At 39.9% G+C, this 119,100-nt stretch overlaps 3 protein-coding genes across 7 annotated transcripts; 1 reads left to right on the top strand and 2 right to left on the bottom strand.

The window, feature by feature from the left end:
• Nucleotides 1-7,739: 7,739 nt before the first annotated feature.
• LOC117324994 (5'-AMP-activated protein kinase catalytic subunit alpha-2-like) lies at nt 7,740-48,090 on the bottom strand. Of its 4 annotated transcripts, XM_033880860.1 has the most exons (19): nt 47,770-48,090; nt 44,453-44,594; nt 43,720-43,813; nt 42,964-43,108; nt 41,910-41,997; nt 40,363-40,432; nt 39,660-39,708; nt 39,375-39,480; nt 37,060-37,165; nt 33,960-34,074; nt 31,767-31,831; nt 29,544-29,591; nt 24,814-24,853; nt 24,349-24,438; nt 22,707-22,777; nt 21,767-21,832; nt 19,785-19,950; nt 14,431-14,463; nt 7,740-11,294 (listed from the first exon to the last, which is right to left on the bottom strand). In XM_033880860.1, exons 1-19 carry the CDS (start codon nt 47,855-47,857, stop codon nt 11,197-11,199), a joined length of 1,680 nt encoding a protein of 559 aa, XP_033736751.1. In that variant the 5' UTR covers nt 47,858-48,090; the 3' UTR covers nt 7,740-11,196. The 4 variants fall into 4 exon arrangements, with proteins under 4 accessions (XP_033736751.1, XP_033736752.1, XP_033736753.1 ...); XM_033880861.1 differs by lacking the exon at nt 14,431-14,463; XM_033880862.1 differs by lacking the exon at nt 29,544-29,591.
• A 64-nt stretch (nt 48,091-48,154) lies between these two features.
• LOC117324992 (armadillo repeat-containing protein 7-like) lies at nt 48,155-56,210 on the top strand. Of its 2 annotated transcripts, XR_004532111.1 has the most exons (8): nt 48,155-48,309; nt 49,019-49,117; nt 50,117-50,185; nt 50,669-50,735; nt 52,023-52,093; nt 52,556-52,647; nt 52,900-54,377; nt 54,658-56,210. XR_004532111.1 is itself a non-coding variant. In XM_033880857.1 (7 exons), the coding sequence occupies exons 1-7, from the start codon at nt 48,201-48,203 to the stop codon at nt 52,984-52,986; spliced, it is 594 nt and encodes a 197-aa protein (XP_033736748.1). In that variant the 5' UTR covers nt 48,155-48,200; the 3' UTR covers nt 52,987-56,210. The 2 variants fall into 2 exon arrangements, 1 of the variants encoding a protein (XP_033736748.1); XM_033880857.1 differs by having other exon boundaries at nt 52,900-56,210.
• Nucleotides 56,210-116,412, bottom strand: LOC117324993 (sushi, von Willebrand factor type A, EGF and pentraxin domain-containing protein 1-like). Its single transcript, XM_033880858.1, has 35 exons — nt 115,851-116,412; nt 101,008-101,263; nt 100,552-100,728; nt 99,217-99,378; nt 97,986-98,165; nt 97,390-97,569; nt 96,822-97,022; nt 96,349-96,597; nt 95,655-95,891; nt 94,339-94,530; nt 93,876-94,000; nt 93,557-93,629; nt 91,996-92,148; nt 91,567-91,791; nt 90,741-90,902; nt 88,598-88,759; nt 88,230-88,391; nt 87,965-88,123; nt 87,286-87,399; nt 86,808-86,921; nt 86,055-86,256; nt 85,542-85,699; nt 85,058-85,256; nt 84,295-84,467; nt 82,676-82,909; nt 70,928-71,098; nt 69,507-69,677; nt 64,580-69,334; nt 64,200-64,388; nt 62,453-62,632; nt 62,090-62,272; nt 61,708-61,803; nt 60,010-60,105; nt 59,470-59,570; nt 56,210-56,829 (listed from the first exon to the last, which is right to left on the bottom strand). The coding sequence occupies exons 1-35, from the start codon at nt 116,337-116,339 to the stop codon at nt 56,791-56,793; spliced, it is 10,719 nt and encodes a 3,572-aa protein (XP_033736749.1). The 5' UTR covers nt 116,340-116,412; the 3' UTR covers nt 56,210-56,790.
• Nucleotides 116,413-119,100: the final 2,688 nt, after the last annotated feature.

Here is a 119,100-nt window from a genome sequence, read left to right as displayed (position 1 = left end):
CCGATCTCTTGTCTGGTGATCATATACTGTTAGTCCACACTAGTACTCCCTGTAGACTGATCAGATGGCCCATACCTCTTGTATACTAATCAGATGGCCCATACCTCTTGTATACTGATCAGATGGCCCACACTCAGTGTATACTGATCAGATGGCCCATACCGCTTGTATACTGATCAGATGGCCCACACCCCTTGTATACTGATCAGATGGCCCATACCGCTTGTATACTGATCAGATGGCCCATACCTCTTGTATACTGATCAGATGGACCATACCTCTTGTATACTGATCAGATGGCCGTACCTCTTGTATACTGATCAGATGGCCCATACCTCTTGTATACTGATCAGATGGCCCATACCTCTTGTATACTGATCAGATGGCCCATACCTCTTGTATACTGATCAGATGGCCCATACCTCTTGTATACTGATCAGATGGCCCATACCTCTTGTATACTGATCAGATGGCCCATACCTCTTGTATACTGATCAGATGGCCCATACCACTTGTATACTGATCAGATGGCCCATACCCCTTGTATACTGATCAGATGGTACATACCACTTGTATACTGATCAGATGGCCCATACCTCTTGTATACTGATCAGATGGCCCATACCTCTTGTATACTGATCAGATGGCCCATACCTCTTGTATACTGATCAGATGGCCCATACTCCTTGTATACTGATCAGATGGCCCATACCTCTTGTATACTGATCAGATGGCCCATACCTCTTGTATACTGATCAGATGGCCCATACCTCTTGTATACTGATCAGATGGCCCATACCTCTTGTATACTGATCAGATGGCCCATACCTCTTGTATACTGATCAGATGGCCCATACCTCCTTGTATACTGATCAGATGGCCCATACCTCTTGTATACTGATCAGATGGCCCATACCTCTTGTATACTGATCAGATGACCCATACCTCTTGTATACTGATCAGATGGCCCATACCTCTTGTATACTGATCAGATGGCCATACCACTTGTATACTGATCAGATGGCCCATACCTCTTGTATACTGATCAGATGGCCCATACCTCTTGTATACTGATCAGATGGCCCATACCTCTTGTATACTGATCAGATGGCCCATACCTCTTGTATACTGATCAGATGGCCCATACCTCTTGTATACTGATCAGATGGCCCATACCTCTTGTATACTGATCAGATGGCCCATACCTCTTGTATACTGATCAGATGGCCCAATACCTCTTGTATACTGATCAGATGACCCCTGTATGCTGAACTGATGATCAACCAATTGTAACTGATGACAAATGTCATGTATGTTGAACAGATGACCAATCCCCATGATGCTGAAATGATGACCAAAACCCTGTATGACAGATGGCATATCACTGGAATACTGAACTGATGACTAATCCCCTGTATGTTTAATTGACAACCAATCTGTCGAGTAATGAACTACAGCTCCCACCACTAGTAATGAACTACAGCACCCACCATTAGAGTGATGAACTACAGCCCCCACCATTAGAGTGATGAACTACAGCCCCCACCATTAGAGTGATGAACTACAGCCCCCACCATTAGTAATGAACTACAGCACCCACCATTAGTGATGAACTACAGCCCCCACCATTAGTGATGAACTACAACCCCCACCACTAGTGATGAACTACAGCCCCACGACTAGTGATGAACTACAGCCCCCACCATTAATGATGAACTACAGCCCCCTCCATTAGTGATGAACTACAGCCCCCACCATTAGTGATGAACTACAGCCCCCACCACTAGTAATGAACTACAGCCCCCACCATTAGTGATGAACTACAGCCCCCACCACTAGTAATGAACTACAGCCCCCACCACTAGTGATGAACTACAGCCCCCACCACTAGTAATGAACTACAGCCCCCACCACTAGTGATGAACTACAGCCCCCACCATTAGTAATGAACTACAGCCCCCACCATTAGTGATGAACTACAGCCCCCACCACTAGTGATGAACTACAGCCCCACCACTAGTGATGAACTACAGCCCCCACCACTAGTAATGAACTACAGCCCCCACCATTAGTGATGAACTACAGCCCCCACCATTAGTGATGAACTACAGCCCCCACCATTAGTGATGAACTACAGCCCCCACCATTAGTAATGAACTACAGCCCCCATCACTAGTGATGAACTACAGCCCCCACCATTAGTGATGAACTACAGCCCCCACCATTAGTGATGAACTACAGCCCCCACCATAAGTGATGAACTACAGCCCCCACCATTAGAGTGATGAACTACAGCCCCCACTATTAGTGATGAACTACAGCCCCCACCACTAGTGATGAACTACAGCCCCCACCATTAGTGATGAACTACAGCCCCCACCACTAGTAATAAACTACAGCCCCCACCATTAGTGATAAACTAAAGCCCCACCATTAGTGATGAACTACAGCCCCCACCATTAGTAATGAACTACAGCCCCCATCACTAGTGATGAACTACAGCCCCCACCATTAGTGATGAACTACAGCCCCCACCATTAGTAAAGAACTACAGCCCCCGCCACTAGTGAACTATAGCCCCCACTATTAGAGTGATGAACTACAGCCCCCACCACTAGCGATGAACTACAGCCCCCACCACTAGAGTGATGAACTACAGCCCCCACCATTAGAGTGATGAACTACAGCTCCCACCATTAGTGTTGAACTACAGCCCCCACCACTAGTGTTGAACTACAGCCCCCACCACTAGTGATGAACTACAGCCCCCACCATTAGAGTGATGAACTACAGCCCCCACCATTAGAGTGATGAACTACAGCCCCACCATTAGAGTGATGAACTACAGCCCCCACCATTAGTGATGAACTACAGCCCCCACCATTAGTGATGAACTACAGCCCCCACCATTAGTGATGAACTACAGCCCCACCATTAGTGATGAACTACAGCTCCCACCACTAGTAATGAACTACAGCTCCCACCACTAGTAATGAACTACAGCTCCCACCATTAGTGATGAACTACAGCCCCCACCATTAGTGATGAACTACAGCCCCCACCACTAGTGATGAACTACAGCCCTCACCATTAGAGTGATGAACTACAGCCCCCACCATTAGTGATGAACTACAGCCCCCACCACTAGTGATGAACTACAGCCCCCACCATTAGTGATGAACTACAGCCCCCATCACTAGTGATGAACTACAGCCCCCACCATTAGTGACGAACTACAGCCCCCACCATTAGTAAAGAACTACAGCCCCCGCCACTAGTGAACTATAGCCCCCACTATTAGAGTGATGAACTACAGCCCCCACCATTAGAGTGATGAACTACAGCCCCCACCACTAGAGTGATGAACTACAGCCCCCACCATTAGTAATGAACTACAGCTCCCACCACTAGTAATGAACTACAGCTCCCACCATTAGTGATGAACTACAGCCCCCACCATTAGTGATGAACTACAGCCCCCACCACTAGTGATGAACTACAGCCCTCACCATTAGAGTGATGAACTACAGCCCCCACCATTAGTGATGAACTACAGCCCCCACCACTAGTGATGAACTACAGCCCCCACCATTAGTGATGAACTACAGCCCCACCATTAGTGATGAACTACAGCTCCCACCACTAGTAATGAACTACAGCTCCCACCACTAGTAATGAACTACAGCTCCCACCATTAGTGATGAACTACAGCCCCCACCATTAGTGATGAACTACAGCCCCCACCATTAGTGATGAACTACAGCCCCCACCACTAGTGATGAACTACAGCCCTCACCATTAGAGTGATGAACTACAGCCCCCACCATTAGTGATGAACTACAGCCCCCACCACTAGTGATGAACTACAGCCCCCACCATTAGTGATGAACTACAGCCCCCATCACTAGTGATGAACTACAGCCCCCACCATTAGTGACGAACTACAGCCCCCACCATTAGTGATGAACTACAGCCCCCACCATTAGAGTAATGAACTACATCCCCCACCATTAGTAATGAACTACAGCCCCCACCACTAGTAATGAACTACAGCCCCCACCATTAGTGATGAACTACAGCCCCCACCATTAGTGACGAACTACAGCCCCCACCATTAGTGATGAACTACAGCCCCCACCATTAGAGTGATGAACTACAGCCCCCACCATTAGAGTGATGAACTACAGCCCCCACCACTAGTGATGAACTACAGCCCCCACCATTAGAGTGATGAACTACAGCCCCCACCATTAGAGTGATGAACTACAGCCCCCACCATTAGAGTGATGAACTACAGCCCCCACCATTAGTGATGAACTACAGCCCCCACCATTAGTGATGAACTACAGCCCCCACTACTAGTGATGAACTACAGCCCCCACCATTAGTGATGAACTACAGCCCCCACCACTAGTGATGAACTACAGCCCCCACCATTAGTGATGAACTACAGCCCCCACCATTAGAGTGATGAACTACAGCCCCCACCATTAGTGATGAACTACAGCCCCCACCATTAGTGATGAACTACAGCCCCCACTACTAGTGATGAACTACAGCCCCCACCATTAGTGATGAACTACAGCCCCCACCACTAGTGATGAACTACAGCCCCCACCATTAGTGATGAACTACAGCCCCCACCACTAGTGATGAACTACAGCCCCCACTACTAGTAATGAACTACAGCACCCACCATTAGTGATGAACTACAGCCCCCACCACTAGTGATGAACTACAGCCCCCACTACTAGTGATGAACTACAGCCCCCACCATTAGTGATGAACTACAGCCCCCACCACTAGTGATGAACTACAGCCCCCACCATTAGTGATGAACTACAGCTCCCACCATTAGAGTGATGAACTACAGCCCCCACCATTAGTGATGAACTACAGCCCCCACTACTAGTAATGAACTACAGCCCCCACCATTAGTGATGAACTACAGCCCCCACCACTAGTGATGAACTACAGCCCCCACCATTAGTGATGAACTACAGCCCCCACCATTAGAGTGATGAACTATAGCCCCCACCATTAGTAATGAACTACAGCCCCCACCATTAGAGTGATGAACTACAGCCCCCACCATTAGTGATGAACTACAGCCCCCACCATTAGTGATGAACTTCAGCCCCCACCACTAGTGATGAACTACAGCCCCCACCATTAGTGATGAACTACAGCCCCCACCACTAGTGATGAACTACAGCCCCCACCATTAGTGATGAACTACAGCCCCCACCACTAGTGATGAACTACAGCCCCCACCACTAGTGATGAACTACAGCCCCCACCATTAGTGATGAACTACAGCACCCACTACTAGTGATGAACTACAGCCCCCACCATTAGTGATGAACTACAGCACCCACCACTAGTGATGAACTACAGCCCCCACCATTAGTGATGAACTACAGCCCCCAGCACTAGTGATGAACTACAGCCCCCACCACTAGTGATGAACTACAGCCCCCACCATTAGTGATGAACTACAGCACCCACTACTAGTGATGAACTACAGTCCCCACCATTAGTGATGAACTACAGCCCCCACCATTAGTGATGAACTACAGCCCCCACCATTAGAGTGATGAACTACAGCCCCCACCATTAGAGTGATGAACTACAGCCCCCACCATTAGAGTGATGAACTACAGCCCCCACCACTAGTGATGAACTACAGCCCCCACCATTAGTGATGAACTACAGCCCCCACCATTAGAGTGATGAACTACAGCCCCCACCATTAGAGTGATGAACTACAGCCCCCACCATTAGTGATGAACTACAGCCCCCACCATTAGTGATGAACTACAGCCCCCACTACTAGTGATGAACTACAGCCCCCACCATTAGTGATGAACTACAGCCCCCACCACTAGTGATGAACTACAGCCCCCACCATTAGTGATGAACTACAGCCCCCACCACTAGTGATGAACTACAGCCCCCACTACTAGTGATGAACTACAGCCCCCACCATTAGTGATGAACTACAGCCCCCACCACTAGTGATGAACTACAGCCCCCACCATTAGTGATGAACTACAGCCCCCACCATTAGAGTGATGAACTACAGCCCCCACCATTAGTGATGAACTACAGCCCCCACCATTAGTGATGAACTACAGCCCCCACTACTAGTAATGAACTACAGCCCCCACCATTAGTGATGAACTACAGCCCCCACCACTAGTGATGAACTACAGCCCCCACCATTAGTGATGAACTACAGCCCCCACCATTAGAGTGATGAACTATAGCCCCCACCATTAGTAATGAACTACAGCCCCCACCATTAGAGTGATGAACTACAGCCCCCACCACTAGTGATGAACTACAGCCCCCACCATTAGTGATGAACTTCAGCCCCCACCACTAGTGATGAACTACAGCCCCCACCATTAGTGATGAACTACAGCCCCCACCACTAGTGATGAACTACAGCCCCCACCATTAGTGATGAACTACAGCCCCCACCACTAGTGATGAACTACAGCCCCCACCACTAGTGATGAACTACAGCCCCCACCATTAGTGATGAACTACAGCACCCACTACTAGTGATGAACTACAGCCCCCACCATTAGTGATGAACTACAGCACCCACCACTAGTGATGAACTACAGCCCCCACCATTAGTGATGAACTACAGCCCCCAGCACTAGTGATGAACTACAGCCCCCACCACTAGTGATGAACTACAGCCCCCACCATTAGTGATGAACTACAGCACCCACTACTAGTGATGAACTACAGTCCCCACCATTAGTGATGAACTACAGCCCCCACCATTAGTGATGAACTACAGCCCCCACCACTAATGATGAACTACAGCCCCCACCATTAGTAATGAACTACAGCACCCACCATTAGTGATGAACTACAGCCCCCACCATAGTGATGAACTACAGCCCCCACCATTAGTGATGAACTACAGCCCCACCACTAGTAATAAACTACAGCCCCCACCATTAGTAACAAGAGGCCCATGGGGCATGTATCACTCACCTGGTTTGATTTGACCAAATGTCAAAATAATGTTCATGTTCAATTCCTTTTTTTTGTCTACCTCAAACAATGCTATATATGGTTATAGTGTGGGGATCCCAACTGCTTGAAAGAAATTATGAAGTCCAGACTCTCTAAGTTTACAACATGCATTAATAACTTTATGACTAGTAGCGATTTAAAGGAAATACCATTATTTCCCCTATGGGGACCCACTCCTTTGGTCCCTTGGGGGTCATAGTCATCATTAATGCATAATCTGTTTTGCTTTCTCCAAGGACATTTCTGATCAAATTGAGGTCAAATCCATTCATAACTTAATGAATAGTAGCGATTTAAAGGAATTATCTCTATTTCCCCTATTGGGCCCCGCCCCTTTGGCCCCTTGGGGATCAGAGTCATCATTAATGCAAAATCTGTTTCATTTCCCGAGGGATGTTTCTGACCAAATTGGGTTCAATTCCATTCATAACTTTATGAATAGTAGCGATTTAAAGGCATTACCTCTATTTCCCCTATTGGGCCTTGCCCATTTGGCCCCTCAGGGGTCAGAGTCACCATTTATGCAAAATCTGTTCCCCTTCCCCCAAAGATGTTTCAGCCCCAACCATTAGTGATGAACTACAGCCCCCACCATTACAGTGATTAACTACAGGCCTATTAATCAATTTCACCAATAAAATATGAGATTTTGGCAACTTGAATATTGACAAGAACAATAATTGCCATATAATAATTGTTTTATTATCTCTGTACACATTACTTATCATTACACTGTACATACGTTTGTCAGTTATGACTATAAATGCTTTATATTGACATGTTAAGCAGACCTGGCATAACTACCAATACAAACTAAACCAAAAGTACAACACCAAACAGGTTGGAGAGTACATGCTGTCCCTGTTTTTGACTAGTGTGAAGAGCATCCAATTTGTAATTCATATCTCTATGAACTTCAAATAATAAGGATTCATACCCATCACTACACTTTCAGATCATAGCTCAATAAATCCATTTGATCAGCCAAGAAAACGTTTTTGATTTAACTGTAGGTACAAACTTGGTGAATTTTAGAACCGATTACAGCATTGGTGAATACATGTGTGAACATCAGCGCTGATAAACCACAGTCTTTAAACACTCAGTATATACAATCTAGCTGCCAGAGGGCAGATCATTCACAAGAGCGTCCAACTCCGTATGAATTTGTAAATTCAGTAGTGTCTGCAACATCCAACCTAGACATTATAAACTACACATGTTTTGGGACATAAACTGTTATGTAAACGAACATTTATATTTAGGGTTTCTCATTTTCAATCATAATACATTATACACTTCATAATGTAGTGTACAATAGTGATCTGTATTTTAATTAGATTGTGCGAAACAAATACCTAAATTATCCTTAAAAATTCAAACAGTAGAATTCATTACTAAGAGTGTCCTTATAAATTCAAACATGTGAATTAATTACTAAGGGGAGTTAACTCTACATGATACACGTGTTTGATGAGTTTTCCCCAAGTTGTCCGTTATAACTAGTATTATTCATAACATGTACTTCATCTCATTGTAAAGTGTTTTCACATCAGAACAAGTAACTCATCAAGTTTTGAAAGAAGTTACTAAACAAACATGATTTTAACCAAAGAAAAATCCTCTTGAAGAGTAAATGTGGAGAAAACCTCTAGGTTGGATTGCGGACACAAGCTGCCATCATACAAGTCTTAAAACAATGGTCATGCTTCATCCTTTATTCTACCATATCTCACGATTAACACTTAAAATCATATCACTTATATCATTTTCCTCACTATTCACAGTACTTTCACAGCTCAAATTCAAGACTCAAAAATAATTTTCAGAATACCTGTAGGATCATAAGACTGCAAGACAGTATATTTAAGTGTGGAACTCAAATTGTTTCCATTCTAAGTACTAAATTAGTAGTGAAACAATGATATATACATGACATATATGGTATATATTTATTAACGCATGCTGTTCCTGTATCTCATAATGTCAAAATTAAATTCATCTTCAAACAAAAAATGGTTCCATCTAACTAAAATTTAACCAAGTCCAAAAGGGTAACTTAAAAATATACTGTGTGTAAATAAATAGGGATTTAGTTAATTCTATAATGGGGTTATGTGCCTGGTTTAGTTAATTATAAGCTAGCACACACCAGAGAGGTCCAGGTATGTGTCTACCTGTTAAAGATCTAAAATGACAACAGCATCAAGGCCCATGTCATTAATTCATAAAGCACTAGAGTAAGAAGTAAAATACTTCGTATATAGATTTAATTTCAGACCAACATGTTACATGTAGATATATATTACAAAACTAATCAACAGACACTTAATATATACAACCTTAATATCCACAAGGACTGTCAAATTACTCAGGTGTTGAAATCTCCAAACATATACCAATAATGTATTTATTATTAGATAAATAGTGCATCAGTCAGCCATTTCACAACAATCATTCCCTTCACACTATAACAGGATAACAATATATCTAACCCCTCTCCCCAGCTAACTCTCCCTCACCAAGTATAATCACAAAGTGGAATTTAGTTGTGAACATCTTACTGTGCATGACTATTTACCGGTACATTCTCACATTTTGTACTTAAAATTGCATTTAACAAATAATTAGCAAATCAACAAATCATGTGATAATTATTCATATACAACAAAAGACATACACTTAGAATGTGAATCAATAGGTACACAAAGGTCAGTTGTGTAGGGTGCACAAAATTCACAAATCTACAGTATCCATAGTATACTTTTTACAGTCTTCTAAAACGGTCAACACTAGCATGCCTCTTGATTAACGGTCAACACTAGCATGCCTCTTGATTAAATAAGTACAATGATCTGTAAGCCTTGGTATAGCTTGACTTTCAGTGACTTCAGCCTACCGTGTCAAAAACATCACAATACTTGTATCACAGACACAGTCTTTAGCAAAACACTCCATGATGTCGTCCTAGATTAACAGTAACAACAGCTCAAAACAATAAAATATTGCTCGCCCTAAACAGTCTAAAACAAAATATAATGTACTACAGACATAGGCACTAGAATTTTGTACACTACTATTTTATGAAAATGCAAGTAATTTGTTTTTATCTCAGGTACAACTACCCCCTCCCCAGACAATTTGCAAGTTTACCCCCACCCCAGACATTACAATTTTGTCTTTGGCCTTTATCTACTACCGGTATACATGTATATGTCCATATACTCATAACAGACACTGAATAACCAATACTTTTTTTCAAAACGTTCCCCATTTTATTTTATTACAAATATTAATTCAATATGATATACCAATTTTACAATAAAACCAGTATGTCATCTGTAACATGATGAGTAAAACGTTTGTAAACGTTACCTTTTATTGATTATAGACTTTTTACTGTGCATGTGTCGAGAAGGTTTCCCGATATCCTAAATTATACTGCCAGATGCGCTCACCATCACATCAGTATTGGTTTGGTTTATTTTGTTTAACGTCCTTTTAACAGCCAGGGTCATCACATCAGTATATAATTGACTAGGTTATATGATTAGAACTTACAATAAATTCTTAGTCACTGAGAATTATCTTTCAAAATTTCAATTGTTTAATTGCTTAAGAAATTTCTTTAACTTGGTGTGTGATCACACTTGATTTCTGGCAGCAGGCAGAAATAAAACAAAATCTGTCTGTTGGAATCTCTATAGGTACAGATTTACACATACGTCTGTTGCTATGTCCTATTTCTGATCCTTTCCATCAACTACTAATTCAGTTTGCATCAAAAATTCCAACAAAGACAGTCCATGTTTAAAAGTTATTTCGATGAATACATCCTAGTATGAACTTATACAGTTGTTAACTCTAGTTTTTCTAGGTCATCGGCTTCATGCTCAGTTTTTACAATCATTTATTTCTATACCTAGAGACTAGATAAAACCTATAAAAACAGTTCTATAGAGCAATTCAGTTCCCCTTTGTTAACCACTTCAGACCATCAAGGTCAAAATGTCATAGCTATGTCCAGATGTGTTGGGTTGATGATGAGACTAGTTCCTAAAGTTCCAGTCGTTGTTCTGGAACCTCTCCCAAATGGTAACCATGGTATCCAGTCTGGTAGCTTGATCGGTATGATAGTTACCGTGCCAATGTCGTAATCAGATTTGCACACATCTCAAAGAATTCAAGAGTTACATGACATTTAGGCATCTCATCATCTGTCTCCATCTTCTCATCTGTAGAAAACAAAAATAATTTCATATAAACTCCTACTAGATACAACCTATGTCAGCATTTTATAGAAATGAAGTACATGTAGACTAGTATGATAAAATAACTAAACAATGTTGTGATAAAGGGTGAAGTCTCAATATTCAATCAATAATTAGCAGGTGACATTCAATAGTATTTCACCTGCTGTAAAATGAATACCTATTTTGTAAATATTAGTTAGCATATATGTCAAGTTCTAGTATCTTACTGACCAATACCTTTAAACATATACATAAGTTAAAAGTGATATTTGATCTGGAACCGTGTATACTACTACTAAACACAATTGAAAATGTCTCCAGATATCCCTATGTCTTATATATATATATATGTATATATTTTTAATCTATTTGCACATATCAATCTTAAATTAATCAGTATCTTACTATGGTACATGTAATTGTTCATCAACTGAGCATGATGTTAACTGCTGAAAAAGCAAATATTTCTTCATACAATTGAAAATTCCAGTACAAAATATTCTGGTAAACTAGTAGCAAGCATAAATAAAAGCATGCAAAGGATGAAGCAAAGAACTGTCTATAAGAGGTGAATAAGCCAGCAGCTTGTACCAAGGTATGTTGACTTTTTATACAAGTCAAAGGATGGTATAGAAATTAAAGGAAAATGCTAGGACAGGATCCAAGACCACCATATAATGAAACCTGTTGATAAAGACCACCATATAATGAAAACCTGTTGATAAAGACCATAATATAATAAAACCTGTTGATAAAGACCATAATATAATAAAAACCTGTTGATAAAGACCATTTGTTTTCGTTACCAATATATTAGGATTCATAGTAATTGAACCTCTATAAAGTCCATATTTCTCTGCTCATTTGAGTGGACTTTATATACAGGTTCAACTGAATATGAACCTCTATAATGACTATGTGCCTGTTAAGTCCACATTTCTCTTGAGAGGACTTTATAGACAGGTTTGACGTTATGTCGTCTTCTAGTAATTACTCCATCAGCCCAGCCTACTTTTTGTAGATAATGGTTTAAGTAAACTTGAATGAAACCCACAAAAATCACATTGTGTATAGAACTTGATGACATTATGAATTGAATATGAATGGAAATTTGCTAAGGGGTTAATCAGACACTTGTACACATGTTTTATTTTAAACCTTAACCATTAACCAACAAAACATGGTGTTAAACTGAAGTGAAACTAAGTGTAAAGTCTAACCAATACCAGCAAATCCTGTCACAACATTGACATTCTCATGTATACCCTATCCTACAGTATGATGGAATTCAAAAAGCCTTTCAGGTGTTTTACTGATCAAGAGAGTCCCACATATAGGACATCTTGGTTTATACGGGAGAGAAGGGGAAGGGGAGAGGGTAGAGGGGAAGAGGGTGGAAGGGGAGATGGTGGAAGGGAGAGGGTGGAGGGAGAGGGTGGAGGGGGAGAGGAGGGTGGAGGGGAGAGGGTGGAAGGGAATTCGAAGAGGGTGGAAGAGGAGAGGGTGGAGGGAGAGGGGTGGATGGGAGAGGGTAAAGGGGGAGAGGGTAGAGGGGGAGAGGATGGGGGGGAGGGGGGGGGGGGAGAGGGTGGAGGGGAGAGGGGGGGGGGGAGGGGTGGAGGGGGAGAGGAGGGTGGAGGGGGAAGGTGGAAAGGGAATGAGAGAGGGTGGAAGGGAGAGGGGAGAGGAGAGGGATGAGGGGGAGAGGGTGGATGGGAGAGGGTAAAGGGGGAGAGGGTGGAAGGGGAGAGGGTGGAGGGGAGGGGTGGAGGGGGAGAGGGGGAGGGGAGAGGAGGGTGGAGGGGGAGAGGGTGGAGGGGGGAGGGAGAGGGTCGAGGGAGGAGGGTGGAAAGGGAGAGGGTAAAGGGGGGATTGAGGGAGGCGTGGAGGGAGAGGGTGGAGGGGGAGAGGGTGGAGGGGGAGAGGAAAGAGGGTGGAAGAGGAGGGGTGGAGGGGGAAGGGAGGGTGGAATGGCGAGGGTGGAAAGGAGAGGTGGAAGGAATCGATAGGTGGAAGAGGAGAGGTGGGGGAGAGAGGGGAGGGAGAGGGTGGAAGGGAGAGAGAGGGGGGAAGGGAAGAGGGTGGAAGGGAGAGGGTGGAGGGGAGAGGGTGGAAGGGAAGAGGGTGGAAGAGGAGAGGGTGGGAGGGGGGAGGGGGGGGGGGGGAGGGGGGAGGGGAGGGGGGGGGGGGGGGGGGGGGAGGGGGGGGGGAGGGGAGGGGGGGGGGGGGGGAGGGGGGGGGGGGGGGGGGGGGGGGGGGAGGGAGGGGGGGGGGGGGGGGAGGGGGGGGGGGGGGGGGGGAGGGGGGGGGGGGGGGGGGGGGAGGGGGGGGGGGGAGGGGGGGGGGAGGGGGGGAGGGGGGGGGGAGGGAGGGGGGGGGGGGGGGGGGGGGGGGGGGGGAGGGAGGGGGGGGGGGGGGGGGGGAGGGGGGGGGGGGGGGAGGGGGGGGGGGAAGGGGGGGGGGGGGGGGGGGGGGGGAGGGGGGGGGGAGGGGGGGAGGGGGGGGGGGAGGGGGGGGGGGGGAGGGGGGGGGGGGGGGGGGGGGGGGGGGAGGAGGGGGGGGGGGGGGGGGGGGGGGGGGGGGGGGGGGGAGGGGGGGGGGGGGGGGGGAAGGGGAGAGGGTGGAGGGGAGAGAGGGTGGATGGGAGAGGTAAGGGGGAGAGGGTGGAGGGTGAGAGGAGGGGGAAGGGGAGAGGGTGGAAGGGAGAGGGTGGAGGGGAGATGGTGGAGTGGGAGAGGAGGGTGGAAGGGGAGAGGGTGGAGGGGGAGAGGGTGGATGGGAGAGGGTAAAGGGGGAGAGGGTGGAGGGTGAGAGAGGGTGGAAGGGGAGAGGGTGGAGGGGGTGATCCCAGTAGTTCAACAGCAGCTGAATAAGTATTCATGAGATATATGTAATTACATTCCTTTAAGTTAATGATTTTCACTGTAAATGAAGATATGTTTTAGCTTACAGCACTGTAAACATATGGTCTGCTGTATTTATTTGTGATTACATGTACCAGGACATTTTGTGCTGTGTAGTTAAGGTGATATGATTCCGCTCTACTGGTGGATAATGTTAGCGACAAGCTATAGATGTGATGACCAATCTCTAAATTGTTAGTGTAATGGAAACTTACCAGGCATGAACAAGACATTGTCTGATGAGTAATCTGAAATAGTCACACACATTACCGTGACAACCAGGATGATGTTTAATATCAACCTTCACCAATACACTAGTCTACTGTGTTGAAAGCATGAAAAAAAAGATGATCTGTTAATTTAACAAGTGCAATCAATGATTGCGAAGCTCACCAGCAGCAGCAATCACACTATGCAAACACTATGAATTCATTTTTTATGTAGGTATAAGTATGTCATTTTGAAATTTTACGTCACATAATATCACTCGTAGACCTCTAATGGATGTATAAACCAAATAATAAGGGTGTGGACTAACAAGCTTTCCAAAAACTTACCCAAAAATCTTTACAGTGGGTTTTGGTGCCAAAAAAGTTTAGTCCACAAAATAGTAAAATTCGAAAAAAATCGATTTTTTTTTTCTGCAAGATTTTGCCATAGCATCACTCCTAGACCTCTAATAAATGTTTTAACCAAAATTTGAAGGTTGTGGACGTGGACGCTGGGAGTACAGCATTAGGTCACGGTTACTTGTAACCGGTGAAAGTAAACATAAATAGGTCCTACATCTGTGGGAACAACACTGACTTTACACTACGGCCATTTCTAATCTCAGCTGGAGACACGAGCACACTGTGCTGGTCGACCTGTTTATAATCAGAGGGGACACAGAAAGTCAAGAATATATCAATGGCTCTGTTATGTGTCCTAATAGTGAATCTGAATACAGGAGGCAAAGACCGTCTTGTCATTTAATTTCCTTCATTGCTGTAACAAAGCATTTAACAGTAGGATAAACAAAACTAGACCTGGCTCTTTGATTTGATGACCTTGACCTTTCTTCAGCCAACTTTTTTGTTTGATTTTAACCTATTTTCATTCTGGTGGAGACACAAGCTTTGACCTTGACCTCTGATCTGGTGATCTGTTGTGATTTGACTTGTTCCTGACATCAACAGTCAGTTGACTTATTGTTTGATTCTGACTAACTTTCTTCATATATACCACTTCAGAGATACAGATACATGTTGGCAATGACCTTATTTGACCTTGAACTTTACAATTGTTAAGTTGACTTCCTGTCTGTCAAGTAACTTTTCTTCATAAATACTAACATAACAGAATGTTCCCACAAAGTGTTATCATAATAAAATACAAGACACAAATTTTGACCAAGACTTCAGAACTGATGTAAGTATTTTAAAATATCAGCTATCTTCAGAAAGTTCAACTGACACAGAAAGACCCCAATGCACTATATCAATTTTGCTGGCCCAGATGGAAGTGTGCCAAATGTCTTATACTGTAAGAGGAAAGGCAGTATCCTAAACCATGTGGTCAGACAATAACTCGACTTTTCTCATCCGATCAAGAATTCTGTATTCTGAGAAATTCTCCGGAAAAAAGCTGACAGATGATTACTAAAGGACATCGATATCCACATCTTTGATGCAGATGGAAGATGAAAGTCGCACCATTGTAAAAGCTCATATGAACTAAGTTCAAAATGAAATAAATTTTCAATCTTGAAAAAAATCATGCTGCATATCATAAGTAACAGGTAGTAAGTATATGATAATAAATGATAAATGAAGATCAGATCTTGACGAAATTTTCAATAGTAACTTGTAAATTTGTAAATGATAAAGAAAAGGTGAGACCGAGAAGTTGCTGTTAGTAGGCTGTCTATGATAACCTAGCCTTACCAGCGTAAAAGCATCTCTCTCAGACTTATTTTCTGTTAGTCTCTGATCTCCTAACATATCACTAACAAATCTCTTCTGTTAGTCTCTGATCTCCTAACATATCACTAACAAATCTCTTCTGTTAGTCTCTGATCTCCTAACATATCACTAACAAATCTCTTCTGTTAGTCTCTGATCTCCTAACATATCACTAACAAATCTCTTCTGTTAGTCTCTGATCTCCTAACATATCACTAACAAATCTCTTCTGTTAGTCTCTGATCTCCTAACATATCACTAACAAATCTCTTCTGTTAGTCTCTGATCTCCTAACATATCACTAACAAATCTCTTCTGTTAGTCTCTGATCTCCTAACATATCACTAACAAATCTCTTCTGTTAGTCTCTGATCTCCTAACATATCACTAACAAATCTCTTCTGTTAGTCTCTGATCTCCTAACATATCACTAACAAATCTCTTCTGTTAGTCTCTGATCTCCTAACATATCACTAACAAATCTCTTCTGTTAGTCTTCTGATCTCCTAACATATCACTAACAAATCTCTTCTGTTAGTCTCTGATCTCCTAACATATCACTAACAAATCTCTTCTGTTAGTCTCTGATCTCCTAACATATCACTAACAAATCTCTTCTGTTAGTCTCTGATCTCCTAACATATCACTAACAAATCTCTTGTTAGTCTCTGATCTCCTAACATATCACTAACAAATCTCTTCTGTTAGTCTCTGATCTCCTAACATATCACTAACAAATCTCTTCTGTTAGTCTCTGATCTCCTAACATATCACTAACAAATCTCTTCTGTTAGTCTCTGATCTCCTAACATATCACTAACAAATCTCTTCTGTTAGTCTCTGATCTCCTAACATATCACTAACAAATCTCTTCTGTTAGTCTCTGATCTCCTAACATATCACTAACAAATCTCTTGTGTTAGTCTCTGATCTCCTAACATATCACTAACAAATCTCTTCTGTTAGTCTCTGATCTCCTAACATATCACTAACAAATCTCTTCTGTTAGTCTCTGATCTCCTAACATATCACTAACAAATCTCTTGTGTTAGTCTCTGATCTCCTAACATATCACTAACAAATCTCTTGTGTTAGTCTCTGATCTCCTAACATATCACTAACAAATCTCTTGTGTTAGTCTCTGATCTCCTAACATATCACTAACAAATCTCTTCTGTTAGTCTCTGATCTCCTAACATATCACTAACAAATCTCTTGTGTTAGTCTCTGATCTCCTAACATATCACTAACAAATCTCTTGTGTTAGTCTCTGATCTCCTAACATATCACTAACAAATCTCTTCTGTTAGTCTCTGATCTCCTAACATATCACTAACAAATCTCTTCTGTTAGTCTCTGATCTCCTAACATATCACTAACAAATCTCTTCTGTTAGTCTCTGATCTAACATATCACTAACAAATCTCTTCTGTTAGTCTCTGATCTCCTAACATATCACTAACAAATCTCTTTTGTTAGTCTCTGATCTCCTAACATATCACTAACAAATCTCTTCAGTTAGTCTCTGATCTCCTAACATATCACTAACAAATCTCTTCTGTTAGTCTCTGATCTCCTAACATATCACTAACAAATCTCTTCTGTTAGTCTCTGATCTCCTAACATATCACTAACAAATCTCTTCTGTTAGTCTCTGATCTCCTAACATATCACTAACAAATCTCTTCTGTTAGTCTTTGATCTCCTAACATATCACTAACAAATCTCTTCTGTTAGTCTCTGATCTCCTAACATATCACTAACAAATCTCTTCTGTTAGTCTCTGATCTCCTAACATATCACTAACAAATCTCTTCTGTTAGTCTCTGATCTCCTAACATATCACTAACAAATCTCTTGTTAGTCTCTGATCTCCTAACATATCACTAACAAATCTCTTCTGTTAGTCTCTGATCTCCTAACATATCACTAACAAATCTCTTCTGTTAGTCTCTGATCTCCTAACATATCACTAACAAATCTCTTCTGTTAGTCTCTGATCTCCTAACATATCACTAACAAATCTCTTCTGTTAGTCTCTGATCTCCTAACATATCACTAACAAATCTCTTCTGTTAGTCTCTGATCTCCTAACATATCACTAACAAATCTCTTCTGTTAGTCTCTGATCTCCTAACATATCACTAACAAATCTCTTCTGTTAGTCTCTGATCTAACATATCACTAACAAATCTCTTGTTAGTCTGTGATCTCCTAACATATCACTAACAAATCTCTTCTGTTAGTCTCTGATCTCCTAACATATCACTAACAAATCTCTTCTGTTAGTCTCTGATCTCCTAACATATCACTAACAAATCTCTTCTGTTAGTCTCTGATCTCCTAACATATCACTAACAAATCTCTTCTGTTAGTCTCTGATCTCCTAACATATCACTAACAAATCTCTTCTGTTAGTCTTTGATCTCCTAACATATCACTAACAAATCTCTTCTGTTAGTCTCTGATCTCCTAACATATCACTAACAAATCTCTTCTGTTAGTCTCTGATCTCCTAACATATCACTAACAAATCTCTTCTGTTAGTCTCTGATCTCCTAACATATCACTAACAAATCTCTTCTGTTAGTCTCTGATCTCCTAACATATCACTAACAAATCTCTTCTGTTAGTCTCTGATCTCCTAACATATCACTAACAATCTCTACCATCATCCTCTTACCCAGTCACACTCAATTTTCACCACATCATTAGATTTCAACAAAGAAGATGTATGCAATAGTGTATTAAACATTAATGTAATAGAAAACTATCTATGTGATTCTATGTACAATATATAAAATTTGAATGAGTGCAATTTTAACATAATTCAGAGCCTTAAGAGTCAAAACTGTAATAAACAAAATAATTGCTATTAAATATATTTACAGTTAGTACAACATTTCATATCATGAAGAGATATTTCAAACTTCTAATTAAAGAATAACACAACATCACATTGAAATGCATTAGAACACTATATGAGTACAAAATAGCTTTCACAGCAATGAAATCAGGCATAAATGAGATCACTAAACACAGTTTACATTGATGGTACTATATAACAATATCATTACACACAATAGAAATCATACAGCAGGCTAATAGGAGTCACAACAACAAACTAAAGTTGTGTAGAGTAAGATTGTAGCACTGAGCACTGCACTGTCATTGTTCGGTACACTGGATTTACTGAGGTAAATGACCAATAGATATACTAATGTTGCCATGGATACCTACCATGAAATGACCGAGCTTTACTATTTTGTTTTAACTATGAAATTTATGCAAGTTAATTAAAAGCAGTGCATCTATGCTGGGTGTAGAATACACTGAAGTTTCTAGGAGAGCCCTGCTAGTTCTATCCAAGTTAGCAGTGATATCAATATGTGCCATAGAACAGTACCACAGTCAGTTTAACAGTTAGACAACTAGATCTGGCCAGGTCTGGCTTGGTCAGCATAAAACTCTCCATGTCAAAACTACATTTCCATTACAGAGTACTTACTGCAGAACACTTTGATTCAATATTATAATACTTTAAATTTGCACATGTCACAAGCTTTAAGCTGACAATGCCTTCATTCTGACCCAGATCTCCTGTTAGAATTATCAGTGTCACTCACCCAGGTCGGACAGGGAAGACGGCGGTGAGCCGGACATACTACGACCCATGGAGTCGGACAGGGAGTTGGCAGGGGACGGCTCTGATATATCTACCAAACTCAGGCTCTTGAAGTCGAGTAGAAAGCTCTTCTGGTCTACTTGGTACAGCTGTAGGTTCATCTTACTCTGTCAACACCAGGCAAAGTAACATATATACACGACCCATTGTAACATATATACACGACCCAATGTAACATATATACACGACCCATTGTAACATATATACACGACCCATTGTAACATATATACACGACCCAATGTAACATATATACACGACCCAATGTAACATATATACACGACCCATTGTAACATATATACACGACCCATTGTAACATATATACACGGCCCAATGTAACATATATACACGACTCATTGTAACATATATACACTACCCAATGTAACATATATACACGACCCAATGTAACATATATACACGACCCAATGTAACATATATACATGGCCCAATGTAACATATATACAGACTACATGGATTTATATATGTCATCTTATATTTCATTAATTCATCTGTCGACAATCTGGGACTGACATGTACATCAAGATTTACAGAAGTGTTGATGTTATAATCTCAATATGCTTTTCTGGATGTATATTATACACTATTGGTATCAGCGTTAAAAACATATACAGTGGAACTTCGTTAACTCGAAGTCGACGGGACCACGAAAAAACTTCGAGTTATCAGAGTGTTCGAATTAAGCGAGTTATCGTTTTTGGTGAAAAGTTTGGTCAATATTTGTCAACATTATATAATCATTATAACTTCGCTCGGTCGCTCATCAGTTTAGTGTGAAGACTGGTCAATACATGTAAATATATATGTAATGTTTCGTTATGTCACTTGTAATTTGGTGTAGTTTTGCCGATATACAGTCACGATAAAGTTTCTTTCACTTAGTCACTTCAATAACGATCTGATGTGCAAGTCATGTTTGCAAAAGGTAAACGATAAAACGGAATTCGACAAAATAACAAGTTATTAATGTCAAAACAAATAACCGTTTAAGTTTAACACAGATTGCATACAAAACGTAACAGAACCATTATCTTTTATTGGACATATATAAAATACTGTTTGATCGGCCTACTTACTTTTTATTGATAACCACGCCATTTCCATGTGTATTAGCACCGGAAGTTGGGCTGCACATGTGCGTATAAAATGTTACTGTAACTGAGTTGGCGTTTTATCCGATTTAATAGACAGCACTGACCGTTACTGTTGTACTCTGAACACCTCGGCAGTAATTACGCTATTGTTTCAGCAGTTTAAAGATTTAATAGGCGCCGGTGACTGTGTCATTTCTACACCTGTAAAAACATCAGCCGGGTAGATCTACCGGTGTGTCAGAGATTAGTTCCGCTTGAGCGAACGGGTAGATGAGTTGTTGACTATCGTATGTACTGATATCGGCGACCGCCTTGGGAAATTACCTGATGTAAGTAAAGCAGTACTTTTTATCACCAAGACTTGTTGTTATAAGATTCAACCGACAATTTCTTTTATGAATTTATGAAACACTTATAATAGCATGTAGGTTAGTAGTGCCAATATGTTCAGTATTACAAACGGAATTTAGCTCTTAAAAAATGTCGGCGTTTGCCACCGATCGACGAAAATTATACTTTGAGTTATTCGAACATTTCAAGTAGGATTTTTATTGTTGGGACCAAATTTTTACTTCGTATTATCCGAGTTTTTCGAGTTATTCGAATTCGAATTTTCCGAGTTTTTTTTACTAAGATAAAGAGAGAATTCGGCCGGGACCGACGATGTACTTCGAGTTAAGCGGGGTATTCGAGTTATCCGAGTTCGAGTTAACGAAGTTCCACTGTATACTATTGGTATCAGCGTTAAAAACAATGTACAATGTATCCACACTTATAATAAATAATATAGAATATTTTAGATGTCTACACATACATATCTGCCTGAGCCGGGATTCTTCCTCCTAACTTTGACATGGTATGGGTTTACAGTCTTCCATTCCTGAGTAAAGAAATATGAATAAAGAAAGACAAATTGTTAACAATATTCAAGATGATAAGCATACAAGATCTACATGACTGTTCCTGGAGAACGTGTATAGGGTAGGGGATAAGGCACTTGAAGAAATTACATGTGGTGGGGTGGATTCAAATCAAAATAAAATCTATGGGTTGGTGGGGTTTGAAATAGATTGATTCTGTTGTTGGGTGTATGTGATGTGTTTGTACCATTTTTTATATTAAATTTGCATCTAGGGTACCCTTCACAAAAAAGTGGATATGTTGGAGGGTCATCAACATTTTAATAGGTGGCCGAGTGGTTCAGGTGTACCGACACTTGTACACTAGCCTTCCACCACTGGGTTGCGAGTTCGAAACCTACGTGGGGCAGTTGCCAGGTACTGACCATGTAGGCCGGTGGTTTTTCTCCAGGTACTCCGGCTTTCCTCCACCTCCAAAACCTGGCACGTCCTTAAATGACCCTGGCTGTTAATAGGATGTTAAACAAAAACAAACCAAAACAAACCAAGGGTCCCTTAATTTCAAAGTGCCTTCCCCTTTTCTCATATATGTTTTCCTGGAACAGCCAACACCAAGTATGAAACAGAGTTACACAAAATATACCTGTTACGGATACAAAAATACACAGTTTTTAGTTCGATATAAGGACAACATGAGGATGGCCACATAGACATAATCCCCACCCCTTTTAGTGGTCAAATGTGGCACTGTCCCTTTATCCTTGACCAATGACCAGAATGTTGCCATACAACAGTACAAATTAAATAAGCCGTAGGTTTCACAAAATATCTTAGATTAAAGTAAATACATTATACAGACACAATAAAATTAACACTAATGAAATCCTGACTTACATAGTCCAATGTCTTCATGGCCCGGAATACCTCATGCATGATGTCCTGAGGTTTACTCTGAGATCTAATACCTGGATGGAGAAACAGTAAACATAAGGCATCAATACATGGCAGCCATACAGGATTAACGTTTTGTGTCTATACACACAGGATATTTAAGAGTATGACAGCCAACACTTATTGCTTATGAGACTTGATTCCATTTCCATCAATATTCCTTAATTTATAGGAAATTGTTACATAATTTAAGGAATCTTCCATAAAGAGTTCTTCCTTAAATCCAGCATTACTAAAATCTTATAAACGTTGATGAAACAAGGCCTAGAATGTTAAAAACTCCTACATCTCCGATAAAAAGTTATTATGATTGATTGAAAAAAAAAAACATACTTTACTACTATCCTCCAAAAGTTTGAGTTTCTCATGATATCTTTTGAATTTAAAGTGGATATTAAATAATTAATTTCATTTAACCCCGAAGAAATCCTGATGTGATCTCCCTCTATATTGTTTAGTTTTACTTTAAGAGAGTACCAAGAGGGGAGATAACTTACCTCTATATTGTGTAGTTTTACTTTAAGAGGGTACCAAGAGGGGAGATAACTTACCTCTATATTGTGTAGTTTTACTTTAAGAGCGTACCAAGAGGGGAGATAACTTACCTCTATATTGTGTAGTTTTACCTTAAGAGAGTACAAAGAGGGGAGATAACTTACCTCTATATTGTGTAGTTTTACTTTCAGAGGGTACCAAGAGGGGAGATAACTTACCTCTATATTGTGTAGTTTTACTTTAAGAGAGTACCAAGAGGGGGGATAACTTACCTCTATATTGTGTAGTTTTACTTTAAGAGAGTACCAAGAGGGGGGATAACTTACCTCTATATTGTTAGTTTACTTAAGAGAGTACCAAGAGGGGGGATAACTTACCTATATATTGTTGTAGGTTTTACTTAAGAGGAGTACCAAGAGGGGAGATTAACATTACCTCTATATTGTGTAGTTTACTTAAAGAGAGTACCAAGAGGGAGATAACTTACCTCTATATTGTGTAGTTTTTACTTAAGAGAGTACCAAGAGGGGGGATAACTTACCTCTATATTATGTCGTTTTACTTAAAGAGAGTACCAAGAGGGGAGAGATAACTACCTCTATATTGTGTAGTTTTACTTAAGAGCGTTACCAAGAGGGGGATGATTAACTTACCTCTATATTGTTGTTAGTTTTACTTAAAGAGAGTACCAGAGGGGAGGCTAACTTACCTCTATATTGTTGTAGTTTTACTTTAATAGAGAGTACCAAGCGGGGAGATAACTTACCTCTATATTGTGTAGTTTTACTTTAAGAGAGTACCAAGAGGGGAGATAACTTACCTCTATATTGTGTAGTTTTACTTTAAGAGAGTACCAAGAGGGGAGATAACTTACCTCTATATTGTGTAGTTTTACTTAAAGAGAGTACCAAGAGGGGAGATAACTTACCTCTATATTGTGTAGTTTTACTTTAAGAGAGTACCAAGAGGGGAGATAACTTACCTCTATATTGTGTAGTTTTACTTAAAGAGAGTACCAAGAGGGGAGATAACTTACCTCTATATTGTGTAGTTTTACTTAAAGAGAGTACCAAGAGGGGAGATAACTTACCTAGATGCCACTTAGCCTTCTTTGAAGGAGTAAGTCCTTTGTTTGTTGTTGCAAGCAATGGTTCCAATGTGTGACTTGTACTTTTCATCTCTACAACACATAATATATAATGTTAGTATTACACTTAAGTACATTTGAACAGATACATGTTACACTGAACATTGAACAGACACATGTTATCTTGAACCTTGGCCAGACACATTACGTTAAATATTGAAGAGATTTCTTCAAGACTAATATCCTTGTATAATGATCTTATATTTGCATGAAATGTGTTGACCTTTTCTTTTAGGAAAAAACATCAACAAAATTAAGCAAACTTTTCTTTCAAATATTACAGAATTGCAACCTCCATTTTGCTGATGAGATACATGAAGTTCACACGTTTTATATTCCAAGGTTTATCTTATGTTTATCTATATATATCTGCTCTTTGAAATCTGACATATTACGGAGAATTCATACCTGGCATCCTTTCTGGGTGTGGTTTCAGAGGACTGGTAGCCTGTAACAGAATAGTGTATATAATTATCTATCTACTGGTAGCCTGTAACAGAATAGTGTACATAATTATCTATCTAATAAGGGCAGTTTGCTCAGACACAAGATGCAACACACTTTTTTTTGCGTTTTGCTTTTTTCTTCTGTTTTTTTTCTCACTTTTACGTGAGTATAATTATTGCCATTTGATGTGTACTCTGTAATGATATGGAATTATATCAATTTATGAATTAGAAAATCCAGACAGCGATAGATTTACACATTCAAGATAAATAAATGTACATGATATTGTACAATGTAGTTTCAACATTTTTTTTTATCCTGGATAGGATATAACTACATTAATCAGAATCTATAAATAATACGGAGGCTGTAGCATTGCTTAAGCTTCTTCATCATTCAGTGGTAGCTAAATTCACACCTCTATCTAATGTTCCAATACATAAACTGTTGATAGTCTATATACCATACCGGAAGGCAACCAACCCAAAATACAGAGTACCAGCAGTCTGTGGGCTCTTTTGCTCAAGCATAGAGTCTAGATATAATTAGCTATAGCTTGTTTCCCAGCCACATTGCAAATGATTATGCAGATTTCAAATCTATTAAATGATTAAATCTTATAAAACTGTAGTGTGATAACGTAGTTACTATATCAGATACATTCAATGTAGAAGGTTTATGGCCATCCATATTGTATGGTGTGATAAAGTACAACTATAATGTCTGTAGCATGTTGCCACCCATATCCAGTACAGTGCCTTTATATATAATTAAGGCACCAGTTACTGAATCAGATACACCTCCCTAAAACAATTGCTAATATTTTTATTAAAATCACTAATTGAATACCAGTATTACAAATCTGTACCCCAATTCAACAGTGTACGTTTGTACAGCTGTAAATATCTTCAAACTTTCTTCAATACACAAAATATATACATCAAAAAAGAAGTTTACACGACAATTAATACTGATTTATATACACCACAAGTAGAATATGTTTATTGTCATGACAACAATACATGCAAAAATTTAAATAATTTTTTAATTGAATTCAAATATTTTTCTTCTATAACATCTGCATGTTTTCATCATTCTATTTTTCTATCAATATTCTTTTTGAACTATTTACCTCAGCTTTTTACAAGTCAATACACATAAAAAGTCCTTTCCATTACTACTTTACACTCTGATTTATGTTGTCATTATCAAAAGCATAAAGTGTAAATCCTGAGAATATGTACAAACATTTAAAAAAAAGGTCTACATAAATAAGACTTAATGAAATCAATGTGAAAAGCATTAAACAAATTCTAGAAGTATTAATTACAAGAGGCCTATGGGCCTTAACAGTCACCTGAGTTTTGAAGTATTTCTGTCAATTTGACCCTTTTTGACCCTGCCCATCAGCCCCTGGGGGTCAGTCAGGACCCACTAAACTGCCTTCTAAAACTGCTAATTCTAACCAAAAGAAATGCTACAAAGGATGGTCAAAAATGTGATTTACTTATATAAACTATAGTTAAGCTTACCTCCTCCCCAGACGCAAACATGAGACCCCAGGGTCATGAAATTCACAATTTGGCAAAGCACCTTATGACCCTTCCATCTATTAAGAGTATTTGATTCTACCTTATTTGGATTTTGTGAAGATGATTTTGGACCCCTTTTGGCCCTGCCCTTCAGTCCCCTTTGGGGTGGGGACCATATAATTCACAATTTTGGTCGACCTCTGGCCATGGAAGGTTTCTGCAAAATTTCAATAAAATTTGTTCAGGGATTTCTGAGAAGAAGTCGAAAATGATAATTGTTTACGATGGACAACGGCAGACAAAAGGCGATCGCAATAGGTCAACTAAGACTTCGTCTCTGATGACCAAAAAATCAAAATAATATCAAAATTGATCAATGTGCCTAGTATGTTTTACTACTTCACTCAGGTGACAAACTGAATTCACATGCTGCTTTCTGCACCAAAATTCTACTCTAAACCATCTTAGAATTTCATCATGACAACCTGCACATAGACACATCCTCTGGCCCCCACAACATAGACACATCCTCTGGCCCCAACAACATAGACACATCCTCTGGCCCCCACAACATAGACACATCCTCTGGCCCCCACAACATAGACACATCCTCTGGCCCCCACAACATAGACACATCCTCTGGCCCCAACAACATAGACACATCCTCTGGTCCCCACAACATAGACACATCCTCTGGTCCCCACAACATAGACACATCCTCTGGCCCCCACAACATAGACACATCCTCTGGTCCCCACAACATAGACACATCCTCTGGCCCCCACAACATAGACACATCCTCTGGTCCCCACAACATAGACACATCCTCTGGCCCCCACAACATAGACACATCCTCTGGTCCCCACAACATAGACACATCCTCTGGTCCCCACAACATAGACACATCCTCTGGCCCCTACAACATAGACACATCCTCTGGTACCCACAACATAAACACATCCTCTGGTCCCCACAACATAGACACATCCTCTGGTCCCCACAACATAAACACATCCTCTGGTCCCCACAACATAGACACATCCTCTGACCCCCACAACATAGACACATCCTCTGGTCCTCACAACATAGACACATCCTCTGGTCCTCACAACATAGACACATCCTCTGGCCCCTACAACATAAACACATCTTCTGGCCCCTACAACATAGACACACCCTCTGGCCCCCATAACATAGACACATCCTCTGGTCCCCACAACATCGACACATCCTCTGGTCCCCGCCCTCACAACATAGACACATCCTCTGGTCCCCATAACATAGACACATCCTCTGGTCCCCACAACATAGACACATCCTCTGGCCCTCACAACATAGACACATCCTCTGGCCCCCACAACATAAACACATCCTCTGGCCCCTACAACATAGACACATCCTCTGGTCCCCACAACATAGACACATCCTCTGGTCCCCATAACATAGACACATCCTCTGGTCCCCACAACATAGACACATCCTCTGGTCCCCACAACATAGACACATCCTCTGGTCCCCACAACATAGACACATCCTCTGGCCCCCATAACATAGATACATCCTCTGGTCCCCACAACATAGACACATCCTCTGGTCCCCACAACATAGACACATCCTCTGGCCCCCACAACATAGACACATCCTCTGGCCCCCACAACATAGACACATCATCTGGTCCCCACAACATAGACACATCCTCTGGCCCCCATAACATAGACACATCCTCTGGTCCCCACAACATAGACACATCCTCTGGCCCCTACAACATAGACACATCCTCTGGTCCCCACAACATAGACACATCCTCTGGTCCCCACAACATAGACACATCCTCTGGCCCCTACAACATAGACACATCCTCTGGCCCCCATAACATAGACACATCCTCTGGCCCCTACAACAGACACATCCTCTGGTCCCCACAACATAGACACATCCTCTGGTCCCCATAACATAGACACATCCTCTGGCCCTCATAACATAGACACATCCTCTGGCCCCTACAACATAGACACATCCTCTGGTCCCCACAACATAGACACATCCTCTGGTCCCTACAACATAGACACATCCTCTGGTCCCCACAACATAGACACATCCTCTGGTCCCCACAACATAGACACATCCTCTGGTCCCTACAACATAGACACATCCTCTGGTCCCCACAACATAGACACATCCTCTGGTCCCCACAACATAGACACATCCTCTGGCCCCTACAACATAGACACATCCTCTGGTCCCCACAACATAGACACATCCTCTGGTCCCTACAACATAGACACATCCTCTGGTCCCCGCCCTCACAACATAGACACATCCTCTGGTCCCCACAACATAGACACATCCTCTGGTCCCCACAACATAGACACATCCTCTGGTCCCCACAACATAGACACATCATCAGCCCCCACCCCCCACCCCCAACAACAACAACCTTATTATTATGTGGTATATCTGACGAGCACTCTCATAAAATCTTCGACAGCTGTAAGATTAAGATATGCATGATATGTACCCCAAACTTGGTGACACAGAACACAAACCTCCAGACCCTTCTGGTATCTGTGACTAGTAACAAAACACATCACCAAAAGACTTTAAAGCGTTAAATTAGAGTCCCAACATAAAAACAGATAAAAGAACCATTAATATCATTAAAGTAATAAACTTAGGAGATAAAGAGGATCTACAGAGAACATCAGGACATAAAACATTATTAGAGATAGCTACAGAAATCATTTCATATTGTAATAACAAAACAATTTATAAACATTCAGAACAGCTCCAGACAACATGTTGACACCAGTATAACCTATAGGCACCACGATCTGTAAGCAATAGATTAAAGCAGGCAAAGCATCTAGATTGCACACTCTGTTACGAAGGAGGGTTTCTCAAAGATGTTCGGGCTCTGTATTACTACATATACCTCAAACAGTTCTCTAGATAACTACCAATAGCCTCAAAGCATATTTAATGGTAAAGTTTAATTGGGTTTTGGTGTTACTGATCATGTTACTAAGTTTGTACAGTACGTTGACCAGGATTTTTAAAAAGAAGTAAGGATATAGGTTTGGTATTGTGAATTGACAAGCCTTCACAAGAGGTACATCATAACACAAAGCCACATCTGCTACTAGTTGTATAAATACTAACTTGATCCTGTGAGGGCGGGGAGCCCACACCAAGGTGTGCATATCTTGCCTAGCAAATAAACGCAAATTAAATCCATATTTAAGCAAACTGAATTGATATATTATGTTCACGAATAAACATATTAAGCAGAAAATTATAATACAATATTATTATATATCATTCAACTAAATTTCTAAATTTTATAAATGTTGTGTTGAATTAAACACTGCTACAAGTATGTTGTATAAACTTTCTGTTATGAACTACCTGACAGTGTCATAAAAGTTATAATGCTTAACATGTTAACAACAGATACGCCGTTTTTCAAGGTAATTGTAAAAACAAACTCATTTTCTCTTTAGACTAGAATCTTTACTTGCCATGTATTTTTTTTTTTTGGCGATTATTTTTTTATCCTTTACAGTGACAGAACCTCTTAAAAATAATGGTTAAATCGAATCTGGATGGAAATTTAAACAATATCTCGGAAATAACAAATTAATTATTTTATCTATAAAATGTCCAAAGAAACTGTCTATAAGTAGTCTAACTGCTGGTATCTGTGAATCTTTATATCAAACTAATCTAAAATGCAGTGATGGATTCAGAAAATTGTGTAACTGAGGGCATGCCCCCATCAAATTGTGTAACTGAGGGCATGCCCCTCATCAAATTGAAAAAGATGGGGGCTCTGGACTAACCTTATGGTAAAAGTTTAAATTTTGAAATTGGATCTGTTTTACAGTTACTTTCTTTACATGAGTGACACAAAGTACTATTACATATTAAGAATTGACTTATTGCATCATTTCCATTAAATAATTGCTATTCATGGCTGCTGAAAACAAATTATTTGGTACAATAAAACTTGGCAATAACAGTTTCTTTAAATGCAGAACTTTTAAAACAAAGACTGAATATCATATGCTAACAGATTTTTTCATTCTGAAAATGATCAAACAAAAATCAATGTTATTAAATGTATTAAATGTATAATGAACATCAAGCTAGATCTATATCAACATGAACATGGAAATCGTGTTGTATTTTTTTTGTTTTTTTTTGCAGAATGTTCCTTATTCGTATCTTTTCTTGTGTCCGCTGCTGTGTCTTTATTATGTTCGGTGTTTTTATCAAGCCTGCTCTCTACATCATGATGATGAGGAGTCCTAAAGAAACTTTTTTTTTTCTGTGTGGAGGTGGCTTCCGCCATGTTTGGGTTGTTAAAGGTCACATAAGCGGCTTGGATTTTCGTCAGATTTTTAAGCGTTCTTGCGACTCAAGGGGAGTAACTCTAATTACGACTTCCGCCTTAATCATGTTTGTTGTAAAGATGACACCAATACGGTATTGTATTGTATTGTGCTATAATTTCGTTTGATTGATAAAAATATGTTTAAAAATATTATTAAACACATCTTGTACCCGCGTTATGTTGATACATATGCGGGTCACACTAGTATTTGTGCGTGAATTGGCCCCCACATATTTTCTGCAAGTGGGGGCAAAACGTAAATTTAGGGGGATTTTATTGATCCCGCGCCCTGGATCTTTCACTGAAAATGTATGATTGTGTACTTTGTATCTACTAAAATTCATTTGCTCTTTCAAATATTGATAAGAACAATTTTCAAACTACAAAATAATTGATATTTGACCTGTTCGCCTTTCCTGATTTTTTTCGATCTGATTCAGTCGACTTCTTTTTGCCACAGATACATGGATTATTCACAGAGAATATAAGACATATACAAGACTACATGAAAGCAATCACTTTATGGTGCATTCCTAAAGGTTGTACATAAAAATAAGGATATCCTGGTAAAAATTCCATTGATTTCTAAGGTTTTCATCAAAACAGTATTGAATTAGTAACCTTAAATGACTCATGCAAAAGTCAAGCCAATACAGAAATCACTGCAGAATGATATTAGTCAAGGGAGACATTCCAAAAGGGGATAAAACTGGCTTAACAGGAATTCTTCCTTTTGCAACTCAATCATTTTCAATTTTGTATGTTATATATAACACTCAGAGATTCCAATGGATAGGTGGCCTTGCCGGGACATATTAAATGGACTGGTATATACTTCAGAACCTATGAAGATATTCTATGTTGATACATGAGTTGGACTGGTATATACTTCAGAACCTATGAAGATATTCTATGTTGTTACATAGTTGGACTGGTATATACTTCAGAACCTATGAAGATATTCTATGTTGTTACATGAGTTTACTTACCATAAGGAAGGAATCCACAGGAGGACTGGAGGCAAGGTAGAACTCCTGGATCTCTGAATCGGCAGCTGTAATCATAAATTGTATCATTCATCTTCTACTCCATACAACATAACAAACTTCAGTGTTTCTCTTGTAGCCTTTCTTCACTACACACGTCCTATTAACAGCTAGGGTCATTTAAGGATGGCCAGGTTTTGAAGGTGGAGGAAAGCCGGAGTACCCGGAGAAACAAGAGGCACATGGGGCCTGTATCGCTCACCTGGTTTGATTTGACCAAATGTCAAAATAATGTTCATGTTCAATTCCTTTTGTTTGTTAACCTCAAACAATGCTATATATGGTTATAGTGTGGGGATCCCAACTGCTTTAAAGAAATAATGAAGTCCAGACTCTCTGAGTTTACAACATGCATTTATAACTTTATGACTAGTAGCGATTTAAAGGAATTACCTCTATTTCCCTTATGGGGCCCCTCCCCTTTGGCCCCTCGGGGGTCAGAGTCATCATTTATGCAAAATCTGTTCCCCTTCCCTAAAGGATGTTTTTGACCAAATTGGGTTCAAATCCTTTCATAACTTTATGACTAGTAGCAATTTAAAGGAATTACCTCTATTTCCCCTATGGGCCCCGCCCCTTTGGCCCCTCGGGGGTCAGAGTCATCATTTATGCAAAATCTGTTCCCCTTCACATAAGAATGTTTCTGACCAAATTGGGTTCAAATCCATTCATAACTTTATGACAAGTAGCGATTTAAAGGAATTACCTATATTTCCCCATTAGGCCCGCCCCTTTGGCCCCTTGGGGGTCAGAGTCACCATTTATGCAAAATCTGTTCCCCTTCCCCAAAGGATGTTTCTTACTAAATTGGGTTTAAATCCATTCACAACTTTATGACTAGTAGCGATATAATGGAATTACCTCTGTTTCCCATATGGGGCCCGCCCCTTTGGCCCCTTGGGGGTCAGAGTCACCATTTATGCAAAATCTTATCCCCCTTCCCCCAATGATGTTTCTGACCAAATTGGGTTCAAATCCTTTCATAACTTTATGACTAGTAGCGATTTAAAGGAATTACCTCTATTTCCCCATTAGGCCCTGCCCCTTTGGTCCCTTGGGGGTCAGAGTCAATATTTATGCAAAATCTGTTCCCCTTCCCCCAAGAATGTTTCTGACCAAATTGGGTTCAAATCCATTCATAACTTTATGACTAGTAGCGATTTGAAGGAATTACCTCCATTTCCCCATAAGGCCCCGCCCCTTTGGCCCCTTGGGGGTCAGAGTCACCATTTATGCAAAATCTGATCCCCTTCCCCAAAGGATGTTTCTGACCAAATTGGGTTCAAATCCATTCATAACTTTATGACTAGTAGCGATTTAAAGGAATTACCTCTATTTCCCCTATGGGCCCCACCCCTTTGGCCCCTCGGGGGTCAGAGTCATCATTTATGCAAAATCTGTTCCCCTTCATAGAAGAATATTTCTGACCAAATTGGGTTCAAATCTATTCATAACTTTATGACTAGTAGCGATTTGAAGGAATTACCTCTATTTCCTCATTAGGCCCTGCCCCTTTGGCCCCTTGGGGGTCAGAGTCACGATTAATGCAAAATCTGTTTCCCTTCCCCAAAGGATGTTTCTGACCAAATTGGGTTCAAATCCATTGATAACTTTATGACTAGTAGCGATTTAAAGGAATTGCCTCAATTTCCCCTATTGGGCCCCGCCCCTCAGGCCCCTTGGGGGTCAGAGTCACCATTTATGCAAAATCTGATCCCCTTCCGTCAAGGATGTTTCTGACCAAATTTGGTCAAAATCCAATAAGAACTTTTTGACTAGTAGCGATTTGAAGCAAATGTTGACGGACGGACGACGGACGCCGCACCATGGCATAAGCTCACCGGACCTTCGGTCCAGGTGAGCTAAAAACACCGGCCTACAGTCAGTACCTGGCAACTGCCCCACGTAGGTTTTGAACTCGCAACCCAGAGGTGGAGGGCTAGTGATAAAGTGTCTGGACACCTTAACCACTCGGCCACCGCGGCCCCCGATGATGTACGTATCCATGTACATGTTAGATGGATACATCCTGTACTGTAATTAGGGTATCACCCCCAATATTCACACTATATGCTTACTTATTTATCTGCTATGATTGGTCTGATATACACATTGTACGATAGACAGTATACTCACCTTCATCTGCGATGCGATTGTTATCCAGGATTAAGTGATATGCTATGCTGAGTTGATCATATGGATCTCCACTCATAAGGGCTCTGTTCACTTCCATTTCTGTCACATTGAATTTCTACAATATCAAATTAAATATTTAAAGAAATGAAGTTCTGTAGCAAAACTAATCAAGCTTAGAAAGTAGAATACTATATCTACTTATTTGTGGATTGTAGGTTTTTTTTATCTCTTGGCCTAAACACTCATATTTTTCTTTACACAGGGATCAGTATATCATAGTTATCATTGACTGAACGTGAATCATTTTGAATTTAATGATCAGAAAGATATGAGAATTCATTATACAGTAAACAAGAATATATAAATGTACAGATGAGTGTGGAATCGAAGTATGGCCTGACAGAGAATCAAAGTATGGCCTGACAGAGAATCAAAGTTTGGCCTGACGGAGAATTAAAGTATGGCCTGACAGAGAAACAAAGTTTGGCCTGACAAAGAATGAAAGTTTGGCCAGACAGAGAATGAAAGTTTGGCCTGACAGAGAATAAAAGTTTGGCCTGACAGAGAATCTAAGTATGGCCTGACGGAGAATATAAAAGTTTGGCCTGAAAGAGAATAAAAGTTTGGCCTGACAGAGAATAAAAATTTGGCCTGACAGAGAATGAAAGTTTGGCCTGACAGGGAATAAAAGTTTGGCCTGACGGAGAATAAAAGTATGGCCTGACAGAGAATAAAAGTATGGCCTGACGGAGAATAAAAGTTTGGCCTGACTAAGAATCAAAGTTTGACCTGACTAAGAATCAAAGTTTGGCCTGACTAAGAATCAAAGTTTGGCCTGACTAAGAACGGAGAATAAAAGTATGGCCTGACGGAGAATAAAAGTTTGGCCTGACAGAGAATCAGTTTGGCCTGACGGAGAATTAAAGTATGGCCTGACGGAGAATTAAAGTATGGCCTGACGGAGAATTAAAGTTTGGCCTGACAGAGAATGAAAGTTTGGCGTGACAGAGAATGAAAGTTTGGCCTGACAGAGAATGAAAGTATGGCCTGACGGAGAATAAAAGTTTGGCCTGACGGAGAATCAAAGTATGGCCTGACGGAGAATTAAAGTATGGCCTGACTAAGAATAAAAGTATGGCCTGACAAAGAATCAAAGTATGGCCTGACGGAGAATCAAAGTTTGGCCTGACAGAGAATCAGTTTGGCCTGACGGAGAATTAAAGTTTGGCCTGACAGAGAATCAGTGTGGCCTGACGGAGAATTAAAGTTTGGCCTGACAGAGAATTAAAGTATGGCCTGACGGAGAATTAAAGTTTGGCCCGACGGAAAATCAAAGTTTGGCCGGACGGAGAATTAAAGTATGGCCTGACTAAGAATCAAAGTATGGCCTGACAAAGAATCAAAGTTTGGCCTGACGGAGAATCAAACTTTGGCCTGAGAGAGAATCAGTTTGGCCTGACGTAGAATTAAAGTTTGGCCTGACAGAGAATTAAAGTATGGGCTGACGGAGAAGTAAAGTATGGCCTGACTAAGAATCAAAGTTTGGCCGGACAGAGAATTAAAGTATGGCCTGACGGAGATTAAAGTTTGGCCTGACGGAGAATCAAAGTTTGGCCTTACAGGGAATCAAAGTTTGGCCTGACAGGGAATCAAAGTATGGCCTGACAGGGAATCAAAGTTTGGCCTGACAGGGAATCAAAGTATGGCCTGACTAAGAATCAAAGTTTGGCCTGACTAAGAATCAAAGCTTGGCCTGACTAAGAATCAAAGTTTGGCCTGACTAAGAATCAAAGTTTGGCCTGACAGGGAATCAAAGTTTGGCCTGACAGGGAATCAAAGTATGGCCTGACTAAGAATCAAAGTTTGGCCTGACAGGGAATCAAAGTTTGGCCTGACGGAGAATCAAAGTATGGCCTGACTAAGAATCAAAGTTTGGCCTGACTAAGAATCAAAGTTTGGCCTGACAAAGAATCAAAGTTTGGCCTGACGGAGAATCAAAGTTTGGCCTGAGAGAGAATCAGTTTGGCCTGACGTAGAATTAAAGTTTGGCCTGACAGAGAATTAAAGTATGGCCTGACGGAGAATTAAAGTATGGCCTGACTAAGAATCAAAGTTTGGCCGGACAGAGAATTAAAGTATGGCCTGACGGAGAATAAAAGTTTGGCCTGACGGAGAATCAAAGTATGGCCTGACGGAGAATTAAAGTATGGCCTGACTAAGAATCAAAGTATGGCCTGACAAAGAATCAAAGTATGGCCTGACGGAGAATCAAAGTTTGGCCTGACAGAGAATCAGTTTGGCCTGACGGAGAATTAAAGTTTGGCCTGACAGAGAATCAGTGTGGCCTGACGGAGAATTAAAGTTTGGCCTGACAGAGAATTAAAGTATGGCCTGACGGAGAATTAAAGTTTGGCCTGACGGAGAATCAAAGTTTGGCCGGACGGAGAATTAAAGTATGGCCTGACTAAGAATCAAAGTATGGCCTGACAAAGAATCAAAGTTTGGCCTGACGGAGAATCAAAGTTTGGCCTGAGAGAGAATCAGTTTGGCCTGACGTAGAATTAAAGTTTGGCCTGACAGAGAATTAAAGTATGGGCTGACGGAGAATTAAAGTATGGCCTGACTAAGAATCAAAGTTTGGCCGGACAGAGAATTAAAGTATGGCCTGACGGAGAATTAAAGTTTGGCCTGACGGAGAATCAAAGTTTGGCCTGACAGAGAAACAAAGTTTGGCCTGACAGAGAAACAAAGTTTGGCCTGACAGAGAATCGAAATTTGGCCTTAAGGGGAATCAAAGTTTGGCCTGACAGAGAAACAAAGTTTGGCCTGACAGAGAATTAAAGTTTGGCTTGACAGGGAATTGAAGTTTGGCCTAACGGTAATTAAAAGTTTGGTCATCTCAGATGAGCAGTTCTAGTAAAAAGAAATGTATACATGTAAAGTCAACCACATACATGTTGCTGTCCTTTTTGGCAATCTGTATGAAGGCAAGAGTGATACTCAGGTATTCATTGCACCACCAGCTAACCTGAAGTTCATCCTGTCTAGCAGGACTGTTACATAATTACACAGACATTGTATCTGGTGACATGCTTATTACCTCACAGATTTCCCTTACAACTTCAAAGTCTACAATGGAGGCATCTTGGTCATTATCTGAAGGGAACAGGTAATTTGGAACATCCGTCTTAAACCAATCATGATCCCTGTAAACAACAGCAATATTGAAACATGAAATAATTCTGGAAGAACATTCTTCCCTAAATCAATTGTTAGAATATAGCATGGACTTTATATTGTAATTGTACTCATAAATTGACATTAACTTCTCACAGCAAAATGTGGAGTTTATCATAAAAATGTAGAATTAATATTGATATTACTTTAATCAAATATCTCAACGGAATATTGTTGCTGTCAAATATTGCTCTGGAGTACCATTAGTGAGTACTGTATTGACATTATATGAAAATACTGCTATGGAGTATCATTATTTCGGAGTTACCTGTCATATCTTCCTGCAAGACTAGTGCTTTCATTCTCAAATATCCAGAGTACTTTTTCTGTCAGTGTCATATATATCTAGTCTAGTCTGACACAAACTTCCAGCCTGTAAGTCTGTGACTACCTACCAGTCTGTAAGTCTGTGACTACCTACTAGTCTGTGACTACCTACCAGCCTGTAAGTCTGTGACTACCTACTAGTCTGTAAGACTGTGACTACCTACCAGCCTGTAAGTCTGTGACTACCTACCAGCCTGTAAGACTGTGACTACCTACCAGCCTGTAAGACTGTGACTACCTACCAGCCTGTAAGTCTGTGACTACCTACTAGTCTGTAAGACTGTGACTACCTACCAGCCTGTAAGTCTGTGACTACCTACTAGCCTGTAAGTATGTGACTACCTACTAACCTGTAAGTCTGTAACTACCTACTAGTCTGTCAGCCTGTGACTACCTACTAGCCTGTAAGTCTGTGACTACCTACCAGCCTGTAAGTCTGTGACTACCTACTAGTCTGTAAGTATGTGACTACCTACTAGACTGTAAGCCTGTGACTACCTACTAGCCTGTAAGTCTGTGACTACCTACCAGCCTGTAAGTCTGTAACTACCTACCAGTCTGTAAGACTGTGACTACCTACCAGTCTGTAAGACTGTGACTACCTACTAGTCTGTAAGTCTGTGACTACCTACCAGCCTGTAAGTCTGTGACTACCTACCAGCCTGTAAGTCTGTGACTACCTACTAGTCTGTAAGACTGTGACTACCTACTAGTCTGTAAGTCTGTGACTACCTACTAGTCTGTAAGTCTGTGACTACCTACTAGTCTGTAAGTCTGTGACTACCTACTAGCCTGTAAGACTGTGACTACCTTCCAGTCTGTAAGCCTGTGACTACCTACCAGTCTGTAAGACTGACTACCTACTAGCCTGTAAGTCTGTGACTACCTACGAGTCTGTAAGTCTGTGACTACCTACTAGCCTGTAAGTCTGTGACTACCTACCAGTCTGTAAGTCTGTAACTACCTACTAGTCTGTAAGCCTGTGACTACCTACCAGCCTGTAAGTCTGTGACCACCTACTAGCCTGTAAGTCTGTGACTACCTACTAGTCTGTAAGTCTGTGACTACCTACTAGCCTGTAAGACTGTGACTACCTACCAGCCTGTAAGTCTGTGACCACCTACTAGCCTGTAAGTCTGTGACCGCCTACTAGCCTGTAAGTATGTGACTACCTACCAGCCTGTAAGTCTGTGACTACCTACTAGGCTGTAAGTCTGTGACTACCTACTAGTCTGTAAGCCTGTGACTACCTACCAGCCTGTAGGTCTGTGACTACCTACCAGTCTGTAAGTCTGTGACTACCTACTAGCCTGTAAGTCTGTGACTACCTACTAGTCTGTAAGCCTGTGACTACCTACTAGCCTGTAAGTCTGTGACTACCTACTAGCCTGTAAGTCTGTGACTACCTACCAGCCTGTAAGTCTGTGACTACCTACCAGCCTGTAAGTCTGTGACTACCTACTAGTCTGTAAGTCTGTGACTACCTACTAGCCTGTAAGTCTGTGACTACCTAATAGCCTGTAAGTCTGTGACTACCTACTAACCTTTAAGCCTGTGACTACTTACTAACCTGTAAGCCTGTGACTACTTACTAACCTGTAAGCCTGTGACTACCTACCAGCCTGTAAGTCTGTGACTACCTACTAGCCTGTAAGCCTGTGACTACCTACCAGTCTGTAAGCCTGTGACTACCTACTAGTCTGTAAGTCTGTGACTACCTACCAGTCTGTAAGTCTGTGACTACCTACTAGCCTGTAAGCCTGTGACTACCTACCAGCCTGTAAGTCTGTGACTACCTACTAGCCTGTAAGCCTGTGACTACCTTCAACCTGTGATCCTGTCACTACCTACCTGATGCCTTTGATTGTGGCTCGTTTCAATGGATCGACTTGTAACATGAGACAGAGTAGACTGACCACTTCCTTGTTAAGGTACTCAGGAATAGCAAATATGCCAGCTGTAACAATAATTCAGGTCATATTAATAAAACTTCATTATCATAGGTCTGCAATGGTATTATTACATATATACACATAAATCAGCCAATCAGGAAAGCTTATAATTTATTTATATAACTTATGGATTTTCGATCATCAAATGGGAGACAATGAAACTATTTTTAGACCCCATACTTACATTTAATTTTTCTAAATAATGTAGGTACATGCTCATCATCAAACGGCAACTGGAAAAAAAAATACTCAGAAATTAAATATATTTGAAAAAAACAATAAATCCAAGCAAAAGGGATCCTAATTATCGGCTCACCTTCTCAAAGGGTAAGAGAACGTATGCCATGGTGGGGGGTCTCCCCGTCCGGCATCAAATTTTTCCATTTATACAACTTCTTCTCAATAACCGATAAGCTCAGAGACTGCATATCGAGTTTGTAGCATGCTGGGGTGAAGGGCTTCCAAATATTTCAAACGAATGACCTTGATATGCATTCATGGTCAAAGAGGTCAAATAAACTAAAATCTTAAACAACAGATTTTCGATGACCAAGAAATACAAAGACTTTATATTGGGCCAGTACTAAAGAATTTATTTAAATGAATAAATCTACCCTACACTAATATTTGAATAATATATTATATTTAAAGTGGTAATCAGCTAATATCTGCATAAATGACTTCGATCAATTTCAATGTTGCATTAGAAGTAGGTGAGTGATACAGGCCCATTGAGCCTCTTGCATGGGGATCTTAATTAACTTAACAATATAATTGGCCTATTAGACTAACACAATCATATTTTGTCTACAATAAAACATTATTTTAGGTGAAATATTAAGCGAAATACACTGAAAATCAACATTTTGGAAAAAAAACAAACTTACAGTGCCACAAAGTAAAGCATATAAAATAACACCACAACTCCAAATGTCAACTTCAGGCCCAGCATACAATCTGTAATGGCAATAGCAAACAGAGTCAATAAAAATTTCTACACCAACTTCAGTCATACAATAACCACAATAAAAACATTCCCAGAACTCATACAGAAGTAATGATATTAAATTTCACGTACATCTCATGTGATACAAAACCATTTCCCAATATTAAAAATATTACTGGAATTTATACTGATTTTATTCATCTTGAAAACAACGGTTCTATAAATTCCTTTTATTAGTTGACCAAGGCCAAATAAAATAATATGTGTGTTTCCGGTTCCCCGACCTACCTGGAAAAATGTGCCCGACCTAAAACATTTTTTCGTCGATTTTTCGTTTAAAAACTATTTTTTCCGGAATTCGACCGATTTTTGTATTAGTTTCTTCTAGTCTTTAAAGCGCTTTACATATACGCTACGTGTAAAGCGTCTCAGTGATTCAATTCACTGAGCTCGACCTTGATGGCAATGGCTTGCATACAGTAACAAAATGGCGTCTGCCGTGCTGGCATTGAAGTTTGAGAAATGCCAGCACTCACAGGAACATCGCGTAATAACAGCTTGTCCATCTACGGAATTGATTTCCGACATATTTAGATCATTTATGCGCTCATTGTGCAGCAGAGAACAGTGTGATTTGCAGTGAACTCAAAGCGCGTTATAAGACAGTGTTGCCCATGTGCGATGACTGTAAATTGGAGGGAAAGACCCCAGTTACAAGTCAACCTTTTGGTAAAAATAAGTAAATCCGACATGTGAAATGTGGTGCACGTATTAAGTCAGTTGAATGTTAGATCTGTTTAAAGTTTTAATACTGTATTTCACATTGCAAATACGCACCGTTATTAATTTCAAAAACTGTCAGATACGAAATAATTAATTCGTTTAAATCCTGGTACAGTTTTAGATAATGTGATTTTGATATTTGCAATATTCAATGAAATGTACAGTATTTATCAAATAAAAAGAGTTAAGTTTCCTTTTCCTGTTGTTATACCAATTTGGAAACATTTAGTATCCCTAGTGTCATTTTCAGCACACTGTATCTAATAAATTGTTCCAAAGGTATCAATATTTTCATGTGTATCTTTTGTTTCATCATTGAAGAACGACAAACAACGACGATTTTCTATTTTAGTATTATAAATCATAAATAATAAGGACAGTTTAAAGACAGACATGTTTAAAGTCTAGCATGAAGCTTCAAGTCATCACTGCGACAATCTGTTTGGCTGGAAAGTGATCTTGGCTGTCCATGAGCTGTAAAAAACAGCTACGAACAAGTTTTAAAGTCATATATTAAATACACATTTATCACATGATTGGCATTGATAACCCTGTTGTACTGTTTCGAAAAGGCGATATAAAATGATTTGATAAAATAAAATGTTTTTCCTACCTACCTACCTGGATTCAAATTTCGAGGGAATAGGAAACACACATATTATTTTATTTGGCCCAATACAACATAATATTAAAATAAGAACTTACTTTCCTGAGATGACTTCTGGAGCTGCGTAATTTGGTGAGCCACAGCTAGTTCTGAGGAACTCCCCATCATACATCATGTTGGACAGACCTGAAGTCAAAATCATATTCATTCATCTTTAAGTCAGGACTAACATGACATATAAAGAGCACTCACTGGGACAGATAATAGAGTGCCAATGTCTTAATTTAGTTACCTATAAATTTAATCTATTATTCTCCAGTACCAGTAACGTCTTTGGGTATCTGGTCCAAAACTGAGGATAACACAATTTTTACTATATCATTTTGGTGTTGCAGTCAACAGTGCTCCAAACAACATTTGAACAGGTGGGGTTTTTACCGATACCTCAGGAAAATGGTGGGTTTTTTTTTTTTTACTCGTATCTGAAGAAAGTTGAGGGTACCTTTATATTCAAAAATATAATTTTTACTATTTTTTTTACAATTTTCAATACATTTGGTATTGATAAGGAAGGTAAATTTAGAGTTCATGTTACAAAACATATATCTAGGATACATATATATATATATATCATGTATATATAACAAGTCAACAAGGATTAATATTTTTGTTGTCTTTCATTTAATTCAAGCGTTTTTTTTTAGCAATAGCAGAAATGTGATCTAAAACTTCTCGTCACACTGTTGAATATTTGGATTATATTTTATAAAGGGATTGTCTTTCTCAAAATCAAAACGTACATACATTTCAAATTAGTTCGGGTAACATTAGGTCCGTGAATCAATCGTTTCATGTTTAGATAAAGTTCAGTAATTGTTCCTACCTATAACTTATTATATCTTTAATATATGTTTTGACTCCTTTTCAGACTTCCCTTCTGCGAAAACTGCATGCAGAAATTGATAGCCACAGTGGTTTTCGCTTGGAAAGCGACATTTTTTTTGTTACTATTCGTGATCATATAAACGTTTTACTATAACACGCTTATCTGACAAGCATCACTGTGATATGAATCATAATCTGCTAAAAATTTGATTCCGAGTCTAGATCTGACGCCTATGTCTACAATCTAGACTTCTAGGATTTACCTACCAAAGTCAGCTATTTTGACGTTGAGAGTACTGTCGAGAAGCAAGTTTTCCGGTTTAAGATCTCTGTGCACTACCATATGTCGATGGCAGTAATCAACACCAGATATTATCTGCTGGAAAAATCGCCTCGCTTCAGGTTCCTTTAACTGTAAAATGAAACAAAATTTTGACATATATATTACAAAAGATTTTTCAGATGTTTTCATGAATTTATTTTCATATACATAATTGAATACCACTTTCATCAGACAAATACAGTGAATGTACATTTATAATTGTATTTAGGTGTTTAAGAATGTATATAATGACAACTGAATCAACAAACTTTTCCAGCAACAATCTAGATACATGAGGATACAAGATAACTCTCATCCATGTCCGTCTCTAGATTTTATGTACGATATCATTACACATGAATGGAAATGTCTATTCTATAACACACTAAAGCTCATATAACTTTACTATCAAACTACTGTCTCTTACCAAGAATAGATCTCTCACTAGGAGTTTACAAATATTTTACTGGTTTAATGGTATAGCAGCAGGTAAACATTAACCAATCAGCATTGAGTATGTGAATCAACATAGCATTTTGGTCATTTTACCTATAATAACAGTTAACTTATATATATAATTACTCATGATCATAATTGTAATACAAGTGCATAATAAACATGTACATATATTTACTTCAGAAACTGATAGTAAATAAACACATTGGGTAGTTATGTCATATATATGTCGGTAGTATACAAACCTTGCCATGTTTAACAATGTAATCAAACAATTCTCCTCCAGCCACATACTCCATAACCATGAAAATATCAGTGGGTGTGCTCATCACCTGATAACTGTGAATATCAATTTCCTTAATTAGTATGGATGAATGACTTGTATATACATGTATATAAGTATTGAAATCATGCGTAAGATGCCACTTTTAATGGAACCTTGAATTAAACCATAGCAATTTCCAAGATTCAACCATTTCTTTTTATAGAAATATATACCGGTATATAACATAAAGTTAATAATTGAAATCATGTGCAAGATATTCTACAACATTTGCATCGATCATGAGGGATCATGACATTATACTACAATATTGCCATCATTTCCAATGTTGGAGACAATGCAATCATGCAGACTTAAATAAATCACAACTAGTTTGTAACCAACATTCTGGGGATTATATGCTCTGTTACATTGATCAGTAAAGCATATGTACACTATAATTACAGGATCTGTACACTTCTGTAGGTTTATACTTATGACTCAGAGAGGCTCCCTAGTCTAACTTAAGAGCTTGATCGACCAGAAAGTAATAAATATGATTTATATTACATATTGCTTGATTTTTTTCATCCAACAATCTGATGTGTAATTGCAATTTTTGTCAATTTTTCCAATTGTGGACATTGCAAAATTTTGTATGATGATGTGTTATTATATAGAAGTAATGCACTTTGAAGACCGACATCGTCACTTACAGCTTAATTATATGAGGGTGTCTGAATAGTTTCAGGTTCTGAATTTCACGCTTTATCTTGCCAACGACATCAAGATTCTTGATCTTCTGGCGATTCAAAATCTTCACAGCCACTTTATGGTTAGTTACGTGGTGGGTGGCAACTGAAAAACAAGAAAAGCTTTCATATACTATTTATAATTAAGGTAAGCCAAAACAATATAGACCCATTATTCCTTCATTTTGATCAACAAAATTGTTAGCAATTTGACATTGATGTATTTGGATTTGTTCTATGATAATTTGTCATTACCCCAAACTCTGGAAAGTTAATTTATGAGAGGTACAGGACCTCTGACCTTGAATTGACCACCTGGCTATTCTGGAATTAACTAGAACTGTCGCCAGGATGGTTGACTAATACCCCCGCAATCTGCACGAGTCAATAGGTGGAACTGTTAATTAGAGGCTAACTAAGATAACCCAGTAATATAGTGACCATAATATAGTGACCAGTTGCCATAGCAACCATAATTTTGAGAAAAAGAAAGTGGCATGCATATCTACACATATGGTTCTCTATATTTGTGTGAAGTTTCATTGAAATCGGCCCTTCGGTTTAGGAGGAGTTGTCCGGACAAACTTAAAGTTATGGTTCTTATCGGAAAACCTGTTTATAGTGACCATTTGCCATAGCGACCATAATTTTGAGAAAAAGAAAGTGGCATGCACATCTACACATGATCATTAATATTTGTGTGAAGTTTCATTGGATTCGGCCCTTCAGTTTAAGAGTTGTCCGGACAAACTTAAAGTTATGGTTCTTATTGGAAAACCTGTTTACAGTGACCAGTTGCCATAGCAACTTAAATTTTGAGAAAAAGAAAGTGGCATGCACATCTACACACGATCATTAATATTTGTGTGAAGTTTCATTGGATTCGGCCCATCGGTTTAGGAGGAGTTGTCCGGACAAACTTAAAGTTATGGTTCTTATCGGAAAACCTGTTTACAGTGACCAGTTGCCATAGCAACTTAAATTTTGAGAAAAAGAAAGTGGCATGCACATCTACACATGATCATTAATATTTGTGTGAAGTTTCATTGAAATCGGCCCTTCGGTTTAGGAGGAGTGGTCCGGACAAAATGTGTCTACAGACAGACGGACAACCTGATTCCAGTATACCCCCCTAACTTCGTTGCGGGGGTATACTAAGATTAACATGAACAATGTGCAAAGTCGGCTTTATAATAAAAATGATGTATAAAAAAACTATTTGTATTTATTCACCAACATCATTTACATGGGTTGATGCATGGTTATCACAAGCAATGCAAGTCACTAATTTCTTAAAATACTGCAGGAGATGGAATTGAAATAATTTGACAAATTCAGTATTTCTATTTGACAAGGGATATTTGGCTAATTCTATAATTTACCATATACATAAACCAATAGTCCCTTTCTTCAGTAACTACTAAGTACATGTCCTATATATGAAGTTAGATTGCGGGAAATTTCTGCCCATAATGAATAATGCTAATTTGCTATTTTAAAATTAGCTGTAAAAAGGGATTTTAATACAAGCAAATACCAATCAACATCCTAATAATATAATATTACAGTACAAAATGGTTACACCACTTATCCTCCATATGGTTCAAGCTGGCATATATATATGGTACAAAATGTTTTTATGATGGTATGAAAAAGGTTATGGTACGATATACTGCAGGATATTTATAGAAATGCTCTAACATCACCAATAAGCTTTTCTGGTTTTTCCAAATGTAAGTATCGTACCGATTTTTTTTCAATAATGAACACTTCAAATGAGCATTTTGATAAGCTGTTCTCACATATATAATGGTCTTTAAAGAATATAACTGGAAAGATAAAAAACATTAAGCACTGTCTATGTTTTTTTCTTTCAGTGTGATGTTATGATCTAACATGGGTCTTGCACCTTTAGAATGGCATACATGTTGCACTATCATGGAGTTTTTTCCTTACTAATTAACCAAATTTCAATTCACTTAAGAATTATTTTTTTTTGCGAATTGCCTCCAAAAAGCATGTCATTGTTATTGCTAATAACAAACAACTACAAACAACATCTAAGGAGAAAGATATAGGAGTAACCTTTGAGCCAGAATTAAGTTTTGAAAACCATATAAGTGAAAAAGTTAAAAAAGCTAACTCAATGTTTGGTATGCTAAGAAGAACTTTCCAGTTTATGGACATGAAATTATCTATACCATTATATAAATCTCTAAATCAGATCTAGATCTCAGCTTGACTACACGAGTGCAGTATATGGTTTCCTTATAAATACAAACATATCAATCTAATTGAAAACGTACAGAGAAGAGCCACGCGATGCCTATCTGGACTACATAATTCAACGTATGAAGAAAGATTAAAAAAACTTAAATTACCTACGTTATCATACAGGCGCGTGAGGGGAGACATGATCGAAATATACGAAATGATCATGATCAGTGGAGTGTACGACCAAGAATGCTGTACCCTCATAAAATTGTGGTCCAACATGTCGGAGAAGAACACTGTTAGAGGAAATTCTAAAAAACTTTTTCCACAAAGAGCAATATCTTCTCCGCTCAGAAGAAACTATTTCACTGTGAGATCAGCAAGGATCTGGAATTCTTTGCCGGAAACCGTGATATCTGCCCCTAACACAAACTGTTTTAGGAATAGACCTGATAAATTCTGGGAAAATCAAGACATCATTTATAATTACAGAGCCGATATATCAATATAAACTTTTAAATAGCATTTAATGGAACTGAACACTAACTATCTATTATGATTTGTACATACCTATTATCATATCATTGTGTGTATATATATATTTTATGTTGAGTCCAGTATAGAGGATCAATCAATCCAGATCTGGAAATAAACTTAACTTAACTTAACTGAATAATAATTACAATCAATTGGAACAAAATCCCGGAGAAACACAAAATAGGTTTAATGGACCGGCCAATTGTTATTTTAACTTGTAATATTTGACTATTAAGTTACTTATATACATACAATTTTATTTGAATAATGTATCTCAAGAGCTATGAGAATATATAATAATGTTCAACAACATGCTATCACGGTAAACGCTTAATGAATAACATGTGCTGTCGTAAGTGGAAAATATTGACATCTGTAACAGACTATGCGTGACCTCTCTAAAGTAAACAAAGTCATCTTAATATTGGGGGTGTAAGCTCTCATCCCAATTCAAGGCGCAATACAATCTTATATTACAATAAATACATATATATCATAATTGTAATGAATATAAACGAGAGTAAGCATACTTTTAACTTTTCCGAAAGTTCCAACGCCGAGTGTATCTCCAAGTATATAGTGACCAATTTTTATCTGAGGTGCATTTTTCTCCGCCATGTTTACAGTTTATCCTCGCGGATGGCGAGCACGTAACCTGAATTTCCAGTGACGTAGCGCAGGATTTGCGTGTCTCAGCCACCTATGACACGTGTTTGCAGGTGCAATATCTATTTGCACATTTTACATCTGCATATGTTCCTCTGACTGGAAATGTCAACGCTATTTTTCATCATCCTTAGTCGACATGTGCCAGATCAACAACATGGACGTCATGTGGGGCTCCTCGATCTGTCATCCAATCAAAACACTCAGGATAGTCCCGGAAATAAAATCGAAAGGTGAAGGTCATTTTCTTGCGGTTACCACACGACTCCGAAATCTTTGAGAAGCGTGTAAAACAATGTTCAGTAGTAAGGAGCAGTTAGACAAAAAGACCGGCGAATATGGTATTGGAAGATTTAATTACTTGCAATCGCTTGTCACTGAATATCAAGACACAGACAGCGATGGTTAGTAACAAATCGCAAGTAACGAAGGAAGGAAAGAGTAGTGCAGGATACCTAATGCGAGTTATCTCCCTTACTCAATACAAAAAAGCCTTTCAATATGAAATTATTATTCTCAATATAAAACTCTACTTCTAATTAAAAAAGAAAGCGCAAACAGCCAAAACCATTTCTCCAGGACAGTTGAACTGATATGCACTTTTTTAGGACAAATAGTTTTGAACATTTGTTGTTATAAATCCTTCAAAATTATGAGTTAGGACTTTTAAAACAGTATGGCACAGTACAGTACAGTGTACAGTCGTAACTATGTTAAATATTTCAACTTCCATTTTATGCTTATTTACAGTAAAGTGTGAATATAAGTCTGTTTTTAGAACTATTATGTCTAATTGTATCAAGAGTAATTTAAACAAAATCACTCAAATTATTAGATTATTAAAAATTTGACCATTCTGTCAATTTAATGAATCCAGTTGAATTTGAAAGAATAATAGAATTTTATTTGTGTAACTAACCTCTGTATCAAATTGTACCAGGCCTATACAAGACTAATAGGTCGAGAAATCCTGACGTTAACTTATGGGTCATTCAAAAATTTATACAGAAATGTGGAAAATACGTTTAAATATTATTGAATAATGAATTTTCAATAGATTACATAAACTGTTACTGAGCATTCTAATAAGTTTATGATCCTTTCTAATTTCAGAGTCTAAGCAGCAAGTCCTAGCTAATTTAGCAAATTTTGCATATGACCCAATAAACTATGGACACTTTCAAGTTCTAAATATTGTGGATCTTTTCCTTGGTAAGTATATTTAATCTATCTTTAAAAATAATTATGATTTACAAATTAATCAGAAATTAATGAATATTTGATATAAGTTATGGATTCTTCTGATAACAGTTCCTATAAGATTGAAATACTTCATCTGTTTTCAGTGAAGGGGAATAAAGTTTACATAAAATATTGATATCAATCTAATGATCTCTAAAACGTGGTATTTATATGTATTTGAATGCTTTTCTACATAACAGTCTATTCTGGGACATAAACGCATTATGATGTATTTTACTGTTGATGTTATTTCAATTTTGTCTGGAAAATTAAAAAGATGAAAAAAAAAAAAAGGAAATAACATTGAAAAAAATCTAAATCAAAGGGATTCAGATTCAAATCTCACTCGACAAATGGTGAATTAATCTTTTTTTTTAAATTAAGTATACCAGTAATGGTTCCCTTCATCTGAACTCATAGGAGAGAGTAATACAGTCAATCAATTGGAGGTACAACTAAGCTTGTGTCATTGATGTATCCTGGACAGCAACTTTATATCATTTCTAAGTCACGATAACAAAGGAGTGAAAGCAAGGCCAATGTGTTACACTGTTGACAATATTAACGTCCACATCAATAAGTTACATTTAGCTCTCAGATGTATATCAGTTAGTATTTTTCCAACTAATGATCATTGAATGAACAATTCTGATCAGACAAGAAAAAGGTATTTGGATTGCTTTTATTCTGTTTGTCTGTGAAATAAAGTTTTGGTGGAGGCATTTGTGAGAACTTGTTAAAATACTTTTTACTTATTTCAAATCCGTACTTCCACTTTTTGCAAATATTAAGTATTATTAGTACATCATCAAGACATTGAGAGAGCATATTTTCAAACATAAATAAGTGTCTATAGTGAGTAAGGAATCAGAATATGTTCTTACTCTAAGCAGATACTTTCATAGGAAAGCTAATGAAAAAATTACTACATGTATTGTGAATACCTGTTTTTTGTTTTTGTTTGACCAGATGCCTTAGATGAGCCTGATCAGAAGCTTGTAGAATATGCCATAGGTGGATTATGTAATTGCTGTTTAGGTAAGAAGATGACAATTTTCTTGTTATGCTGGTTCATGGTTTCACAATCGATGAATTGTTGTTCATGATAATTCTGTGATATTATGTGATTCTGTACTTATCATTTTCATCAGACAGAAACACCAAAATGTATTTTTGTTTACTTACTTAAAATATCCAAACTTACTCTGTCTTTTTAGTGGAAAGCACTGGTATCTCATATTTGTATTTGAAAATGTTATAGTTTATTATCTGCCTTTATCCTTTTGTTTCTCACTGATATTTCGATCATAGGTTATTTTTGCTAGGTGCCTGACCTTCAGAATCAAAGGTGTTGATCATATGAAATTTTTTTTTTTTTTTTTGTTAATGTATAATAGATAAATAATGTATATGAACTGCTACTTTAATGTCTTTATTCCTTTTGATTTTTTATTTCTTGTTTATTTTATTTGATATTCACAAGTTAACAGAAAAATAATACTTTAATTTCATATTTGATAGATAAGAAGATCAAACAACAGATCCTACAACATGATGGAGTGAAGCTTGTGACCAGTTGTTTATCAAGGTGAGTGGACAGTCCTGTGTGGTGTTGTCTCCCCTGTCTATAAAGCTTGTGACCGGTTGTTTATCAAGGTGAGTGGACAGTCCTGTGTGGTGTTGTCTCCCCTGTCTATAAAGCTTGTGACCGGTTGTTTATCAAGGTGAGTGAACAGCCATGTGGTGTTGTCTTTAGGGGTGACACGGTTTACCACCGTGTAACTGAAAAACAATACTTTTCTTTAGATTCGGTACACTGTATAGCAGCGGCAAATTACAGTACATGCACTGTGAGCAGTAATTTTTATATGGGTGTCTCTTTCACTATTTGCCAACAGAGGGTAGATCGACGATATATACAAAAGCTGGTTTCTGACTGGTCAAGCGAATTTGATGAGCCCCAGTCGGAAGAGGCCTTACATTAAAGCGATATTTTTACAGGGAAATGGCACTAGCGCTGAGAGATTCCCCGGCTTGCTATCAATCATCAGTATCAAAACATTTTGGTTTCGGATAAAGGATGCGACAGCAGCTACTTGCCGAATTTGTTTTACATGTATTCAATGTAGCTGTTCATCTATTTATATTTTAGCTTGTTTAGCTTGTCTGCTGAGTGACCAGTCCATGCGGTGTTGTCTCCTTGTCTTTATAATGTGTCTGCTGGGTGTTGTATTGTCTCCTCTGTCTAACTCATCCTTAGTGGTCTGATAAGGTGAGGGGCTGGTTTGTTGTGGGGTTGTCTCCCCTGTCTAACTCATCACTAGTGGTCTGATAAGGTGAGGGGCTGGTTTGGTGTGGGGTTGTCTCCCCTGTCTAACTCATTGTTAGTGGTCTGATAAGGTGAGTGGCTGGTTTGGTGTGGGGTTGTCTCCCCTGTCTAACTCATCACTAGTGGTCTGATAAGGTGAGTGGCTGGTTTGGTGTGGGGTTGTCTCCCCTGTCTAACTCATCACTAGTGGTCTGATAAGGTGAGTGGCTGGTTTGGTGTGGGGTTGTCTCCCCTGTCTAACTCATTGTTAGTGGTCTGATAAGGTGAGTGGCTGGTTTTGTGAGGTGTTGTCTTACCTGTCTACAAAAATTCTTCAAACACAATTGTTAAAGGATCCACAGTTCTATTACCAAGGAGAATAGCTTCCATAGACCATATGTATTTACTGACAGAAGTACTGGTATTCTTAAATGATATGCAATTGTACACAGATAAATATTCATTTCATCATTTCAGACTTATTAATTCTTTGTAATTGTTTGAAAGTGAAATCTGTGAAATATTATTTTTAATGTCTTGAAAAAATAATATTGTTTTATTTTAAAGACCTAATGAAGAGACCGTATTATCAGCAATTACAACACTCATGTACCTTACTACCCCCGAATCAAAGAAAGGTAAGATATTCAATCAGTTTTAATCATTTACAAGGTTTGTCATGTGTAATATTTGGTTTTTACATAGACTAACAACAAACAACTTTTGTTTGTCTTCCATCATGTGTATTCAATACATCAGGAAGTAGCTGGTTATTTACATTCATTAAATGACTCAGGAGCATTTATCATTCAATATCATCAAAGATTTGATAATTTCTCTTACATAAAAAAAAAATTATAATCTAAACAGTTTGACTATTGTTTAACTTAAATTTTGTGTAGACATCTATTTTGCTTGATTTAAAGTTTTGCTAGTTAAATTGTATTTTGGATTGAAATGTAAATAATATAGATAGTAAATACAGCCAAACATTTTCTGAATTATATTACCATTTTTATAAAAAAAAAACAGCGTAGTTCAATTAACAAATCTTGAACTTCTGTTTGTAAATTAGGAAAACTGTCGGTGTTATTTTGTAGAGATTACATCTTTGCCTGTCGTAGAGTGTATGCTGAGGTTTTCTGAGGCTAATAACAAGAGACTTGGTAACCTGGCCAAGGTTTTTCTCCAGGTAAAACTTTTGTATGAAAATTCATACCTACATTCTAGTAAGAATTAATGAAATGCTGGGGCTTATATGTAAGCTCTTTATTTTACCTATTTGTCTATCAATCAATTGGCATTTTGTTCATGTTTATACATTGGACTTTGTATCTCTTGTTAGTGAACAGGACAAATGTTGTAAAAACTTCAAAATTATGATAGTTTTGTGTTATTGATAGTTTTGTGTTATTTTTTTGTCTTTATTTTATCTTTTCTGTAGGACTATTGCTCACCTAGTCAGGTGGATGCAGCCAAACAAATACAGCAACAGTTGTCAGTTCAAAGACAGTCAACTGAGGACACTTAATGTCAGATCAAGGACAGTCTAATGAGGACACCTAATGTTAGATCAAAGAGAGTCTACTGAGGACACCTGATGTCAGATCAAGGACAGTTTACTGAGGACACCTGATGTCAGATCAAGGACAGTCTACTGAGGTCACCTGATGTCAGATCAAGGACAGTTTACTGAGGACACCTGATGTCAGATCAAGGACAGTCTACTGAGGTCACCTGATGTCAGATCAGAGACAGTCTACTGAGGACACCTGATGTCAGATCAAGGACAGTCTACTGAGGACACCTGATGTCAGATCAAGGACAGTTTACTGAGGACACCTGATGTCAGATCAAGGACAGTCTACTGAGGACACATGATGTCAGATCAGGGACAGTCTACTGAGGACACCTGATGTCAGATCAAGGACAGTTTACTGAGGACACCTGATGTCGGTTCAAAGAGAGTCTACTGAGGACACCTGATGTCAGATCAGGCGCAGTGAAGTGAGGACACCTGATGTCGGTTCAAAGAGAGTCTACTGAGGTCACCTGATGTCAGATCAGAGACAGTTTACTGAGGACACCTGATGTCAGATCAAGGACAGTCTACTGAGGACACCTGATGTCAGATCAGGGACAGTCTACTGAGGACACCTGATGTCAGATCATGGACAGTCTACTGAGGACACCTGATGTCAGATCAAGGACAGTCTACTGAGGACACCTAATGTCAGATCAAGGACAGTCTACTGAGGACACCTAATGTCAGATCAAGGACAGTTTACGGAGGACACTTAATGTCAGATCAAGGACAGTCTACTGAGGACACCTGATGTCAGATCAGAGACAGTCTACTGAGGACACCTGATGTCAGATCATGGACAGTCTACTGAGGACACCTGATGTCAGATCAAGGATAGTCTACTGAGGACACCATATGTCAGATCAGAGACAGTCTACTGAGGACAACTGATGTCAGATCAGAGACAGTTTACTGAGGACACCTAATGTCAGATCAAGGACAGTATATGGAGGACACCTGATGTCAGATCAAGGACAGTCTACTGAGGACACCTAATGTCAGATCAGGGACAGTCTACTGAGGACACCTGATGTCAGATCAAGGACAGTCTACTGAGGACACCTGATGTCAGATTAGAGACAGTCTACTGAGGACACCTGATGTCAGATCAGAGACAGTCTGTTGAGGACACCTAATGTCAGATCAAGGACAGTTTACTGAGGACACCTAATGTCAGATCAGAGACAGTCTACTGAGGTCACCTGATGTCAGATCAGAGACAGTTTACTGAGGACACCTAATGTCAGATCAAAGACAGTCTACTGAGGACACCTGATGTCAGATCAAGGACAGTTTACTGAGGACACCTGATGTCGGTTCAAAGAGAGTCTACTGAGGTCACCTGATGTCAGATCAGAGACAGTTTACTGAGGACACCTGATGTCAGATCAAGGACAGTCTACTGAGGACACCTGATGTCAGATCAGGGACAGTCTACTGAGGACACCTGATGTCAGATCAGGGACAGTCTACTGAGGACACCTGATGTCAGATTATGGACAGTCTACTGAGGACACCTGATGTCAGATCAGAGACAGTCTACTGAGGACACCTGATGTCAGATCATGGACAGTCTACTGAGGACACCTGATGTCAGATCAAGGACAGTATATGGAGGACACCTGATGTCAGATCAAGGACAGTCTACTGAGGACACCTAATGTCAGATCAGAGACTGTCTACTGAGGACACCTGATGTCAGATCAGAGACAGTCTACTGAGGACACCTGATGTCAGATCAGAGACAGTCTACGGAGGACACCTAATGTCAGATCAGGCGCAGCGAAGTGAGGATATCTGATGTCGGTTCAAAGAGAGTCTACTGAGGATAAATGATGAGCTAACATTCCAAGTCAGATTCTTGAAGACATCTTTTGAAATACCCTGGAATCTTAACGGTTAGTTGTGTAGCTGTTGAAACAAAAATATTGGTTACCAGTATGTCTCTTTGTCATGTGATTTACAGATATCCTTAATACAGGTTACTTCAACTAAACATCTGAATAGTCAATACTATCCGTTTAACTAGAGGTCAACACTGAATAATTAGATACAATTACTACAAATATTTCATGTCTGATGTGTTCCCTGTCCACCAATGGTCTGCAATTTCCCTCTGCTCTGTCCACCACTGGTCAGCAATTTTCCTCAGCCCTGTCCACCACTGGTCAGCAATTTTCCTCTGCCCTGTCCATCACTGGTCTGCAATTTTCCTCTGCCCTGTCCATCACTGGTCAGCAATTTCCCTCAGCCCTGTCCTCCACTGGTCAGCAATTTCCCTCTGCATTGTCCACCACTGGTCAGCAATTTTCCTCTACCCTGTCCATACTGGTCAGCAATTTCCCTCTGCCCTGTCCAATACCAGTCATCATTTCCGCCATTTTCCTGTGCTGTGACTTACAGTTCCCCTTCAAACATGAGTCCCCACTTCTACTCTGCCATGACCTCCAAAAAGAGTCCTAGTTTCCCCTGCTGTCTATCAAGAGTAATCAGCTACCCCTCTGCTCTAAAAGGAGTAATCAGTTAACCAACTTTCCTGTATAAATACAGTCGTCAAATCTCACAACTACCATATACCTAAAACTATGTACATCTACATCATTCTGGATTCCTTTGTGGCCTCTGATGGACTGGAGTAAGGTAATCTATTAATTCTCTTGGTCTATAGGCATGAAAGGATTTTCGAAAGAATGACAATGATTTTATAGGGACGTTTTATGCATTGTCATTCTATGATACCCTGTTGTTAATAATTGGTTACGTACAATATATATTTGAAACTATAGTTTGACTTTCATATGGATTATTATCTATATCAAGGCAATAAAAGTAATTTCAGAAATAATGCCTATATATTTTTGTGCTTTACGTTACATTGTGATCAATCTCTTGTCCATTTGCAGGTAATGCTTCATTATTAATGTAATTTTTTCTTGTTTTAAAATCTTTAGCATAGATATGCTTAGTGCATGCTCTAAAATCTTGATGGTTATTCTTGGTTTTGAACATAAGTCTGACATGAATGTCCAAATCTGTGAACATATGACAAATGCCACAAACCATATTACAGTTCCAACTATTTTATGGATGGTTTAATGGTGATTGGGTTTAATTGTGCAGTTTGCGAGTTCTTATTATCTGCAAGATTAAATAAAGAAAACAAAAACGTATTAAACAGATCTTTAATTTCTTTCAATTAAAACTATACTATAACAAGACGATCACCGGGAGAATTGTCAATCATCACATAGATGTCATTCTATATAAATATAGGTGCAGCATTTGGATAAGTCATATGTAGATGCTTCACATCTAGTGAATTTTATGACAAACTTGATATGAGTTGGTGCTGCTGTCGATGGGTGTATAATTGCAAAGCCGGAACTAAACCAACACCATATCGAAATAATTACAATTTAGGATAGAATAAGTATGTGAATATACATGCGTATTGATTGATAACATAAGTTATGTTTTGGAAACATCCTTAAAGGTAAGCACATCTTCCAGGCGATGTTTAAATTAAAACACCTGCAGTAGCTATATAGACATTAAATGATCTAGTTGCAGTATGATGTAGTTGGTTTTGAAATGTAACATATAGTTGATTTTAAAATCATTTTGTCGGATATTATATGAATGTGGATGTGACATGTTGTTTGTTATGTGGCTAAGGCCGGTAAAGGAGATTGGTCCCGAAAATTAAATGGTTACGAGGTCCTCCCCTCTCTGACAAGATATAGGATGATATTAGTAGCCTCTTAGTAGAAGGTTGTCAGTCTCTTCTCTCTGAAATAAAGACCAATCAATATATTGCATTTAAACATTGCATTTTCAATTCAGTCAAAAGTGCACTTTTTTATTAACTGATATAAAACCGTTGAGAAAGTTTCATTTTATTTATAAAGATTTTGTTCTCTTTCGTTGTCTTTTACCAACTTTGAAATATCATTTTGAGCAGAGGAACTGGATGTGTTTAAACTCCATGTTATCCTTATCTTTTATGTGCTATTTGAGGTCAGATGTTCCCCTTGTTTTGTGTGTGCTGTTTTGATGTCAAATGTTCCCCTTGTTTTGTGTGTTATTTGAGGTCAGATGTTCCCCTTGTTTTGTGTGCTATTTGAGGTCAGATGTTCCCCTTGTTTTGTGTGCGCTGTATTGATGTCAAATGTTCCCCTTGTTTTATGTGCTATTTGAGGTCAGATGTTCCCCTTGTTTTATGTGCTATTTGATGTCAGATGTTCCCCTTGTTTTGTGTGTGCTGTATTGATGTCAGATGTTCCCCTTGTTTTGTGTGTGCTGTGTTGATGTCAAGTGTTCCCCTTGTTTTGTGTGTTCTGTATTGATGTCAGATGTTCCCCTTGTTTTGTGTGTGCTGTATTGATGTCAAATGTTCCCTTTGTTTTGTGTGTTCTGTTTTGATGTCAAATGTTCCCTTTGTTTTGTGTGTTCTGTATTGATGTCAGATGTTCCCCTTGTTTTGTGTGTTCTGTATTGATGTCAGATGTTCCCCTTGTTTTGTGTGTTCTGTATTGATGTTAAATGTTCCCTTTGTTTTGTGTGCGCTGTATTGATGTCAAATGTTCCCTTTGTTTTGTGTGTTCTGTTTTGATGTCAAATGTTCCCCTTGTTTTGTGTGTTCTGTATTGATGTCAAATGTTCCCCTTGTTTTGTGTGTTCTGTATTGATGTCAGATGTTCCCCTTGTTTTGTGTGCGCTGTATTGATGTCAGATGTTCCCCTTGTTTTGTGTGTGCTGTATTGATGTCAAATGTTCCCCTTGTTTTGTGTGTTCTGTATTGATGTCAGATGCTCCCCGTGTTTTATGTGTTCTGTATTGATGTCAGATGTTCCCCTTGTTTTGTGTGCGCTGTGTTGAGGTCAGATGTTCCCCTTGTTTTGTGTGCGCTGTATTGATGTCAGATGTTCCCCTTGTTTTGTGTGCGCTGTGTTGAGGTCAGATGTTCCCCTTGTTTTGTGTGTGCTGTATTGATGTCAAATGTTCCCATTGTTTTGTGTGCGCTGTGTTGAGGTCAGATGTTCCCCTTGTTTTGTGTGTGCTGTATTGATGTCAAATGTTCCCCTTGTTTTGGGTGTTCTGTTTTGATGATAAATGTTCCCCTTGTTTTGTGTGCGCTGTATTGATATAAAATGTTCCCTTTGTTTTGTGTGCGCTGTATTGATGTCAGATGTTCCCCTTGTTTTGTGTGCGCTGTGTTGAGGTCAGATGTTCCCCTTGTTTTGTGTGTTCTGTATTGATGTCAGATGTTCCCCTTGTTTTGTGTGTTCTGTATTGATGTCAGATGTTCCCCTTGTTTTGTGTGTTCTGTATTGATGTCAGATGTTCCCCTTGTTTTGTGTGTTCTGTGTTGATGTCAGATGTTCCCCTTGTTTTGTGTGCGCTGTATTGATGTCAAATGTTCCCCTTGTTTTGTGTGTTCTGTATTGATGTCAGATGTTCCCCTTGTTTTGTGTGTTCTGTATTGATGTCAGACGTTCCCCTTGTTTTGTGTGCGCTGTATTGATGTCAAATGTTCCCTTTGTTTTGTGTGTTCTGTATTGATGTCAGATGTTCTCCTTGTTTTGTGTGTTCTGTATTGATGTCAAATGTTCCCCTTGTTTTGTGTGCTATTTGAGGTCAGATGTTCCCCTTGTTTTGTGTGTTCTGTATTGAGGTCAGATGTTCCCCTTGTTTTGTGTGTGCTGTATTGATGTCAAATGTTCCCTTTGTTTTGTGCGTTCTGTTTTGATGTCAAATGTTCCCCTTGTTTTGTGTGTGCTGTATTGATGTCAGATGTTCCCCTTGTTTTGTGTGCGCTGTATTGATGTCAGATGTTCCCCTTGTTTTGTGTGTTCTGTATTGATGTCAGATGTTCCCCTTGTTTTGTGTGTTCTGTATTGATGTCAAATGTTCCCCTTGTTTTGTGTGTGCTGTATTGATGTCAAATGTTCCCTTTGTTTTGTGTGTTCTGTTTTGATGTCAAATGTTCCCCTTGTTTTGTGTGTTCTGTATTGATGTCAGATGTTCCCCTTGTTTTGTGTGTTCTGTATTGATGTCAGATGTTCCCCTTGTTTTGTGTGTTCTGTATTGATGTCAAATGTTCCCCTTGTGTTGTGTGTTCTGTATTGATGTCGAATGTTCCCCATGTGTTGTGTGTTCTGTATTGATGTCGAATGTTCCCCATGTGTTGTATGCGTTGTGTTGAGGTGAGATGTTCCCCTTGTTTTGTGTGCGTTGTGTTGAGGTCAGATGTCCCCCATGTGTTGTGTGTGCTGTATTTGAGATCATAACTTCCCCTCGGAGTTCTCCTTGGTAGTGTATGCATAGTATGCGAGCCCAAAAGCCCCAATATATTAACTTACTATTAAGCAATATATGTTTTGATATATTTTATATAGTCCATTGATAGACAATTATGTCATTACCTACTTTGCCTATTGCACAGAAAGGTGGTTTGAAGCCATGTTGACACTGACATCTGTTTGGCTTGATACATCTTCCCCCGTTTTGACAGGGCTGGTGGCAGATTGCTGCAATATTAATAAGTTGATAGAGTTGATTGTACGTGGAATGCATGTCACAAGGAATTATGTGAATTGTAAAGGTTCTTCGAGAAACAAACAGTTTCCTTGAACTGGAATTTATGTTGGGGGGGGGGGGGGGGGGGGGGGGGGAGGTTATCTATCGCTTGAATATCATCTTTTGAAAAAAAAAATACTTAAAAGATTATATAATAAATAATCAGAGAATGTAAGTAAATGAAGGCGTCGTCCATTTGACGCGACACCGTATGAGTGATTTTATGATAAACTATATAAGCACAAACAGATTTAAATTCCTGATTTACGTCTTCAACTTATATTTACCACTTCCGTTACGTGTTGTTCTACCTCATATATATATAATGGATTCTCAGTAGTAATTCTTTCCTAATAAATATAAAAATACCATTGCGGAAACCTTACTTACGTTTTTGACATCTGACACCAGTGTAAGCCGGGGGACAGGAACAGCGATATGGATCCGTGCACTTTCCACCGTGTAGACAGGGTAAAATGCACAGCGCTGAAAAATTATAACCACAATTCCACATCAACTACATCTTCGTTAGCCAAAACTTCTGATTGCGTTTCATTCCACGAATCCTTGGCTAGCGAAGATGCATCAACTACGGTACACTTTAAGGAGAGAAAGACACCCAAGACCAGACTTTGTTTTTAGCCCACCATCATGGTGGACTATTCAAATCGCCCTGCGTCCGTGGTCCGTCCCTCCGTCCCTCCGTCCGTAAACAATTCTTGTTATCGCTATTTCTCAGAAAGTACTGAAGGGATCTTGCTCAAATTTCATATATAGGTTCCCCTTGGTGCCTAGTTATGCATATTGCATTTTGAGACCAATCGGAAAACAACATGGCCGACAGGCAGCCATCTTGGATTTTGACAATTGAAGATTGTTATCGCTATTTCTCAGAAAGTAATGAAGGGATCTTTCTGAAATTTCATATGTAGGTTCCTCTTGGTGCCTAGTTATACATATTGGATTTTGAGACTAATCGGAAAACAACATGGCCGACAGGCAGCCATCTTGGATTTTGACAATTGAAGTTTGATATCGCTATTTCTCAGAAACTAATGAAGGGATCTTTCTGACATTTCATATGTAGGTTCCCCTCGGTGCCTAGTTATGCATATTGCATTTTGAGACTAATCGGAAAACAACATGGCCGACAGGCAGCCATCTTGGATTTTGACAATTGAAACTTGTTATAGCTATTGCTAAGAAAGTGCTGAAGGGATCTTTCTCCAATTTCATATGTAAGTTCCCCTCGGTGCCTAGTTATGCATATTGCATTTTGAGACCGATCGGAAAACAACATGGCCGACAGGCAGCCATCTTGGATTTTGACAATTGAAGTTTGATATCGCTATTTCTCATAAACTAATGAAGGGATCTTTCTGACATTTCATATATAGGTTCCCCTCGGTGCCTAGTTATGCATATTGCATTTTGAGACCGATCGGAAAACAACATGGCCGACAGGCAGCCATCTTGGATTTTGACAATTGAAGATTGCTATCGCTATTTATCAGAAATTGCTGAAAGGATTTTTCTGAAATTTCATTTGTAGGTTGCCCTCTGTGCCTAGTTATGCATATTAGATTTTGAGACCAGTCAGAAAACAACCTGGCCGACAGGCAGCCATCTTGTATTTTGACAATTGAAGTTTGTTATCGCTCTTTTACAGAAGGTACTGAAGGGATCTTTCTCAAATTTCATATGTAGGTTCCCCTTGGTCCCTGGTATTGCATTTTGGGACCAATCCGAAAACAACATGGCCGACAGACAGCCATTATCGCTAAATCTTAAATTTTATATATAGTTTCCCCTTGTTTGAAAAGTACTAGAGGGCTGTTTCTGAATTTACAAATATTAGTAAGACTTAGAGAAAGGGAAAAGTAGAGAAAAGATCAATCTGACATGGAACCTATAAAGATCATTCAATGGTGGGCGCCAAGATCCCTCTGGGATCTCTTGTATAGGGCATGTGGCTGCAGATGCTGTTTTTACGAAACATTTTAACCGACATTTCTCTTCAAGGGTAAATATCTTATCTTTAACGTTCACTTTGTGGTCATTGGATTGTTGGAATTGAAGACAACTCACCCTTTTCACATCGCCTGCCGCCATAACCGGTGGGACACTTGCATCCATACAAACCAAGACAACGTCCACCGTTAAAGCATCCGCCTTTACAGGGAACTACACCAACACAGAAAACGGTAGTACTTAGCATTACACTATGACATCATCTAGACTCTCAATGGATAGTAATTTAGGTCAACACACTCTTTATTACAGAAAAAAACCAATATTACTTTAAAAAACTGTTTCTCATACAGCAACCGTAACAAGTAACACAACGACAACATTCATGTGAATAAGGGTATAAAACAACTAGTACCACAAAAAATCTCTACTTTGCATTTATAAACCTAAGACCACGAATTTCTTAACATTGGAAGGATGTAAACAATTGATGACTTACGTGAGCAGGCAATTTCACCGTCCCAGTTACCAGTTGCTTGGCATGTTATTATGGGTGGTATTTTGACTGGAGCTATCCCAGGGCGACACTGATATTGTACCCTGTTTCCGTAGAGATAGGAGCGGCCCGATATTCGGATGACATTTACCATGTCTGTCACTCGAGGTTTTCCACATGACACTCCTACAACAGATGCTCGTTTAATTTTGGTAGATTCTTCAGAAGCTACATTTTCAAGCACAATAGTTCCTTCACCTAGATACAGAACGAGATCCACTAGTCTTGAGCAGTTTATCTTACTTCGACATATTCATGCTGTTCCTTAACTTGGACTTAGAATAATGTTTTAAAAATAAATCTTACTTCGACATACTCCACTTGGATTCGACCACACATTTTCCGGAGTACAGGTGATTTCCATGTTACCAACACCATGATATCCCGTCATGCACTGTACTGTGTACATCTCGCCCTCTCTATAAGCTGAAGGTATGGTGTGCGCATTCGGCAAATCACGTCGCTCAGGACAGGCTTCAACATTTTCTGTAGTAAGAAAAGCTATACATGTAATTGGAAACTTTTTATTTACCAAAATTCTTAGCATATCCTTTTTGTAGATGCAAACTAGATAGTAAATACATTTTAAATAAACTTTTTTAAGGTACATTTTTATTTGAAAATAAGGACTAGGTATTCACCGAATCTCGCCGAATTCTTATCAATATAATTTGGAAGAGATATTACAAAGTTTGTATTATGAAGTATACATTATTCTTTATTGTGCTCATAAGACATTAAACTCATTCACACAACATAACATATATTTTGAGATACGTTATACCATATATACGAGATGATAAATTTCTTTTGGTTTATTTTGTTTAGTGTCCTTTTGACAGCAAATGTCATTTAAGGACGTTCCTGGTTTTGGGGGTTGAGGAAAGCCGGAGTACCTGGGAGAAAAACCACCGACCTACGGTCAGTACCTGGTAACTGCCCCGCGTGGGTTTCGAACCTGCAACCCAGATCTTTCCTTTGGCAAATGAAAAATGATTAAGCACATTTTGTTCTTTACTACCAGCCTTTTTAAATCTGTCGTGTGAAATGGTCTTGAAATACAGGTAATGTCACGTGACATTAATGGTAGGAACTCCGGACATATAGCTATTACTTTAAACACCATCTGAATTACCGAATCCTTCTTTGTTATGTATGCTGAAAGGATAAAGAAACGCAACTTCAAATTCACGGTTTAATAAAATAATATTTTTAAGCAAATAACGTAAATGTGAATGCAATAAGTTAAGCTCGAATATTGGATTTTTAATAAACGAAGAATTCATTAAGCCGCCATGAATAAGTGTACCCTTATGTACACATTGTTGAAATAGTGGCTGTCCCTAATATCGCTTGGTCCTTCCCGAACAGCTATAACGTCTCTAATTCTGCCGAGCATGGCGATTGACTGTCCGTGCAGGAATGTTATTCCATTCCTCGGCAAGTGCGTTAGCCGATTGGGGGAGGCTTATCGGGATGTCACGCAAATGGACAATGGTAATGAACCGATCTTGACGTCCCGACGTTACACGTGAACGTCCAGATCCCCGTCTGTCATCAACTCTTCCTGTGGTGTTGAGATCTATAGCTAACCGATTTATAGTCGTTCTGTGAACTCCGAAGCGAGTAGCGACCTGTTGTTGAGTGCTGCCACCCATGAGCATTGCGAGAGCCCGTCCTCGATCAACTTGAAATAGCCGTGGTATATTAGTAAAAAAAAAATTAAAGTGTATTGGCGATGATGTGTCTTAGTGATAGTCAGAAATTGACACTAGCTTAAATGGAAAAGAACGCATGTATTTGAACAGTCACGGTATGTTGGTGATTTAGGCGCACCGAAAGTGGATACTTTTTTTTGTCACAGATGAGAGATTTTGAATATTAAATGAGGTAGTAATTAAGGGCGCACAATGTCCCCTTACTCTTATCACGACTATGTATATTCAATACAAAATATTTCACAATTAAAGAAGTTGCGTTTATTAATCTATTCAGTACATCCTGTACAAGTCGTATAATTATAATGATTTTTATGGACGACAGAATGTCTTACCTTCAATACAAGTGGGATTCACAGAACTCCATCTTCCATTAGCCTGACACTGGGAGAACGACGTCCCAGTTATAACATATCCTTCTCTGCAGATCAATTCGATGTGGTCCCCATACACATACTCATCTTTTCTCCCGGTCGTAAGGATGACGTTTGCATCGAATATAGGGAATGTCCCACACGAATTAACTAGTGCAAAAGGAATAGCATGCTTTCAATTCTCACTTCAGAAAACACAGTTGAATATAAGTGGAAATCTTGACCAAATTTTGAAAATAAAAATCGTAATGTACAATAAAACATAATGGCAACAAACGTTACCGCGAAACATTCTTTGTTCCAGAATAGTGTATAAATTAAAGTGTAAAAATAAAAATTACTTTGGCAATCCGGCGAAGAGCTGCTCCATTCTCCAGCTGATGTGCATCTTGCTGTCGTTTCTCCATTTAAAGTGTAACCAACAGGGCAGGAATACGTTATAGTTCCTCCAAGAAGATAATCACTACCGACAACGATAACGTTAGATCGAGTTTTTGGTGCGCCGCAGCTGTTTTTATCACAACGTGGAGACAACCCAGCCCAATGTCCGGTTCTGTTACAGCGTAATACAGCATTCGCAGACATAACGAATCCAATGGCACAGGAATAAACTGCCTCCGAAGGATAGCGCGTTGATGTCACAGACGCTACTGAATTCGGATACACCGGAGGAGGACCGCAGTCCACCGCGATACATCTGAGATTTCGGTCAATATTCCACGTTGCATTCACAGAGCATTTTGCCATCGGATCTCCGCTGAGGGTAAACCCTGAATCACAGTAGAAGGTGACGACACTGTCGAAGGTGGTGCCCATGATAATAGTGCTAGAGTGTGGCAGCACTGGTGGTGGCCCACAGTCAACGGGGGAACAGATTGGTATGTCCCCTTCCCAAAGACTGTTCGCAGCACAACGAAGTACATCGTTCCCCTCTAGTTCGTATCCTGCTTCACAGGTGTAGTACACACTATTCTTAAAACTGAAATCATCTCCATTGAGAATTGCCTCAGATACCTGCGGCGGAGACCCACAAGAGATCGGCTCGCATTGAGGTGGGAGACTTGACCATGACGCATCCTCTAGACACACTAGAACGTCATCCCCAACCAGAGTGTACCCATCCTCACAGAAGTAGGTGAGAAGGTTTCCATATGTATACAAATCTCCTACACGTCCAGAGTTGGCGACGAACGTGGGTTCACCACAGCTCACAGGATTACAGGAAGGGAATTTAGCACTCCATTTTCCGTTCTCTATGCATGTTAAGATGTTTTCACCTTCCAAATCAAATCCTTCATCGCACGTGTAAATAGCACGACTTTGGTAAACGACGCCGTTTTCCATGACTTCACCGTTGAAAATCCTCTCCGGCTTTGGACAGGTAATCCTGTCACATTGTGGTAGAGTGCCATTCCACGATCCTTCAGATGTGCAGACTAGATCAGAGTTACCAACCATGACATAGCCTTCATCACAATTGTATGATGCCACGTCGGCAACGACATATTGGACTTTAACCAGAGAAGGCGAGCCTTTCCAAATGGACGGAGCAGTGCACGTTATGAGTCGGCATGTAGGTAAAGAACCACTCCAAGAACCGTTCTGTTGACAAGTTCGTCTTCCCAATCCTACAAGTTCATATCCAAATCCACATGAATAGACTACTTCGTGATTAAAATTGAATTCTGAACCCTCAATCTGTCCATTTTCAAACTCCCCTGGATTTCCACATGAAATTATCGAACATACAGGAATGACAGTCGCTGACCAAGATCCGTCCCCTTTACATGTTAATTGAGCATCACCACTGATAGAATACCCATCCATGCACTCTACAGTAAGTGTATCACCATAGAGGAAACTGTCGCCAATAACACGTGCATTACTTATGACCGGGACGTCTTCACATTCTGCTCGCGAGCACTCTATACGTACTGCCGACCACCTGCCGTCCAACCCACACGTTGCAGTAACAACCGACCCCCCTATGCTTTTGAAACCTTCGTTACACCGTACCTCAACCATACTGTTATAAGTTGTTGACCCATTCAAGAGGCTTGTCATCGCATTGGGTTTGGCTGGAATATCATCACACATTATGATTGTACATCGGGGGAATGGGCGTGACCACTTCCTTGTTGCTTCGCATCTTCTTGTATGATGTCCTCTAGATAGTTCGAAACCTTCGTTACAGTCTATCTGAATGGTATCCCCAAAGTGGTAGTTTGGCTGTCGTGGACTCGTGATTCTGGCATTAGGCGGTGTCCGTGGTGGTATACAACGTATCTTATTACAGGTTGGCTCTGGGCCGGACCAAATCTTGCTGTACATACACAAACGGAACGGGATCGAGTCAAGAATATAGCCCGGGTTACAGCGATATCGTATCTGACTTCCAAGATTGTAGACATTACCAAGGATTTCCCCGTTCTCAATTGGCTGTGGCGGGAGACACGAAAAAGTAGTACATGTCGGAGGGTCACCCGACCAATTTCCGTTTGACTCGCATATTCTAGTCAAATTACCATTTGCTTCGAAACCTGTTTCACAGGTGTATGTAACAATGCTACCATACCCAACGGCAGCGAAATCAACCACTCCATTCAATATTTTTTCTGGGGTTGGGCACTCTATCTGGTTACATGTAGGTTCTGTTCCGTTCCATGTTCCGTTCGATTGACAAGTGATTGCTGGATTACCAGTCATGTAATAACCTTCGTTACACTTGAACATTAACACCGTTTCATATACGTTGTCAAATTCATTTTCTATGTCACCATTTTGTATGGAAAACGAGCCTGCACATCGGATAATATTACAAAATGGCAAAATTCCATTCCATCTTCCGTCTGAAGAACACCTTCTTGTGCCGCTGCCAACTATTATGAATCCCTCATCACAGCTGTACGTTGCGGTCGAACCTACAGTTATCCCATCCAATGTAATGGTCCCATTCTGAAAAATCTCCTCCTCTTCTATATTGGAGCATGCTTTTGGAATGCATTTGGGTGGACTATCTGGATAGATGCCATCGATGCGACATTCCAGTTCACGCCGCCCTGTAAGGTCATATCCAGTATTACACTCATACGTAACAACACCGTCATTAGAAACCGTAAACGTGGCGAAAGCAACTACTGGTGGTGGATCACAGATAACACAGACCGGCGATGGACCGCTCCACCTACCACTCTCCAGACACGTTCTCTCGGAGGACCCAAACAAAACATAGCCTGATCTACAAGTATACGAGACTACAGAGCCATATTCAGTTTTAAATGTGGAAGGATATCCATTCGATAGAAAGGCTCTGTTACAATTGACTATTTCACAGATAGGTATGGTAGCATCCCATTCTCCATTAGATAGACAAGTTCTGTTTGCTGCACCCACCAAATCATATCCGACATCGCATTCATAGTGGATCGTATTATTAAAGGTGAAATCTGACCCGTACATACGGCCATTTGATGTAACCGACGAGGGTGATTCACACCGCACTATGTTACAAGATGGCACTACTCCTGCCCATTCTGCGGAGGCCGAACAAATTAACGTAGAGGTATCTTCTAATGAATAACCTGTTTCGCAGAAATATGAAGCCAACGAGTTAAACGTTGACCCGTTGGTTGTTCGTCCTCCGTTGTCAATAGTTGGTGGATCACTACATCTAACAGGATTACAGACAGGATCCGTGCCGAACCAGGACAAGGTAGGCATACACCTTCGCACATCATTTCCTTCTAGTTCATAACCAGCATCACATTCATATGTAGCCACGGAACCGAGTTTCAGCTCTTTGAAATCCACGTTACCATTTGTGATAGAGAATGGGGGAGAACAGCTACCTGGTTGACAAGTAGGGGCATTGCCAGACCAATATCCTTCCGGTTGGCATATCCTGATAGACTCTCCCTCTAACTCGTAGCCTGGATTGCAGGAATATTCCGCTTTACTGGTAAAAGTGCGTCCATGCGTAGTGACTAATCCGTTGCGTATGTTTCTTAATGCTGGACATTCTACCGGGGCACACGTAGGAGGAGACGGTGTCCAAGAACCGTCAGCCTGACACGTCAGACTAGTATCTCCCTCAATGTCATACCCTTCATTGCAATGGTATGTCACTACATCACCAAAATAATAGGCACTGTTTGTGAAGTAGCCATTTGAAATGAAAGGCGGCTTTGCACATTCACGTCTTCTACAATTTGGTATTTGACTTGTCCAGCGGCCGCCCTGTTCACATGTCCTTTCCTCCACTCCGCTGATTAGGTAGCCGTCATCACAAAGATATCTTACTGTGTTACCATAAGTGAATTCGTTTCCGATAAATCGACCATTTTCGACTGCATCTGGCGTCCCACACGAGACGGGACTACACATAGGTTTTCCTTCGCTCCAAGACCCATTTTGAAGACAAGATCTTTGAGCGTTACCCTGTATTTCAAACCCTCCGTTGCACTGATAGGTTGCAATCGACCGATATGTGTAGCTGTCGGCTTTGAGTATACTATTTGACACGCTATCCGGGACACCACAGTCAACAGGTACACACTCAGGCGGAGGCGGTTCCCAAAGCCTAGTTTCAACACATTCGGCAATGTTATCTAATGCTAGTATAGTATAGCCTGGGTTACAAATGTACTCTGCTGTACTTAGAAACGTGAGTGAAGTCCAAACTGCCTTACCATTAATGACATTTGGTGGCTCTGGGCATACCAAAATGTTACATACAGGTACGTTTTGTTCCCATTCTCCAGACGGAAGACACCGAATTGTGCCAGAGGGATTTTTATCAGACAAAGCGTATGCGAAATCGCACTCATACGTTAGCATGTGTCCCACTGAATATTCGGCTAGTTCATCTCTAGGCGACGCCATGTCAACGTGAGGTGGTGCCTTGCATTTTTGGAGATCACAGGAAGGTATGCTTCTGGAAAATGTTCCATCCGACTGACACAGGACAGTGGAATGGTTCGTGTACATCCTGTGCCCTTCAGCGCAGCCAAAATTAATGGTATCCCCAGGAGAAAATATTCTGTTTGAATGGAGAACCCTGGTGTTTTTGGATAGTTCGGGAAGGCTGCACTTCACAGCTACAAAATCAAGTAGAACATACTTTAGTGTATTCCACGTAATATTAAGGTGGTATAATACTAATTGACGATTTATGACTCCATACTCGAGATTTATAAGACACCAAGCTATGAGTACAATTACAATCAGTTGCATTTTCTGATGAATCAGAGTTCTGTTGTTCTGTCTTACCTTCACAGGTAGGTTCTTTGCCTTCCCAGTAACCTTTATCATTACAATAACGGGTTCGGTTGCCAACTAGACGATGATTTTTGTAGCATGTGTAGCGGACTCTGTTGTCATAGCTAAAGACACCATCTACAAATCCGTTTTTTATGTTTCCAGGATAGCCGCATTCCACGCCTGGATAAAAGATCAACATAATGCCAAGAGAATATCTAAGACTACATTATATAGAGTGTGCCATGTAGTAATTAAACATAGTTTCAAGTCCTTCTATACCTATATATCTATGTAAAATCGGATGTGCGTCACATTTTGTCACGTTCCTTATCTGGTTTTCGAACAACATTGCTTTCCGTGTTTACGTCGTATATAAATATAATATGGAAGTACTATGTAACCATTTAATTACTGAGGTAACAGTGTACAGTAAAAATGCTAAATTCTAAAAAAAAAAAAAAATAGGCACATGTTTTAGATATGTAAACATTGACAGTTAACCCTACATATTACCTCCAACAAAGTGTATATTTTTGTAATCTATACAACATTTGCAATTTTAATACAGCTCTGAAGGATAAGTAAACTGATATTTTCTATGTTTTTGGAGCTGTGATACCATGGTAACAACTTTAAAATAGCTTAAAAATTGCAAAAAATTATGTTTGACCCGAAATAACACAATTCTCTACACATTTATTTTCTAAAACCTATTTGAAATTAAAATCTCTATCCCAAAGACAGAATTCTTCTTGTTTTGACATATGTTGTATATCAAGTTTTCCCGCTATCTTACCTTGATTATGAGCCTCCATTTTTCGCTGTAGGCAAAATTGAATTATCCGCAAATTTAAAATCCGGAACCAAATGTGAAGCCTGTATGAACTACTTCATAGTGAATATACCAATTATAGTGTACATTTGTTGTTTTTTTCACATTTTGTTATGCTTATCATAATAAAGGAATTATTTGCTTAAAAAAAAAAACCGCTCATGGCCAGGCTATCATACTGTGGTGTGCTACCTGAGTACATGAACGATAAAAGCTTTTTATTATTTTTTCTAATTAATGTTTCCATAGAAAGAGGAGCTGTTTGACAGTAGTTAAGTGCATAAATGATTTACTTTAGTTTTGACGTAAGTAATTAACAGTGCCTACTGTAAACAATTGACCGACAACGCTTATGGTTTACAGTGCCTATCGTTTACAATTAATTGACAGAACTTGTTGTTTACAGTAATTTACCATGCCTATCGTTTACAATTGACGGGCAGAGCTTGTTGTTTACATTAAGATACAATTCCTATTTCATACAATTGTCTGACAGCCTTGTGGTTTAAAGTAATTTGCTGTGCCTATATTTTACAAAATTCCAAAAATGTACTAAATAGCAATAGCAGTATGAATAAAAGTACAAATATCTACTTACGCTGACAGGTAGGAGTTCTCTCCCCCTCCCAGTCGCCAGTTACCAGACACTGCCTTCTGTCCCTTCCCGCCACATTGAAGCCTCGCAGACAGGCATATGTCACGATGGAACCGGATGTAGTGCCACCGTACTCGATTGTGCCGTAGGTAGGCGTGACCGGAACCGGACAATCTTAACAACAAAAACATTTCATTTCTGTTAAAAACATCAACTCATTGTTGTGTTGAGCAATAATGAGATTATTTTGATTTGTTTAATGTTTAAAAAAAATCTTCATATAGCAGAATGATCGACACATTTAGGAAACGTTTGTGTTTTTGGTTAAAGCCAATAATAATTGAGTGGTCCTCAATTAATTAAACCTCCTCAAGTATTTGAGAAGATAGTTGTTAATATGAGCTCAGAAGAAAAGAAAAAAGAGAAAAAATCATATATGTATGTATGGTCTTTGTGGTCACACCTCCGATAACATTTTCCGAGTGGACTATGCATAAATTAGTTTCATTATTGCTGTCTTCCACACAGGATGAACCCATACACCACATTAATTTAATGTATAGCAAGCTGTAATACCAATCCTGCCAAATACGTATATTGTTGTCATAGGAAATCAGTACTCATTATCTTTTTCGCAATTTAATGAAAATGTGCTGCATTGGTTTTCATCCTAACTAAAAGACACATGATCTTAATTACATATGGTTTTCGTTCGCCTATTAGAAAAATTGAGAATTGGAGATTATGGAAAATCCCCGTGGTCAGCGTCGTTGACGGTGTCGGCGTTGCGAAGTTAAAGTTTTGTTGCAAGTATTGAAGTGGTCTGGTGTTGAACTACATAACTTCCATACTAACCATCACAAGTTTCATCTCTGCTATAACTCCTGTTTATTTAAAGTTTTTTTCCCCACATAATCGCTGTATTTTCTTTCTATCAATAATTAATTATTTAGAATTTAGGGTTAATATTTTCATCTCACCTGCCGCGGCAAGTTAGCTTATGCGGTGGTGCGGCGTCCGTTGTCGGCCGTCTGCCCGGCGTCATCATTTTTAGCTCACCTGGACCGAAGGTCCGGTGAGCTTATGCCATGGCGCAGCGTCCGTCGTCCGTCCGTCCGTCAACGTTTGCTTCAAATCGCTACTAGTCATAAAGTTCTTATTGGATTTTGACCAAATTTGGCCAGAAACATCCTTGGCAGAATGGGAACAGATTTTGCATCAATGGTGACTGACCCCTGAGGGGCCAAAGGGGCGGGGCCAAATATGGGTAATAGCGGTAATTCCTCTAAATCTCTACTAGTCATAAAGTTATGAATGGATTTGAACCCAATTTGGTCAGAAACATCCTTGGGGAAGGGGAAAAGATTTTGCATAAATGGTGGCTCTGACCCCCGAGGGGCCAAAGGGGCGGGGCCCAATAGGGGAAATTAAGGTAATTCCTTTAAATCGCTACTTGTGATAAAGTTATGAATGGATTTCAACCCAATTTGGTCAGAAACATCCTTGGGGAAAGGGGAAGAGATTTTGCATAAATGGTGGCTCTGACCCCCTAGGGGCCAAAGGGGCGGCGCCCAATAGGGGTAATACAGGTAATTCCTTTAAATCACTACTAGTCATAAAGTTATGAATGGATTTGAACCCAATTTGGTCAGAAACACCCCTTGGGGGAAGGGGAAAAGTTTTTGCATAAATGGTGGCTCTGACCGCAAAGGGGCCAAAGGGGCGGGGCCAAATATGGGAAATAGAGGTAATTCCTCTAAATCTCTACTAGTCATAAAGTTATGAATGGATTTGAACCCAATTTGGTCAGAAACATCCTTGGGGGAAGAGGAAAAGATTTTGCATAAATGGTGGCTCTGACCCCCGAGGGGCCAAAGGGGGGGGGCCCAATAGGGGAAATTAAGGTAATTCCTTTAAATCGCTACTTGTCATAAAGTTATGAATGGATTTCAACCCAATTTGGTCAGAAACATCCTTGGGGGAAGGGGAACAGATTTTGCATAAATGGTGGCTCTGACCCCCTAGGGGCCAAAGGGGCGGGGCCCAATAGGGGTAATAGAGGTAATTCCTTTAAATCACTACTAGTCATAACGTTATGAATGGATTTGAACCCAATTTGGTCAGAAACATCCTTGGGGGAAGGGGAAAAGTTTTTGCATAAATGGTGGCTCTGACCCCAAAGGGACCAAAGGGGCGGGGCCCAATAGCGGAAATTAAGGTAATTCCTTTAAATCGCTACTTGTTATAAAGTTATCAATGGATTTGAACCCAATTTGGTCAGAGATATCTTTAGGGGAAGGGGAACAGATTTTGCGTAAATGGTGGCTCTGACCCCAAAGGGGCTAAAGGGACGGGGCCAAATATGGGAAATAGAGGTAATTCCTCTAAATCGCTACTAATCATAAAGTTATGAATGGATTTCAACCCAACTTGGTCAGAAACATCCTTGGGGGAAGGGGAAAAGATTTTGCATAAATGGTGGCTCTGACCCCCGAGGGGCAAAAGGGGCAGGGCCCAATAGGGGAAATAAAGGTAATTCCTTTAAATCACTACTAGTCATAAAGTTATGAATGGATTTGAACCAAATTTTGTCAGAAATACCCTTTGGGGAAGGGGAAAAGATTTTGCATAAATGGTGATTCTGACCCCTGAGGGGCCAAAGGGGCAGGGCCAAATATGGAAAATAGAGGTAATTCCTCTAAATCTCTACTTGTCATAAAGTTAAAAATGGATTTGAACCCAATTTGGTCAGAAACATCCTTGGGGGAAGGGGAAGAGATTTTGCATAAATAGTGGCTCTGACCCCCGAGGGGCCAAAGGGGCGGGGCCCAATAGGGGTAATAGAGGTAATTCCTTTAAATCACTACTAGTCATAAAGTTATGAATGGATTTGAACCCAATTCGGTCAGAAACATCCTTGGGGAAAGGGGAACAGATTTTGCATAAATGGTGATTCTGACCCCCGAGGGGCCAAAGGGGCGGGGCCAAATATGGGAAATAGAGGTAATTCCTCTAAATCTCTATTAGTCATAAAGTTGTGAAAGGATTTGAACCCAATTTGGTCAGAAACATCCTTGGGGGAAGGGGAACAGATTTTGCATAAATGGTGGCTCTGACCCTAAAGGGGCCCAAAGGGAGGGGCCCAGTGGGGGAAATAGAGGTAATTCCTTTGAATCGCTACTAGTCATCAAGTTATGAATGGATTTGAACCCAATTTGGTCAGAAACAGGGGAACAGATTTTGCATAAATGGGGACTCTGACCCCCGAATGGCCAAAGGGGCGGGCCCAATAGGTGAAATAGAGGTAATTCCTTTAAATCGCTACTAGTCATAAAGTGATGAATGCATGTTCTATAAACAATTCTTGAGGTCTTTCAGACCTTAGAGAGTCTGGACTTCATTAATCTTTAAAGCAGTTCGGATTCCCACACTATAACCATATATAGCATTGTTAGAGTTTTACAAATAAAACAATTTGAATATGAACATTATTTCAACATTTGGTCTAATCCAACCAGGTGAGCGATACAGGCCCCATGGGCCTCTTGTTATTTAAACAACTTCTTCTCAATAACCATGGGCACCAGATACCTAATATTAGGCTTGTAGCATGTTGGGATGAAGGGCTACCAAGTTTGTTCAAATAAATGACCTTTACTTACATTCAAGGTCACAGGTGTCGAATAGGCTTTAATCATTCAACGATTTTTTCTAAATAACCAATAAACCTTGGGACTTGATGTAATCTTTGTAGACTGCTGGAGTAAAGGGCTACCAATTTTGTTCAAATGAATGACCTTGAACTTCATTCAAGGTTACATGGGCCAAATGGGCATCAATCTTTAAAAGACTTCTCAATAACCGAGAGCCCTAGGGGCTTGATATTGGGCATGTAGCATGCTGGGGTTAAGGGCTACCAATTTTGTTAACACGAATGATCTTGGCATACATTCAGTGTCACAGGGGTCAAATAAGTGACTTTTTCTCAATAACAAACAGACTCAGGGACTTGATAATGAGTTTGTAGCATGCTGGAGTGAAAGGCTACAAATTCTGTTTAAATGAATGACCTTGACCTATATTCAAGGTCACAGGAGTCAAATAGACTAAACAACTTTAACGACTTCTTCTCTATAACCAAGGGACCCAGGGAGTTGATATTAGGCCAGTAGCTTGCTTAGGCGAAGGATAGAAAGTTTGTTGTAAATGAATTACCTGGACCATTAGTTAAGTTTGAAAGAGTTAAATTGGCCAAAAAATTTAAAAGACACCTTTTCAAATAATTATGTTTATGTATAAAAAGAGTCACTTGATAGCAGGTGTGCGATTCAGGTCCATTGGGCCCTTGTTCGTTAATGCTACAATAACTGGTTGAGGTGTCATCATTTCCATTAAAACTAAAGGGTTCGTCATATACATTACTGATCGAGTTTTTATCATTTCCATTAAATTTACAGGTATGGTCATTGACATACATGTTCTATTGTAATATCTTATCACATTCAGAGATGAACAATATCATTCCAATTAGAATAAAAAATAATGATTTAAAACTATTGACTGGGGGCAAATCTAAGGATAGACATAAAAAGTTATCAAAGATTAATAAATACATTATTTACAATCCACTTTCCCAATCCTCCTCATGATACATTATTGACCCATGCCCTCTCCGAATCCTCCTCGTGATACATTATTGGCCCAACCCTCTCCGAGTTCTCCTCGAGATACATTATTGGCCCATCCCCTCTCCCAGTCCTCGAGATATATTATTGACCCATCCCCTGTCCCAATTCTCCTCATGATACATTATTGGCCCATCCCCTCTCCCAGTCCTCGAGATATATTATTGACCCATCCCCTCCCCCTAACCTCCTCGTGATACATTATTGACCTATGCCCTCTCCCAGTTCTCCTCGTGATACTTTATTGGCCCATCCCCTCTCCCAGTTCTCGTGCTACATGATTGGCCCATCCCCTCTCCCAAACCTTCTCGTGATACATGATTGGCCCATGCCCTCTCCCAGTTCTCCTCGAGATACATTATTGGCCCATCCCTTCTCCCAATCCTCGTGATAAATTATTGGCCCATCCCCTCCCCAAGTTCTCCTCGTGATACATTATTGGCCCATCCCCTCCCCCAATCCTCGTGATACATTATTGGTCCATCCCCTCTCCCAATCCTCGTGATGCATTATTGGCCCATCCCCTCTCCCAATCCTCGTGATACATTATTGGTCCATCCCCTCTCCCAATCCTCGTGATACATTATTGACCCATCCCCTCTTGATCCTCCTCGTGATACATTATTGGCCTTTCCCCTCCCCCAATCCTCGTGATTCATTATTGGCCCATCTCCTCTCCCAATCCTCGTGATACATTATTGGCCCATCCCCTCTCCCAATCCTCTCCGTGGTACATTATTGGCCCATCCCCTCTCCCAATCCTCTCCGTGGTACATTATTGGCCCATCCCCTCTCCCAATCCTCATCGTGATACATTATTGAGCCATCCCCTCTTGATCCTCATCGTGATACATTATTAACCCATCCCATCTCCCAATCCTCCTCGTGATACATTATTGGCCCATCCCCTCTCCCAATCCTCTCCGTGGTACATTATTGGCCCATCCCCTCTCCCAATCCTCATCGTGATACATTATTGAGCCATCCCCTCTTGATCCTCATCGTGATACATTATTAACCCATCCCCTCTCCCAATTCTATTCGTAATACATTATTGGCCCATCCCCTCTCCCAATCCTCCCCGTGATACATTATTGGCCCATCCCCGTCCTAAATCCTCGTGATACATTTTTGGCCGATCCCCTCTCCCAATTCTCCACGTGATACATTATTGGCCAATCCCCTCTTCCAATCCTCCTTGCGATACATTATTGACCCATCCCCTCTTGATCCTCCTCGTGATACATTATTGGCCCATCCCCTCTCCCAGTTCTCGTGATACATTATTGGCCCATCCCCTCCCCCAATCCTGGTGATACATTATTGGCCCTTCCCTTCTCCCGATCCTCCTTATGATACATTATTGGCCGATCCCTCTCCCAATCCTCATCGTGATACATTATTGGCCCATCCCCTCTCCCAATCCTCCCCGTGTTACATTATTGGCCCATGCCCTCTCCCAATTCTCCACCTGATACATTATTGGCCAATCCTCTCTCCCTATCCTCCTCGTGATACATTATTGGCCCATCCCCTCCCCGAATCCTGGTGATACATTATTGGCCCTTCCCCTCTCCCGATCCTCCTTATGATACATTATTGGCCCTTCCCCTCTCCCTATCCTCCTTGTGATACATTATTGGCCCATCCCCTCTCCCAAACCTCATCGTGATACATTATTGGCCCATCCCCTCTCCCAATCCTCGTGATACATTATTGGGCCATCCCTTCCTCAATCCTCGTGATACATGATTGGCCCATCCCCTCTCCCAATCCTCCTTGTGATACATTATTGGCCGATCCCCTCTCCCAATCCTCCCCGTGATACATTATTGGGCCATCCCCTCTCCCAATTCTCAACGTGATAACTTATTGGCCCATCCCCTCTCCCAAATCCTCGTGATACATTATTGGCCGATCCCCTCGCCCAATCCTCCCCGTGATGCATTATTGGCCCTTCCCCTCCCTCAATCCTCGTGATTCATTATTGGCCCATCCCCTCTCCCAATCCTCCTCGTGATACATTATTTGCCCATCCCCTCTCCCAATCCTCCCCGTGGTACATTATTGGCCCATCCCCTCTCCCAATCCTCATCGTGATACATTATTGAGCCACATCCTCTTGATCCTCATCGTGATACATTATTAACCCATCCCCTCTCCCAATTCTATTCGTAATACATTATTGGCCCATCCCCTCTTGATCCTACTCGTGAAACATTATTGGCCCATCCTCTCTCCAAATCCTTCCCGTGATACATTATTGGCCCATCCCCTCCCTAAATCCTCGTGATACATTTTTGGCCGATCCCCTCTCCCAATTCTCCACGTGATACATTATTGGCCAATCCCCTCTTCCAATCCTCGTGATACATTATTGGGCCATCCCTTCCTCAATCCTCGTGATACATGATTGGCCCATCCCCTCTCCCAATCCTCCTTGTGATACATTATTGGCCGATCCCCTCTCCCAATCCTCCCCGTGATACATTATTGGGCCATCCCCTCTCCCAATTCTCCACGTGATAACTTATTGGCCCATCCCCTCTCCCAAATCCTCGTGATACATTATTGGCCGATCCCCTCGCCCAATCCTCCCCGTGATGCATTATTGGCCCTTCCCCTCCCTCAATCCTCGTGATTCATTATTGGCCCATCCCCTCTCCCAATCCTCCTCGTGATACATTATTTGCCCATCCCCTCTCCCAATCCTCCCCGTGGTACATTATTGGCCCATCCCCTCTCCCAATCCTCATCGTGATACATTATTGAGCCACCCCCTCTTGATCCTCATCGTGATACATTATTAACCCATCCCCTCTCCCAATTCTATTCGTAATACATTATTGGCCCATCCCCTCTTGATCCTACTTGTGAAACATTATTGGCCCATCCTCTCTCCCAATCCTCCCCGTGATACATTATTGGCCCATCCCCTCCCTAAATCCTCGTGATACATTTTTGGCCGATCCCCTCTCCCAATTCTCAACGTGATACATTATTGGCCAATCCCCTCTTCCAATCCTTGTGATACATTATTGACCCATCCCCTCTTGATCCTCCTCGTGATACATTATTGGCCTTTCCCCTCCCCCAATCCTCGTGATTCATTATTGGCCCATCTCCTCTCCCAATCCTCGTGATACATTATTGGCCCATCCCCTCTCCCAATCCTCTCCGTGGTACATTATTGGCCCATCCCCTCTCCCAATCCTCTCCGTGGTACATTATTGGCCCATCCCCTCTCCCAATCCTCATCGTGATACATTATTGAGCCATCCCCTCTTGATCCTCATCGTGATACATTATTAACCCATCCCCTCTCCCAATCCTCCTCGTGATACATTATTGGCCCATCCCCTCTCCCAATCCTCTCCGTGGTACATTATTGGCCCATCCCCTCTCCCAATCCTCATCGTGATACATTATTGAGCCATCCCCTCTTGATCCTCATCGTGATACATTATTAACCCATCCCCTCTCCCAATTCCATTCGTAATACATTATTGGCCCATCCCCTCTCCCAATTCTCCCCGTGATACATTATTGGCCCATCCCCTCCCCCAATCCTGGTGATACATTATTGGCCCTTCCCTTCTCCCGATCCTCCTTATGATACATTATTGGCCGATCCCTCTCCCAATCCTCATCGTGATACATTATTGGCCCATCCCCTCTCCCAATCCTCCCCGTGATACATTATTGGCCCATGCCCTCTCCCAATTCTCCACCTGATACATTATTGGCCAATCCTCTCTCCCTATCCTCCTCGTGATACATTATTGGCCCATCCCCTCTCCCGATCCTGGTGATACATTATTGGCCCTTCCCCTCCCCCAATCCTGGTGATACATTATTGGCCCTTCCCCTCTCCCGATCCTCCTTATGATACATTATTGGCCCTTCCCCTCTCCCTATCCTCCTTGTGATACATTATTGGCCCATCCCCTCTCCCAATCCTCATCGTGATACATTATTGGCCCATCCCCTCTCCCAATCCTCGTGATACATTATTGGGCCATCCCTTCCTCAATCCTCGTGATACATGATTGGCCCATCCCCTCTCCCAATCCTCCTTGTGATACATTATTGGCCGATCCCCTCTCCCAATCCTCCCCGTGATACATTATTGGGCCATCCCCTCTCCCAATTCTCCACGTGATAACTTATGGGCCCATCCCCTCTCCCAAATCCTCGTGATACATTATTGGCCGATCCCCTCGCCCAATCCTCCCCGTGATGCATTATTGGTCCTTCCCCTCCCTCAATCCTCGTGATTCATTATTGGCCCATCCCCTCTCCCAATCCTCCTCGTGATACATTATTTGCCCATCCCCTCTCCCAATCCTCCCCGTGGTACATTATTGGCCCATCCCCTCTCCCAATCCTCATCGTGATACATTATTGAGCCACCCCCTCTTGATCCTCATCGTGATACATTATTAACCCATCCCCTCTCCCAATTCTATTCGTAATACATTATTGGCCCATCCCCTCTTGATCCTACTCGTGAAACATTATTGGCCCATCCTCTCTCCCAATCCTCCCCGTGATACATTATTGGCCCATCCCCTCCCTAAATCCTCGTGATACATTTTTGGCCGATCCCCTCTCCCAATTCTCCACGTGATACATTATTGGCCAATCCCCTCTTCCAATCCTTGTGATACATTATTGACCCATCCCCTCTTGATCCTCCTCGTGATTCATTATTGGCCCATCTCCTCTCCCAATCCTCGTGATACATTATTGGCCCATCCCCTCTCCGTGGTACATTATTGGCCCATCCCCTCTCCCAATCCTCATCGTGATACATTATTGAGCCATCCCCTCTTGATCCTCATCGTGATACATTATTAACCCATCCCATCTTCCAATTCTCCTCCTGATACATTATTGGCCCATCCCCTCTCCCAATCCTCATCGTGATACATTATTAACCCATCCCCTCTCCCAATTATATTCGTAATACATTATTGGCCCATCCCCTCTCCCAATCCTCCCCGTGATACATTATTGGCCCATCCCCGTCCTAAATCCTCGTGATACATTTTTGGCCGATCCCCTCTCCCAATTCTCCACGTGATACATTATTGGCCAATCCCCTCTTCCAATCCTCCTTGCGATACATTATTGACCCATCCCCTCTTGATCCTCCTCGTGATACATTATTGGCCCATCCCCTCTCCCAGTTCTCGTGATACATTATTGGCCCATCCCCTCCCCCAATCCTGGTGATACATTATTGGCCCTTCCCTTCTCCCGATCCTCCTTATGATACATTATTGGCCGATCCCTCTCCCAATCCTCATCGTGATACATTATTGGCCCATCCCCTCTCCCAATCCTCCCCGTGATACATTATTGGCCCATGCCCTCTCCCAATTCTCCACCTGATACATTATTGGCCAATCCTCTCTCCCTATCCTCCTCGTGATACATTATTGGCCCATCCCCTCCCCCAATCCTGGTGATACATTATTGGCCCTTCCCCTCTCCCGATCCTCCTTATGATACATTATTGGCCCTTCCCCTCTCCCTATCCTCCTTGTGATACATTATTGGCCCATCCCCTCTCCCAATCCTCATCGTGATACATTATTGGCCCATCCCCTCTCCCAATCCTCGTGATACATTATTGGGCCATCCCTTCCTCAATCCTCGTGATACATGATTGGCCCATCCCCTCTCCCAATCCTCCTTGTGATACATTATTGGCCGATCCCCTCTCCCAATCCTCCCCGTGATACATTATTGGGCCATCCCCTCTCCCAATTCTCCACGTGATAACTTATTGGCCCATCCCCTCTCCCAATCATCGTGATTCATTATTGGCCCATCCCCTCTCCCAATCCTCCCCGTGATACATAATTGGCACATCCCCTCCCCCAATCCTCGTGAAACATTATTTGCCCCCCCCCCCCCCCCAATCCTCGTGAAACATTATTTGCCCCCCCCCCCCCCCCCGTGATACATTATTGGGGTCCATGCCCTCTCCCAATCCTCCCCGTGATACATAATTGTCACATCCCCTCCCCCAATCCTCGTGAAACATTATTTGCCCATCCCCTCCCCCAATTCTCGTGATACATTATTGGCCCATTCCCTCTCCCAATCCTCGTGATACATTATTGGCCCATCCCCTCTCCCAATCCTCTTTGTCATACATTGTTTGCCCTTCCCCTCCCCCAATCCTCGTGATACATTATTGGCCCATCCCCTCATTCATTGTCTACAAATCTTCTCCCCAATCCTCCTCGTTAAGGATATTGGAATGCATGAGTGAATGCATCGGTAAGTCTGATTGGTGTAAGTATACATGTTATATACAATCAGACTATCTCACCAGTCTTTCAATAATTATTATTTAGAAAGATACAAGACAAATTACTTTAGAAAACGATTTATTTATGCCTTAAAACACTCAGATAACTAAAAGATGTACATGTAGGCATACGAATTGGCCGTGTGACAACTAAGGTTCACATAGTTGTTCTGGTCAGTGACCTATAGCCTATGACCTAGAGCACACAGGTGCTGTTGGAATGTAAGATTCACTAGTACCATCGCATACACAAACAGGTAGCAATTCTATGTTACATTCCTCTATGGATGCTTACTTTTCCATACATTTCATTGTTTTTCGTCAGCTTAATAGCGGCGAAACATTCACTTTAATATACAGTTCATCACAGTTTTTAAAAAAAAAACAAAGGGAAATAATATAATGTTGTGTAATACTGAAAGTCTTATCGAGTTATTTTCCGAGAAAGCAAAACATGTTTGAAAGAACCACGTGAATATTACGTCAATCACTGATGTTGCAATAGGAAAATAGGAAAAGAAGAAAAAAACTGATAAAAATGATGAAATGGCCACAGCTATATGTCTTTGCTCAATGCAGTGTTAAGTAGAAAGTTCTTGGAAGCGTTTAGTGCGGCGATATGTATTTATCCAAACAAATGGAAGCACGTACAGATGAAGCAGAAAAGCCGTTATTGACATCCACAGGAGACACATGCGCAGATGGCGTTTTAGAGAGAGTAAGTCAAATATCATCCTTTACCTCGACAGAAATTGGCCGGTTCTGCACTTAATGTTCCACGCATGCCCGATTGAATATCCGCCCAAGCTATCACATCACCCTGTTCAACCTCACATGATATCCTCATTTCATCAATGGTTGTCAATGGCAGTTCATTGGACCATATATTAAGTCTTGTTAACTGTCCTATAAAGGATTCACTACTACTGAAACCTTCGGGATCCTGCTCCTGACCCACAACGAACGTGCCCCCACCTTTAAATTTAAGATACAAAACAATGTTAGAATACTCGTATAATACATGTTAAAATACTCATATAATCAATGTTAGAATACTTAAATAATAAATGTTAAAATACTCTTATAAACAATGTTAAAATACTCATATAATCAATGTTAGAATACTCATATAATCAATGTTAAAATACTCATATAAGTAATATGTTAAAATACTCTTATACTCAATGTTAGAATACTCATATAATATATATAAAAATACTGATATAAACAGCGTTAGAATATTCATATAATACATGTTGAAATACTGATACACATGTATAAACAATGAAAGAATACTTATATAAGCAATGTTAAAATACTCAAATCTCATTTTTGATTTTGTTTTCTATTCTGATTATCAAAGTTTGGTGTTACTCATTACATGACTGCAATGTAAATGAATTGCCGTAATATCACAAACTAGGACGGTATTTATAAATCCACATAGTCACATCAATGCAAGCTTACACTAAGTGTTGCATGCAACCCTTGCCCCATGTCGTAAATTAAATTTTCTAAGCAACATTGACCTTGATAGCAATGAACATTTTTGACAATCCTTTCTAGCAAAACCAGCTGTCTCATGTTAACTGTCATTTCTTAACTTTTTCATGAAGTTGGTTGTGAAGTGAGAATATGTTGATGAAAACCTTATTTCAATGACAGTGACCTTTGTGTTCGAGTTTCTGGCTCCAAACATAATCCCACTCTGTATTACATCACAAGCTTACAAACTAGGAAGTTAAATAAAATTCATCAATCTTTTCTGAAGTTATCATCTGGAATCCAAAATTTGACGAAAAAAATGCGGGGCCCTGAAATGGTGATGCATGCTTTTTCTAGTAAGTGCCATCCACAGTTGACCTTTTGATCCCTAACTCAATCCCAACCTATACATTTTCTAATGATATTAGATTGCATCAAGTTTCAATACAATCGGTCAATACAATCGGTCTGGAAGCCAAAATAATACGAGAAAAGTCTAAACCAAATTCATCAATGCTTTCTGAAATTATAATCTGGAAACCAAAATTTGACAAAAATGTCTATGTTTAATGACCTAGTTGATATTTCGACCCTTCACTCAATCCTACCCACTCTGTATTACCTCATGACCTAACAGTAAATGGAGTTTCATTCAATTCCATCCATATTTTCTCATGTAATCGTCTAGAAACCAACATACAGCCAGACAGACAGACAGACAGACAGACGGACGGAGACAAACACTTTAGCCCTCTCCAACTTCACATCATAAATGCACATTTCACTTGCATCGCTGCAAATATGAGAAATTTAAAAATCAAGCAGAAACAGTAATGACTGCCGGTTGTGTGACGTCAGCAGAATAACATGCTTACCTGCAATGGCTTCTCCCGCCGCAAGATCGTAGCCTGAATCCCAGACTATACCATCCATATAAATCTTCCACGAGCCTCTATTTGAGGCCCATGTGACTATGATGTGGTGCCATACTCCGTCATTCGCATTCACGTCCGTTACCTGCTGGTGGTTGTTGACACTTATCACAAACCTAGAGATACAAACAATACAATGAATATTAGATAGCACAGATAACACGATTGTTGTTCACATTTATGGATAACCCCGAAGTTCCAAGGAGAAAATTGTACCCCTTTATGTCAGTAAATTAGCTACATAATTAATCCATACAGTGTTTAAATCTCTACAGGTTTAAAGCTAAAACAGATTTAATTACCACAGTAACATTGAATTTGTATTTCTTAAAAATCACTTTCTACTTCTCTTTTATCAGGGAACCACTATAGTTGAGTCGGTTAGAGCGCCCGTCACATAACCTTAGGAGAAGATCACGCCACCTGCCAGTTCCGGTTTGTGATATTGTGATTGCTTCCTTCGACAAAACACTTTACCATTATTGCTGTGGATGGCATGCGACAGGCGTCCCATATGTTGATCAATGAGGAAGTCAACTACTTCAAGGATACACCGACTCAAAATGACCCCGGCTGTTCACGGGGCAATAAACCCAGCAAGGAAACAATACCTTTCATCAACTTACTGAAACCTTTCAAACCAAATATGATATTCTCTATATAATTAGGTCACAAGAAAAGAATGGAAGCAAAGAACATTGCAAACCCTTCGTAATTAGTCAAGGTGAAGGCATTATCCATAATGTTCGACGAGGCGTAAGAAAATGGTGTTCCCTGATTCGTGTCATCATCCGTCTTCATCCAGAACGAGACTGTGAGGGCCGTCAGGTCGGACTCGATGGTAGTGGTAGTGTAGTTTGTCACCCCAGAGGACGGGAAGACCAGCATGTAGTTATCCGTTAGCTCTGTAACGACAGTAAAATATTAATCTTTATTAGTATTTCCGTCCTAGATGTTAGTATTGTCATGTACCATAGAAAATAAACTATATATCATCTCTGCATAAAAACGTAATTCACAAAATAGTATCGAGTTTTATCTGCTTCCCAAATACCAGCTGCACAGATATACTACATACATGGCTCTTTCGAATATATCAAATAATTGTTCTCATCGCGAGATGTGAATGTGTATTCAAGCATTTAATTAAAAGCAATTATTTCGATAGATATAGAGGAGTTGTGACCAACCTGATTCACATTTGGGCCCAGTGAAACCGGAGGTGCAGTGACAGGTATACCCATCGATCATGTCCTCACAGGTCGAGAGAATTGAGCAGGGATTTAAGGCACAATCATCTATGTCTATATCACACGTCTTCCCTGTAAATCCCGATAGACACTGGCAACTAACAAAATCATATTGAAGATAAGTAAGTTATGGCATGAACAGGCGCAATAATGGTCATTAAAAATGCTTGTTAAGACGATGGAATCAAAATGATGAAGTTGTTGAAAGAATTTATCTTAATATAGTCTTGTGTATCCATTCCTAAAATAAAAATGGCGGACATGTTCAGTTATCAAAGGTGGCTTAGTCATAAACATAGTTGCTATTTTTTCAAGTTAACAGTTTCAGGGGCTATGTCATATACAAAAAAAAAGCAATAAAACCAACACGCCTCCGATATAACTGAGGGACCAATCAGGTAAAAAGTGGGCGGAACTGATATTGGAACATTTTAATTGGTCGCCATTTCCTACCTAAATGCTCCAATGCCGTCGACACATTCAGCACCATTTTGACATGGCGAGCTCTCGCATTCGTCCGTGTTGATTTCACAATCTGCTCCCTCATAACCCGTTGAACAGGTGCATGTGTAACCTTCCAGTACATTCTCGCATGACCCGCCATTTTCACACGGATTTGTCTGGCAGTCATCTATCAGACGTTCACACGAATCACCTGAATCAGTATAAATGAAATGATTATTTTCTATCCGATAAAACATATCGACGGCGACTAACCATAGGTTCAATCATCATTAATTATTGGAAAACCATAGTGAAGAATTTAGCAGACACCATTAGGTGTCACGTACAACTTGACCAGTGGCACACGAGCAGCACTACCTTGGTAACTAATGGTACACAAGAAGACTAACCTTGGTAGCCAGTGACACACGATCATCATTACCTTAGTAACCAGTGGCACACGATCACCATTACCTTAGTAACCAATGGCACGCGATCACCATTACCTTGGTAACCAGTGCCACACGATCACCATTACCTTGGTAACCAGTGCCACACGATCACCATTACCTTGGTAACCAGTGCCACACGAGCAGCACTACCTTGGTAACCAGTGCCACACGATCACCATTACCTTGGTAACCAGCGGCACACGAGCAGCACTACCTTGGTAACTAATGGTACACAAGAAGACTTACCATTGTAACCAGTGGTACACAAGCAGTATCACATTAGTAACCAGTAGCACACAAGCAGACTTACCTTGGTAACCAGTGGCACACGAGCATACATAGGCGTTGACCTCATCCACGCACGTGCCGTTGTTCTGGCAAGGTGACGCAACACAGTCGTCAATATCCACCTCGCACTTTTTCCCTTCATGTATATATATACACAATACATTTAGATTTTACGAATTATTTTAATGAAAGATCTCATATGAATTTTATAATGTGTTGTTATTTGTGAGCAAACAAAGCAAAATTATTTAAAGCGACGTGATATGAACAAAAATTAAATGAAATACATTGTAATTACTATCGATATTTCACTGGTAAAAATGTAATAAATATGATATTAGTGTCGAGTGATTCCATCCATAACTGGCTTTAATCGGGTGAGGCGACTTATTTTCCCAAAATTGTTGTGGATATGAATATTGCAATAATGTCCACCACAAAATGCCTAATTAATCTAATATATCACGTAATGCGTTTACGTTAAGTCCGCGTATAAATACCTGTATATCCAGGTTCACACTGACAGGAGAAATCGGCTGTCAGGTCCACGCACACACCACCGTTGAGACAAGGGTTTCCTTCACACTCATCCGTAACCGTCTCACAGTATGTACCTATAAACCGAAAACAAAGTATAACCCTCTCACAGTATGTACCCATAAACCGAAAACTGTATTATAACCCTCTCACAGTATGTACCCATAAACCGAAAACTTTATTATAACCTTCTCACAGTATGTACCTATAAACCGAAAACTGTATTAATAACTCTCTCACAGTATGTACCTATAAACCGAAAACTGTATGAATAACTCTCTCACAGTATGTACCTATAAACCAAAAACTGTATGAATAACTCTCTCACAGTATGTACCCTAAAACTGAAATGTTTATGAATAACTCTCTCACAGTATGTACCCATAAACCGAAAACTGTATTATAACCCTCTCACAGTATGTACCTATAAACCGAAAACTGTAAGTATAACCTTCTCACAGTATGTACCTATAAACCGAAAACTGTATGTATAGCCTTCTCACAGTATGTACCCTAAAACTGAAATGTTTATGAATAACTCTCTCACAGTATGTACATATGCACTATGTACGTTACCGTACGCAGTAACAAATTTAACCCATACTTGTATATGATCATACTTTTATATTATCTGCCTCATACCTTCAAAACCTGGAAGACAGTCACAGTGGAATCCGAAATCTCTAAATATACACGAGGCTCCGTTTTGACACTCGTCTTTGAAGCAATCGTTGGCCGGGACTGTCTGTGCCAACGTTTCTCCTGGGGGATCGTCGGCCTGCATCTGTGGGTCCCACCCGCCTGTAAAAATTAAAGATAGTCATAAACATACTCTCTTTGTAAAGTCTTAGTCATTTTTATTCCGGAACAAATACTTTGTGTATACGAGCTTGTATTTTACACTTACCCTGGCAGTCTGATAACTTAGTTGAGGCACGCATAACCGTGGTGCCTTCTCCTGGACATCGGAAACACGAGGTCATGGACACTTCTGGTTGGTAGGTGTCTCTTGGACAAGTATAGCAGGGTTCAAGGCCATTCTTAGATACATGGCCGGGTCCACATCGATCTGAAAGAGACACCATGGTACATTCGTCTACAGAATAAACAAATCAGTTGGAAAACTTCTCTGCTTAAAGGAGTAGATTTAAGTATATCATATATTCCTACTTAAATACCGAAGATTGCTAGGGAACAGTTGAAACCAACTGAATAAGAAAGCAGATAATAAAAAATAAGGATTGAATAACAATTGACATAATTTCCATGCCGTACCTTTACATTGAGCGACTTGCCTGGAGCCACGCCTTATGGTTGTCTGATTGGTCGGACAGGGGTCACATGATGTTCTGCCGTACAGAGTCTGGTAGGTTCCCACAGAGCAGGTGGCGCACCGCTCGAGGCCATCAATGGAGAAGGTTCCGGGCAGACAAAGCGCTATATGAAATGGTTAGCATTTAACACTCACATGAAACATGTATATTGTAATATAAATCCATGTCTTAACGTCACTACAAGTAAGCAGATACCTTCATAAATGTATGTACGTCCCTTCAGTAAGATCTCAACAGATTCTTTTTTTTTTGGTGTTTCAAGCCATATTACTAATTGATGTCAGTTATGTCCTTCACATACGAGTATATACCAAAATATTACATTTGGACGCTTCGTCATATTAAGTTAAGTTAAGTTAAGTTAAATCACGTTAAGTTGATAATGCATGCAGGCAAAAACTATGCCATATTACTAATTGATGTCAGTAATGTCCTTCACATACGAGTATATACCAAAATATTACATTCGGACGCTTCGTCATATTAAGTTAAGTTAAGTTAAGTTAAATCACGTTAAGTTGATAATGCATGCAGGCAAAAAATATGCCATATTACTAATTGATGTCAGTAATGTCCTTCACATACGAGTATATACCAAAATATTACATTCGGACGCTTCGTCATATTAAGTTCAGTTAAGTTAAGTTAAATCACGTTAAGTTGATAATGCATGCAGGCAAAAACTATGCCATATTACTAATTGATGTCAGTAATGTCCTTCACATACGAGTATATACCAAAATATTACATTCGGACGCTTCGTCATATTAAGTTAAGTTAAGTTAAGTTAAATCACGTTAAGTTGATAATGCATGCAGGCAAAAACTATGCCATATTACTAATTGATGTCAGTAATGTCCTTCACATACGAGTATATACCAAAATATTACATTCGGACGCTTCGTCATATTAAGTTAAGTTAAGTTAAGTTAAATCACGTTAAGTTGATAATGCATGCAGGCAAAAACTATGCCATATTACTAATTGATGTCAGTAATGTCCTTCACATACGAGTATATACCAAAATATTACATTCGGACGCTTCGTCATATTAAGTTAAGTTAAGTTAAGTTAAATCACGTTAAGTTGATAATGCATGCAGGCAAAAACTATGCCATATTACTAATTGATGTCAGTAATGTCCTTCACATACGAGTATATACCAAAATATTACATTCGGACGCTTCGTCATATTAAGTTAAGTTAAGTTAAGTTAAATCACGTTAAGTTGATAATGCATGCAGGCAAAAACTATGCCATATTACTAATTGATGTCAGTAATGTCCTTCACATACGAGTATATACCAAAATATTACATTCGGACGCTTCGTCATATTAAGTTAAGTTAAGTTAAGTTAAATCACGTTAAGTTGATAATGCATGCAGGCAAAAACTATGCCATATTACTAATTGATGTCAGTAATGTCCTTCACATACGAGTATATACCAAAATATTACATTCGGACGCTTCGTCATATTAAGTTAAGTTAAGTTAAGTTAAATCACGTTAAGTTGATAATGCATGCAGGCAAAAACTATGTCATATTACTAATTGATGTCAGTAATGTCCTTCACATACGAGTATATACCAAAATATTACATTCCGACGCTTCGTCATATTAAGTTAAGTTAAGTTAAATCACGTTAAGTTGATAATGCATGCAGGCAAAAACTATGTCATATTACTAATTGATGTCAGTAATGTCCTTCACATACGAGTATATACCAAAATATTACATTCGGACGCTTCGTCATATTAAGTTAAGTTAAGTTAAGTTAAGTTAAATCACGTTAAGTTGATAATGCATGCAGGCAAAAACTATGTCTTTATAACCACATCTAAAATTGCATTGAAGGGAGATAATTCAATATCAAAATTCATATTTTTAGATGTATCACAGTTCAGATGCTAATTTGAAGACATTTCTACATAACAATGTATGATTAAGAAATGACATGAAATTAGATTACTTTAGAAAATAAAAGGAAATGAAACATAATCACCAACATTAAAGGCAAACATTTGAACTCGATCAACTAAGAAGGCGCAAATGGAGGTAAGGTGTTGAGGGAGACGATGATACCTTTGCACTCGTGTTCCGACTTTGAGTAGTTTCCGTGAGTAGACGTGTTTGCAGGACACACCATGCACGTGATCTGTCCTTCATCTGGCTGAAAGCTTCCCGTTTGACAGGCATCACATTCCTTAGATACAACATTGAAGAACGTCCCAGACGGGCAAGGAACTGAAACCATTTAAAGTAAATACTGTAGAACACTTCCGGAATATGAACGAATCACTGTTATTGAAAAGGTTAATTTTGATTTACGGGGTATATTTAATATAGAGAGCTTAGAGCCAAGGATACAACTCCATAAAAATGTAAAAATTAGAAAATCGACGGAACATGCCATACCTCCGGTTCCTATTCCTCATAACGTGTTTAAAGTAATAGACAAAGTATTGCAGTTACAATATTCTGATTTAATGTTTTTAATCACATGATATCAAATGAAAACAAACTATAATGACAACGCAATATAAACCTTATTCATTGTGTATATAGACTCAATAATAATCTCGCTAATTATTGGGATGTATAAGTAAAATTTGTCTTGCTTCGCATCTACAATGGGAAATTATTTTGAGAGAGTGTAAATTATAACGTAACCTGGTGTCACGGTAGTGTGTCCGAGGTTATTATTTCAATATAATGGTCTCGTGAGCGTCCATCAGCGGCCCAATCGTTAATGGAGACCGTCTGTATATGACCTTATGTGTTATTTATATATAAGAGTAAACAATCATTGACGGATAGGAATTCCGTTATAGACGATACATATTTAGGGGTGCCAATATTGAAAACATGTGAATGTTGTTCAACAAAAATCCGCTCGTCTCCTCCTTACCACACAAGCCTTTGACAGCAACACTACCAGGTTTACAGTTAGGCTGCGGCCCTTTGGAGTCATACGTCATGTTGGCGAACTGCATTCGTTTACCGCTCAGATTAAGGTCCAGCTCTCCCCGAGTTGCTTTCTCTTCAAGCTTGTTCAAAACTTTGGACAGGCCGTCTGTAAGTACTTTCTGTTTACTGATATCTACTGTTACATTTCCAGTTTTTGAAACCACGCCTGTTATAAAAAAAAAAAATAGAACGTCGTTGTCAAAGGTGTCAAACAAACCTTTTGACAAAGAAATAGAATGTTATTGTCAAAGGTGTCAAACTACACCTGTTGACAAAGAAATAGAACGTTATTGACAGATATCAAACCACACCTGTTCATAAATTAATGAATTGATATATAAATGAATAAAATGAAAAAATATCAAAATACCTTTGATATCAAATTCGAAAGTGATGGTACTGCTGGTAGTAATCCCAGGGGAACTTCGCTTCGAAAATGTGCGTTCGTAATGAGAGTAAGGATCAAATGTGTGGAACAAGCTTCTCTTGTCCCGCCCAAGCACGACCCTGATTGTATTGAAGTCTGCCGATAAGATAAAAAAACCAAAAAGCAATGGTATTTAAACGTCTACACAAACATATATGTAAACACTGAACTAACGAAAGGCATCATGAACGACAACAACAGCTACACAAGATGCCAAACTATATACACATATTAGGATTCGCGTTTCCTTCGTCACATCCGATCTCAGGCATCTGAAAATGTCTTATTAAATGTTTTTCAAATAACATTTTTTGGAAAACTATAGATGGTTTTAACAATGACTGCACATTATACTCAAAGTGAAAGGCACATTTGAATAAGAATTTCGATAACTACAATGTACGTGAATATTCTAAACCTTGAAAACAAAACTGCACCAAGCAGTTGTTACGTCCTCCTAGAATTCGTCAGTGAATCTTATAGCCCTAACCAGAAGGAATCAGGGAAATCAAAACGGGCCTGAACCAATGTTGAAATATAGTTGTTTGGTCCTCCTAGGAGTCGTCAGTGAATCCTAAACGCGTGCTTACCCAGAATTAACTTTGATTTGATTACTTCCACCTTTTTGGGACTTTGATATTTTAAAATGAAGCAAGAATTAATAATAATGATAAAAATGTACAATGATGAAATGACTTCGTGCTAAGAGAACCATAATATTATGTATGGTGTCATAAAGATATAGGCCGCCACATTCACCCAATATCACCTGCTTACAATAACTAACACGCCTTTAAGATAAAATATGATTTTTGTAATAAAAGGAAAAGATATAATAAATTCATTTCAATTTCATTTTATATACGCGGTACCAACGGCGATAAGGAGCCAGTTGTAAGTACAGGGGAAAAGGGTTTGTATATTCAGAATCGGCGCCACTTTTCATCAGAATTATAAGAATTACTTCGCGCATCTACACTCTGAAGCGAGAGGTAACAATAAAGACCAGACGTTGGAGTCTCGGACCGTCGCATGCCCTTTCAATATTCTTCAACTCTTCTGAATTTAATTCAGTATTATGCCCCGGTTAAGCCCCACTGACGTAGAAAATCCCGAAGGACCTGGTCGCAGCTGGATTCATGGTTTCAATATAGACTGAAGACTACAATTCCAATTTGGCATATCTTTGGAATAAAGTCGTTTTTATTTATTTCTATTTCAGCCAGAATTGTTTATTATTTGTTTGGTTTTTTTAAATATAGGTATTCTTCTACATTTTTAAATGATGCATCTAAAAGTTCGGGAAGTAGTTATGTTTATATTTGTCTCTGGTATTCTTGCGCCTAATCATCACGCGTAAACATAAATATTACATTAATTAGGTTTAGTTAGCTTCATATAGAGAAAATTACACACCAGGGTAAATATATATATGTACTAATTAAATATATGCCAGATGCTGAATTAAACATTACAATGGTGTAAGAGTCTTTTTCAATCGTACCTTCTGATTGTTCACAGGTTGTCTCGAAGTTTTCCACAGTACACCGGAAACTGTCCGTACACAGGGTGTTCACCTAGACAATAACACGTACACTTGATGAATAGGAAACAAGGTAGATGGCAAAAACCATTATTATAAACATTTCATTTATACAAAATCATCATCCTTGGTAATGAATAATCTAGATTCACCTCAAATCCTTTAAACATGATAAGTGTTGATGTTGTTATGTTTTCATTTTATCTTTAAGAATAATGTCATTTCCAAAGTCTCATGACCTTAAATAAGTGTTCTGAACAGCAAGTTGAGTCGATGTTACCTTTTGTGTCACCTTGCGCTCGAACGATAGTTGTATTTCGTTCAGGATGGTGTGTTCGGTACAAGGCACACTAGCCAGGTACGTAATGGAGGCTGGTTGCGTCAGGGCTTCTGACGCCGATTTCGCTGTAAAAAAAGCACACCAAGAAGTGTCATTGGACATATTGCATTATCAAGATTTAAGTTTGTGCCGACAAGAAGCGAGAACTGTTGCTTTGATTTCCTTTTGTGACGTCTAAACAACGCCATTGTAGTATGTGTGTACTCTATCAAAACCTTTTAAACATTGATACATTATTATGAGTATAGACAATTAAAATGTGATCATCAACACAGAGCAAATCTTTCCAAAAGAAACATTGCATTTATAGTTAGTTATACGTTTTTGTGCTAAATCCCTTACATATATAGAAATATATATAAGACATGGATGTAATAGACATATATGTAAATCAATAACTAACCGGAACAGTCCGGGATTGGCAATTTGTCCTGTGGTCGCCATACATTGTCATAGGCACAGAAGTACTGGTCGGCTGGGGCTATGGCGAAGGCGTACCCCTCGTTACATGTCACGTGACAGTACACACCATCCTCTTCTTCTCTACATTCCCTAGTTCCACTCAGCGGGGCGTCAGGGTACTGGCAGGGGTGGGCTTCATGTAAGGAGACAGGCTACATTATATTTGGTATTTATTAAAACAATTAGGAATTATTGAATTTTCTGGTCGACGACATTTGTATTTGCTTTCATGCGAGGCTGGTTCTATTGAAGAGATTGTCAGAACAGGTTACAGAGACACTGAAATTTTATTTCTGCTATTGATATATTTACGATATGTTATCTGTTAATTATAAAAAGAAACTTTAGTGGCCGTGACCATATCGATCGGATTTACCATGTAAAACCTGAAAGCAGGGCCACTGCAGAGTCTTTAGCATAAGCCATTTTCGTATGATAAGCGTCATGATTTTAACTTCCCAATTGTTAGCTTTCCATTTCATGAAAGTAAAGGTGCAGTGTCTACATGTACTCTGATACTCAAGACATTGTTTCTACCATCTCGATTTCCGTGTCAGATGTCGGCTGCTGACAGAAAAATTACTAATACAAAGTTTCGAGAGATGCAGATTGATGAAGATGATGGGAAAGTTTTCTGTAAGACATCATAATAGCATTGGAAATATTCTACCATCTTGTGCGATGTATTAAGTCAGATGTGTTTGATGCTTTTTGATATACTAAGTGGCTATGTTATAATCGTCATCGTAATTTTCACTTTGATAATGTAACAAAGTTTGACCTAGATTTGCTGGTTGTGTTAATTAACCGGAAGACGGTTACCCGCCGAAACACGTGGTCTTATTATCCTTGTGATTTCCAATGGTTCCCATGCAAACGGGTTTTGTTTTAGATTTTGAATAATACTTCACTGCTGTTTTTAAGACCAGAAAATCTCTGTAAGACAAACACCCCCGGTGAGACATAACACCCCGAAACACAGTTTGGTGAGGGTTGCATCACCAGTTTCAAGATTAGCTAGTTATTTCATGGCGGGACAGTAAAAAAGGTAAAGCTGTGTTTAGAACAATGTCGATTCAGTGTTTCCAGATTTACATAATATGCAGGATAATTAATACTTTGATTAGAAACTGGATCGACATTGCCAAGAAAATAAACGTTTACTTCGCTTGCTATACTGTATACATTTCGATTTTCTTTGTAATTAATGAACGATAAATAAACAATACATTAAAAGGTATGACAAAAGATACCTACGAATGATAGAAATATTCACGTTGCAAGTACTGTTGTTTCCACTCTCGTCAAAGGCAGTGTACCGAACGGTTGTTGTTCCCTGAGGAAACAAACCTGGTTCGTGTGACCTTTCAACTCTGACCCTCTCACCCGAGTTGTCACTGAACTGTGGTTCATCCCACGAAACATTTGCATATCGTTCCGCAGAAACAAACGGGAGAGGTGAGTAACATTGGTCGATTGTTGGTGGAGTGACGTCTACAAAAGTCAATAGTTCAATCAGACATTCCTTGGTAAATTGTACTTATATTATAGCTAAGAATGATATATATTAAACAATAAATTAATCATATGTCACAGACCTATCTCATCAGCTATATATTGACACTTTTCATTGGTTAATAGTCCTTATGTTTCCGGGGGAAATTACCCTTTCGTATTTGTGCAGTGCTATGAATTTGAATTTTATCCACTAAGCATGACTCGGCGTATTATCTGTGATTAGTTAGTTATCAGTGTTTCCGCCAATCTAATTAAAATTAGACTTGTACTTTCCATTCCTCTACAATCACTGCAATTCAAGTTATATTGCAGTGTATGATAGAGGAGCGGTAAATAAAGAGATTGATGTTTCCGCCTACATGATCAAAACTTTAGCTGCGTTTGGGTATGACATACGGTACGCATGTTAAGGTATCCTGTATAATACATTTACCTCGTATTATAACACTGAAATGACACTTTGCAAGGTTGCCTTTGTGATCCTCTGCAATGTATTTAACCGCGGTCAGTCCTATAGGGAATCGTTTCGGGGGCTGGACGGCAGGCACCACCGTGATGGAGGGCCGATAACCAGAGTTGTCTAAGGCTAAAGGCACGATCCAGTCTACTTCAGCACTGTCCTCACTGTCATCTGCCACCACCTCAATATTAAAAGGACAGTGCAGAAGGGGTGGCTCCGTATCTATAGCAACAGAGAAGGGCCAGTAAAACTAGAGAATATAGGATTATAAATGTCAAGGTTATATCTGAACGACGCCACAGGTACACGAGATGTTGTAATTGATGAGCCATGCATTATTTACATAGAACAGCTGACATATTTGATCATATTGGGACCCAGTGCGACAGTTTGATTGAAAATCATACTTAGATACATAAATGTAACTTGGATTTGATGAGTGATACCTTCACATCTACTCATTTCTCCGTCCATGGCCGGGGCCCACATGCCGTCAGGAGTGCATTGTTTCCGGTTCGGCCCTACCAATGTATATCCTGCATAGCATGATATCTGACATGTTGTTCCGAAGGAGACTTCGCCCAAATTACACATGGCAGGAAACACATTTCCGTCTCTTACAGACGGGAGTGGCTGACATGTTATTTCTGGAAGATGTCAGAAACATAATATAATTATGCAGACATTGGATAAAGAGGAGGGGGCAATTGTCTATACTAACACTTGATACATGTCTGATAATCGATATTGTATTCTATCTCTTTCTCCAGTTATTTGAAATCGTCACCATTTCCCATCCATTGATTTCCCTGAAACTTTAAACTTCCTTCTTCAATATATCTTCTTTGTTCTGCTTAACGTTATTCTAATTTTCTGTAAGATATCATTGTACGACAGTCCGTTCAGACAATCGAATATCAAATATGGCGATTAAAAAGTTGATTATTTCAAGAACAAAAGTCTTAAATTAGACTCCTAAGCTCTGTTTTAATATATCATTGTTCCTTTGCCTACCTCGACATCTAGTAGGGATGCCGGTCCAAAGTGCGTTTGCCAGGCACTGACGTTTACGTGAGCCCACCAACTTATATCCAGTGTCACATGTGAACCGACACACTGTTGAGAACGTGAAATCGTCGTTACTGCAGATCATATTGCCGTTCTTCGGCCTAGGTAGCGCAGGACAGGTCTTCACTGGAGGGGAGGAATAGTTCAGCATATCAGTATCATATAAACATCAAAAGGCAACTTTCGTCTTCGGTAATTTTTAGTTACCTTCAGTAACCTCTAGTAACCTTCAGTAATCTTCAGTAACATTTAGTAACCTTCAGTAACCTCTAGTAACCTTCAGTAACATCTAGTAACCTTCAGTAACATTTAGTAACCTTCAGTAACATTTAGTAACCTTCAGTAACCTTCAGTAATATTAAGTAACCTTCAGTAACCTTCAGTAACCTCTAGTAACCTTTAGTAACCTTATTTCGGTGATTCTATAGAAGAAACATATTAGGTCATTTAATTTGGGTAGGAAAATTGACAACAACATTACCGATTTTTCCCTCAACAGTGGGGGAAAATACTGATTACAAACGTTGTATTGACAAAATTACTTATGCATTTGGTGGGTGTTCCCGACCAGGCTCCTCCCTCCTGACAGATTCGCAGGCTACTTCCACGCAACTCGTACCCGGGTTTACACTTCATTCCACATGCAGCATTGAAAACATTGTTACACTTGTCGTTGACGAAGTAACCATGCTTGGGCGGGGTCATCTCCGGACATGTCAACGCTAATAACACAATACACAAGAAATACTCGTAGAACAGTGGTCAAGCTACTCAGATCAAGTATTGCTCTATTTACGGGGGGTAAAACATCCTGGATATTTCGAGGGTTACGTTTACTTTCGCTCTCTGTACCACTAGAATATAGAGTTACATTATTGAACCTCTTGGGAAGAAACAGAAGATGACTTTTTATCAGGCAATACCCGAAGGGGACTATCTCCCTTGGGTACTTTTATCAGGCAGTACCCGAAGGGGACTTATCTCCCTTGGGTATTTTTATCAGGAAATACCGAAAGGGAACTTATCTCCCTTGGGTACTTTTATCAGGCAGTACCCGAAGGGGACTTATCTCCCTTGAATATTATTTATCAGGCAGTACCCGAAGGGGACTTATCTCCCTTGGGTATTTTTATCAGGCAGTACCCGAAGGGGACTTATCTCCCTTGAATATTATTTATCAGGCAGTACCCGAAGGGGACTTATCTCCCTTGGGTATTTTTATCAGGCAGTACCCGAAGGGGACTTATCTCCCTTGGGTATTTTTATCAGGCAGTACCCGAAGGGAACTTATCTCCCTTGGGTATTTTTATCAGGCAGTATCCGAAGAGAACTTATCTCCCTTGGGTAATTATATAGGGTAGTACCATGTCATAACCAAATCGAAGTCTCGGTTACCGCCATCTTGAGAATAAGAAAATAAGGCTACCGAGTATGCCTTCGATTTTCGGATGATGTATTCCAGGGGTGCTGAGAGCGAAAGTGAACATAACCCTTGAGTATGTCAGGGACAGTTCATTACAGTATGACTAGATCAATCATGTAGCATCTTTGAGAAGATCAGCGTTTGAGTTTATGTGACCAACTTCATCGTTCCCAAGTGATTTTTGGACAGGCCAAAACATTGAACAAAAGTAAGTTCCACTAAAATTAGCATGAGTAAGTCATCTGGTTAAATGGCAATGACATAATATTTTTACAATAATGCTAGACGAATTCGGCAACTGTCTACAGATCTAAACAAATTAAACATTTCCTTTACATAACATGACATACCCGAACATCCGGTGTCATTGAAGTTCCTAAATCCTTTTTTGCAGAAACACTGTGATGATGACGTAGCACCAGGCTCTGTTGTATGGTTGATATCTGGACAGGTGGTACATGAAGTGACGTCACCAGGTCCTCTACTTTCCTTATAGGTTCCAGGTGGACAAGCTGAAGAAGACAGTACCACTCACACAATATGTTGAATTACTAGCAGCCATAAGACAAATTGGGACATCTATACGTGTATATGTTGGTATGTCCGGATTTAATAATTACTAGGTCACGTTATATACGCTCTGAAGGGTTGTTGTGAAGGAAACAAAAACAAAAAACAAACAAAACTCGTACGTACCTAAAGTTCCCTTGAATTAATGTCTAAAGATTAAGTTGTATTTGCCTATCTACGGTCAAGAATATTGATGAAGATAAATAGAAACTATCTTTCAGCTGACTTTCCTAGAATTTGTTTTAATTCCGAATTCATGCAACATACAAGGCTTTCACTCTCAAATTCATTCTTGGAGGGAGATTTTCAAATCCATAATGACTTTATTGTTCATTACATGTTTAGGCGTGTACTCAAACGTCGATTGACATACGGTTCATATAAATAGTAAATCAAGCGATATTGATCCAGATTAGAAATCGCTATTCTGCAGGCGTCAATTAATTATATAACACATTTCTGGCATATAGGAAGGCATTTCAATTTTCAAAAAACGGTCTTATCAGACACTATAAAAAAACTCTGATCATAGCAAAAAGCCCGTCTTTAGGAGTTCAACAGCAGAGTTTGACGTAAAATATTCAGATTTCTGAAAACATTCCTCTTACTGTGCCCGGATGTGTTATAGTATATAATATGGGCATTTTTAATTATTGAAATGCCTCCCTATATTTTCATATTTGTGCAATATAATTTTCAGCCGCCATTTGCATTTCAAGGTCAATAGAGAATCAACGTTTATGCTTTGATAAAGTAGAACCTTGTCAAACAAACGCTCGCACTACCTGCCACAGACACTTGTGACCATAACGGAAGGGTTATTTCGTGCAATATGACTAATCCACATGAGCTTTATTTGTTCTCCTGAAACATGTTTTTATGTCTGTTTTGCCGAAATTAACAGGTAGCTTAACAAATTAAATGTCAAAATCAACACCCATGGATAGCCATGACACATATTAACAATTATTCAAGTTACATCTGTTTAATTGAAACAGAATAGTGATTTTTAATCTGGATAAATATCACTTGATTTACCATTTACATGAACCTTCAACAGTTCCTTTACTGAAACTTTCCACGTGGATGAAGTACCTTGTAGTTGTCATACTTACGGAAGCACTCCCCGGGTAGACCTGTTCCGTAGTGACCATTCTGACAGACACAAAGGAACTGTCCCACGTGAGTTCCACATCCGCACGTGGCCCGAGGGTCACAACACGTGCCCATTCCCTGACACAGATGGGAACATCTATCCATTGGCTGTTCCATGAAGGTGCCCATACTCAGATCTGAAAACGAAGAAAATTATGTTTTTGAAAGTAAAACATGAAATATGTTTGCTATAGTTTTGTTTTGTGTTTGTTCAGTACAAAAATTAAATTATAAAAACTGAAAAAGAAATATATTGGTTTATACCCAGTCGAGTTGTTATGTAACCCCAGGTACTAGAATTCATTTAATCAAGATAATGTAATCAGTGTTAAAACTACAAATACTTGTGCTATTAATAATGTCATTCATACTATCAACAGGGCATCCTACAATGACATACCCATAGGTGATATTACCTTCATGCAATGCCCGGCGTGCTAGGGACTCGAACTCCTCGAATGTCTCGAGAATATAGCAGGTCTCATTCTTTGGCTCCGAGGCCATGTCATACAGTTCGTTCACGTGTCCATTCCGAATTCCAAATGTGAAGATTTTAACTCCGTTTTGACGCAGGAAGCGCGCCTGTGGTCTGGGGTCGCCACCATTGGAGAAACCGTCAGTTATAAGAAACACTGCCTTGTTTGAGTCTGGACGGGAGTGTCTCAGTATATCCTGTGTACATAAACAATGTCTTCTTCATCATTATATAAACAACAACAATACCATATATCGAAAGTATTGTATACAGTAAAAACTAGTATACAATGTATCCTATATATTATCTATACTATGTAAGTATGTTAAAATATTCACTAAAACATATCGTTCATTGCGGCACCAATTGCGCATGTAATCGAAATGGAATACACGTATATGTTACATTATCAATACATTCTAGACCTTAAGTTACAATGTTCCCGGGATGGGGGTAATATGGTATTAATCAGCAGTTCCTACAATGTTCCCAGGGATGGGGGTAGTATGGTATTAATCGGCAGTTCCTACAATGTTCGTGGGATTGGGGTAATATGGGATTAATCAGCAGTTCCTACAATGTTCCCAGGAGTGGGGTAATATGGTATTAATCAGCAGTTCCTACAATGTTCCCGGGAGTGGGGTAATATGGTATTAATCAGCAGTTCCTACAATGTTCCCGGGAGTGGGGTAATATGGGATTAATCAGCAGTTCCTACAATGTTCCCGGGAGTGGGGCAATATGGGATTAATCAGCAGTTCCTACAATGTTCCCGGGAGTGGGGTAATATGGTATTAATCAGCAGCTCCTACAATGTTCCCGGGAGTGGGGTAATATGGGATTAATCAGCAGTTCCTACAATGTTCCTGGGAGTGGGGTAATATGGGATTAATCAGCAGTTCCTACAATGTTCCCGGGAGTGGGGTAATATGGGATTAATCAGCAGTTCCTACAATGTTCCCGGGAGTGGGGTTATATGGGATTAATCAGCAGTTCCTACAATGTTCCCGGGATAGAGGTAGTATGGGATTAATCAGCAGTTCCTACAATGTTCGTGGGATTGGGGTAATATGGGATTAATCAGCAGTTCCTACAATGTTCCCGGGAGTGGGGTAATATGGGATTAATCAGCAGTTCCTACAATGTTCCCGGGAGTGGGGTAATATGGTATTAATCAGCAGTTCCTACAATGTTCCCGGGAGTGGGGTAATATGGTATTAATCAGCAGTTCCTACAATGTTCCCGGGATAGAGGTAGTATGGGATTAATCAGCAGTTCCTACAATGTTCCCGGGAGTGGGGTAATATGGTATTAATCAGCAGTTCCTACAATGTTCGTGGGATTGGGGTAATATGGGATTAATCAGCAGTTCCTACAATGTTCCCGGGAGTGGGGTAATATGGTATTAATCAGCAGTTCCTACAATGTTCCCGGGGGTGGGGTAATATGGGATTAATCAGCAGTTCCTACAATGTTCCTGGGAGTGGGGTAATATGGGATTAATCAGCAGTTCCTACAATGTTCCCGGGAGTGGGGTAATATGGGATTAATCAGCAGTTCCTACAATGTTCCCGGGAGTGGGGTAATATGGGATTAATCAGCAGTTCCTACAATGTTCCCGGGATAGAGGTAGTATGGGATTATTCGGCAGTTCCTACAATGTTCCCGGGATTGGGGTAATATGGGATTAATCGGCAGTTCCTACAATGTTCCCGGGATGGGGGTAATATGGTATTAATCGGCAGTTCCTACAATGTTCCCGGGAGTGGGGTAATATGGTATTAATCAGCAGTTCCTACAATGTTCCCGGGAGTGGGGTAATATGGGATTAATCAGCAGTTCCTACAATGTTCCCGGGAGTGGGGTAATATGGGATTAATCAGCAGTTCCTACAATGTTCCCGGGATGGGGGTAATATGGTATTAATCAGCAGTTCCTACAATGTTCCCGGGATGGGGGTAATATGGTATTAATCGACAGTTCCTAAAATGTTCCTGGGAGAGGGGTAATATGGGATTAATCAGCAGTTCCTACAATGTTCCCGGGATGGGGGTAATATGGGATTAATCGGCAGTTCCTACAATGTTCCCGGGAGTGGGGTAATATGGTATTAATCAGCAGTTCCTACAATGTTCCCGGGGGTGGGGTAATATGGGATTAATCAGCAGTTCCTACAATGTTCCCGGGGTAGGGGTAATATGGGATTAATCGTCAGTTCCTACAATGTTCCTGGGAGTGGGGTAATATGGTATTAATCAGCAGTTCCTGCAATGTTCCCGGGGGTGGGGTAATATGGGATTAATCAGCAGTTCCTACAATGTTCCCGGGAGTGGGGTAATACGGGATTAATCAGCTCTTCCTACAATGTTCCCGGGGGTGGGGTAATATGGTATTAATCAGCAGTTCCTACAATGTTCCCGGGAGTGGGGTAATATGGTATTAATCAGCAGTTCCTACAATGTTCCCGGGATGGGGGTAATATGGTATTAATCGACAGTTCCTAAAATGTTCCTGGGAGAGGGGTAATATGGGATTAATCAGCAGTTCCTACAATGTTCCCGGGATGGGGGTAATATGGGATTAATCGGCAGTTCCTACAATGTTCCCGGGAGTGGGGTAATATGGTATTAATCAGCAGTTCCTACAATGTTCCCGGGGGTGGGGTAATATGGGATTAATCAGCAGTTCCTACAATGTTCCCGGGGGTGGGGTAATATGGGATTAATCGTCAGTTCCTACAATGTTCCTGGGAGTGGGGTAATATGGTATTAATCAGCAGTTCCTGCAATGTTCCCGGGGGTGGGGTAATATGGGATTAATCAGCAGTTCCTACAATGTTCCCGGGAGTGGGGTAATATGGTATTAATCAGCAGTTCCTACAATGTTCCCGGGAGTGGGGTAATATGGTATTAATCAGCAGTTCCTACAATGTTCCTGGGAGTGGGGTAATATGGGATTAATCAGCAGTTCCTACAATGTTCCCGGGAGTGGGGTAATATGGTATTAATCAGCAGTTCCTACAATGTTCCTGGAGTGGGGTAATATGGGATTAATCAGCAGTTCCTACAATGTTCCCGGGAGTGGGGTAATATGGGATTAATCAGCAGTTCCTACAATGTTCCTGGGAGTGGGGTAATATGGGATTAATCAGCAGTTCCTACAATGTTCCCGGGAGTGGGGTAATATGGGATTAATCAGCAGTTCCTACAATGTTCCCGGGAGTGGGGTAATATGGGATTAATCAGCAGTTCCTACAATGTTCCCGGGATAGAGGTAGTATGGGATTATTCAGGCAGTTCCTACAATGTTCCCGGGATTGGGGTAATATGGGATTAATCGGCAGTTCCTACAATGTTCCCGGGATGGGGGTAATATGGTATTAATCGGCAGTTCCTACAATGTTCCCGGGAGTGGGGTAATATGGTATTAATCAGCAGTTCCTACAATGTTCCCGGGAGTGGGGTAATATGGGATTAATCAGCAGTTCCTACAATGTTCCCGGGAGTGGGTAATATGGGATTAATCAGCAGTTCCTACAATGTTCCCGGGATGGGGGTAATATGGTATTAATCAGCAGTTCCTACAATGTTCCCGGGATGGGGGTAATATGGTATTAATCGACAGTTCCTAAAATGTTCCTGGGAGAGGGGTAATATGGGATTAATCAGCAGTTCCTACAATGTTCCCGGGATGGGGGTAATATGGGATTAATCGGCAGTTCCTACAATGTTCCCGGGAGTGGGGTAATATGGTATTAATCAGCAGTTCCTACAATGTTCCCGGGGGTGGGGTAATATGGGATTAATCAGCAGTTCCTACAATGTTCCCGGGGGTGGGGTAATATGGGATTAATCGTCAGTTCCTACAATGTTCCTGGGAGTGGGGTAATATGGTATTAATCAGCAGTTCCTGCAATGTTCCCGGGGGTGGGGTAATATGGGATTAATCAGCAGTTCCTACAATGTTCCCGGGAGTGGGGTAATACGGGATTAATCAGCTCTTCCTACAATGTTCCCGGGGGTGGGGTAATATGGTATTAATCAGCAGTTCCTACAATGTTCCCGGGAGTGGGGTAATATGGTATTAATCAGCAGTTCCTACAATGTTCCCGGGATGGGGGTAATATGGTATTAATCGACAGTTCCTACAATGTTCCTGGGAGTGGGGTAATATGGGATTAATCAGCAGTTCCTACAATGTTCCCGGGAGTGGGGGTAATATGGGATTAATCAGGCAGTTCCTACAATGTTCCCGGGAGTGGGGTAATATGGTATTAATCAGCAGTTCCTACAATGTTCCTGGGAGTGGGGTAATATGGGATTAATCAGCAGTTCCTACAATGTTCCCGGGGGTGGGGTAATATGGGATTAATCGTCAGTTCCTACAATGTTCCCTGGGAGTGGGGTAATATGGTATTAATCAGCAGTTCCTGCAATGTTCCCGGGAGTGGGGTAATATGGGATTAATCAGCAGTTCCTACAATGTTCCCGGGAGTGGGGTAATATGGTATTAATCAGCAGTTCCTACAATGTTCCCGGGAGTGGGGTAATATGGGATTAATCAGCAGTTCCTACAATGTTCCCGGGAGTGGGGTAATATGGGATTAATCAGCAGTTCCTACAATGTTCCCGGGAGTGGGGTAATATGGTATTAATCAGCAGTTCCTACAATGTTCCTGGGAGTGGGGTAATATGGGATTAATCAGCAGTTCCTACAATGTTCCTGGGAGTGGGGTAATATGGGATTAATCAGCAGTTCCTACAATGTTCCTGGGAGTGGGGTAATATGGGATTAATCAGCAGTTCCTACAATGTTCCTGGGAGTGGGGTAATATGGGATTAATCAGCAGTTCCTACAATGTTCCCGGGAGTGGGGGTAATATGGGATTAATCAGCAGTTCCTACAATGTTCCCGGGAGTGGGGTAATATGGTATTAATCAGCAGTTCCTACAATGTTCCCGGGAGTGGGGTAATATGGGATTAATCAGCAGTTCCTACAATGTTCCCGGGAGTGGGGGTAATATGGGATTAATCAGCAGTTCCTACAATGTTCCCGGGAGTGGGGTAATATGGGATTAATCAGCAGTTCCTACAATGTTCCCGGGAGTGGGGTAATATGGGATTAATCAGCAGTTCCTACAATGTTCCCTGGGAGTGGGGTAATATGGTATTAATCAGCAGTTCCTACAATGTTCGTGGGAGTGGTGTAATATGGTATTAATCAGCAGTTCCTACAATGTTCCCGGGATGGGGGTAATATGGGATTAATCAGCAGTTCCTACAATGTTCCCGGGAGTGGGGTAATATGGTATTAATCAGCAGTTCCTACAATGTTCCTGGGAGTGGGGTAATATGGTATTAATCAGCAGTTCCTACAATGTTCCCGGGAGTGGTGTAATATGGTATTAATCAGGCAGTTCCTACAATGTTCCCGGGAGTGGGGTAATATGGTATTAATCAGCAGTTCCTACAATGTTCCCGGGAGTGGGGTAATATGGTATTAATCAGCAGTTCCTACAATGTTCCTGGGAGTGGGGTAATATGGGATTAATCAGCAGTTCCTACAATGTTCCCGGGAGTGGTGTAATATGGTATTAATCAGCAGTTCCTACAATGTTCCCGGGAGTGGGGTAATATGGTATTAATCAGCAGTTCCTACAATGTTCCCGGGAGTGGGGTAATATGGTATTAATCAGCAGTTCCTACAATGTTCCCTGGGAGTGGGGTAATATGGGATTAATCAGCAGTTCCTACAATGTTCCCGGGAGTGGGGTAATATGGGATTAATCAGCAGTTCCTACAATGTTCCCGGGAGTGGGGTAATATGGTATTAATCAGCAGTTCCTACAATGTTCCTGGGAGTGGGGTAATATGGGATTAATCAGCAGTTCCTACAATGTTCCCGGGAGTGGGGTAATATGGGATTAATCAGCAGTTCCTACAATGTTCCCGGGAGTGGGGTAATATGGGATTAATCAGCAGTTCCTACAATGTTCCTGGGAGTGGGGTAATATGGGATTAATCAGCAGTTCCTACAATGTTCCCGGGAGTGGGGTAATATGGTATTAATCAGCAGTTCCTACAATGTTCCCGGGAGTGGGGTAATATGGTATTAATCAGCAGTTCCTACAATGTTCGTGGGAGTGGTGTAATATGGTATTAATCAGCAGTTCCTACAATGTTCCTGGGAGTGGGGTAATATGGGATTAATCAGCAGTTCCTACAATGTTCCCGGGAGTGGTGTAATATGGTATTAATCAGCAGTTCCTACAATGTTCCCGGGATGGGGTAATATGGGATTAATCGGCAGTTCCTACAATGTTCCCGGGAGTGGGGTAATATGGGATTAATCAGCAGTTCCTACAATGTTCCCGGGAGTGGGGTAATATGGTATTAATCAGCAGTTCCTACAATGTTCCCGGGAGTGGGGGTAATATGGTATTAATCAGCAGTTCCTACAATGTTCCCGGGATGGGGGTAATATGGGATTAATCAGCAGTTCCTACAATGTTCCCGGGAGTGGGGTAATATGGGATTAATCAGCAGTTCCTACAATGTTCCGGGAGTGGGGTAATATGGTATTAATCAGCAGTTCCTACAATGTTCCCGGGAGTGGGGTAATATGGGATTAATCAGCAGTTCCTACAATGTTCCCGGGAGTGGGGTAATATGGGATTAATCAGCAGTTCCTACAATGTTCCCGGGAGTGGGGTAATATGGTATTAATCAGCAGTTCCTACAATGTTCGTGGGAGTGGGGTAATATGGTATTAATCAGCAGTTCCTACAATGTTCCCGGGAGTGGGGTAATATGGGATTAATCAGCAGTTCCTACAATGTTCCTGGGAGTGGGGTAATATGGGATTAATCAGCAGTTCCTACAATGTTCCTGGGAGTGGGGTAATATGGGATTAATCAGCAGTTCCTACAATGTTCCCGGGAGTGGGGTAATATGGTATTAATCAGCAGTTCCTACAATGTTCCCGGGAGTGGGGTAATATGGGATTAATCAGCAGTTCCTACAATGTTCCCGGGATGGGGTAATATGGGATTAATCAGCAGTTCCTACAATGTTCCCGGGAGTGGGGTAATATGGGATTAATCAGCAGTTCCTACAATGTTCCCGGGAGTGGGGTAATATGGGATTAATCAGCAGTTCCTACAATGTTCCCGGGAGTGGGGTAATATGGTATTAATCAGCAGTTCCTACAATGTTCCCGGGAGTGGGGTAATATGGGATTAATCAGCAGTTCCTACAATGTTCCCGGGAGTGGGGTAATATGGGATTAATCAGCAGTTCCTACAATGTTCCCGGGAGTGGGGTAATATGGGATTAATCAGCAGCTTCCTACAATGTTCCCGGGAGTGGGGTAATATGGGATTAATCAGCAGTTCCTACAATGTTCCCGGGAGTGGGGTAATATGGGATTAATCAGCAGTTCCTACAATGTTCCCGGGAGTGGGGTAATATGGGATTAATCAGCAGTTCCTACAATGTTCCCGGGATAGAGGTAGTATGGGATTAATCAGCAGTTCCTACAATGTTCGTGGGAGTGGGGTAATATGGGATTAATCAGCAGTTCCTACAATGTTCCCGGGAGTGGGGTAATATGGTATTAATCAGCAGTTCCTACAATGTTCCCGGGAGTAGGGGTAATATGGGATTAATCAGCAGTTCCTACAATGTTCCCGGGAGTGGGGTAATATGGGATTAATCAGCAGTTCCTACAATGTTCCCGGGAGTGGGGTAATATGGGATTAATCAGCAGCTCCTACAATGTTCCCGGGAGTGGGGTAATATGGTATTAATCAGCAGCTCCTACAATGTTCCCGGGATAGGGGTAATATGGGATTAATCGGCAGTTCCTACAATGTTCCCGGGAGTGGGGTAATATGGGATTAATCAGCAGTTCCTACAATGTTCCCGGGAGTGGGGTAATATGGGATTAATCAGCAGCTCCTACAATGTTCCCGGGAGTGGGGTAATATGGGATTAATCAGCAGTTCCTACAATGTTCCCGGGATGGGGGTAATATGGTATTAATCAGCAGTTCCTACAATGTTCCCGGGAGTGGGGTAATATGGGATTAATCAGCAGTTCCTACAATGTTCCCGGGAGTGGGGGTAATATGGGATTAATCAGCAGTTCCTACAATGTTCCCGGGAGTGGGGTAATATGGGATTAATCAGCAGTTCCTACAATGTTCCTGGGAGTGGGGTAATATGGGATTAATCAGCAGTTCCTACAATGTTCCCGTGATGGGGGTAATATGGTATTAATCAGCAGTTCCTACAATGTTCCCGGGAGTGGGGTAATATGGGATTAATCAGCAGTTCCTACAATGTTCCCGGGATGGGGGTAATATGGGATTAATCGGCAGTTCCTACAATGTTCCCGGGAGTGGGGTAATATGGGATTAATCAGCAGCTCCTACAATGTTCCCGGGAGTGGGACAATATGGGATTAATCAGCAGTTCCTACAATGTTCCCGGGAGTGGGGTAATATGGGATAAATCAGCAGCTCCTACAATGTTCCCGGGAGTGGGGTAATATGGGATTAATCAGCAGTTCCTACAATGTTCCCGGGATAGAGGTAGTATGGGATTAATCGGCAGTTCCTACAATGTTCGTGGGATTGGGGTAATATGGGATTAATCAGCAGTTCCTACAATGTTCCCGGGAGTGGGGCAATATGGTATTAATCAGCAGTTCCTACAATGTTCCCGGGATAGAGGTAGTATGGGATTAATCGGCAGTTCCTACAATGTTCCCGGGAGTGGGGTAATATGGGATTAATCAGCAGTTCCTACAATGTTCCCGGGAGTGGGGTAATATGGGATTAATCAGCAGCTCCTACAATGTTCCCGGGAGTGGGGTAATATGGTATTAATCAGCAGCTCCTACAATGTTCCCGGGATAGAGGTAGTATGGGATTAATCGGCAGTTCCTACAATGTTCCCGGGAGTGGGGTAATATGGAATTAATCAGCAGTTCCTACAATGTTCCCGGGAGTGGGGTAATATGGGATTAATCAGCAGCTCCTACAATGTTCCCGGGAGTGGGGTAATATGGTATTAATCAGCAGCTCCTACAATGTTCCCGGGAGTGGGACAATATGGGATTAGTCAGCAGTTCCTACAATGTTTTGGGGTGGTGTAATATGGTATTAATCAGTAGTTCCTACAATGTTCCCGGGAGTGGGACAATATGGGATTAATCAGCAGTTCCTACAATGTTTTGGGGTGGTGTAATATGGTATTAATCAGTAGTTCCTACAATGTTCCCGGGATGGGTGTGAGGATTACTTAGTAGCTACTCATTGTGTAAATGTAGACATGGCGTAGGACAGAAGTTGAAAACCGCTTGAAAATGATTGATTATGATTATGTACCATGATACCCCCCGGGTTACGGTAAGGGTCTGATATTGTCAGTCGTTATAGTTCCCAGACACTCTAGCGATGGTATCCCTCACATTTCACTCTCGTTTTACCAACACCAGGCCGATAATGTATTTAGGATATTTCGGTCACATTATCCTAACACATCGACGTTATCTAGGGTTTTGTATATTTACGGATAAAATAGTGTTTTCAGACCTGTGAAAACCATGGTAACCACTAAAAAAAGCATCATGATTTTTGACCCGATATGACACAATTCCCTCAACATTTATTTATTTATATTTTAACCGAATCGAAATGATCATAATTAAGTTTCTGTGCTATCTTGCCTTGCCTACATAGCATTTATCGGTGATTATAATATTGTACCCATTAGAAAAAGATATATAACAAAGGACAACACACATGTGTCATACAGTCAATACACATATGTCATACAGTCAACACGTATATTTTAAACAGTCAACACACATATGTCATACAGTCAACAAGCATGCCATACAGTCATCACACACACATATGTCATACAGTCAACACACATATGTCATACAGTCAACACACATATTTCATACAGTCAACACACATATTTCATACAGTCAACACACATATGTCATACAGTCAACAAACATGCCATACAGTCATCACACACACATATGTCATACAGTCAACACACATATGTCATACAGTCAACACACATTTCATACAGTCAACACACATTTCATACAATCAACACACATATGTCATACAGTCAACACACATGTGTCATACAGTCAACAAACACACATATGTCATACAGTCAACACACATATGTCATACAGTCAACACACATATGTCATAAGTCAACACACATATTTCATGCAGTCAACACACATATGCCATACAGTCAACACACATATGCCATACAGTCAACACACATATGTCATACAGTCAACACACATATGCCATACAGTCAACACACATATGTCATACAGTCAACACATATATTTCATACAGTCAACACACATATGTCATACAGTCAACACACATATGCCATACAGTCAACACACATATATCATACAGTCAACACACATATGCCATACAGTCAACACACATATGCCATACAGTCAACACACATATGTCATACAGTCAACACCCATATGTCATACAGTCAACACACATATATCATATAGTCAACACACATATATCATATAGTCAACATATATATATCATATAGTCAACATATAGTCAACACACATATGTCATACACTCAACACACATATGTCATACAGTCAACATATATATGTCATAAACTCAACACGTATACATGTTATACAGTCAACACATATATATCATACAAAATGATATTCAAGGCTCCGCGAACAAATTTATATACAACGTACACAAAATAATCAGGTTCAAATTTAACAAAATAACAAATTAATAACACAGTAAAATTAGGTCACACAGGTCCAAACAAACAAAATAATGCAATACAGAGACTGATAAACCGTGTATAGGTTTAATTGTCATTAAGGGTCAAAATCCCGAATAAAGGTACAAGGTCAAGATACAAAATAAAGCCATTGAAGGATTCAGCTTTAAGTGAAAACTTTGGGAAGGTTTGGGTTAAAATGTCCTTACCCGATCTTGAAAGAAAAAATGTTTATTTTTGTTCGTGATACAAGAGCAGCCATTCTTTGAAATAACATTTTCTCTGACAGATGTGACTTTTGGTGTCGGACTACGATGGATGAAAATCCATGTTCTCAGCAAACGGTTCCAATCAAAACAAAAACAAGATCAAGCGATATAGCCACATGAATTGACATCAGTCTGACGTGATTTAGCAGAAAACGAAAGGCTTGTTCATGAAACAGACATGTTGTTGATGACATGTTGCTAATGACCTATCAGTGGGTGGGAGAGAGCTATGAAATATGACACTACACGTCAGGGGAGCATCCTGCTGCTCTAGCGTTATCAGGAGCCTGTGGCGTAGTACCTCGTGCAGTGGTCACTTCCGTCAGAATGTTACCAGTTACCATGGCTACATTTTCGGAAGGACCGATAACATTGGAATATTTATGAAACTGAATCCTAATTAAAAGGTTTGTGTTGATACAACTGTTTATTTTGGATAAAGTCCACCTGCGTCATACACTTTATTAGTGGTTCAAAGCGAATTAAAATCACGCATTGCAAAAAAACTAATTCGTAAGGCATGTGCAGAGTAGACAGGACATGTACATGTAAATGGCACGTACGACCTATATACGTATACAGAATATATACGACGTATATAAGTTATACACGATATGTATAGGTTATACACGATATGTAAGTGTTATACACGATATGTATAGGTTATACACGTTATGTATGGGTTATACACGATATGTATAGATTATACACGATATGTATAGGTTATACACGATATGTATGGGTTATACACGTTATGTATGGGTTATACACGATATGTATAGATTATACACGATATGTATAGGTTATACACGATATGTATAGGTTATACACGATATATATGGGTTATACACGATATGTATAGGTTATACACGATATATATGGGTTATACACGATATGTATAGGTTATACACGATATGTAGGTTATACACGATATGTATAGGTTATACACGTTATGTATGGGTTATACACGATATGTAGGTTATACACGATATGTAGAGGTTATACACGATATGTATAGGTTATACACGATATGTATGGGTTATACACGATATGTATAGGTTATACACGATATGTATGGGTTATACACGATATGTATAGGTTATACACGATATGTATGGGTTATACACGATATGTATGGGTTATACACGATATGTATAGGGTTATACACGATATGTAGAGGTTATACACGATATGTATAGGTTATACACGATATGTAGAGGTTATACACGATATGTATAGGTTATACACGATATGTGTAGGTTATACACGATATGTATAGGTTATACACGATATGTATGGGTTATACACAATATGTATAGGTTATACACGATATGTCTAGGTTATACACGATATGTATGGGTTATACACGATATGTATGGGTTATACACGATATGTATGGGTTATACACGATATGTGTAGGTTATACACGATATGTATAGGTCATACACGATATGTATGGGTTATACACAATATGTATAGGTTATACACGATATGTATGGGTTATACACAATATGTATGGGTTATACACGATATGTGTAGGTTATACACGATATGTATAGGTTATACACAATATGTATGGGTTATACACGATATGTATAGGTTATACACGATATGTATGGGTTATACACAATATGTATAGGTTATACACAATATGTATGGGTTATACACGATATGTATAGGTTATACACGATATGTATAGGTTATACACGATATGTATAGGTTATACACGATATGTATGGGTTATACACAATATGTATAGGTTATACACAATATGTATAGGTTATACACGATATGTAGGTTATACACGATATGTATAGGTTATACACGATATGTATAGGTTATACACGATATGTATAGGTTATACACGATATGTATAGGTTATACACGATATGTATGGTTATACACGATATGTAGGTTATACACGATATGTATGGGTTATACACGATATGTATAGGTTATACACGATATGTATGGGTTATACACGATATGTATGGGTTATACACGATATGTATAGGTTATACACGATATGTATAGGTTATACACGATATGTATAGGTTATACACGATATGTATGGGTTATACACGATATGTATAGGTTATACACGATATGTATGGGTTATACACGATATGTATAGGTTATACACGATATGTATAGGTTATACACGATATGTATAGGTTATACACGATATGTATAGGTTATACACGATATGTATGGGTTATACACGATATGTATAGGTTATACACGATATGTATAGGTTATACACGATATGTATAGGTTATACACGATATGTATAGGTTATACACGATATGTATAGGTTATACACGATATGTATGGGTTATACACGATATGTATGGGTTATACACGATATGTGTAGGTTATACACGATATGTATGGGTTATACACGATATGTATAGGTTATACACGATATGTAGGTTATACACGATATGTATAGGTTATACACGATATGTATAGGTTATACACGATATGTATAGGTTATACACGATATGTATGGGTTATACACGATATGTATGGGTTATACACGATATGTAGTAGGTTATACACGATATGTATAGGTTATACACGATATGTATAGGTTATACACGATATGTATAGGTTATACACGATATGTATGGGTTATACACGATATGTAGGTTAAACACGATATGTATGGGTTATACACGATATGTATGGGTTATACATGATATGTATGGGTTATACACGATATGTTTTGGTTATACACGATATGTAGGTTAAACACGATATGTATGGGTTATACATGATATGTATGGGTTATACACGATATGTATGGGTTATACACGATATGTATGGGTTATACACAATATGTATGGGTTATACACGATATGTATGGGTTATACACGATATGTATAGGTTATACACGATATGTATAGGTTATACACGATATGTATAGGTTATACACGATATGTATAGGTTATACACGATATGTATGGGTTATACACGATATGTATGGGTTATACAAGATATGTATAGGTTAAACACGATATGTATAGGTTATACATGATATGTATAGGTTATACACGATATGTATGGGTTATACATGATATGTATGGGTTATACACGATATGTATGGGTTATACACGATATGTATGGGTTATACACGATATGTATGGGTTATACACGATATGTATGGGTTATACACGATATGTATGGGTTATACACGATATGTATGGGTTATACACGATATTTATGGGTTATACACGATATGTATAGGTTATACACGATATGTAGGTTATACACGATATGTATAGGTTATACACGATATGTATAGGTTATACACGATATGTATAGGTTATACACGATATGTATAGGTTATACACGATATGTAGAGGTTATACACGATATGTATAGGTTATACACGATATTTATGGGTTATACACGATATGTATGGGTTATACACGATATGTATGGGTTATACACGATATGTATGGGTTATACACGATATGTAGGTTATACACGATATGTATAGGTTATACACGATATGTATGGGTTATACACGATATGTAGGTTATACACGATAGTTATAGGTTATACACGATATGTATGGGTTATACACGATATGTATAGGTTAAACACGATATGTATAGGTTATACACGATATGTATAGGTTATATAACAGGGTATGTTTTGGAGAAGTCCATTACATAGGATTGGATATGCCCCACCTTTGCCTGTAGAAAAGCTCCCAGTGTATACGTCCCTCCGGGCCTGAATTGGATCTTAGGAATGTCCTGTTGTAGGAGTGAACACTTGTGTTGGTCGTCTGAAGTATCCGAGATGTAATCTATCTGACGTAGAACTCGACTTTTGGAGGAGAACGTCACCACCGACACTCGGGTATGATTCGAGTCCACTGTGAAATCGGCCAGTAGTTTTCTCACGAACTTCACCTCATTGACGAAATCGTGGGCCCCGACACTTGATGAACTATCCACCAGAAAGATGATGTCAACCTTTTTGTTTTTAGTCTCTCTCAATTCCGATACGTGTCGTTTTAGAACGGGACCAAGTGTGTTCACTTTGTTTTTGTTCAAATGTGGAACATGGTTTCGCCGTCTTTCTTCAGCATCTGTATATGAGTTAGTGTACGATAGAGATATCTGAAACAGAGAGCACAGGAGTACCAGTCTCCAGACACAGGGCTTGCCACACATTGTTGTACATCTAATGGTTACAGCACTTCAGGTAATCCAAAAATCGGCCATTGAAAATGTGTAGTCTACTCCTCCACGGGATATGGGGGTCGGTTTGTGTACATACTAGAGACGGGGAAAGAGAGTAATGTTGCCCTACTGTAACTAGATAGCCTGAAACTCGGAGGCTGGTTCATTTATCATTCTGGTACGAGTTACCGGACGTTATCACCTAGTCGGGACCACGCGCAGTTTTACTGGCAGAGATCTCGCTGATAAGTGCTACTTTTACACTGGAACCTCCCGTGCACGTTGCATTACTAAATCGAGTAACTTTTTCACGGAGATAACTAAGGTTATTATTGTATTTGTTATTTCTTATTTTGAATATGGACTTGTTAATTGGTCGAATCTCTGAAAGTTAAAACAAAAACAAAAAACAAAAAAAAGTATGTCAAGAACATTGAAGACTGGTTAGCTTTCTGTTTTGGGAGTGCACGGTCTGATTCCTTGAGTAAAACCTCTAGACTTCCGTACCACGGTCAGTGATGCTGTACTGTGGTTTAGTATATTGTACCTTGTGATACGCTATAGTAGGATAACTACCGTCCCAGGTATCTGCTACCTTAATCAACATCAGGATGAAAATGTTTACAATGGCAATGACAATTGTTTATGATCGCAAACAGGACAGTGCTGGAATATGAATACAAACACATGCAGTTTTATATAATAATGCTGTTTAAAGAGGACAAAGTAGACGAACAAATGTCGAATGAGCGGACTTACGACAGTTACAGAACCGTTCTAGGTCAAAATGGGGAGATGTCTCACCGATGAAAAGTTACGGTTTATCAAAACATATGTGACAGATAAGTGTGTAGAAAGGTATTCAGAGTTATGTCCCCTTAATCTTATCTCTAACCTATTTCCAGGCGATCAAAGGATCAATGTGGACTAAAATTTTCTATAGCAAAACAGCACAGAAAGTGTCCGAACTATATTTTACTCTTTAAATCTAATATCACGCTTTCCTGTGGAAATATTTAAGGCGAAGAAATTCATTACAATAAACTAACAGTAAATCCAAACGTATACTAAGTTGATATTATCGATCATGCTTTGTCCTCTTAAATCAGGGTTATAGTATAATTCTATAAACATCCATTATTGAATTTTTTGGACTTTGGACCAACCCATAGCCATTTACATTCTTAAGACATGTCTTTATCCTCTTGTGAGAACTTTCTTTCCCAGATGGTTGTTATTTGGTAAAACTCGTTGTCGGCATTTTTTGCATACAATATGTATATAAACAACGAAAGTTTTGGCCAATATGGACACCATAAACAGGTAAATAATTGGGTAATCATTCGGGGAGAAGTAGTTTTAGAATGTTATCATTTAGACTATCGAAATATCCAAGTCGAGGGTGATTCCTACACCAATACAGTTATCATAATTATGACACATACACATGTGATTTACAGTGAGTCTGTATACTGTCTTTTTTCTAACATCGCTCCAGGTTAATCTGTACAATCATTTAGACTATATTTGACGCTTGACGGACGGACGGACGGACGGACGGGCGACGATGTTTCCTCAAAATAGAGATTCCATATTTTACATCAATGAACTAATCAATTGGTACAATAATGAACTCGTCCAAACTATAGAAAACATGGTGTATTTAAGCCATATTCTTTGTTATGTTAAGATTAGGCATTGAAATCCACTTATTCTCAAGAAACATGTTAACTTCCAACAACACGTGTTCTACACAGCGTGCAACGCCGATGATGCAGTTTTCCCATTCATCGTCATCTTATTCCATCACCATTCTACTACTTAAACTACTACTGATAGTCTTCTAACAAATGAAATTTAACATAATCATTGACATTTAATGTATTTACAACATGTTCTAAAAGCTTATCCCTGAATAATGATGGACATTGTATCAACAAATGCTTTGCTATGTTGTCTGTAGTTTTACAACACGGTTTACAGATTACATTCTCAGCTTCTGTCCTATATGAGAGTTTCACTAATTCGACAATTGTCCATGTTAGATTTGGATGTTTCCAGCTCAACTCCCATAGAGGATTTGGGCCCATATACGGATGTATACACTTGTAGTGATTAAGTAGCTTATTATTCTCACATTTATATCACCATTCATTGACATATTATTGCTCTGTAACGTTCTTGTCAAAGAGCTTCCACTGTCTTGAGCCGCATGTCACAGATGAAATTCCATATTTTAACATTGTATCTGATATATCCTTAATAAACATGTCCCACAGAAAATATACATCCCAAATATAAAGTTACATACTCGAATAAGAAACAGGGGTTTCCAGACGAAATCAGTACTGGCATTACACAGCTTGTCCTAAAGAATAATTTGTGTTTTTCGATAGAGTTCTTGTTGTTATTGTGGATGATGGCGTCTTTTCGAATCCTTGACATCTCCTAGCTGCGTACTTTTCAGTTCGCTCTAACTCGATTTTGGGTGACCTTTTAGGATCTGCCCATAGCTCACATCCATACAATAAAGTTGGAAGGACAATCGATTTGACAATCCGTACACTTTTTGATGGGTTCATTCCATTCCGGTGTACTCCGAGCCTAGTAAGACAGTTCATGGTTTTTTCCACACGAATTCGCGATTAACATATCGGTTTTAGGTTATGTCATTACGTTATCCCAGCGTACACTTTTGATGTTGTCCATACAGTCGGTACATTTCCTAAAGAACACTTAGCCTTTACATCAC

This window comes from Pecten maximus, chromosome 4 (genome assembly GCF_902652985.1).
Source record: "Pecten maximus chromosome 4, xPecMax1.1, whole genome shotgun sequence".
Lineage (NCBI taxonomy): Eukaryota > Metazoa > Mollusca > Bivalvia > Pectinida > Pectinidae > Pecten > Pecten maximus.
Note: the sequence above shows the minus strand (reverse complement) of the source record. Positions and strands in the feature narration are given on the sequence as shown.

Excerpts from the sequence above, each read along its gene's own strand:
- LOC117324993 (XM_033880858.1), bottom strand. The coding sequence starts at position 116,339 with ATGTGTGGCAAGCCCTGTGTCTGGAGACTGGTACTCCTGTGCTCTCTG. Across the intron at positions 92,149-93,556 it reads AACCTGTGAACAATCAGAAG|ACTTCAATACAATCAGGGTC; the intron begins GTACGATTGAAA and ends TCTTATCGGCAG. Across the intron at positions 82,910-84,294 it reads GGCGGGAGAAGCCATTGCAG|GTGGGGGCACGTTCGTTGTG; the intron begins GTAAGCATGTTA and ends TTAAATTTAAAG.
- LOC117324994 (XM_033880860.1), bottom strand. The coding sequence starts at position 47,857 with ATGGCGGAGAAAAATGCACCTCAGATAAAAATTGGTCACTATATACTT. Across the intron at positions 39,709-40,362 it reads ATGCTTTACTTTGTGGCACT|TTGCCGTTTGATGATGAGCA; the intron begins GTAAGTTTGTTT and ends TTTTTTTTCCAG. Across the intron at positions 39,481-39,659 it reads ATTATTTAGAAAAATTAAAT|CTGGCATATTTGCTATTCCT; the intron begins GTAAGTATGGGG and ends TTATTGTTACAG.
- LOC117324992 (XM_033880857.1), top strand. The coding sequence starts at position 48,201 with ATGTTCAGTAGTAAGGAGCAGTTAGACAAAAAGACCGGCGAATATGGT. Across the intron at positions 48,310-49,018 it reads TCAAGACACAGACAGCGATG|AGTCTAAGCAGCAAGTCCTA; the intron begins GTTAGTAACAAA and ends TTCTAATTTCAG. Across the intron at positions 52,648-52,899 it reads TGGCCAAGGTTTTTCTCCAG|GACTATTGCTCACCTAGTCA; the intron begins GTAAAACTTTTG and ends TCTTTTCTGTAG.